This window comes from Aquarana catesbeiana, linkage group LG06, assembly GCF_042186555.1.
Source record: "Aquarana catesbeiana isolate 2022-GZ linkage group LG06, ASM4218655v1, whole genome shotgun sequence".
NCBI lineage: Eukaryota > Metazoa > Chordata > Amphibia > Anura > Ranidae > Aquarana > Aquarana catesbeiana.
Window position 1 is genome coordinate 419,115,917 of NC_133329.1, and position 144,179 is coordinate 419,260,095.

Here is a 144,179-nt window from a genome sequence, read left to right on the forward strand (position 1 = left end):
GGATGGGAGAGAGGGAGGGATTTATGGATGGATGGGTGGATGGGAGAGAGGGAGGGATTTATGGATGGATGGATGGGTGGATGGATGGGAGAGAGGGAGGGATTTATGGATGGATGGATGGATGGGTGGATGGGAGAGAGGGAGGGTTTTATGGATGGATGGATGGATGGATGGGTGGATGGGAGAGAGGGAGGGATTTATGGATGGATGGGTGGATGGATGGATGGATGGATGGGAGAGAGGGAGGGATTGATGGATGGATGGGTGGATGGGAGAGAGGAAGGGATTTATGGATGGATGGATGGGTGGATGGATGGGAGAGAGGGAGGAATTTATGGATGGATGGATGGGAGAGAGGGAGGGATTTATGGATGGATGGATGGATGGGAGAGAGGGAGGGATTTATGGATGGATGGATGGGAGAGAGGGAGGGATTTATGGATGGATGGGTGGATGGGAGAGAGGGAGGGATTTATGGATGGATGGATGGATGGATGGGAGAGAGGGAGGTATTTATGGATGGATGGATGGGTGGGTGGATGGGAGAGAGGGAGGGATTTATGGATGGATGGATGGGTGGGTGGATGGGAGAGAGGGAGGGATTTATGGATGGATGGGTGGATGGATGGGAGAGAGGGAGGGATTTATGGATGGATGGGTGGATGGATGGATGGATGGGAGAGAGGGAGGGATTTATGGATGGATGGGAGAGAGGGAGGGATTTATGGATGGATGGATGGATGGGAGAGAGGGAGGGATTTATGGATGGATGGGAGAGAGGGAGGGATTTATGGATGGATGGGTGGATGGGAGAGAGGGAGGGATTTATGGATGGGTGGATGGATGGGAGAGAGGGAGGGATTTATGGATGGATGGATGGATGGGTGGGTGGATGGGAGAGAGGGAGGGATTTATGGATGGATGGGTGGATGGATGGGAGAGAGGGAGGGATTTATGGATGGATGGATGGGTGGATGGGAGAGAGGGAGGGTTTTATGGATGGATGGATGGGTGGATGGGAGAGAGGGAGGGATTTATGGATGGATGGGTGGATGGATGGATGGATGGATGGATGGGAGAGAGGGAGGGATTGATGGATGGATGGATGGGAGAGAGGGAGGGATTTATGGATGGATGGGTGGATGGATGGATGGGTGGATGGATGGATGGATGGATGGGAGAGAGGGAGGGATTTATGGCTGGATGGATGGGTGGATGGATGGGAGAGAGGGAGGGATTTATGGATGGATGGATGGGTGGATGGATGGGAGAGAGGGAGGGATTTATGGATGGATGGGTGGATGGATGGGAGAGAGGGAGGGATTTATGGATGGATGGGTGGATGGATGGATGGGTGGATGGATGGATGGATGGATGGGAGAGAGGGAGGGATTTATGGATGGATGGGTGGATGGATGGATGGATGGATGGGAGAGAGGGAGGGATTTATGGATGGATGGGTGGATGGATGGGAGAGAGGGAGGGATTTATGGATGGATGGATGGGTGGATGGATGGGAGAGAGGGAGGGATTTATGGATGGATGGATGGATGGATGGGAGAGAGGGAGGGATTTATGGATGGATGGGAGAGAGGGAGGGATTTATGGATGGATGGATGGATGGATGGGTGGATGGATGGGAGAGAGGGAGAGGATGTATATCAATCTGCCTCTGAAATCAGGCTGCTGGGTCTAACTAAAGATTATCGGAGCAGCTGTATCCCTCCACAGGAAAAAAGAGTTCTTAGCTTTCTGGCGTCAATAGAGGATGTGCAGGTACAAAAAAAATGTGACATATGCAAGTAGTGACATCTGAATTTTGGGGGTGTTTAAAGCACCCACCTGGTGCCGCCCATGCTAGGGACAAAACTAGGGACAGACTTGGTCCAGGGACAGTGTCCTCAGTCCGGGTACTGTCCCCGGAACCTGGGCACGTCTTGTCACCCTTCTGTTCTATCTCTCTCCCCTCCAATATCACACTACAAATGGCTGTTCTGGGAAGGAACCTTTTATAGTGTGGGGGGGTCTTTGAGTCATCATGACTTTCTCCAATCATGACTACTTGATGTGATTGTATTAGTGCAATTGTGACAGAGAAAATTGAGTGCTGTCCGTGATACTTTTTTTATTTGCACTAACATATCATTTTTCATGGATGAGCTTTCGGGTGTGTCCCCTTCTTCAAGGTCCAAGCAGTACTGATTCTTTTGGCAAAACTTTTGTGACCAGTACTGCTTGGACCTTGAAGAAGGGGACACACCCGAAAGCTCATCCATGAAAAATGATATGTTACTCCAATCGTGACTCTAACAGTGTTCTGTGCCCTGATTGGGCAAAGCCTTCATTGCTTCAGCCAGTCAGAATCCAGTGTGCGGCGCGCAATGAATTGTGGGGCGATCAACGGGCCGAACAAACAATCCAACACCAAATGCCAATTTGGGTGTTCGCCAAATGGGCTAACAGCCAATATTCGGGCTGAACTTACAGTCAGCACAAAACTGTTTACCCAACATTAATTGTAAGCTCCATGGGCAGGACCCTCCTATTCCTTCTGTAATGAATTGTATTGTAGGTGTACCGTCCTCCTTACTGTAAAGTGCTGCGTAAACTGTTGGCGCCATATAAATCCTGTTAATAATACCCAATTATATAGAATCCAGCAGTCAGACTAGAGACTGCTCTTCCAATGCTTGTATTTTGGGGCAGTTATTATATTTGTAGAGTGAATGTGATCTGTAAATCTGCAGGACACAAAGATCACTTTATTCCATATGAAGACATGTTCATGGCTTCTAATAGGTTGCAGCATTGGCTGAAAAGTGTAAATGCGGGTGAGTGATGTGGTATCCATGGCAATTAGCGGCAAGTCATTAACAGGACCGGTGATTGCCATTTTAGCGAGACGAGTGATTCAAATAATTGGTGCTGATGATAGGTATTGAAGGATATTATATTTCTCGCCATACATGACGACAGATCCACCAGCAATGTGACACGGAGCCTGGTTGGGTGCAAGCCTGGGGTTATGTGCTGCTGCATTTGGCAATGGGGGCTGGAGTGTAGTACCATCTGAATAAAGTTTTATATGAATAAACAGGGCCAATGTTTCTTAAAGAGGTTGTAACCCATAAAAAAAAAGGGGGAAGGAAGATGAAGGAGGCCGAGGATCCTGTTTCCTTATCGCAGGTTAAACAGCATAGTGCTTGTGCTGTCTAATCTGTCCTCCTCTATGCTGTAAAAAACCAGGTTGATCCTGCCTGTTTCTGTCTCCCCCTGTGTGTGCTGACCACACTAAACATGGCTGCTGATCCATTATAGCGTGTTCCTCCGTCATCCCGCTGCTCTCCTCTCCGTCTTTGTGTGAGCCGTCCCCTCTGCTCCCCCCCCACGCGGCTATTAGTAGCTGGCAGTAAATTTAAATAAAGATTATTGCCAGCTCCTCTGTAAGCCATCCTATCCATACATTGTAGGGGATCAGACTCCATGCAGGGACAAACTCACAGTTTCTTTAAAAAAAACATCATATTTCATCCACAGGTTATTCATAAACAGAAGAAACCGGCTTCTTGCCATAAATCGATGGCAAGTAAACTTTGTGCTCTACTGAGCCTTACTGTGTCCCACCGAGCCTTGCTGTGTCCCACCCAGCCTTGCTGTGTCCCACCGAGGCTTACTGTGTCCCACCGAGCCTTGCTGTGTCCCACCCAGCCTTGCTGTGTCCCACCAAGCCTTGCTGTGTCCCACCGAGCCTTGCTGTGTCCCACCGAGGCTTACTGTGTCCCACCGAGGCTTACTGTGTCCCACCGAGGCTTACTGTGTCCCACCGAGTCTTACTGTGTCCCACTGAGCCTTACTGTGTCCCACCGAGCCTTGCTGTGTCCCACTGAGCCTTACCGTGTCCCACCAAGCCTTACCGTGTCCCACCGAGCCTTACTGTGTCCCACCGAGCCTTATTGTGTCCCACCGAGCCTTATTGTGTCCCACCGAGCCTTACTGTGTCCCACCGTGCCTTACTGTGTCCCACCGAGCCTTACTGTGTCCCACCGAGCCTTATTGTGTCCCACCGAGCCTTATTGTGTCCCACCGAGCCTTACTGTGTCCCACCGTGCCTTACTGTGTCCCACCGAGCCTTATTGTGTCCCACCGAGCCTTACTGTGTCCCACCGTGCCTTACTGTGTCCCACCGAGCCTTACTGTGTCCCACCGAGCCTTACTGTGTCTGTAGTCCGAGAAGTCTTTGGTTGAAGGTAAGTGTCCTTTACAAACACAAACAATTGTATCTAAGTTCAGGGATAAGCAGCCATGCTCCTGCTCACCTCCTCACATGGAAACTCTCTCTGAGATCTACGACCAGCTGCCTTCATAAAGACTTAGGGAGAAAACCTCAAACTGCGGTCCCCGGAATTGGGACTCTGTCCCACCCAGAGCTCTATCAGCCTCCCAGTAAAACCAGCTCCGGAACAGACTTTACTTACACAGGGTGGGGAACTATCTTTCTTTACCATGACATCTTTGCTGGTATTACCTTAGATTGCAATTCTAAGAATCCGTGGAGGAACATGTATCCCATCAATCGCTTCTCCTGCCATTTGAACCCGTTTCCCAGGCATCCCCCTACAACATGTGTAAAATTGTCCCTGTAATTACCTTATTGCAGATCATTTCTGGCCGGTCACATGATCTCTGGCCTCTCTCCTCCCCCAATCTAAGGACTAGAGTGGGAGGGGCTGAGCGGAGAGCCTCCCAGCTGACATCAGAGGGGGATCTTGGGCCCTCTTAGATTGTAGGAGAGCAGCCCGAGGTCACATGACTTCCCAGAGATGATCGGAAATAAGGTATTTATAGACATAATTTTATACATGTACACTGGGTAGGTTGGTTTACCAGAACAGAGGGGCTGGCAGCAATATTTATATGACTTTACATCCACTTTAATTCCTAAGCACAGCTCTGACATGTGTTAGTAAATCTGTACATTTCATCACAGCTACTTTGTGCATCCAGGTGGATTATACCGCATTTTTTTCAGGACAAATCGGGCTTTGATTCAGTGGTAAATGGCAACAGATATCTCCTGATTTTTTTTATTATCAAAGGAAAACTGGCCCAAAATAATATAAAAAAAGTTAGTTTTACAGTGTATATTTCTTGCTACTATCATACCCTACCACCAAAGAGCAACCCAAAATAAGTCCTCCTGCTCCTGGCAATAACAGTGATCCCACATATGTGTATGTTAGTTGTTGTTTGTACCCAGAGTTCCTCCTCAGAAACAATAGTGTGCATCTTTCTCCTCCATTCAGAGAGAGAAAACACATGGGAGGGCTTCCCAGTGACCAATCAGAGGCTATCACAGCGATCTGGTGACCTGGAATTGGGAGTTCTGGGTCTCAATCATTAGTATGGGGCCCGGGGCTCTCGGTGAGGGTGCTCTGTGCGGTGCGATCCCAGTCCAGTGAGACCACATATTTACATACGCACAGCACCAAGGGGTTAGAAAGTATAGTGTGCAAGCTTACTGTCATCATGTCATAGATGAAGGCTGAACTTCCAGAGTGGAATAGGATTGGTGTACGATCTGTCCTTTGGGCTAGTTCCCAACACAGAAACGCGGTCCAGATGCATTTTTGATTTTCAATGTGTTTCAGTGTGGTTTTTCCCCTCTTGTTTGTTCTTCCAAGGTTTCCTGTTTGTTTTTTGCTGTAACGCATTCTGGTGCATTTTTGATGCATTTAGATGTATTCCGGTGCATTCTGATGTATTTTGCCACATTCTTGTGCAGTTCCTAGCAGAACAAATGCAACATGTTCTACTTTTGTTGGCTGTACTGGAACGCACTGTAATGGTGGGAACTTTGGCATTGAAATTCATGTAATATACTGTCTGTGCGTTTTTGATTCAGAAAAAAAATGCAAGTGGTGTGACTGCATGTGGTGTAAATGGGCCCTTATTCGTCCATCCCATAATATCCGTTAGGGATGTTTTATAACCAGTGACCACAGTCATCATCCGCACTGCAATTCCATGAGACAGGTGACTCTTCCAGCCAGTGGTTGCAGGTCTGTAGGTTGACAAGCGCTATTCTTCTGTAGTGAGCATTTCTTATTGGGATTGTCTTATTTTGGGGCCTAGGAAGACTTGGCAGGTCTGCTGGCCATTGCTTTAGATGTGGGAATGTTGGACAACTCTACAAGGTGTGTTTTCCGGTCTTCCCTTCAGAGTCTTTGGATGGCTTTGAATTGATTATGATTAATAAAGCTGAGATTCATGGTTTGGAAAATGCTGATCTCACCTAAACATCTGAGCCCTCCGATATCCACATTCACAAGGGAAGGAGGACCTCACAGACCACCAAGGATGGGTTCTGTGCATCCACCAGTCCATCCAGTCCATAAATTGCCCCACAAACGCTTCACTAACACTGCGTTTTACTAGGAAAAGAAAAGAGTTTCGAATTGCACTCAGAAAACGTAACTAGAATAATAATGCATGAAATTCTCCGAGTCCCAAGATCCCCAATGTAATTATTCTACATTCACATTAATTGTTCCTAGCAGATGACATTAATGACTTTGAGATATGAAGTGTGCCAACGAGGGGTGAAAAAGATCAGTGGCACGAAGAAGCGGGTCATTTTATAATCATCCTTTTACTCATCTAAAATGCTTAATGTAATAAGATTAACACTTCACAGCTTTCCAGGTACCAGCCGTTCCTACGCTTACATATTCAACCGCTAATGAAATCAGGACGAATGTCTTTTGCTTGCACTTCCAATTTTCTTTTTTTTCAGCGTTTTATCCCTTTTTTGTGTGTTTCAAGTACATAAAATATATTGCAGGATAAAGGGGCACTCTGTGTAGAGTTATCCTTTTGATGTCTTCTTCTGTCTATCAGGTGCTATATAAGGAAGACCTCTGGCTGGAGCTCCCTGGTCTGCACACCATTTATGAGGGTTCCCACCATCCATGCTGATGTTTTTTAGTGATGTTAAATTAGAGAGGAGCAGAAAAATACACAAAAGTGGGTGGGAACACCTAGAATTCCAAGGTGAACAATGTATGGTGACTTCAGGGTAAGGAACACCTAGAATTCCAAGATGAACAATGTATGGTGACTTCAGGGTAAGGAACACCTAGAATTCCAAGGTGAACAATGTATGGTGACTTTAGGGTAAAGAACACCTAGAATTCCAAGATGAACAATGTATGGTGACTTCAGGGTAAGGAATTTACTGGGTGTATGGTGGGATGTAAAATGAAAGAAGGAGGAAATATCACATACTGAGCCACTATTTTGTGTATTTTCACATTGAGAGTTTCTTTATATTGTTAGCTTCTTCCTGGAGGCTGAAGGACCTGTAGTTATTGTGATAATGCCATGTTTTGTCACATTGTGTCTAGAGTTAGGGTTGGCTTCATTTGTTTCTTTCTATTGGTATCATTATAGATCACCAAACAATAACCCGCCTGGTTGTGTCTCATTTAGATGTAGCAATCCAAATTCCCATTGCACATGTTCCTGCTAAAGGCTTGAGGAGTATGGGTGCTGCAGCAACCACCAGCAGGAGACTGGATCATACATGACATAATGGAGATATTTTTTGGCACACCACCATTCTTCAAGTTAAGTCCAAATGTTTTTTTAGTGAAGCATGATCACATCACAAGCAGGAGAGTACATTTCGGAATCACGCAGGACCCCTTCATAAGGCATGTGATGTGATCATGTTTCAATAAAAACATGGTGTGCTGGAAATATCTCCATTGTGTCATTTAGATGTAGAGTTCACCAAAATGGTCTCTAGGACATTTTCTGTGAATATTGTGTAGCCATGTTCTGGAGACACTCTGCAGCATTTCTACAGTAGGACTGTTCTCTCCTAGTGCTCAGCTAGGACTCTATGTCATCACATCCTGAATGCAGAGTGAAGGAGACCTAAGTGGAGCCAAGCATCTTGGGACATGTAGTCCAAAGAGCCAAGTTTTACATTCAGTCGGACTGCTGTGGACTACAAATCTGAGCCAGCTGGTGAACAGAAGAGAATGCTGGAATAAGTAACGAAAAGCCTGTGTGGGTCGGAATCGCTCTCTGGGGACCATGGCCTGGATCTGAAAGCAGTGACTCAACGTCCGACTGTACTGCGGCCGAGCTGCAGCATGTGCTACAGAGAGAGAGAGAGTCGTCGTGAGCGGGTGCGGGAGCATCCACTGCCAGCTACTACTGGTCGCTTAGTGGCAGCCTACAGGCTGCTCTCATAGCATGTCCCGGTTTTCCGTTCATCCAGACAACAACCGGACACACAGGCAGTGGCGCTGACAGGCACACAGACAGAACCGCAGCTGTCGGGGGTTTTTCAACCCTTCCTCTTCTCCCCACACTGCACACACAAGAGAGAGGAATGGATCAGAACTGTTGCCCTCTCTACTGTTTCCCCTGGTTCCTCATTGACAGGGGGAGGGGACCAATCAGAGAACAGCAGCAGGGGATCTTGGGACATGTAGTCCCGAAAAGGAGTGGCCCCATTACAGTGGCTGATTAGTGGACTGCAGCCCCCAGCATGCCGAGGGAAAGGGGAGCCATGGGGAGCCATGGCAGAAGGGGGAGGGATGGAGGAGCCTGGAGGAGAGGAGACCACGGGGTGGCTAGGGAGAAGGAGCTGATCCCTTTGGCCTGTGAGTTAAAGAAGAACATAGCGGTGATCCCTTCCTGCCGAAAAGCTTCACCTCTGGATGTCGTCTACCAGTTAGAGACCCCTGAGCTGTCATATGGAGCACCTGTACAGATATCGCTGGGCCTTCCGTTGCCAGGTTGCTGGTTGGGCATTCCTAAAGGGCCTGTTCCAGGAGATCTTTTCCTTTGGGCCTTGGTGTTGCCAGCATTGCTACATGACAAAAGCCCGTCTTGTGCAAACCCCTTTTAAAGAGACACTGCATGCAGACACATTTACCTTCTTTTGCATCAGAACCCTTAGGAGACACTTTGCACCAGTTACCCTTTGTTATTAAGTTTCTTAGCATAAGAGATCTCTTGGTACCGGCTGAAGATATACTCCACTATAAGGACTCCCATACATCTTCTTATGCCACGCCAAAGACTCAGTGACAGACACTGCTACTCATTAAGGAGGAACTCTAACTTTAAAGCAAAACTTTATATTGTTTATTGTTGAACATTGTACCACGCATATACATTCAGGGCCTGTGATTTCAGGATTTTAGGGAGATAGACTGGCCTGCAACAAGTCAGCTTAGTTCCCCCTTCATGCCTGAGCACCAGGGACATGCAGTCAGGGGAGGCAGGTGAGGCTCCCTTCCAGCCCAGCCCTCTTATCTACAAGGAAATACATGTGTTTATGTGTATAAGATTTACCCACAATCCCATGTTTTTCTCACATAGTTAAGAGGGAGAATGAGAATCTGCTGCTAATGAAAAGGTACAAGCTAAATCATATATTATTATATGTTATATGTAATAATTTATCTATTTACTGTGAAATTTTGGCTAAGATCAAGTGTAGTATCGACTTTAGCCCTTAGGGGTGTCTCTGCTTCACAGCTAGGACGTTGAGAACCACTTGCATCTATCCAAGCCAATTGGTCCTTGTGGGGTACCCTCTGCTCGGCCTGGTAGGATCGTTGATTAAATTCAGCTTCACCTACTTGCTGCTATTGGGTTAGAGGCTTAGCCCCCACAGGGAACGAGATTGCGGTCTTCCCTCCTCCGCCCACTCCGCCTTACTACCTCTGGGTACGAAAAAGAGCGAAGACGTCGAGGAACCAGAAGGAAGCCACCTAAGAACACCTGGAGCGACATCGAACTCCTTGACGATGGGGAAGAGCAACAAGAAGACCAGCAAGGAGAAGAAGAACCCCGTTCCAGCGACTTCCTCCAAGCCCAGGAATGCCGCTGCCTCAACCCCCACCTCTTCCCCGGCCGACCCCAGCCGACCAGGACCAGCCAAGCCAGACCAGCCTGCAGACGGGCTCCCACCCCTGGAGCCCTGGATGAAGCAGACGGTCGTGCTGCAGCTGAAGGAGGTGGATGGAAGAGTCCCCGACATGACCCCGGAGATCTTCGGAAAGAAGATGATTCTGGAACAGGGGTTCAGCAAAGCGGAGACGCTTTCTGTGCAGGCCTTCACAAGAGGTATATTCTTTATAACTTTTGTGTCATTTCAGGTCTGCAGAAGATACTGGGAGATGGTGAAGACCAGTGGCCCTGAATCCCCTTTCCGGAAGTTCACTGCGAACTGCCCCATAACACGGGACAAAAAGCGGGTGACGGTGGCCATGAGGAACCCCCATACCAGTGGAAAGGACATAGCCACCTACCTTCAGAGGTTCTGCACCGTGGTAAAGGACCCGATCCAAATCCTCAATGTCAACGGCTTCTGGATAGGTAAGTGGTCCGTGCTCTGCAAACTGAGGAAAGACCCTTAGGGGGACATCCAGCACCTGCAGCCTTTCTTCTCCCTGGGATCATCCGCAGGAATCCTTTTCTACCCCGGCATACCCTACAACTGTAACAAGTGTGGGCAGCCGGGACACATAGGTAGGGATTGTACAGAGCTTGCTTGCAGGTTCTGTAGGGTTACAGACCATGAGACCAAGGACTGTCCGAGGTCCAAAGCCTGCAACCTTTGCGGATTGGCAGAGCATGTCTTCAGACACTGCCCCCAGAGGACCCGGACCTACGCTGGAGCCCTGATCCAGGGTAAGCCATCCTCCAGCACCGGGAGGAAGCTGCCAGAAAAACCAAAGAATCCAAAGGAACCTCGAAAGGCCACAGGTAAGTCCACTCCCACCCCCCCTGCCCCACCCCCTGCCTCCAGCACACCCCCACTCACCCCCTCTGTGCCAGGGGTGGGTGCTTCATGGTTGACTCTATCCATGAGCTAGTCTGTGGCCGTCTTTTGGTCATAGACGGCTCGTGGGTGGAAGAGCCAGTTAGGCTCATCAACGTGTACGCCCCCCCCCCAGACAAGAATCCACGGCTGGAACTTTTCCAGACCCTGCGGACACAACTCGTCACCACCAGAACAGTAGTGATCGGCGGTGATTTTAACTGTCTGATCAAGGAGGATGGGCGCAGCTCTAGCATATACGCAAAACTTGATGCTACTTCTAGGCTGCTCAAGGAGATGATCTCTGAGGCCTCCTTGCAGGACGCTGTGGGATCCATAGGGAAAGGGCCTGTGAACTATTCGTGGTGCCGATCTGTGCGTTCCAGGATTGACTTCGTGCTCCCTTCAAGAACAGTTAAGCATCATGAGTTCTTCATGGTCCCCTGCTTTTTCTCTGACCACAGGGCTATTCACTTTCAGGGTGACCTGGGCGAAGGCTTTGCCCGCGGACCGGGTTCCTGGAAGCTGAATAGCACCCTGCTGGAAAATGAGGAATTGATGGGGGAAATCCGGGAGACCTATGCCACCTGGACAGAGGAAAAGAGATTCTTCGGAAGGGTAAGTGACTGGTGGGATTTTGTGAAGGTTAAGCTGCGAAGCTTCTTTCAGGCAAGGGGATGCCAGCGTGTGTGTGCCAGGAGGAGGGAACTCAGGAGACTGCAGCATCAGTTGCAGTCCCTGCAGGACCTTCAGCACTGTGGCTGGGACATTAGGCAGGACCTGGAGGACACCAAGAAGAGCCTGAAAGGACACTTCTAGGAAGAATCCAGGCACATTGTCTTACGTGCCAAGGTGGAGAATCTTGAGAAAGGTGAGAAGTGCAATTCTTTCTTTTTCAGGACACTTCACTCAGGACACACACCCTTGTCAGAGCTGCGTGACGAGACCGGAACACTCCAGAAGGGGAAGAAGGCTGTGATGCAAGTGGTCAGTAACTACTACACCAACCTCTACTCCCCGAAAGAAACGGACACACAGGCGGCCGACAGGTTCCTGTCAGGTATCTCTAACCAAATTGATCCTGCAGGTTCATCAACCGTCAATGCCCCCTTGGTGTTGGAGGACCTGCACTCTGCCGCTAAATCTTTTAGGCGGGGCAGGACCCCGGGCTGCGATGGTCTCCCAGTTGAGCTCTATGTAGCACTGTGGAATCTCCTGGGCCCGGACCTGCTCGAGCTGTACGAGGAGATGGTGGTGGAGGGCAGAATGCCTCCGTCACTGAGGGAGGGGATGATCACAATTTTGTATAAGGGGAAGGGGGAGAGATCGGATCTGAAAAATTGGCGTCCGATCTCTCTGAATGTGGACTACAAAATCCTCGCCAAGGTCCTGGCCAACAGGCTGAAGTCTGTCATCGGACAGATCATCCACCCGGATCAGACTTACGGCATTCCTGGTCGCTGGATTGCGGACAGCCATGCGCTTGTCCGGGACACGGTCCAGTACATTCATGGCCGCCGTGTGCACGCGGCCCTGGTCAGCCTTGACCAGGTGAAGGCCTTTGACCGTGTCTCCCACAAGTTTATGTGCAGAGCTCTGCGCAGGTTTGGTCTTGGGGAAATGCTTTGTTCATATGTGGGTATAATGTACACTGACATTTCTAGTTTGGTGTTGGTAAATGGCTGGAAAACTGACCCCTTTCCAATCTTGTCTGGGGTCAGACAAGGCTGCCCTCTCTCACCTCTGCTTTTTGTTTGTTGTATAGAGCTCTTTGCCCGAAGCATCAGACGGAACCCAGAGATCAGGACCGGACAGACGGGAGGTCAAGTGCTCACTCTACGTGGATGACGTGACGATGTTCTGTGCTGATCGGCACTCCATCGACACACTCGCCCAGACCTGTGAGGAATTCGGCCAAGCTTCAGGGGCAAAAGTCAACTGCAGGAAGTCAGAAGTCATGCTCTTCGGAAAGTGGTTCCTGCCTTCTTCTGCACCCATTCCTTTCAGCTTCTTGGGGTCTGGCTTGGAGCTGAGGGCGCAGCCCTGAAGTCCTGGGAGGAAAGACTGTCAAAGATGCAACAAAAGTTTGGACTTTGGAGCCTCAGAGAACACACCATCGAAGGCAAAACACTGGTACTCCACAGCGAGATCCTCCCTGTGTTGCAGTACCTCGCCCAGGCCTGGCCCCCCCGGGTTAACACCTGCAAGGCCATCACCAGGGCGGTGTTTCACTTCATCTAGAGCTCCAAAATGGACAGAGTGAAGTGGGCAGTTATGTTCAAGGAACCCCTCAAGGGCGGTAAGGGCATGCCCAACATCACTACCCTACTGAGGGTGTGCTTTGCTTGTAACTGCATCCGCAGGACATTGGTGGACAGAACTGTGGACTCTGGTGGTAACTCCATGTCCCTTTTTTCCTCTTGCCTCTTTGGAGGACCCTTGGATGGGACAAATGGGACAGCTCCATCCCCTACAACTGGGACACCCCTTGGTACTACTTGGACACCTTCAAGTTTATTAAGGAGCTGGGGCTACATGGAGTGAAGCCCGACTTGTGGAAGCCAAAAACTATCCACAAGTTGATTAGAGCATCGGACATTGTTGAGACTGTTCCAGGCCTCCCTTCAGCCACTTGTAAAGTGGTCTGGAGGAATGTTTCTTCAAAGAGACTCACCAACAGGCACAAAGATCTGGCATGGATGGAAATCCAAGGGGGGTGGCCACTCAGGACATTCATGCATGCCAGAAACCTGTGCAGATACAGGCACTGCCCCTTTTGCATCATCCAGGAGGAAACTGCTCTGCATCTTTTCTGGAAGTGCCCCTTTGCACAGGACCTGTTGAGGGCCCTGGAATCTGAACTGAAAGACTTTATACCACAGACTGCCATCACACACTTTGGTGTGTTGAACAGACTCTTCTGTGGGACTCATTCACAGGAGGACATTGACGGTGCCTGGCGGGTGCTGTGTTGATTTAAGGATGCTGTGTGGTGCACCAGAAAGCGCCTCATCCACCGGCGGGAGAGGATGTCCATCGAGGACTGTCGCAGACTGGTCCACAGTCTGCTCAGAGACTACCACTTGATGAACTTCAAGGAGGAAGAGGAGGTCTGAAGATTTCCCCTCCCACCCGTGTATCCTTTGGCAGTTCAATAAAGCTTCTGGCCTGTGAACTCTTTTCTCTCTCCCCTACCAAACCTTCTCCACCCCCCCATCACACCCATTGCCCATTTGAATGCTACTAGGCTGTATGACCTGATTTTATGTGACATGTTTTTGAAAGTAATGCTTTCAGGGTAATGCGGCGTCATGCATGATGTGATGTTTCGGGGTATTATTACTCTGCACAACACATTAGGCATCATACCGCAGGATGAATGTAATTTATTTGTATGCCTGGCAATGTATTGTTATGTAGTGTATTTATGCGCTGCGTCGCAGTACAGATTGGAATGTACCCTGTACTTGTGTTTGTATTTGTATTTGTTTTTTTGTATATTTTCTTGCAAAATAAAGTATACATTTTCAAAAAAAAAAAAATTTACTGTGAAATTACTGGTTGGAGATGTAGCAATGTGGACTACAATTATAAAGTGCAGTAATCCTCTGGTATTTCCATGCATCGCATGTCCCTCTAGTGCCCGGTGTTATCAACTGACATCATGTTTGTGAGCCAAACTAAAGGGATGAATAGTTCCTCAGACTGATAATTACTTTGCATGACTCTGTACCTGGACTACATATCCCAGGGATTTTTGCTACCATCTGAGAGATTGCCGGAGGGAACTGTAGCCAAGGGTTTGCTAATATAAGGCATTACAGTTGTTATGGTTGCAAATGAGCTTGGCTCCATCTATTGCCCTTTTAATGCTTTTAGGACTTTCTTTTAATTCCTGAGAAGCAGCTCTGCAAAGCATTGTGGGAGATGTAGTTTGGAGGAGGAAGTGACTCCATTGGCTGGATCAGCCCTGAACTACAATACAGACAATGCAATATGTGCAGCACTGCATGCTGGGAGCAGTAATAAAAGGAACAGCGCAGCCATCTTTCAGCCTATTTGGACGTCATTCAATACCTGCCAGCAGGAGGTCTGTGTGTGTGACCATGTGACTGCGGCCTATACAGCACGGAGCAGAATTGACAGCCTCTGAGGTGATTCAGAGTACAGCCCCACCAGCTTAGCAAGTGGATCAGTTTGCAGAACCAGGGCATCTGGAGGTTTTCCTGCATTTCAGCCATCTAAAGGAGCGGTACAGCGCAGCGGCGCCATCTTTTCATCAGACTGAGGCATCAGGAGGGGAGTCCAGATGGAGCCTCGCAGCCTCTGAGTCTATTGTGGTGAGAGGGCACCTGCCCATTTCAACAAAGTGCCCTGTTTGCTGAGCGAGTTATTTACAGGCTGCTGGTGAGACTTGTAGTTCCACAGAAGTGATTCTACTTATTCACAGGCCACATGCAGCTGAACTCTGGGGTTTGTTATTCCCTGTGCTGTAAAGTCAGTACTGTATTATACTCACACATAAGGAGGAAGTGTTACAAGTGCCATATTTCTTCAGTTAAAGAGTTATCAACGTACCATTTATTCTACAGTTCGTTTTCTCTCTGTTTCCCTGTTGGATTACAAATACTGCAGTTTAAACTACAGGCTAGCTGAAGATATCTGGAGTCAAGGAACTTTTATCATCTTTTGCAAAGCATCACGGTTCTACTTTGTAGTTTGAACACTGAATTACAACCTGGGGGGGAGCTCTTGAGTACAGGTTAAATATTGCATTGTATTATTGAACGTGAGAAACATTATATTGCAATTTGGTGTGTGTATTGGTTCAGTGGCATCGTGTGAGTTTCTCATTGATAACATCCCATTACAGAATGGAACCCAAGGTGTCAGAGGTAAGAGGGGATTTGCAGAGTCGGGGTAGCCAGTGGGATATAGAGTCAATCAGCAGCCCTCACGGGGGTACTGCTACAGAACTATAAAAGAAAGCACAGCTCCACCCAGCGCTCTCTTCCTCCTGGGCCTAACGCGAGACGGACCTCTCCGTGCATGGAGAGAGAGGTTGCTGCCTACCACACGGTGTACCACATTCCAGCCGGGACGAGAGGGGCCTAGCACTGCTTGCTGTTCGTCAGACATCCATCCAACACCACTTCGGTTGCCTGCCAACCTTTGTTTTGAGCTTCGCATTGAGAGATCAATATGATGGATCCGCTGCACGCCTACAGGAGCTGCTGTCCGGAGGGCATTAAATCGGCCTGGTCATTGGTGAGAGGGCAATCGCCCACCTTTACAAATCCTTTTCTTGCAGTTTCACTGAGAAACTTTGCACAGACATCTTTACCTCGGGAATACTTTACTGAATCTATCTTGAACACTGTGCATAGACACCTTTAGCTTCTACCATTTCAAGAAACCTTATTGCTTGCTATTACACCTTATTGGATACAATTAATGAGAACCTACATGCCGGTGAAGACCATCAGATCTGCAACAGGGACATTGCTGTCATTATTGCTACAAGGGTCCTTATACCTTTGCCATTAAAGGGGTTGTATAGGTTTGATATATTTTTTTTAAATAACAAACATGTTATACTTACCTCCACTGTGCAGTTCGTTTTGCACAGAGTGGCCCCGATCCTCCTCTTCTGGGGTCCCATGGCGGCTGTCTCGGCTCCTCCCCACTAAAGCTAACCCCCTCTGGGAAGTTCTTTCCCAAGGGGGTTAGCTTGCAGGCGCGCTCCTGTGTCATACAGTTGGCGTCCATAGATGCCAAGTGTATGACTTGGTCCCGCCCTCCCGGTGGCCACGTCATTGGATGTGATTCAAAGCAGCGTGAGCCAATGGCTGCGCTGCTATCAGTCTATCCAATCAACAGCCAGACTCAGTAGAGAAAAGGACGCTGGGGGACGCGCACAGCAGGTGAACGGGCTTAGGTAAGTAAAACGGGGGGCCCATGACAGCGAGGTGTTTTTTCACCTTAATGCATAGGTGAAAAAACACGAACCTTTACAACCCCTTTGTGACAGACCTTGCCGGAATAGAGGCTTTTGGAGGGGACTGAATGCCAGCCTCCTGCAAACCGATTATGGTCCCTGGCATTTGGGGGGACGGTGCTCTTTGTGAGCTGTATGCCTGGGGACCCTGGAGGTGGCGTTACTTTAGATTCAGGTCCATGTCCCCCAAGACACACAGACTCTGGGGACCCTGGATATGCCATTGTGATGGGAGTCACTAATAGGGGCACAAGGTGAATGAGAACCCCACTATGATCTGTGCTAGTCAGAGACGCAATGCTGTATATATGTGTATATAGAATGTGTACTGTTTGCTGTGCTACTTTGGGGTGGGGCTGTATTCCAATGTTCTATTGTGTTTGTCTGCCTTGGATCACAGGATGTGTATTGCTGTGAGGAAAGAGGGAGGGGGGATTCCGCCAGCAGCCCCCCTGTTAAGACTGTTTACTGATGAGAAGTTAAGCACACCTGACCTGTGTGTCCATTGTTATTGGACAGTTTAACCCGCCCTGTTTTCCAAGGGTGGGGGGGAAATGTTTTGAAGTGGGATCTGTATAACATGTGTTTTTTGAATAAAGATTCATTCCTGCTTGAAACCTGAAGACAGAGCCGTGTCTCGTTTTTGGGGTGGATTATTTGTATGGGTTCCTTGTTTGGCTGATTGGAGTGTTCGGTAGCTGCCTTTGTGTTTGGGTTTGAAATGTCCTAAACGACTTTAACCCCTTTCATACTCGGGGTGTCGTTACACTGGTGGCAGCAGTGGGATCATTCCCACAGCCCAGAAGGATAGCTACAACCGGAGACCGGCCAACAACCGTAAGAAGAGGGACATTATCGCAGAACTAGTAAAAATGGATAGAGCCGAAAGACCCAGCATAACCGAAAGACCCAGCGTAACAGACAGGACACCCGAAGAGGCAAGTTTTGATCGGGCTGTTAAAATAAGACTGGCACATTATGGCCCTAACCCTACAGCGGAGATCATAGACCGAGTTATAGCGGCTGTGGATGCAAATTGGCTACAGCAAAGACGTGCTGCAGCAGCGGGAGTCGCAACAGCACCAACTGAAAGGAGAAAGGTACATTTTTCTGCTTTTAAAAATTTCATTGAAGCAGAAGGGGAGATTGATGGGTACCTTGCTGATTTTGAACGGCTATGTGCCCTACACCGGGTGCCCACAGAGGAATGGGTTACCATTTTGTCTGGGAAATTGTCCGGCCGGGCCAGTGAAGCGTTCAGGGCCATCCCAGACAAGGATATTATGAACTATGGACTGGTAAAAGAAGCACTGTTGGGCAGGTATGCCGTCACACCGGAGGCATACCGGAGGCGGTTCCGAGAGACGAGCAAGCAAACTGGAGATTCATATACCAAGTGGGCATGCCGCCTACACCGCACGGCATCCCACTGGGTCGCTGGATGCCAAGCAGTATCTGGGGAAGAGGTGCTGCAGCTGTTCCTGCTGGAGCACTTCTTTGACAAGCTGTTCCCAGAAGTCAGAGAGTGGGTCCGGGACCGAAAACCTTGCACCTTGTCTGAAGCAGCTCGCCTGGCAGACGAATACACAGATGCCCGCAAACTGGATAACCATGTGGTCAAGACAACAGCTCGGGTGGATTATCGATCAGCGGCACCCCCTCCAGCTGGTGCCTACAAACCACAGTTGTACCACCCTACAGCACCACCTCCAGTGGCCACTTATTCTCGGCAGCCCAGGTTCAACTCCCAAGACTACTCACAACCCCTCAGGTGTTTCCTGTGTAAACAGCTAGGGCACAAAAAGCCAGACTGTCCGTTGAATCCAGCCAGGCAGTCCCACTCGTGGAGAAAGCCAGCAGGGGGGAATCCCCGCCCATCCATGCCTGCGGCTCACTGCATTGAGGAGGAAGAATGTTGGGGCGTCCTGCATGAGGCTGATCTAGTACAAGCAGCTAACCAGGACAACCGGCAGCAACACAGGCAGACCGTCCGGGTTAATGGAAAGGTAGCCAATGGCCTACGTGATTCTGGTGCCACCATGACCCTACTACGGAAGAACCTCATCCCAGAGAGCCAACACACCGGGGACACTGTAGTCGTAAGGGTAGTGGGAGGCACCATTTTCCGGCTACCTGTTGCCCGTGTTCACCTGGATTGGGGGGTTGGTTCGGGACACGTGAATGTGGGGGTGATGAAGGATTTGCCAGCGGATGTACTACTGGGGAATGATTTGGCCCCCCTCATTTCTGCTTATGCCCCGATAGGCCCCGCTGAAGCCAACCGAGTGACTATCCGTGCCCAGATCCCCAACAGCATGATGGCGTGAGCCCAGTCACCCTGTCTTCTCTCCAGCAGCTGAAAAGACTACAGGGAGAAGGGCCAGTCCAAGCCTCTCCCCAACGGCGGGCGTGTTCTCCGAGAGAGGCAGAGGTTGGCTGGGTAAGTAATGATCTGTTTGGAACAATTTGTTTGGGGTACGGTGTGGATACCAGCATTAGAGGACTGGAACTACTGACTAACTTCGGAGTCAACCCGTCTGGGGTCTCCTCCTGTGTTAGTCTCCTGCCGAAAGGGGAGAAATGTGACAGACCTTGCCGGAAAAGAGGCTTTTGGAGGGGACTGAATGCCAGCCTCCTGCAAACCGATTATGGTCCCTGGCATTTGGGGGGACGGTGCTCTTTGTGAGCTGTATGCCTGGGGACCCTGGAGGTGGCGTTACTTTAGATTCAGGTCCATGTCCCCCAAGACACACAGACTCTGGGGACCCTGGATATGCGATTGTGATGGGAGTCACTAATAGGGGCACAGGGTGAATGAGAACCCCACTATGATCTGTGCTAGTCAGAGACTCAATGCTGTATATATGTGTATATAGAATGTGTACTGTTTGCTGTGCTACTTTGGGGTGGGGCTATATTCCAATGTTCTATTGTGTTTGTCTGCCTTGGATCACAGGATGTGTATTGCTGTGAGGAAAGAGGGAGGGGGGATTCTTCCAGCAGCCCCCCTGTTAAGACTGTTTACTGATGAGAAGTTAAGCACACCTGACCTGTGTGTCCATTGTTATTGGACAGTTTAACCCGCCCTGTTTTCCAAGGGTGGGGGGGAAATGTTTTGAAGTGGGATCTGTATAACATGTGTTTTTTGAATAAAGATTCATTCCTGCTTGGAACCTGAAGACAGAGCCGTGTCTCGTTTTTGGGGTGGATTATTTGTATGGGTTCCTTGTTTGGCTGATTGGAGTGTTCGGTAGCTGCCTTTGTGTTTGGGTTTGAAATGTCCTAAATGACTTTAACCCCTTTCATACTCGGGGTGTCGTTACACCCTTTAAGTCTGACCTCTTATTGGGGTTAAGGGTTTATAGGCTGGCCAAGGTTTCCCCTTTAGAAATTTGTCAGTATAAACATTTAACTTTGTTTATCCTATCAGGTGCAAGCAGAACTCCACTGTACATGTGTATATACTAGACTTTTTTAACTGCAAATTTCTTGACTTGTGTTATTCAGAGGAATTCCTTTGCTGAGTTGGCGATGTTGCCTATCAGCAGATCTATTACCTCCTCTTTGTGACAATATCTTCTTTGAACTGTTCTAGTCTCTAGTAAACATTATCAGAACATAAACGCACAGAGTTGTCTGATTGTTTTGCTTTAAGGTGGTGCAAAGATGTCTGAACCCAGAGTGTCAGGTGGGTTGGAATGTTCATCAGGTCAAGGCAGTGCAAATGAGCAGGTAAATCCAAGCAGTCCCTTAGGGCAGGGGTCTCAAAACTATGGCCCTCCAGTTGTTCAAGAACTACAATTCCCATCATGCCTAGTCATGTCTGTGAATGTCAGAGTTTTACAATGCCTCATGGGACATGAAGTTCCTCAAAAGCTGGAGGACCATAGTTTGGAGATCCCTGCCTTAGGGGGACATACTATAGAAGTTATATCTTCCAACTTCAGTAATGTGTCCGTTAAGCCCCCTGCTTGAGTACAGTTTTTGAAACATAGCAAATTAGCTTAAAAAGAATATATAATAATTATTTGTATATTACTTATGGTAATTAACCCCTCACCACCCAGGTCAATTCTAAAACTTCTCTCCTACATGTAATAATCATCAGTTTTTGCTAGAAAAGTTCTCAGAACCCCCAAATATTATATATATTGTTTTAGCAGACACCCTAGGGAATAAAATGGTGGTTGTTGCAACTTTTTATGTCACACGGTATTTGGGCAACCAATTTTTCAAACACATTTTTTTGGGGGAAGAAATTGTTTCATGAATTAAAAAAAAAAAAACTCTAAAGATAACTCGATTTTTTTGTATAATGTGAAAGATGATGTTACGTTGAGTAAATAGATACCTGACATGTCATGCTTTACAATTGCGCACAATTGAAATGGCGCCAAACTTCAGTACTTAAAAATCTCCATAAAAATGTATAATTTTTTACAGGTTACATGTTTAGAGTTACAGGGAAGGTCAAGTGCTAGAATTATTGTTCTCGCTCTAACGATCGCAGCGTATGTAACCTGTGTATATCTGGCTCTGATACTAGCCAGAGCTTCACCAGCCAATTACCTGACCGCACGTCCCTGCTGAGCACATAGGTCATAATTGAGTTGGTTGACGCTGTGTCCTAGGTATTTTTGCATGTACCGTTCGATGTTATACTGCTTAATGCCAAAGTTTGCCATATTTAACAACCCAGTTGAAGTATTACTATTTGATGACAAAGTCTTTTCAGTAAAAATACTTCTGGTTTACTACAGTTTGTGTCCATTTATTACCGAGTCTGCCGGGAGTGCCAGAGGGGTCGAGACTGTTCTTGGGGTTAAGAGGCAGAACATAGAACCTAACATTCTCAAGCGGTTCCTTTGAGGGTGGGGGCTACATTAGCATATTCTAGTTTATGGAAAATTCTCTTCTCCAGGGATTACTTGAAGTCTTAATCACCATAATAATTAACTACCTGAAATAACTACCGGAGGCAAAATGTAGGTTAAATGGGCAGCCGAAAGACAATCATCAGAAATCCTGTGTACACCAATAGCATGCCACTCAGACTGGCAGATACCACAGTGCAAACCATGGGTGTTTTTATGTCCATCCTCAGGTCCATTGGGACCCAACACCCTATAGCCTGGAACTAAACACAACACTTGCTGGATTTAACGTTTCCTTTCCTTCTTCTTTCCCCCCAAGGAAGCCCTTCCCCACCCGTCCAATCAAGATGAACTATGGGCAGGAAATTGGACCATTTATGGCCCCCTAAGAAGAAGAACACATGAAGAAATACAATTCTCGCCATGCTTCTTCTGAGCGGAGTTGGAAGTTTTTGGTTTAAAGTAAAAAGACTTCTATGATAATCAGCAAGGTTAGAAAGTGGAGATAAATGTTCCTGAATATTGTCATTATATTATCTGTTGAAGATCAATTTACATCTAAATTATACAAAAGAAACATTATTTCCTAAGTTTTCCTTAAATGTTGTTCACATGCTTTAAAAAAAAAAAACACGCCCTGTCAGATGTGAGAAAGATGTTTTTTATGTTAAATTCTATGAGAAGGTTCAGAATCATTCTGAGATTACTCATGAAAATAGAATCCATTAGCCCTTTGCCCTTGAATAATGTGGATGACTGAAAAGTGCAGAATGTATTATTTTCTATTTATTTTGTTTTAATCAATAAAATGCAGAATTGGCCTCCTATTCACATTAAGCAGAAAGGAGGGAGAATGGACATATCTAATGTTTTAAGTGCTGAGTATTGATCTGCAATATCTCCCATGTACAGTAACCCCGTGCCCTGCAGGTATCTCATACCGATATGTGATAGGATTCATTTTCCAGACAAATGCACATATTAAAACCACTTTTTCTAAGTCAGTCATCTGTAGACTTGTTCCGCAATTATAATCTAATGTTCCAGTCTACAACAATTAGAGCGTCATTAATGATCAAATGAGCAGAATAGAACTCTGCAGAGTAAATTAGCGGACATAGAAGCAGTTTAATATCAGATATTACATAATCGAAGCCTCACACTCATCTGATTGATGTCAAGTCACCTGTGGGTTGCTGGTAGCAATTGTTCTGTTTCTATTGTCTGTGAATTGTTTGTTCGCTCTGGATCCCCATGCCATGTTATAGTAATGAATGATATCATTGATGCTTCAGACTAAAACAACCAATCTGCAGGAAGGGCAGCCATATATGTGCAGATAATGAGAGGTCAGACCTCTGGCCATCTTTTCTCATATTACTGTATCCTTCTCCCTGGCTCATAAAATGAAGCAATAAGGTGAAATGCGTAGAGTAGGGAATGACCAGCACTTACTTTTTCAGGCATTTTCCTCTGTGTTGGGAATTGCACAAAGTTTGGGTTTCCTAGTGTCAGAAGCACTCATTACTTTGCTCCCTGTAAAGCCTCATAATTGCCTAAGACTTGCAAGCTATTGTCCAAAATAGTATGGGAATCTGGAAACTGTCATGGGGGACATGTATCAATGCAACAAAAAAATGAAATACTGGCTGGTGGGGAGAGTGTCCTTTTCATGCAACTTCAATGGGCAACATTGAAAACACAAATATCTTTTAATGGAGAAGTATGGGAATACAACAAACCAACACACATACTCACCTCCATGCTGCAGCATTAATCAGAGAACTGAGCAATCAGTCATCGCTGTCTGCTCAGCCCCTCCAGGCACAGCCGCCTCTGGCTTTTTGAGCTAGCTGCCGATCAGGCATTTGGGTGGATTATGACAATATGGTCGGGATCCTTCCAGAGCCTGGAATAGCTCTGTGACGTTAGCTCACAGTTTTAGCCCACTGTCAGCTGATTCTGGATGACAAAAGAGCACTTGTAAGTACTCCTGTGACCTGTAAGAGAAGTATGACTATAAAAGCTTTGGCCATACTTCTCTTTTAATTAACATGCTTTACCCAAAGCTAAATGTGGAGTTATGGAAGAGTCCATATTTCTATGGACATCCTCAGTGACAATGATATTTTGCAGCAGATATTTGGCTGTGAATTTGATTTTTATTCTCTAGCAATTAGCTTGGCTTACATCCAATTGGATTCATTGCAGTAAAATAAAGCTTTTCTTCTGGTTGTTGTATTAGCAACACGCTTTTTCATTGAGCATTACTGGGCCGGCTTTGCCTGGCAGATAGAAATTGGTAAGAAGTTTGCTGAGACTGTCCATGTTCTTGCTGATGCAAAATTGCCCCATTGCTGGCAAATTTTCTATAAATTTTTCATTAGAACACTACAGATGATACAAGAGTGTGAAATTGCCAAGCGGCAGGACGGGTTTAAGGTTGTGCTGAAATGTACTAGGGACAGAGAACACAGGAGGGGGTTTTATTGTAGAGTCGGGGGATTCAATAAGTGACCAGTAAGAGGAAAGGTGTGATTGGGGATAACAGGCCTAACCTGTGCCTCCCTAACTTTATTGTTACATCTGTAATATCATAGAGGGGTACAATGTACCTCACACCTCCATACAAAAATAATTCAGAAACACTTAGACACAAGAGAGTTAACTCTTATTTATATCTCTGTATTATCAGAATCCCACTGTCTGACCAGGAGGGATTTATAGGAAATATACTTCATAGGAAATATACAAGTATATAGCTTCCAATATACAAATAACAAACCGATCAAATATAAAATATATACAGTATGTGATTGCCAGTAGGCTATGGCCTTTCCTGTCCTTTGTTGTGTTCATTTTAGGTCCAGATTCCAGTGCTTGGCAAGGTAAGAATAGCCGACTTCTACTTCTGATTTTATCATGAGTGCCGGATTTCATGTCAATAGCAAAGTCAGCAGAGGTCTTGTCAATAGAGGCAAAGCCCTGGATGGTAGCAGAATATAAGTCGCTTCATGATGAGACAATGGTGAAATGCATTAGATAAATGTTATATGGGATAGATCATATCTTACTAGTAACAGCTTTTAGTTTCAGTATATCAAATCCCTCAAGGGTTCCTTCCTTTCACTCTAATGACAGTTTTGGCACAGTCCCACAGGACCTCCCACTAGCCAATAAGATTACTCAATGGTGCCCTGGCTGACATTAAAACATAATCTATCTCTGAATTTGGAAAAAAAGCTTCTAAGCAGTGAAAGGTTTATATCTACTCTCCTATTTCCGCAGACAACGTTATATCGTGTTTTTTGCTTTAAAAATCGCCATAAACTCAGAGCAATGTTCCATCTTTTTTGAGGGTTTTTATTTTATGTAACATTAATGCCGCGTACAGACGATCGGACATTCCGACAACAAAACTGTGGATTTTTTTCCCGACGGATGTTGGCTCAAACTTGTCTTGCATACAACGCAGTCACACAAATGTATGGAAATTCCAAACATCAAGGATGCGGTGACGTACAAGACGTACGACGAGCCTAGAAAAATGAAGTTCAACAGCCAGTGTGGCACTTTTGCTTGATTCCGAGCATGCCTGGAAGTTTGTGTGTCTGAATTGTGTACACACGCTCGAAATTTCCGACAACAAATTTTGTTGTCGAAAAATTTAAGAACCAGCTCTCAAACATTTGTTGTTGGAAATTCTGACATCAAATGTCCGATGGAGAATACACACGATCGGACTTTCTGTCAACAAGTTCACATCGAACATTTGTTGTTGGAAATTCCGACCGTGTGTACACGGCATTAGCCTGACTAAACGTAATAGTCAGCCTTAGCATAAACAGCAAGGCCAGCTGGTAGGGGTTAGAGCCCCTATGTTTGAGTGCTGGTGGGGCATTAGGAAAAGGCACATGGGGTGGCAATGTGTTTATTGGGTTTAGGAGGATCCCCATAAGGTGGACTGTAGAGCCCCCAGTGGGGAAGGCAGTTATCTGTCATGGTATATTTTTCCATTAAGCTGCCCATAGCAGATATCCCCATGTTATGGCAAACTTCTATCTCACATCACAATTACCAATAGTCTGCAAAGATGGCAGCAATTTCTAGAGTAGAATTACAGGGGGTGAGTCTTGGCCACCTGTCCATTCCTAAGCATGACATACATATGTCTCTGACAAAGAAAACACATCCAGGAGGAACTGGGACTTTAATCTCGGTTCATTTACGCTATTGAGAAGAAAGAGAGCTCAATGGCTCAGGACAGGCAGCTCACACTCTAGTGTGCTACTAGTGTTAGTGCTGGCAAATCTATTCTATGACTCACGGTTAACTTGTGAGTCTAAAATTGGGTCAAGGTTTACTGCAGGTCAGGCTGGGTGACTCACAGAGGCAAATCTCTGGTGCCTTCCCCCTGGTCCTGAAAGTTTGAAGAAATTTCTAGAAGTTAGTAGGCAGAGGCCAGGAGGGTTGATCTACAAACTTGAGGGAGCTTAGCCAATCCTTCACAAAGGGAGAGACTGCCACATGTAGCAAGTATTCAGGAGGACAACGTTGTGCTGAACCCTTCCTATCCCTTACCCTGGGAGATCTTCGGAGCAGCCAGGTGGGCTGGTCAATCCTGCAGACAGTAGGGCTGGGATCAGTGCTACTTTCTAAGGGACTGAGAGTTTCTAGACCTTAGGGGACTTTTGCATTTTTGATTACCAGAGACTGTCAGTGTCCAGGAAGGAGGACAGTTCTGGATTGTGTACATAAGGAGGAAGTTGTCCCTGATTATTGTTGCTTTTAAGCTGGGCATCCCATAATTCCTACTCCCCATCCAAGGTATTACCCCTAATAAACAAAAAAAACATGCTTCGAGACTGTTTCTTGTGTCTGGATGGAAGTGGAAAATGCTTGTCACCTGGCTGTGCAGGAGTAGGGAAATCAGTTACATGCCACCCTTGCGGGGATGGTGCTACAAGTCCAATCAAGTTCTTTACTTTAATAGAAGCACTGATGAAGAGAGAGCATTTTCTAGACATTGAAACATTGGTGTTCCTAGGGTTAGGGCCTGCACTTGCAGACAGGGTCTTTCTAATGGTGGAGGACTCTCTGGGCGATGGTATCATTAAATAGTTACATAGTTAGTCAGGTTGAAAAAAAGACACAAGTCCATCTATTTCAACCTATAAAAGGAAAAAAAAGTCATACAATCCCATATACACAATCCTGTACCCACAGTTGATCCAGAGGAAGGTGAAAAACCCCAGTAAAGCATGATCCCTCTTCACCATTGACTCCCTCAGATCCTTCTCCACCATTGACTCCCCCAGATTCTTCTCCACTATTGACTCCCCCAGATCCTTCTCCACAATTGATTCCCCCGGATCCTTCTACACCATTGTCTCCCCCAGATCCTGCTCCACCATTGATTCTCCCCGGTCCTTCTCTACCATTGACTCCCCCAGATCGTTCTCCACCATTGACTCCCCCAGATCCTTCTCCACTATTGAATCCCCCAGATCCTTCTCCACAATTGATTCCCCCGGATCCTTCTCCAACATTCCCTTCCCAAGATCCTTCTCCACCATTGACTTCCCCAGTTGTACTCCCCCTAGTATGTATGATGCATATTCTTAGCCTCCAAGTGCAGAACTTTACATTTATCAACATTAAATCTCATTTGCCACATAGTCGCCCAATTAAAAAGTGCACTGAGGTTGGCTTGTAAGTTGGAGACATCCTATAAGGACATATTTTCCACTGTATAGCTTGGTGATATCATATATAAATAGAAGTTAGATCATTCAGAGTAAGCAACAGTAACCACCAATCTCTGAATTCGATCTTTAAGCCAGTTTTCTATCCATTTACAAACTGATTTCCAGCCTGTAGATTTTACCTTACACATGAGCCGTGTGTGGTGAACTGTGTCCAAATATACTACGTCCACATCCATCCCTCTATCCAAGTATACCACGTCCACAGCCACCCCTCTGTCCAAGTATAACACGCCCACAGCCACCCCTCTGTCCAAGTATACCACATCCACAGCCACCCCTCTGTCCAAATATTCCATGTCCACAGCCACCCCTCTGTCCAAGTATACCACGCCCAGAGCCACCATTCTGTCCAAGTATACCACATCCACAGCCACCCCTCTGTCCAAATATTCCATGTCCACAGCCACCCCTCTGTCCAAATATACCATGTCCACAGCCACCCATATGTCCAAATATTCCATGTCCACAGACACCCCTCCATCCAAATATACCATGTCCACAGCCACCCCTCAGTCCAAATATTCCATGTCCACAGCCACCCCTCTGTCCAAATATACCATGTCCACAGCCACCCCTCTGTCCAAGTATACCACGTCCACAGCCACCCCTCTGTCCAAGTATTCTACGTCCACAGCCACCCCTCTGTCCAAGTATACCATGTTCACAGCCACCCCTCTGTCCAAGTATACCACGTTCACAGCCACCCCTCTGTCAAAGTATACCACGTCCACAGCCACCCCTCTGTCCAAATATACCATGTCCACAGCCACCCCTCAGTCCAAATATTCCATGTCCACAGCCACCCCTCTGTCCAAATATACCATATCCACAGCCACCCATATGTCCAAATATTCCATGTCCACAGACACCCCTCCATCCAAATATACCATGTCCACAGCCACCCCTCAGTCCGAATATTCCATGTCCACAGCCACCCCTCTGTCCAAATATACCATGTCCACAGCCACCCCTCTGTCCAAGTATACCACGTCCACAGCCACCCCTCTGTCCAAGTATTCTACGTCCACAGCCACCCCTCTGTCCAAGTATACCATGTTCACAGCCACCCCTCTGTCAAAGTATACCACGTCCACAGCCACCCCTCTGTCCAAATATACCATGTCCACAGCCACCACTATGTCCAAATATTCCATGTCCACAGCAACCCCTATGTCCAAATATTCCATGTCCACAGCCACCCCTCTGTCCAAGTATACCACATCCACAGCCACCCCTGTGTCCAAATATACCATGTCCACAGCCACCCCTCTGTCCAAATATAATATGTCCACAGCCACCCCTCTGTCCAAGTATAACCCGCCCCCAGACACCCCTCTGTCCAAGTATACCACATCCACAGCCACCCCTCTGTCCCAGTATACCACATCCACAGCCACCCCTCTGTACAAATATACCATGTCCACAGCCACCCCTATGTCCAAATATTCCATGTCCACAGCCACCCCTCTGTCCAAGTATACCACGCCCACAGCCACCCCTCTGTCCAAGTATACCACATCCACAGCCACCCCTCTGTCCAAATATACCATGTCCACAGCCACCCCTATGTCCAAATATTCCATGTCCACAGCCACCCCTCTGTCCAAGTATACCACATCCACAGCCACCCCTCTGTCCAAATATACCATGTCCACAGCCACCCCTATGTCCAAATATTCCATGTCCACAGCCACCCCTCCATCCAAGTATACCATGTCCACAGCCACCCCTATGTCCAAATATTCCATGTCCACAGCCACCCCTCTGTCCAAGTATACCACATCCACAGCCACCCCTCTGTCCAAATATACCATGTCCACAGCCACCCCTATGTCCAAATATTCCATGTCCACAGCCACCCCTCCATCCAAGTATACCATGTCCACAGCCACCCCTATGTCCAAATATTCCATGTCCACAGCCACCCCTCAGTCCAAATATTCCATGTCCACAGCCACCCCTCTGTCCAAATATACCATGTCCACAGCCACCCCTCTGTCCAAGTATACCACATCCACAGCCACCCCTCTGTCCAAGTATACCACGTCCACAGCCACCCCTCTGTCCAAGTATACCACATCCACAGCCACCCCTCTGTCCAAGTATACCACGTCCACAGCCACCCCTCTGTCCAAGTATACCATGTCCACAGCCACCCCTCTGTCCAAGTATACCACATCCACAGCCACCCCTGTGTCCAAATATACCATGTCCACAGCCACCCCTCTGTCCAAATATACCACGTCCACAGCCACCCCTCTGTCCAAGTATAACATGCCCACAGCCACCCCTCTGTCCAAGTATACCACATCCACAGCCACCCCTCTGTCCAAGTATACCACGTCCACAGCCACCCCTTTGTCCAAGTATAAAATGCCCACAGCCACCCCTCTGTCCAAGTATACCACATCCACAGCCACCCCTCTGTCCAAGTATACCACATCCACAGCCACCCCTCTGTACAAATATACCATGTCCACAGCCACCCCAATGTCCAAATATTTCATGTCCACAGCCACCCCTTTGTCCAAGTATACCACGCCCACAGCCACCCCTCTGTCCAACTATACCACATCCACAGCCACCCCTCTGTCCAAATATACCATGTCCACAGCCACCCCTATGTCCAAATATTCCATGTCCACAGCCACACCTCTGTCCAAGTATACCACATCCACAGCCACCCCTATGTCCAAATATTCCATGTCCACAGCCACCCCTCCATCCAAGTATACAATGTCCACAGCCACCCCTATGTCCAAATATTCCATGTCCACAGCCACCCCCCTGTCCAAGTATACCACATCCACAGCCACCCCTATGTCCAAATATTCCATGTCCACAGCCACCCCTCAGTCCAAATATTCCATGTCCACAGCCACCCCTCTGTCCAAATATACCACATCCACAGCCACCCCTCTGTCCAAGTATACCACGTCCACAGCCATCCCTCTGTCCAAGTATACCATGTCCACAGCCACCCCTCTGTCCAAATATACCACGCCCACAGCCACCCCTCTGTCCAAGTATACCACATCTACAGCCACCCCTCTGTCCAAATATACCATGTCCACAGCCATCCCTCTGTCCAAATATACCATGTCCACAGCCACCCCTCTGTCCAAGTATACCACGTCCACAGCCACCCCTCTGTCCAACTATACCATGTCCACAGCCACCCCTCTGTCCAAGTATACCACGTCCACACCCACCCCTCTGTCCAAGTATACCACGTCCACAGCCACCCCTCTGTCCAAGTATACCGCGTCCTCAGCCACCCCTCTGTTCAAGTATACCATGTCCACAGCCACCCCTCTGCCCAAATATACCATGTCCAAAGCCACCCCTCTGTCCAAGTATACCACGTCCACAGCCACCCCTCTGTCCAAGTATAACATGTCCACAGCCACCCCTCTGTCCAAGTATACCGCGTCCGCAGCCACCCCTCTGTCCAAGTATACATCAACAGCCACCCCTCTGTCCAAGTATACCGCGTCCTCAGCCACCCCTCTGTCCAAGTATAACATGTCCACAGCCACCCCTCTGTCCACATATACAATGTCCACAGCCACCCCTCTGCCCTAGTATACCATATCCACAGCCACACCCCTGTCCAAATATACCACATCCACAGCCACCCCTCTGTCCAAGTATACCATGTCTACAGCCACCCCTCTGTCTAAATATTACATGTCCACAGCCACCACTCTGTCCAAATATTACATGTCCACAGCCACCCCTCTGTCCAAGTATACCACATCCACAGTCACCCCTCTGTCCTAGTATACCACGTACACAGCCACCCCTCTGTCCAAGTATACTTTGTTCACAGTCAACTCTCTGTCCAAATATACCATGTCCAGAGCCACCCCTCTGTCCAAGTATGCCATGTCCACAGCCACCCCTCTGTCCAAGTATACCACGTCCACAGCCACCCCTCTGTCCAATTATACCACAGCCACCCCTCTGTCCAAGTATACCAAACCCACAGCCACCCCTCTGTCCAAGTATACCACGTCCACAGCCACCCCTCTGTCCAAGTATACCACGTCCACAGCCACCCCTCTGTCCAAGTATACCGTGTCCACAGCCACCCTCTGTCCAAATATTCCATGTCCACAGCCACCCCGCTGTCCAAGTATACCATGTCCACAGCCACCCCTCTGTCCAAGTATACCACGTTCACAGCCACCCCTTTGTCAAAGTATACCACGTCCACAGCCACCCCTCTATCCAAATATTCCACAGCCACCATTCTGTCCAAATATACCATGTCCACAGCCACCACTCTGTCCAAATATACCACTTTACCATGTCCACAGCCACCCCTCTGTCCAAGTATACCACGTCCACAGCCACCCCCTTTCCAAGTATACCATGTCCACAGCCACCCCTCTGTCCAAGTATACCACATCCATAGCCACCCTTCTGTCCAATTATACCACATTCACAGCCACCCCTCTGTCCAAGTATACCATGTGCACAGCCACCCCTCTGTTCAAGTATACCACATCCACAGCCACCCCTCTGTCCAAGTATACCACATCCACAGCCACCCCTCTGTCCAAGTATACCATGTCCACAGCCACCCCTCTGTCCAAGTATACCACGTCCACAGCAACTCCTATGTCCAAATATACCACGTCCACAGCCACCCCTCTGCCCAAGTATACCACATCCACCCCTGTGTCACTACCACCCCCATTATGGACAGGAGCTCCCCCCTGCATAAAATTTTCTGTCTTTTTTCATTTATACAGAAAAAAATATATATAAAATTTGTTACATGACCGCACAATTGTCATTCAACGTGTGACAATTGTCCTGGGCAGGAAGGGGGGGAAGTGCTCGGTATTGAAGGGGTTAATCACTGATGATGACACTGACTCTGGTCTCTTTAAATTAGTTCATCTTTTAACATGTTCCAGCATCTACCTCCTCTCACCTCCGATCCCCCTCCCTGTCATATCAGGCAGGGGATCCTCTCCCTGCTCTCACAATTTGAAAACAAGTCCAAACGGCCACAGAACTCATTCGCAGTTTCCTGTAAATAGATAGACTTTAAGTACTGTCAGCAATGTAGTTTATACATTGTAGTTCTTAATGAACTATGAGGCGCTGGTGAGCGCTCTTGTAGTCCATTGATCTTCCTGCTTTCAGGTAACTGCCTGCTTGTACTGGAGGTATGGAGGTACAGGAGATATGGAGGTACGGGAGGTATGGGGGTACGGGAGATATGGAGGTACAGGAGATATGGAGGTATGGGAGGTATGGAGGTACGGTAGGTTTTAAGGTACGGGAGGTATGTGGGTATGGGAGGTATGGAGGTACAGGAGATATGGGGGTACGGTAGGTATTGAGGTACGGGAGGTATGGAGGTACGGTAGGTATGGGAGGTATGTAGGTATGGGAGGTATGGAGGTACGGTAGGTATTGAGGTACGGAAGGTATGTAGGTACGGGAGGTATGGAGGTACGGTAGGTATTTAGGTACGGGAGGTATGGAGGTACAAGAGGTATGGGAGTACGGGAGGTATGGGGGTACGGGAAGTATGGAAGTACAGGAAGTATGGAGGTACAGGAGATATGGAGGTACGGGAGGTATGGAGGTAGGGAGGTATGGGGGTATGGGAGGTATGGGGGTACGGGAGGTATGGAGGTACGGGAGGTATGGAGGTACGGGAGGTACAGGAGGTACCCCCGCTGAGACCACAGCCTGTGGAAGGGAATTCCACAACCTTGCCGCTCTTACAGTAAAGAACCCTCGAGGTAATTTAAGGTTAAACCTCTTTTTTCTAATTTTAATGAGTGGCCGCTTGTCTTAATAAACTCCCTTCCGTGAAAAAAATTTCTCCCTATTGTGGGGTCACCAGTATGGTATTTATAAATTGAAATCATATCCCCTCTCAAGCATCTTCTCCAGAGAGAATAAGTTCAGAGCTCACAACCTTTCCTCATAACTAAGATCCTCCAGACCCTTTATTAGCTTTGTTGCCCTTCTTTGTACTCGCTCCATTTTCAGTACATCCTTCCTGAGGACTGGTGCCCAGAACTGAACAGCATACTCCAGGTGTGGCCGGACCAGAGTCTTGTAGAGCGGAAGAATTATCGTTTTATCTCTGGAGTTGATCCCCTTTTTAATGCCAATATTCTGTTTGCTTTGTTAGCAGCAGCTTGGCATTGTATGCCATTGCTGAGCCTATTATATACTAGGACCCCCAGGTCCTTTTCCATCCTAGATCCCCCCAGAGGTTCTCCCCCCAGTCTATAGATTGCATTCATATTTTTGCCATCCAAATGCATTATTTTACATTTATCCCACACTTCGCTGAATGCTTCTGTCAGTGATACCACTTCCTCCAATCTGACCATCAGAGAGATCAGATATTATAGCTGCATTGAATACAAGACTAGCCGGTAATAGCTTGTATGAATCTTGAATGCTTTATTGGACAGTATACAGCCTTTTTATACACTTTATAACACAAAGGGTTAGATAACGAGGTGGGGCTTACTCATGGCTACTCCCCCTCCCCTCTAGCAACAACTTAGCTGACAACTATATAATTAACATGTTAATTAATACAGCATTTAAAGCAGCCCAGGTGACCAGACTGTCTGGCTCCGGAGGCCAATGTGGCCAGCTATTTCAATTACCATGTATTGTTCAGAATTAAACAAACTAAGAATAGTCTTTGGACAAATCCAAGAAAACTGTCTCTCAAAAATGTAACAAAAAGAAGAATATAGCAACAACAAATAACAGGGTGAATGTGGGCATAAAGGGTCTCTTCAGCCAGTGCCCCCCGTATCATAGTCTGGCAGACCCAGCTAGATCCACCACGGATCAGCTTGGGGCTGTCTGGGAGAGTCTTATGCCACGTACACACGACCGTTTTTTCCGACGGAGTTCCGAAGGAATTCCACTGAAACTGTCTTGCGTACACACGATCACACCAAAGCCGACTGTCAAGAACACAATGATGTACAACATGTATGACGGGACTAGAAAAAGGAAGTTCAATAGCCAGTAGCCAATAGCTTCTGTCTCGTACTTACTTCAGAGTATGCGTCGTTTTTGGTCCTTCGGAACAGCATACAGACGAGCGGTTTTCCCAATAGGAATTGGTTCTGTTGGAAATATTTAGAACATGTTCTATTTCTAGGTCCATCAGAATTTTTGAAAAAAAAAGTCCGATGAGGCATACACACGATTGGAATATACGATGAAAAGCTTCCATCTGACTTTTTCTGTCGGACATTCCGCTCGTGTGTACATGGCATTATAGTTCAGTTTGCGGGGAAAGCCCATCAGCGTTCCCATTCTGCTTTCCTGGCTGATACTGAATGGTAAAATTGTAAGGCTGCAGGGCCAAGCTCCATCGTAACAAACGCCCATTATCCCCGGAGATTCGATTAAGCCAGATTAATGGATCGTGGTCAGTGAGCACCGTAAAAGATCGTCCGTAGAGATGAGGTTGGAATTTCTTGAGAGCTCACACCAGCGCCAAACACTCCTTCTCCACGGCTGCATAACCAACTTCTCCGATTAGCAGCTTCCGACTGATGTAGGCCACTGGGTGCTCACCGCCATCGGGTCCTATTTGGCTCAGTACTGCCCCCAGCCCAAATGTAGAGGCATCTGTGTGGACACAAAATCGTTTGGTTGGGTCAGGGGCAGCTAGAACAGGAGCTGAAGTTAGTGTATTCTTTAAGCATTGGAAGGCAGCTTTACACTCAGGGGACCCCATTACCTGTCAGGGAAGGTGCTTCTTAGTAAGGTCTGTCAGGGGCTTAGCGATAGAACTATACTCTGGGACAAATTTCCTATAGTACCCAGTGTTGTCATATGTTCGCGATTTATGTGGGATTACATTATATTATTATATGTATGTACACATACAACACAAATTTTGACCAGGCCAGAATTCAGTTGACAATGGTCGATTTGTCCAAGCCAACTCATTTTTAATATAACAGCTGATGTCCCTTTGATATATTTATCTTATGCAAGTCTACCTAAGTGTGTGAGGTATAGCCTGGTAATCTAATTGAACATTTCAAAGGGTACATTGTTTAAAGGACCATAGAAGAAGTATTTATTGATGGTAATTAGACTTGAGGGGGTAACAATGGGATCAAGGAGTGTTTTGGGTTGGCCTAGCGGAGGCTCCCTTCTGGGGTGCTAATATATCAGGGGGGACTTGTTGATGTTAATATTCAAGAATACAGAATTAGGCATTCCAGGACTCAAAAGGGTGTTCACGTGGTATCTGTTAATCTAATCGAATCACACATATCAAAGGGGACTTGTTGATGTTGATATGTGGGAGTGCAAATTAGGGTGGCTTATGACTGCAGCTGTTCACGCCTGGGGGTTGTTGTCTGTCTGAAAGACTAAAGCATATCAAAGGCCTGAATGGAGATGGCCAATCAAATTGCTCAACCCAGCTGTGCCGAGGAACGCGAGGATCTGGGTTTTAGTACAGGGGTCGGCCACTTGGCAACTGCCTCAATCTTAGGAGGCTCGGGTCGTTGTTGTCCACTGCCTACTCGATGTCCAAGGTACTGTACCTCGGACATCCCTATGCTGCATTTCTCTGGCTTAAGGGTTAGTCCTGCAGCCTTGATGCGGTCTAACACGATACCCAGTTGAACCTGATGGTCCTCCCAGGTATCGCTGTAGATCGCAATGTTGTCCAGATATGCACAAGCATGGTCCTGGAGGCCATCAAGGAGTCGATCTTCCATCCTCTGAAAAGTTGCCGGTGCATTCTTCAACCCAAATGGCATTACTTTAGACTGGTATAGGACAAATGGGGTAATGAATGCCAACTTTGGAATAGATTCCACATGCAGAGGAATTTGCCAGTACCCCTTGCATAGGTCATGGGTTGTCAGGAATTTTCCCTGAGCGATGCGATCTAACAGATCATCCACCTGTGGCATAGGGTAAGCCTCAGTGGTGATGCAATCTTTTAATCTGTGTTAGTCTACACAGAAGCGAGTCGTGCCGTGCTGTCGCGCTTCGGTACAAGGACACCGGGGAAGCCCAGGGGATGCTGGATGGCTCAATGACTCCCAACTCAAGCATCTCAATCTCACGATGCATCCCCTCTCTCACTGCGTCAGGTATCCGGTAAGGCGTCTGTCTTAGTGGCTGTTGTCCCAGGGTCTCCACTCGGTGCACTGCCATAGTAGTGTACCCAGGGACTGTGGAGAACATTTCCCTTCTCTGACTAAGGACCTGTCTAGCTTGTTCTCTCTGCGCCGGCCCTAGCTGGTCATCAAGCTTAACCGTCTCTATCCCTGTAGTAATCCTATTTAGCTCCAGGAGCTCCAGCAGGGGAAGGTGCTCAGAATCTTCCACAGCTGAAGCACATATAGCGGCTACCTCTCTTGATCTTTCTCAGTATGCTTTCAACATGTTCACACAAAAGGTCCATCGGACTCTTTCATCTAAACATTTAGCCACGAGGTAGGTCGTGTCACAAAGCTTTACCACAACCGGTAAGGTCCCTGCCAAGTGGCCTGTAACTTGTCACGCTTGGCTGGCCTGAGGGCAAGAACCTTCTGACCAACCTCCAGAGTGCGGTTCCGGACAGTACGATCGTACCATCGTTTCTGCCGCCTCTGGGCAGCCCCGAAGGTTCTCTTGGACAGTGTCCGTGAGCTTCTTCAGTCTGTCCCTAAATTAAAGAACAAATGCTACGATAGAGGACCCTTGCTGCTCGGGTCATTTGATGAGCCCATTCTGTGTATGGCTCTCTCTCCTTTTGGCGGAGGTTGCGAAACCTCAAACAGTGTGCCTCTGGAGTAATGCCGAAGCGAGCCAATAGTCTTTCTTTTACACGGTCATAGTCCTGGCTGATCTCATCTGGGACATTATTGTATGCCTCTGAAGCCCTTCCTGTGAGCCGGCTGACCAGGAGCATGACCCAATCTGCTTAATCGACACCTTGGAGCCCGCATTGCCACTCAAACATTTGCAGGTAAACATCCATCTCATCTTCCCCATCTTGAAACATGTAGAAGGTGGCATAGGTTAGCTTTTTGTGGGCCACTGGAGTTTCCTGGTTGGACATACTGTAACTGGCATTCCTTGGCCCCGCTGGAGTTCAGCCATTCACAACTGGGACACCTCTCGTAACACTTGACTGATAACCTCCTACAGGGGGTTAGTACCATACAAGGCCAGGCACCACTGGACATCACGCTGAAACTCTGCTGCCTCTGAGGTATCTGCTGGTGGGATGCTGGCCTGGTCACTCAATGTTTGTTCAGTGATAAGAGTCGCTTTGGATTTGTTGCTGGAGACTTTTCTATGGGCTTCCAAGAGATTCTTCAAGGTGCTGCACTTGAGTCTGGCGTAGTGATGTTCCATCTGCTGTTAGGTGCAGAGGGTCCCGGTGGTGGTGGTTTGGGTGTGCCTAGGCAAGAGGAGCATCCCACAGCTTGCCACCAATTGTGACAGATCCTATCCCACACTCCGCTGAGTGCTTCCCTCAGTAATACCGCTTTCTCTAGTCTGGCCATCAGAGAGATCATATATTATAGCTGCATTGAATACAAGGGTAGCTGGTAATAGCTTGTAGGAATCATGAATGATTTATTGGACAGAATACAGCCTTTTTATACACTTTTTAACACAAGGGGTTAGATAACAAGGTAGGGTTGACTCATGGCTACTCCCCCCTCCCCTCTAGCAACAACTTAGCTGACAACTATATAATTAACATGTTAATTAACACAGCATTTAGAGCAGCCCAGGTGACCAGACTATCCAGTTCCGGAGGCCAATGTGGCCAGCTTTATCAATGATCATGTATTGTTCAGAATTAAACATGGTCATGTCATCCTATGACCATGCCCCCTTATGACCTCACAGTCCCAGCATGCCCCGGGACTGTGATGTCATAGGGGGGCGGGGTCACCGCCTATATAAGTCATAGCGGAGCGCTCAGACAGCATTACAGCTGGAGAGAGCGTTGTGTCAACATCTCTGGAAGAGAAGAGGGAAGAAGACATCTCTGAAGACTGGGCTCCTCTGCTAGCAAAAGAGCATAAGATAACGGAGGAGCCCAGCAGAAGTAAGAAGGCACCGGAGAAGAAACAGAGAGCGCGGAGACGACACCGGAGAGAGGGAGAAGAGGCCTGAGAGACTCCCGAAGTCGGAAGAAGACCCCTGAACTCAGAAGAAGACCCCTGGAGTTGCATAATAAATTACTTTTAAAACCTGTATAGTGTGTTTTTTTATTGACACTTTTTTTCCCCAGGTGAATGCGTAGGGGTACGATGTACCCCATACATATTTACATAGGGTGGGGGGCCAGGATCTGGGGGCCCCCTTAATAAAGGGGGCTCCCGGATTGTGATAAGCCCCCCGCCTGCAGACCCTGACAACCAACAGCCAGGGTTGTCGGGAAGAGGCTCTTGTCCTCATCAACATGGGGACAAGGTGCTTTAGGGTGGGGGGGGCCCGCAGGGTGCCCCCCTCCCCCATAGCACCCACCCATCATGTTGAGGGAATGTGGCCTGGTACTCACAGACTACACTGTCCCTGTTTTGTCAAAGTGCAAAGTGGATTTGGACAGCGGTCTCTCACAAACTTCTTGTGTCATTCTGTATACCGGATGAAACACACCCAGTCTGTGCCTGCAGTGTCCTTCCCCATTGATCAGACAATGGGCTCCACCAATATCTTTGTCTCCCTGGGATCATCCGCAGGAATACTTTTCTACCCCGGCATGCCCCAAAACTGTAACAGATGTGGCCATCCGGGACACATAGGTAAGGATTGTATAGAGCTTGCTTGCAGGTTTTGTAGGGTTTGAGGCCACAAGACCAAGGACTGTCCGAGGTCCAAAGCCTACAACCTCTGCGGATTGGCAGAGCATGTCTTCAGACACTGCCCCCAGAGGATCCGGACCTACCCCGGAGCCCTGATCCAGGGTATGCCATCCTCCAGCACCGGGAGGAAGCCGCCAGAAAACAAGCCAAAAAAGCCAAAGGAGCCTTGAAAGGCCACAGGTAAGTTCACTCCTGCCCCTCTGCCCTTGCCCCACCCGCTGCCTCCAGCACACCCCCACCCACCCCCTCTGTGCCGAAAGGAGACCCTCCCCACCCCTACTCCTCCCCCGACCACCCCGTACCTGTCCTCCCTGGAGGACTTCCCCGCCCTCCCACCCCCACCAGTGGCCCAACAGGAAGCCAGAAACGGAAGCCAGGAAGCCTAACAGCAGAGGAACCCGCCACCTCCACCAAACGGCCCAATGGGGTCCAGCGCGCTAGCGATGGACCAGAGCCAGTAGTGGAGGACCTAGAGTCTGTGGGGGAGGAGGAGGAGATCACGGCCAACACCAAGCCTGACCTCACCCTCAACCTCAACATCAATCAGAAGATGATGGATGCTGTCCTTGAGGAGTTGGGTCTGACCCAGAACACAGGACAGGCAGCTGAGGCAATGGAAGAGACAACCCCCCCTCCAGGGAGGTAAGTTCGGCCCCTTGCTGACTAGACCTCATACCCCTTTTCATTATGGCTGATATCTCCATCTTTTCCATTATGAGGAGTATCAAGGATACATCTAGAAGGCAAGTGGTGCTGACCTTTCTTTCTACTCAGCAAAGTGATGTCTACATGCTTCAGGAGTGCAACCTTCCTCCCTTGAGGAGGTACACTCATCTGACCTCCCAGTGGACCCTAGGTCACCCCTACTGCTCCGGGGGTGGCGATTGTAAGTCTGCAGGGGTAGCCATTCTTGTCAGGGGTGGGCGCTTCATGGTTGACTCTATCCATTGGCTAGTCTGTGGCCGTCTTTTGGTCATAGACGGCTCGTGGGTGGAAGAGCCAGTTAGGCTCATCAACGTGTACGCCCCCCAGATAAGAACGCACGGCTGGAACTTTTCCAGACCCTGCGGACCCAACTCGTCACCACCAGAACAGTAGTGATCGGTGGTGATTTTAACTGTCTGATCGAGGAGGATGGACGCAGCTCCAGCATGTACGCAAAACTTGATGCTACTTCTAGGCTACTCAAGGAGATGATCTTGGAGGCTTCCTTGCAGGGCGCCGTGGGATCCATAGGGAAAGGTACCCTGAACTATTCGTGGTGCCGACCCGACGGATCTGTGTGTTCCAGGATTGACTTCGTGCTCACTTCAAGAACAGTCAAGTATCATGAGTTCTCCATGATCCCCTGCTTTTTCTCTGACCACAGGGCTATTCACTTTCGGGGTGACCTGGGCGAGGGCTTTGCCCGCGGACCGGGTTCCTGGAAGCTGAATAGCACCCTGCTGGAAAATTAGGAATTGATGGGGGGACTCCGAGAGGCTTATGCCACCTGGATGGTGGAAAACAGATTCTTTGGAAGGGTAAGTGATTAGTGGGAGTTTGTGAAAGTTAAGCTGCGCAACTTCTTTCAGGCAAGAGTATGCCAGCAAGTGCGTTCCCAGAGGGAACTCAGGAGACTGCAACGTCAGTTGCAGTCCCTGCAGGACCTTCATCACTGTGGCTGGGATGTTAGGCAGGACCTGGAGGACACCAAGAGGAGCCTGAAAGGGCACTTTGAGGAAGAATCCAGGCACACTGTCTTCCGTGCCAAGGTGAAGAATCTTGAGAAAGGTGAGAAGTGTAACTCTTTCTTTTTCAGGAAACTTCACTCAGGACACACACCCTTGTCAGAGCTGCGGGACAAGACTGGAACACTCCAGAAGGGGAAGAAGGCTGTGATGCAAGTGGTCAGCGACTACTACACCAACCTCTACTCCCCGAAAGAAACGGACACACAGGCGGCTGACAGGTTCCTGTCAGGTATCTCTAACCAAATTGATCCTGCAGGTTCATCAATCGTCAATGCCCCCTTGGTGTTGGAGGAGCTGCACTCTGCCGCTAAATCCTTTAGGCGAGGCAGGACCCCGGGCTGCGATGGTCTCCCAGTTGAGCGCTATGTAGCACTGTGGAATCTCGTGGGCCCAGACCTGCTCAAGCTGTACGAAGAGATGGTGGTGGAGGGCAGATTGCCTCCGTCACAGAGGGAGGGGATGATCACGATTTTGTATAAACAGAAGGGGAAGAGATCGGATTTGAAAAATTGGTGTCCGATCTCTCTTCTGAACGTGGACTACAAAATCCTCGCCAAGGTTTTAGCCAAGAGGCTGAAGTCAGTCATCGTACAGATCATCCACCTGGATCAGACTTGTGGCATTCCTGGTCGCAGGATTGCGTACAGCCTTGCGCTTTCCGGGACATGGTCCAGTACACTCATGGCTGCCGTGTGCACGTTGGCCTGGTCAGTCTTGACCAGGAGAAGGCCTTTGACCATGTCTTCCACAAGTTTATGTGCAGAGCTCTGCACAGGTTTGGTCTTGAGGAAATGTTTTGTTCGTATGTGAATGTAATGTATAATGACATTTGTAGTTTGGTGTTGGTAAATGGGTGGAAAAGTGACCCCAACCCCTCCAGCACACCCCCACCCACCCCCTCTGTGCCAGAGGAACCCCCCCTTCCCCCCTGAACCTGTCCTCCCTGGAGGACTTCCCCACCCTCCCACCACCCCCACCAGTTGCCCAAAAGGAAGCCGGAAAAGGAAGCCAGAGAGCCCAACAGCTGAGGAACCTGCCACCTCCACCAAACGGCCCAACGGGGTCCAACGCGACAGCGATGGACCAGAGCAAGTAGTGGAGGACCTAGAGTCTGCAGGAGAGGAGGAGGAGATCGTGGTCGACCCCGAGCATGACCTCCCCCCCAACGTCCACATCAGCCAGCAGATGATGGAGTCTGTCCTTGAGGAGCTGGGCCTGGCCCAGAACACAGGACAGGCAGAAGACACAACGGAAGAGCCACCCCCCTCCGGGGAAGTAAGTTCGGACCCTTGTTAACTAGATCCTCATACCCTTTTTCATTATGGCTGAGAGCTCAATCTTTTCCATTAATGTGAGGAGTATCAAGGATACATCTAGAAGGCAAGCGGTCCTGACCTTTCTTTCAAGTCAGCAGAGTGATGTCTACATGCTTCAGGAGTGCGCCCTTCCTCCCTTGAGCAGGTACACTCATCTGTCCTCCCAGTGGACCCTTGGTCCCTCCTACTGGTCCGGGGGTGGCGATTGCAGGTCTGCAGGAGTAGCCATTCTGGTCAGGGGTGGGCACTTCACGGTTGACTCTATCCATGAGCTAGTCTGTGGCCGTCTTTTGGTCATAGACGGCTCGTGGGTGGAAGAGCCAGTTAGGCTAATCAACGTGTACGCCCCCCCCAGACAAGAATGCGCGGCTGGAACTTTTCCAGACTCTGCGGACCCAACTCGTCACCACCAGAACAGTAGTGATCGGCGGTGATTTTAACTGTATGATCGAGGAGGATGGGCTCAGCTCCAGCATATACGCAAAACTTGATGCTACTTCTAGGCTGCTCAAGGAGATGATCTTGGAGGCCTCCTTTGCAGGACGCCGTGGGATCCATAGGGAAAGGGACCGTGAACTATTCGTGGTGCCGACCCGATGGATCTGTGCGTTCCAGGATTGACTTCGTGCTCACTTCAAGAACAGTCAAGTATCATGAGTTCTCCATGGTCCCCTGCTTTTTCCCTGACCACAGGGCTATTCACTTTCGGGGTGACCTGGGCGAGGGCTTTGCCCACGGACCGGGTTCCTGGAAGCTGAATAGCACCCTGCTGGAAAACAAGGAATTGATGGGGGAACTCCGGGAGACCTATGCTACCTGGACGGAGGAAAAGAGATTCTTCGGAAGGATAAGTGATTGGTGGGAGTTTGTGAAGGTTAAGCTGCGTAGCTTCTTTCAGGCAAGGGGACGCCAGTGTGTGTGTGCCAGGAGGAGGGAACTCAGGAGACTGCAACATCAGTTGCAGTCCCTGCAGGACCTTCAGCACTGTGGCTGGGACATTAGGCAGGACCTGGAGGACACCAAGAAGAGCCTGAAAGGACACTTCTAGGAAGAATCCAGACACATTGTCTTCCGTGCCAAGGTGGAGAATCTTGAGAAAGGTGAGAAGTGCAATTCTTTCTTTTTCAGGAAACTTCACTCAGGACACACACCCTTGTCAGAGCTGCGTGACGAGACCGGAACACTCCAGAAGGGGAAGAAGGCTGTGATGCAAGTGGTCAGTGACTACTACACCAACCTCTACTCCCCGAAAGAAACGGACACACAGGCGGCTGACAGGTTCCTGTCAGGTATCTCTAACCAAATTGATCCTGCAGATTCATCAACCGTCAATGCCCCCTTGGTGTTGGAGGAGCTGCACTCTGCCGCTAAATCCTTTAGGCGAGGCAGGACCCCGGGCTGCGATGGTCTCCCAGTTGAGCGCTATGTAGCACTGTGGAATCTCGTGGGCCCAGACCTGCTCGAGCTGTACGAAGAGATGGTGGTGGAGGGCAAAATGCCTCCGTCACAGAGGGAGGGGATGATCACGATTTTGTATAAACAGAAGGGGGAGAGATCGGATTTGAAAAATTGGTGTCCGATCTCTCTTCTGAACGTGGACTACAAAATCCTCGCCAAGGTTTTAGCCAAGAGGCTAAAGTCAGTCATCGTACAGATCATCCACCTGGATCAGACTTGTGGCATTCCTGGTCGCAGGATTGCGTACAGCCTTGCGCTTTCCGGGACATGGTCCAGTACACTCATGGCCGCCGTGTGCACGTTGGCCTGGTCAGTCTTGACCAGGAGAAGGCCTTTGACCATGTCTTCCACAAGTTTATGTTCAGAGCTCTGCACAGGTTTGGTCTTGGGGAAATGTTTTGTTCATATGTGAATGTAATGTATAATGACATTTGTAGTTTGGTGTTGGTAAATGGGTGGAAAACTGACCCCTTTCCAATCTTGTCTGGGGTCAGACAAGGCTGCCCTCTCTCACCTCTGCTTTTTGTTTGCTGTATAGAGCTCTTCACCCAAGGCGTCAGATGGAACCCAGAGATCAGAGGGATCACCGCACCAGGACCGGACAGACGGGAGGTCAAGTGCTCACTCTACATGATCAATGTAATGGTGATCTGTGCTGATCGGCGCTCCATTGACACACTCGCCCAGACCTGTGAGGACTTCGGCCAAGCTTCAGGGGCAAAGGTCAACTGCGGGAAGTCAGAAGTCATGCTCTTCGGAAAGTGGTTCCTGCCTTCTTCTGCACCCATCCCTTTCAGCATCAAAGCGGACTTCATCAAAATCCTTGGAGTCTGGTTTGGAGCTGAGGGCACAGCCCTGAAGTCCTGGGAGGAAGGACTGGCAAAGATGCGACAAAAGTTTGGACTTTGGAGCCTCAGAGAACTCACCATCAAAGGTAAAACATTGGTACTCTGCAGCGAGATTCTCCCTGTGTTGCAGTACCCCGCCCAGGCCTGGCCCCCCCCCCCCGTCAACACCTGCAAGGCCATCATCAGGGCGGTGTTTCACTTCATCTGGAGCTCCAAAGAAGTTGGTTATGTTCAAGTAACCTCTTAGGGGCGGTAAGGGCGTGCCTGACATCGCCACACTACTGAGGGTGTTCTTTGCTTGTAACTGCATCCCAGAACTTTGGTTGGCAGAACAGTGGACTCTGGCGCTAACTCCATGTTGCGTTTTTTCCTCCTGCCTCTTTGAAGGTCCCTTGGATGGGACAAATGGAACAGTTCCATCCCCTACAACTGGGACACTCCTTGGTATTACTTGGATACTTTTAAGTTTATCAAGGAGCAGGGGCTGCATGGAGTGAAGCCCGACTTGTGGAAGCCAAAAACTATCCACAAGTTGATTAGAGCATCTGACATTGTTGAGACCATCCAAGGCCTCCCTTCAGCCACTTGCAAAATGGTCTGGAGGAATTTTTCTTCAAAGAGACTCACCAACAGGCACAAAGATCTGGCATGGATGGCAATCCAAAGGGGGTTGCCACTCAGGACATTCATGCGTGCCAGAAACCTGTGCAGATACAGGCACTAACCCTTTTGCATCATCCAGGAGTAAATTGCTTTTCATGTTTTCTGGGAGTGCCCCTTTGCACAAGACCTGTTGAGGGCCTTGGAACCTGAACTGAAAGATTTGGAACCACAGACAGGCTATCACACACTTTGGTGTGTTGAACGGACTCTTCTGTTGAACTCATTCACAGGAGGACATTCAAGATTCATAATTAGCACCCAAAGAAGATTGTCCAAGTAGGTATCTCACCACCTATTGTCCTCAGAAAAATATCTATGTGTTTTTTCCTGCCTTTCTCAGATGGCGCTGGTGCTCTAAGCATGTGGGTGCCATAACCTAGAAGGCTAAAGAACATAGTGAAACTTTATGGAAAATATTAAAATGGGCAAGATATTTAATGCCGAACAGACTGGCTTTGTCTCTTGTGAATTAAGGTTACCTATCTGCCTGCCCACCCCTGTACAATGCCAAAGCCAACTGCACTACCGTACATGTGCAGGAGTGATGTCATATCGGTCTGGCCAACAAGAGCTGCTGGCGAATGATACCTGGAAGTCAGCCGCTCAAAGATGTAATAATATATGTATAGTAACACCGGGGCAGTCATACCAGGACCAGCAAAAAGGAACCAGCAGAGTGATGGTAATATTATACATATACTAACACAGTGGAGTCATACCAGGATCAACGATAATGTGGCAGCAGAGAGACGGTAATATTAGGTGTATAGTAACACAGGGAGATCATACCAGATCCAACCACAAGGAGGCAGAGTGACGGTAATGTTATAGGTATAGTAACGCAGAGAGAGTGATACCAGGATCAACCTCAAGGTGGCAGCAGGGTGTCAGTCATATTATGTGTATGGTAACACACAAGGTGTCGCAGCCACAAGGAAGCAGCAGAGTGACATTAATATTATGTGTATAGTAACACAGGGAGTGTCAGGATCAACCACAAGGTGGCAGCAGATTGGCAGGAATATTATGTGTATAGTAACACAGGGGGAGTCATACCAGATCCAAGCACAAGGGGGCAGACAGACGGTAATATTAGATGTATGGCAACACAGGAGAGTCATACCAGATCCAACCACAAGGAGGCAACCTTATAAGCTGTCCAATTAGAATGGTGGGGGCGTAGCCTGGCAATCTTCCCCGCCCCTGTAAAACACAGCTACCTATTAAATACACTCAGACATGGTCACGCCCACCACACAGTGATTGGTGCTGTATCTAACTTCTACAGTTTGTCTTCTAAAAAACAGCAGCAGAGCCTGAAAAGGCCAAAACATGTCTGGCACAGCCGCCATATTACTGAAGATCAGAGCTTTTTTCTGCTCTCCAAAATGGCAGCAGCTCTGGCCATGCGCAGTACACTAAACAGTCTGCTGCGGTGCCATTTTCTTGAAGACCAAAACATTTTCTCATATAAAATGGTGGCAGACTGGGCATGCGCAGTATCTCATCCAAACACTATGCTGCCATCTCCTGGCTGATCCTAGTAACGCTCACACTGATTTTCTATACACAGAATATAGCTGTTACTCTGCTGCCACCTTGTGGATGAATGTTGAAGCACACTATATGACAGTAAAATGCTGCCATCTGGTGGTTGAACCTGGTATGACTCTCTCTGAAAGTCCCACATAGAATATTTTCTTTCCCCAATACAATCTGGGCCGGGAAGGAACACAATGTGTCATGTCCACAGCAGCAGACATTCGTTTCTTGAGGAAAATACAGGGGGAGTCATACCAGATAGACCCACAAGGAGTCAGAGTGACAGTAATATTACATGTATAGTAACACAGGATAGGTCATACCAGATCCAACCACAAGGAGGCAGAGTGACGGTAATATTATATGTATAGTAACACAGGGGGAGTCATACCAGATACAACCACAAGGAGGCAGAGTGACGGTAATATTATATGTATAGTAACACAAGGGGAGTCATACTAGATCCAACTACAAGTCAGCAGAGTGATGGTAATATTATATGTATAGTAACACAGGGGGAGTCATACCAGATCCAACCACAAGGGGGCATTGTGACGGTAATATTATATGTAAAGTAACACAGGAGAGTCAAACCAGATCCAACCACAAGGCAGCAGAGTGACGGTAATATTATATGAATAGTAACAAAGAGGACCCATACCAGATCCAACCACAAGGCAGCAGAGTGATAGAAATATTATATGTATAGTAACACAGGGGGAATAATACCAGATCCAACTACAAGGGGGCAGAGTGACGGTAATATTATATGTATAGTAACACAGGGGGAGTCATACCAGATCCAACCACAAGGGGGCAGAGTGTCGGTAATATTATATGTATAGTAACACAGGGGGAGTCATACCAGATCCAACCACAAGGTGGCAGAGGAGAAGTATAGTTTTAGAGCTAGTCTGTTGGAAACACTCAATTTAGGCGCCACATCCCTTATTGCAAGAATAACATAGAAAGAGAGAAATTGGGACTTTTAAAGCGCACACATATACAAAATTTAGAAAAATAGAAAATATTTATTGAATTAAATTAATTTTTTTTTAAAGGGTAAATTTTATTGAAGTTCACAAAATTATTTTACAGTACTGTATCACAATTCTTTGTCACCTTATAACATCTTATATTGTGTAACATTGTATACTGGTAACAATCATTCAAATCTAATATTTGTTATCATAAAAAATTTATAAAGAAATAAAAATAAAGCTCTGTCAATATACGTATTAACCAACTTATTCGTTTCTTATCTTATTGTTTCCTTTTCTTATTCCTATTATTTCCTTTGGCTTATATACTCTATTATTATTCCCAACAGTAAATCTATGTCCTACCTCGCGTCCATCACACCTGCACATATATCTTGTTAATTAAGCTGATATTAATTATATATCAATCTCTCCGGATACCTTTGTGATCCATTTCCCCCAGATTTTGTTAAATTTTTTGTTACTCCCTCTAGCCTGATATGTGAGTTTATACATTGGTAGGGCTTTATCTATCAATCTTAACCAGTCCCCAAGAGAGGGAGGGCTCTGTTCCCTCCACTTGAGGGCCAAGGCCTTCTTAGCATAACAAAATAGTATTCGTAAAAGGGTTTTCTTTGATGTGGGTATGTCTTCCTCTTCCAAGTCTCCAAGCAAGCACCTAGCTGGAGAATAAATATTTGGAAGCTCTAGCTTTTCCTCCACGAATGTAAGGATTTCCCTCCAGTATGACATCACCTGGGGGCATTGCCATACCATGTGGAAGAAATCTCCCACCTCTGCTTTGCAACGGGTACACTCCGGGGAATCCCTCCTTCCCATTTTATGCAGCCTTTTCGGGGTGTAGTATATTCTATGCAGATAGTTGAATTGAAGCATTTTATCTCTAGCCGAGATCATTGATGACATTGTGGTGTCTAACACTCCCTGCCACGTTTCCTCTGTAAGAGATGGAATATCTGTTTTCCACTGTAAGGCCACCCTATCCAATCCAGGTGAAGAGGGAGCCAACAAAACTGAGTAGTATCTAGAGATCAGTTTTGAGTGGTCTTCCTCAGCAATAAGTTTTTCCATTGCGGACATGGAGAGATTAACCACACCCCCTCCGTATTGCGCCCTGACGGCATGCCTCAACTGGAGGTATCTAAACAGGGAGGTATTGGGTATGTTGTATTCAGTCTTCAGATCTATAAAAGTTCTGAAAATGCCATTCCTAAACAGTTGATGTGCGTATTTAATCCCATAAACAGCCCAGTGGGCTCCGTCTGGAACCTTGGCTATCTCGGGGAGTTGAGGGTTATGCCACAGCGGAGCATTAGGGGAAACTGCCAGACTTGATCCCCCTATTAACCCATTACATATATGAAATATTTTATATGAGAGCTTTAATATATTAGACCCCCTAGTCGGGTACGGGCCATTTCTAAACAGGACATTGTTCAGTGCTTCGTACGAATGAACCTGGGCAGCTTGAGTAGCCACCGAAGCTATGTTCATCTGCGGGAAGCACCACCAATGTATATGTGTTAATTGGGCAGCTAGGTAGTAATATCTCAAGTTTGGTAGAGCTAGCCCACCCGACCTTATAGGTAAATGGAGTGTTTCCATAGATATTCTAGCGGGTTTGGGTCCCCAAAGAAACGTACCAAGTGTCTTGTTCATATCAACAAACCATTTCTTTGGAATGTATACCGGGGCATGCCAGAGTAGGTACAAGAACCTGGGCAAGTAAATCATTTTAAATATATTAATTCGCCCAAAAAGGCCAAGGGGAAGTTTAGCCCAGGTCTGCGCACTTTCCCTTAGACGTTTCCAGACCGGTAGTAGGTTAATCGACACATACGAGTTCAATGGTAGCTGTATCTCAACCCCGAGGTATCTAAACCTTGATACCAGGGCTAGTGATATCCCCTGAGAGAGTTTCGGAGCATATGCGGGGTCAATAGGAAATATTACGGATTTGCTCCAGTTCACTTTGAACCCGGAGTATCTCCCAAAATCGGATATTCTGTCCAAGGCTATGAGCAATGACCCCTCCGCCTTCTCCAGATATAGAAGCATATCGTCGGCGTATAAAGATGTTTTTTCTTCTCTGTCACCAATCCTACATCCCCTGATCTGCTCGTCCGCCCTCAACATCGCCGCCAATGGTTCTATTGCCAGGGCAAACAGCAGGGGCGACAAAGGGCACCCCTGCCGCGTGCCCCTAGCTATATTGAAAGGTCCAGTAATGGAGTTATTGACACGTAATCTAGCCCGAGGTTCCGCATATAGGAGTCTGACCCACCTTATGAATTTTGGGCCGAACCCCAGCCGCTCAAGAACCGCTATGAGATATGGCCATTCTATAGAGTCAAACGCCTTATGAGTGTCTAGTGACACCACCACCCGAGTATCGGGGACAGGGCCCTTCGATTGTAATATAGTAAATAGGCGTCTCAGATTTATGGCCGTCGATCTCTCAGGAATAAATCCTGTCTGATCAGGATGAATAATAGATGCTATCACCCCATTGAGACGTTTCGCCAGAATTTTAGCTAGGATTTTTGCGTCTACATTAATAAGGGATATAGGCCTATATGATTCACAGAAATCGTGGTCCTTGTGCGGCTTGGGGATCAATACTATCAGAGCTTCCCTCATAGATTCAGGTAGAATACCCCTGTCAAAGGCATCTTCATACATCTCAAGCAACCTAGGGGTTAAGGTTTCCGCATATGCTTTGTACCATTCGACTGGAAACCCGTCCAGTCCGGGGGTTTTATTAGGTTTAAGGGACTTTATAGCTGATAATACTTCTTCAGTTGTAAACTGGGCATCTAGTTCCTCCACTCCCTCTGCCGTAAGCCCAGTCAGGGGTATTGGGGCAAGGTACGTCCGCACCTCCTCCAACTCATAATCCACCCTTGACCTATACAGATCTTTATAGAACGATAAGAAAGCATCTGCAACATCATCGTGTGATGTGCAGATTTTCCCATTTGCGTCATATATTCTTGGAATAGAAGTGGGGGTCTGCTGGGAGTGTGCCAGGTATGCCATCAATCTACTATTTTTATCCCCAAACTCAAAGATCCTTTGTGACTGATAAAGTAGTTTTTTCTGAGTTTTTTCTATCAACACTAAATCTAGTTTTCTTATATTATCTCTCCATATTCTATGGGTATCAGAATTAGGGTTTTTAATATACTCTACTTCGGATTCCGTGGCTGTTTGTTCCGCCTCTCTTACCTTCCAACCTTTATCAGACTGCAGTTGTTTTACTAAACCTGAGATGGATCCCCGGAGTGTAGCCTTAAAAGCATCCCATGTGACCCCAATCGGGACCTCTTTCTGGTTTACTAGCCAGAAATTGTTAATAGATGCTGCGGTGGACCTCTCGAAACACTCCTCCTCAAGCCATAGGGGAGTCAATCTCCATACCACATAACCCCTCGGTTTTTCCAAGTCAATGGAGAGAAGCATGGGAGAGTGATCCGAGATGGCCCTTGGCAGATACTGAACATCTACCACCCTTGGGAGCAGGTTTTTAGAGACAAAACATAAATCTATCCTCGAGAGTGTATTATAAGTGGCAGAGTAACAGGAATATTCTTTAACGTCAGGGTGTTTCCACCGCCAGGCCTCCATTAAATCATAGGGTTTCACACATGCCTCCAGGGGTGAACCTCCTACCGCAGCCATTTTAAACCTATCCTTGTCTGGTGATAATACAGCATTCAGATCCCCGGCCAAAATAATCGGGCCCTCCGCCATCTGCAATACATCAGCCATCATCTCCTCCCATACCTTGATTGCAAACGGGGGAGGTATATACACTGCTACCAGGGTAAAAGCTTGATTATTAATAATAACCGCGAGGGCTACATATCTACCCATAGGATCAATTTTGACCGTTTTAATAGTGTGTAGAAGCGATTTGGCAAGCAAAATGGACACACCCCTAGCATAACTGGAATAAGTAGAGTGGAATGCTCTACCTACAAAAGCCCTATGAAGGGCTAACGTCTTGGATCCCACTAGATGTGTTTCCTGAAGGAATATGATATGTGGCCTTCGTTTTAATATGTATTTAAATACTAAGGCTCTTTTTATTTTTGAATTTAGACCTCTCACATTCCATGAGAGAATATCAAGGGACTGCACCATGGTGAAATTTGGGTATAATAGCAAGAACGTAAATATCTCGGGGGTATATCAGCGTTTCCAATCCCCCCGCAAAGGGACGCTCCATGTATTTCCTTCCTACATCTAAATCTTGCCCCCTGGAGTAACATATGGTGACATCCTTCCCATCTATAGGTATATCTAGCATGTACCGTACTCTTGAATATACATATGAACTCTTTTCCCGATACCAGAGTACCCATATCCTAAGCAGTGTTAAACTTTTAGGGTATCCTTTCGTTGCTTGATATAACTTCAAAAACAAAAGAAACAAGAAAAAAAAAGAACAAAAGGCATAACAACCAACATTGTGATCACTATAAGTGATCTGAACTCCCCGTCCCCCCACCCTGCCTGCAGCCCCGAACAACCCACAGACTTTCACCCCTAACATTGAAACCGAAAAGAGCACTTCCTAAAGGGGGGTATTCTTCCTACGCCAGCCGGCCTGGAAGCTTTAGGAAAAAGGTATATGTGAGTTTACAGAGTTCTACCGACACCGCGTTGCTTGAAGATCATTTACTAGTGTTCCCAACAGGTCAACTTATAGCAGAATCTTGCAAACCGGCATCCATCTAGCTCAAAAGACATCTTTGATACCCTGCAGGGTATGACAAAATGGGATTATGTTGATCATTATTCGTTTCTTTACAGGAATCCACCCGGGCGTTCACCTCCAGTTCTGCTAGCTGTTAGGGACATCCCATCTTTATCCTTGACCAAGAGATTCCAGCCATCTATTCGCCTCTTTGGGTGAGGAAAAGAATTGCGTTTGTCCTTTGTGGACCACTCGAAGTTTGGCTGGGTAAAGCATGCTGTATGGTAAGCTGCGGTCCCGCAAGCGCTGTTTTACACTTTGAAATGCCGCCCGTTGTTTCTGTGTCGCAGCAGAGAAGTCAGGGAAAATGGAGACTCTGTTGTTGTTAAACATTAGCTCAGGTAAATTTCGGGCCTTTCTTAGAATCGTTTCCTTGTCTCTGAAGTAGAGAAAGCGCGCTATCATGGGTCTGGGATATCTCCCAGGAACAGGAGCTCTCAGCGGGATCCTATGCGCGCGCTCTATGGCGAATAGGTGGGAGAAGCTATCAGTGCCAAATACCTGTTTAAGCCAGGCCAGCAGGAATTCCTCCGGGTTTTTTCCCTCTGTGCCTTCTGGGAATCCTAAGAACCGAAGGTTGTTCCTTCTCAACCTGTCCTCTATGTCTCCCAGTTTAGCCTCCTGGGCTTTGTTGTCCGCCGAGAGATCTCTGACATGTATCATCAGGGGGTTAAGATCATCCTCCACTGCACTGATTCTGTGTTCCGTTTGGGTGACTCTCTGCCTCACCTTCTGCACATCATCTTTAAGCAGGGCAAAGTCCACTCTAATGGTTTCTATTTGCGTGGATAAGGCCGCATGGCAGCTTTTGATAGTATCCATAATTTGTAAAAGCGTCGGTTCACCACCTTGCGTACCGGAGCCGCTCTCCTCAGGTTCCGAACCCGGAGATGGCAGGGGATGAGCCAGCGGGTCTGTCGGATCTAGCCAGTCTCTATCCCCCTCGGTCCACTCACTGTTAGGCGGAGCTGCCGGTGGAGGCCTCGCTCTCCCCGTCCGGGCGCCATCTTGGGAGTCCTCGTGCGCATATTTCGCCAGCTTCTCTGCGGGTGTAGGATCTACACTCGGGCCATATTTCACCATCTTCAGGTGCCCGGGATGTTCCGCTATCCGATCCGGTAGTTTTGGGGCGAAAAGGATCAACCTGCAGGTACACAGGATTCGTCAGGATTTAGCCGCGGTCGGAGCTCTGAAGGAAAGCTTCCTCACATACCGGAAGTTGGACACGCCCCCCCGAATTAAATTAATTAATTCACATATGTATTTTTAATTCAATAAATATTTTCTATTTTTCTACATTTTTTATATGTGTGCGCTTTAAAAGTCCCAATTTCTCTCCTTCTATTGCCCAGTACACACGATCGGACATTGATCGGACATTCCAACAACAAAATCCATGGATTTTTTCCAACGGGTGTTGGCTCAAACTTGTCTTGCATACACACAGCTGCACAAAGTTGTCGGAAAATCTGATCGTTCTGAACGCGGTGACGTAAAACACGTACGTCGGGACTATAAACGGGGCAGTAGCCAATAGCTTTCATCTCTTAATTTATTCTGAGGATGAGCGAGGAGAGGTCCGCCTTGTTCTTGTGGGTCTTTTAAGTACTGTTGCCAACGGACTGCATGGGAGCTCGACTTATGTCTGGTCAAGCATGTGGTGCCCAAGCGGCTGCTGTTTTGGCCACGCTTGATACGCTTCAGACATATGTTGCAAACAGCACTGAACCACCTGCCTGCCTGCCTGCCTGTCTGAAAGTGCATTTGAAAATGTACACCAGGAACTACCTGCAGTCAGATATAGGCTTGGCTAGACTGGAATGCAGTGGATATATATATGTTGGAGAATGTATATATATTTAATGCACTGCAGATCCCTGAATCAGGCCTGCCTGTCTGAATGTGTATTTGAAAACATACAACAGCAATGGCCTGCAGTCAGATTTAGGCTTGGCTAGACTGGAATGCAGTGGATATATATGTAGGAGATTGTATATATATTTTATGCACTGCAGATCACAGAATAACCTGCCTGGCTGAAAGTGTATTTGAATACGTACACCAGGAACTATCTGCAGTGAGATCTAGCTACACAGGATACAGTGTATATATATATATATACACTGCAGCTAACTAAATCAACTGCCTGGTACAGCAGGAGCGGTCTGCAGTGAGATCTAGCTAAACTGTATGTAGTGGATATATATATATTTAGAAGTCTGACTGTATATATATATATATATATATATATATATATATATATATATATATTAAACACACTGCAGCTAACTGAATCAACTGCCTGCCTGAAGTATATTAGAAACAGTACAGCAGGAACGGTCTGCAGTGAGATCTAGCTAACTGAATAAACTGCCTGCTCAAAGTAAATGAAATGACACACTCTCTCTCTCTATCTATCTCTCTCTCCACCAGCAACACACTACACAAGGCCAACTTACACGCAGCTTTATATAGTGAGGGGCGTGGACTTAACTCCCTGAGCCATAATTTTTGCTCTGTTTGCTGACGGCGCTGTGATAGGCCAAAGCATGTGGGTCATAGTGCATGCTTGGCCAATCATCAGCCAGCAATGCACTGCGATGACGCAGTGCATTATGGGGTGTGACGCGCTGCTCGAATTTGGTGCAAATGCCCCATAATGTTCGATCTTCGTTGAACGATCAAACAGCCGATGTTCAAGTCGAACTCATGTTCGACTCGAACTCGAAGCTCAGCCTAATGGCAGTATTATATGTATAGAAACACAGGGGGGTCATACCTGATCCAACCACAAGGCAGCAGAGTGACGGTATTATTATATGTATAGTAACACAGGGGGAGTCATACCAGATCCAACCACAAGGCAGTAGAGTGATGGTAATATTATATGAATAGTAACAAAGGGGAGCAATACCAGATTCAACCACAAGGCGGCAGAGTGACGGTAATATTATATGTATAGTAACACAGGGAGAGTCTTACCAGATCCAACCACAAGGAGGCCAAGTGATGGTAATATTATATGTATAGTAATACAGGGGGAGTCATGCCAGATCCAACCACAAGGTGGCAGAGTGACGGTAATTTTATTTGTATAGTAAGACAGGAGGAGTTATACCAGATCCAACCACAAGGCAGCAGCATAACGAGTGTTATCTTCATATATTCTACTGCGCATGCCTAAGCTGCCATTTTTTATGGTACATCTGCAGTGATCCTCAACAAGATGTCAGCAACAATGGACACAGACTCGCTCACATTTCAGAAAACATAAAACGGGGAGGACCTCAATTAAATGGCGGACTTTTCATCCTATAGATCCAACCACAAGGCGGCAGAATGATGGTAATATTATATGTATAGTAACACAGGTGGAGTCATACAAGATCCAACCACAAGGAGGCAGAGTGACGGTAATATTATATGTATAGTAACACAGGGGGAGTGATACCAGATCCAACCACAAGGGGGCAGAGTGACCGTAATATTATATTATAGTAACACAGGAGGAGTCATACCAGATCGAACCACAAGGGGGCAGAGTGACTGTAATATTATATATGTAGAGTAACACAGGGGGAGCCATACAAGATCCAACCACAAGGCGGCAGAGTGACGGTAATATTATATATGTAGAGTAACACAGGGGGAGCCATAACAGATCCAACCACAAGGAGGCCGAGTGATGGTAATATCATTGTAACGAGCCCCTTTGCTCGCTCGGTTCCACTCTCCCGACACTCCTCTGCAGCTATTGAATCAGACTGCAGATCGCAACATCTGATTGCTCGGTCATCCGATGTTCCAGGATTAGAACTACAGCTATGTGCCGTTCTAACCCAGTTGTGTAGCTCAGAACAAACACCAGGCAGGCTGTATGTAAGTTCAAACAGGAATCTCATTTATTGGAAAATACAGGCTCTTTTATACACTAAAAGTGGAGGTGCAGACCTCCTGCTCATATTACTCTAACAATACACCTGTAACCTAATTAACCTAATTAACATGAGCTAATTAACTAATCGCTTTAGACAGACTAGATGACTCAGACATGACCGTTAGGCCAGACTGGCCGTCTTGTAGCTCAGAAAACCCAATCAACATTATCACAATAGCAGAGTTAATTAACACAAACAACAATGGGGATCTAATGACTATTAGATCCCATACTAGAGACTTATTTACAATACACATTCTAGCAGGCTACAGACAGGTGCTGGAATTTACATCAGCATCTCCTAACAGTATTCGTTCCAAGCATTATGAATCAGCCACTATTTCTAATATGGCAAATCCAGAGTCTGTGTGTCCTGGGGGACCAGGACCCGAATCCACAGTAGTACCACCTCAAGGGTCCCCAGGCATACAGCTCACAAAGAGCACCGTTCCCCCAAATGCCAGAGCCCACGATCAATCGGCAAGAGGCTAGCATTCAGTCCCCTCCAAAAGTCTCTCTCCTGGCTAGGTCTGTCGCAATCATATTTATAGTAACACAGGGGGAGTCATACCAAATCCAAGCACAAGGGGGCAGAGTGACGGTAATATTATATGTATAGTAACACAGGAGAGTCATACCAGATACAACCACAAGGGGGCAGAGTGACAGTAATATTAGATGTATAGCAACACAGGAGAGTTATACCAGATCCAACCACAAGGTGGCAGAGTGACTGTAATATTATATATGTAGAGTAACACAGGGGGGAAAAATAAAAATTAAGTACAGCGCTACGTTTAGAAAGAAAGTGAGGGGGGGGCGTGGCCTGGAGCCAATCCAAGATGGACGTGTGAGACAAGAGCTCCCGCTCCACGAGGTCCTTCTTCATCAGCTTTTCACAGCTAAACAACGCTTCCTCTTCCACAAAGCTACTGGGACATGGTGAGGACATCAAGGAGTATGCCAGCGACCCAATCCCGCTCTCCGAGGACTCAGTTAAGTGCCCAGATCCCCGAGATCTTTCGCTCCAGGCCCAGGGACAGAGTACAGGCCTCACAATCCACCCACACTCGCACTTCCCGTTCCCCCAGCAGCAGTCCGCACCGCACCGGAGCTCACATGGCGGCCGCAATAGACTCCTCACATGGTCCCCTAATGACCGCTCCCGCTCCTGCTCTTACAATAAACGACCTACGCAGTGTAGCTGCTGATATTAAAAGCACTCTGCAGGCAGCCATCTCAGACCTGAAAGCTGATATGCAGGCCATAGCATTGAGAGTGGATGACATAGAATCCACACAGGCCCGCCATGATGTCTCTCTCTGCCAAGTACAGCAGGTCACAGAATCGCACGCCATTCACCTCAGGGAGATTAACCGCCATATGGAAGATCTTGACAATAGGGGGAGAAGATGCAATCTGAGAGTGGGGGGTATCCCTGAAGCTATAGACCCCAATCTCCTCTCACAAACAGTAACAGACATCTTTAATAATCTCCTAGAAAGACCTCCTGGGACTCAGATTTCATTTGAACGCATTCACAGAGCTTTGCGCCCAAAAGGAAGAGACACAGACCCACCCAGAGACATAGTCTGCTGTCTTTCTGAGTTCCCCCTGAAAGAAGAAATCCTCCGTAAAGCCAGGGGACGTAACCAAATTCTTTTTCAGGGCGCGGAAATTAAAATATATCAGGATCTTTCTAACATCACACTCCAACGCAGAAGGGAACTAAAACCTCTATTAGAAACACTGAGAGCCAGATCAATCCTATACCGCTGGAAATTCCCATTCTGTCTGTCTGCGACTCATCAGGGTCGCACAGCAAATCTCAGAATCCCAGAAGATTTAGATCATTTTTTCAGTACCTTAGACATCCCATTTGTTGCGGTCCCAGATTGGTATAGTGACTTTCGCCTACCTCCCCTGAACAGAACCTCATCCATGGAAGGAATAGATGAAGCGGGCAATTTCACTTTGAGTCGCCGCCGCCCACACCATTTCCATTCCCGTACCAATGCGAGGTCCTCAGAAACACCCAGAAACGGCAGCCCAACTGCTTCACCAGTCCACCGCAGGGCACGTCTAACCTAACCAGGGAGACACTAGAAGATCACATTCGTTACACCACATTTTGTGATACCAAAGATACCCCTCACTAACCTGAGACTTGATGTTCGCAACAGTTTACTATACTTCTTCCTTCACCTTTTTTCACCTTTTTTCACCGGACAAAACGCTGCTTTCACACTTCTACCAGTTGGAGAGAACAACCGAAACGTCACTGACTATCACTTTCACAGCGTAAAATTATACCCTGGATAATCAGTAAATGTTTTCACAACCGGGAAAAGAATTCCAGTACCCTAAGTTCTTCATGACTTCACCTAACACACAGAACTGCAACCACGCAAGTCTTTCTCAAGACACATGATTAGCAACGAGACAAGCCACCAAGCCCTAAGCCAAACAGACACAGGAAACATAGTCAGAAGCCATATACCCAGAAGACAACAGGAAAGCAGACAACGAACTTATTTACCTCATTAAAAACCAGTTATGCATATACCTCGATATCACCCTCTTCCTCTTCTCCCCTATCCTTCCCCCCTCCCTCCCTAATCCCCCCCCCTTCCCACATACCTTTCTCACACCCCCCCCCCCCCCCACCAATAGAAAATGATAGCATAATAGAGGTATAAGATAACTATAGTTTACTGTTTTTGGATTTATCTTTCTTCTTCTTTTTTATTGTTTGGTTTTACAGGTAATACTTACTAGGTAATATCTTAAGGATACGCTGAAGTTCGTATAGGGCATACTCAGAGAGGGCTGCGAAAAGGTAATGACTCCACTTCTTCTCGAATCTAGAGAACACTACCTTTTCATGGTAGTGACAAATCTCTCACTTAACACCTCCCCTATAGGATGGTTTTAATGTATAACACATAGGCGTTATCATTATTCTGGGAAAACATCCCATTCAGATGGGCCTAATCCTTTGCGCATCCCTCTCAGACAATACAGAGGAGGAATAAAGGGTCCCTCTCTGTAGTACTATCTACTTCAGTAACGCCACAGTTGCACTGATTTAAAAAGTTATAACGGTTACAGTTTTATATTCAAACCAGGTTCTACTCTATGATATGTCCGGTGGTCTTAAATCCACAAACCCTTACGCTATCAAGGTCAAAATTCTTAAAAGATTGAAATGTGTTTCTTTTTTTTTTTTTTTTCTCTCTAACACACTTTACCGAACATCTACCTTTAAAAACAGATTTGATCACTTATGTCTTGTTATGCTTATCCTTCCTCTCCATGCTCAGAACGCACTACATCAGTCCCCGGACAGATCCCCCCCTTTACGAACCCCCCGAAACCTCAACCATGTCCCATACATGGACGAATTAATCATCTACTGGAAACTCAGAGGACCAGAGATGAAGAGTAATTACCTACTCTTATTTAATAGTTCCGCCTGGTCCCCTGATCATTAACAGGATGAACCTAAAAGTACTAGTTCACTGACCTCGTGGAGGCGTTCACCTTGTTTTACTAGTTGAACGACTCCTACCACTTCTCCACACAGCGGTCCAGGTTACGACCGTTGACACAGGCCGGTTCACCCCCTTAATACTTCTAGTGGACGTGTTATTACACCTCCACTTCCGGCTACTCATCCCCCTATTCACCTCCTCTCTCTATCCCTTCTGCTCCTCCCATCCCCCTCCCCCCCCACCCTTCTTTCCTCTAACCTTTTTTTTCCCTCCCTTTCTCTTCTTGATCCTCTCCGGCTTCACACTCCAAGAGGCTTCCTCATCAACTCACAACTGCACATCCCCCATCATAATGACACTGCCAAAATCCAAAACGGCCGACATATCTTTGAGGCTTCTTTCACTTAACGCAAAAGGACTCAACACACCAGAAAAACGCTCCCAAGTACTGACCGACATGAGAGTAATGAAGGCAGACATAATATACCTGCAGGAGAACCACTTCCGCACCAACGCCATCCCCAAATTTTCTAACCACTTCTTTCCACATAGTTTTCACTCCACCTCTTCGATTTCGAAATCCAAAGGGGTCTCCATTCTTCTATCCAAAAATGTCCCAATAAAAATAACAGATTCCCTAATAGACGATCAGGGTAGATACATATTTCTAAAAGGCACCTTTAGAAACACCCCAATCACACTTGCAAATATTTATAGCCCTAATTCGGCCCAGATACCTTTTTTTCGCAAAATTTCCCAACTTCTAACTACTTTCCAAACAGGAATACTGATCCTAGGGGGCGACTTCAACGTCCCGCTCGACCCTCTACTAGACACCTCATCAGGCACATCTCACTTGCCCTACAAAGCGATCAAACAAATTAGAAGGAGCCTCCAAGAGCTACAACTTCACGACACCTGGCGCACCCTTCACCCAAAAGAAAAAGATTATACCTTTTACTCTGCCCCACACAATAAATACTCCCGTTTAGATTACTTCTTTCTCACACAACAAGATCTACCAATACTAAAAACTACCTCCATTGAACCAATGACACTATCCGATCACCACCCCATCTCACTCACTCTTAGCTTCTCGGAAAAGACCACCTACACTCCTATTTGGAGACTAGATCCATCTATCCTGACAGACAAAACAAAAGAAACGGAAATTCGCACATGCCTAATCAACTACTTTAAAGAAAACGACACCCCAGACACCACCAAAATGACACAATGGGCAGCACATAAATGTGTCATTAGGGGGAAATTGATCTCCATGACAGCAGCAATAAAGAAAGAAAAGAAAAAGACACTGTCTGACCTCTTTTCCAAACTTAAACTTCTAGAAGCTTCTCATAAAAAGAATTTAGCACAGAGAACCCACCTAGACTTAATAGAAACACGCACACAAATACAAGAAGAGCTGGGTTTCAAACTTAAGAAAAAATTCACACTATCTCAGAAACTCTTCTATGAGTTTGGAAACAAATGTAGCCACCTGCTTGCTCAGTCCCTCCGCACAAAAAGAACAAATAATACAGTACATAGACTGTGCTCACAGACAGGAACTGCAATCACAAAAAACAACGACATAGCGAAAGAGTTCGAAAACTATTACACTTCCCTATACTCCTTAACCACAACAAATTCTGCATCAACACACCTGCCCAACAGACATGACGAAATAAAAACCTTTTTAAAACAATTCTCCCCAGGAAAAATTTCAGAAGAAATTTCGACATCCTTAGAATCTCCAATCTCCACAATAGAATGGGAAAAAGCTATTAAACAGTTGAAACAAGGCAAGAGCCCAGGCCCAGACGGTATTTCGGCAATCTACTACAAGACATTCACAGAGACGCTTAGAGATCCCTTTCTTAACGCGTTTAACACACTCTCCCCCTCCAACCCGCTCTCCAAAGAAATGCTAGAGGCCCATATTGCAGTCATCCACAAAGAAGGCAAAGATCCCACAAATACAGGAAATTACAGGCCAATCTCGCTACTTAACGTAGACGTTAAAATATTTTCTAAATTATTAGCAAATAGACTAACCCCCCTTCTACCATCCCTAGTGTCCACAGATCAAACAGGTTTTGTAATAGGTAGAGAAGCCAGAGACAACACAATCAAAGCGATTAATCTACATCATATTATCACTCATACCAACCAGAGAGGATTTTTCCTCTCATTAGATGCAGAGAAGGCATTCGACAGAGTGGCATGGGACTACATGACAGCAGTGTTGCAAGCCATAGGAATTGGTCCTTACTTTTCGGGACTGATCCTGTCCCTTTATTCGAACCCTATGGCTAGAGTAAGGGTCAACAACACTCTGTCGAATGCCTTCCATATAGGTAACGGGACAAGACAGGGATGCCCCCTGTCCCCTATTCTATTTGTTCTCACACTCGAACCATTCCTTCGAAAACTGAAATTAAATCCAGACATTCATGGTATAACCACTCCCCATAAGGAATACAAATATGCTGCCTTTGCAGATGATGTATTACTGTTCCTATCACAGCCCCTGATTACCCTACCAGTCCTACTGTCCGAATTCAAACAATTTCAAGAGCTATCCAATCTCAAAATAAATTTTACAAAATCCTTTGCACTCAATATTTCCCTCCCCCACAAGCTAGTAGACCAATGCAAAAAAAACTTCCCCTTTCACTGGGAAAAAGAAGCGATAACCTACCTAGGAATACAACTTCCCTCCAAACTTTCTGACCTATACATAAAGAATTATATACCCATTTTAAACAAGCTAATTGCAGACTTTAAAAACTGGAACAACCCATCTTTCTCGTGGTTTGGTAGAGCCGCGATACTAAAAATGAATGCCCTACCGAGGTTGCTATACATCCTTCAAACAATTCCCATCTCAATCCCTCAAACATTTTTCAAAACATATCAATCAGCAAGCTCCAGATTCCTATGGGGACCTCAGAAACCCAGAATCAGCTTTCAACAACTCACCAAGCCAAAACACCTAGGAGGCATAGGGCTCCCGAATATTCTTAACTACTATAAGGCTACCCATCTGACTAGAATAGTGGATTGGAATAACCACTCAAGTCATAAGGATTGGGTCACCTTAGAAGCATCCCTCACAACACTACCGTTATCCTCTTCACCATGGTTAAATTCACAACACATACCTGTGACTCTACTTTCGCACCCCTTAATAGGACCTACTCTTAAATGTTTTCAGAACGTTAGCTACCAAATGAAGATATCCTCTACACCAGGTCCACTAACCCCCATAAAACTCAACCCAGATTTCCCTCCTGGAATGCATAAACACTTCCTATCCGAGAACTTTCCACAAGATAGCATAAAAGCACATCAATTCTTCCATCAAGGGAAAATTCTCACTCCCTCTCAAATCTCTACTCAGACAGGATACCTACCAATTTCCCCCTGGACATACATTCTAATTGCTCATTTCCTACAATCAAAAGACAAACAAGCTACTTGCTCAAGACCACTTACCCCCTTTGAGACGTTATGTAACCAAAATAGTACACAGCCTCATCTAATTTCCATAACTCACAATCTACTCTTCACTAACATGCAGACTAGCCAGAACAGTGCCTGTCAAAAATGGGAAAAAGACCTCTCTATCTCACTCTCAGAAACACAATGGGAACAAGCTCTTCTCAACATACATAAAGGATCAAGAAACGTGACCACACAAGAAAATGGATTCAAAATTTTCTCACGGTGGTATCGTACCCCCTCCTTACTAAACAAAATTTACCCTGCTACATCAGCGAAATGCTGGAGATGTCAGTTAGAAGAGGGTACACTACTCCATATTTGGTGGTCTTGCCCCTTGATACAAACCTTCTGGAAGGAGATACATAGAATCACTTCACAAATCACAACATATGATCTCGAACTATCCCCAGCCCAGTTCCTACTTCATATATCCCCGCTACCACATAAAACATACCACAAGTCGTTGGCAATGCATATGATAAACGCAGCGAAACCATGCATACCTATACATTGGAATTCCTCAAATACACCCACCCTAAGAGAATGGTTCACTAGAATCCGTAAAATTTCAGAAATGGAAGAACTAATTCATATAGCACAGGAAAACCCTACTAAATTCACCCAAAAATGGAGTTGCTGGCTCCACTTCCAATCGTCCTCTGACTATAATACATTAAATAACCCTTCGAAATAATATACACGGCCCACTCACCGCAATAAATGCTACATGGTCACACTTTTCCACCCAATCCTCCAAAACAGTTTTGCTATTACCCGAAATAATAACCGTGATGAAATATACATCACCCTAACAATCTTTTAAAATACACTATCACACCTCGGGACAGAAGCCGGAGAGGATCTAGGATCTAGGATCTAGAACACGTCATCCTCTCCCCCCCTCTCCTCCCTTACCGTATCTAGGCCCATTCACCCTCTGCCCTTTCCCCCTCTCCCATACCTTACTTTGTCTCCCCTCCCCCATATCATACATTTTTTAATCATATTACCCTAGAGATATCTAACTAAGATTGTGATATTGGTATTCACTGTTTGCATATATCACAATAAGAAATGACTAGATAGCATGAAACTTAGGGGATGTCAACCCTCTCCTCCGGACACAGTTTGAACCCAACTGGGGTGTTCGGGGCTGAGGGAAGACATCCTGAACTTCCCCCGCTATTTCTACATAGATATCTCACAGTTTAAACTTATTACAACAGTACAAGCCTTATTTTGTCATACCTGTTTTTTTTTGTATAAGGAATCCTGAAAGAATGTATTTCACTGTATGACAAGAAGTACTACATATATCTGTAAACCGCAAAAATTTAATAAAAACAGTTTGGAAAAAAAAAAAAAAAGAAAGAAAGTGAAAAGCAGCCAACACACCTATAGACTCAAGGCAGAAAAAAAACAAAAGAAACAAAAGTGTGGCGCTTTGTATTACATCCACAGCCGTGTGTATTACAATAAAGACATAAAAATGGTGAATACTACCAAAAAATGTATGACCATAAAATGGATAGTGTCAAATAATTAATCAGTGTTGATCACATATAAAGTAAATACACAATAATACTTAATCATCAGATGTGCCAGTGATTAATAAAAACCTGTGCTGGTTCCATGAGCCAGACACTAAACATAAAAAACATAAAACTTTAGAAGTCCATAAAAAATGTGTAGAAAAATAGTGAAGAAAAACATCAACAGAGTTCAAAGGGGGTGATGCATGGCCAGATGGTATTCACAGAATTTTAGTCGCACCAAATCTGGCGAGTGGGCAGAAGGGAGACCACAAGTGTGCATAGATTGTACATCAGTGCCGGGGCCAACACCAGGAGTAGAGGAGGCTTACCGGAAAGAATTGACCTGAAATGGCGTACGCCAGACAAGTCAAAAAAGCATAATAACCACTAGGGTGGACCCCTCACGATCGCCGCTATTTGATATTTGAGCTCTGTTTCGTTCTTCCAAAATGTGAGTCTGTTTTTTATTATTTTAATAAACTAGTGTTTTAAAACGTTTTTACGCTATGTGAGTTTTGTTTGCTCCTTGCATGGCATATGAAACTACACGTTTGGTTTATGCTGGATTACCTATGGGAGAGGAAGCTGTGGGGACCCCCCCTTTTCTTTCCACCATCTGTTGATGACATCTGACAAGACGCATTTCCCAGAACCAGTGGTTATTATGCTTTTTTGACTTGTCTGGCGTACGCCATTTCAGGTCAATTCTTTCCGGTGTCTTGCCGAGAATGTTCCCTCGGCGGATAAGTTCCCCCCCTGTACTGCGCAGGCGCAGTGCCTGCGCAGTACATACTACTGTGAGCCGCCGGAGATAGCCGAAGCTCAAATGCTTCAATCAGCTGTACACGGCGCCTGCGCTCTGGGTCCAGGTTCCTTCCCCACCATCCAAGTGGACCTAGAGGGGGAATCTAAAAGTGCCGAGCACAGCGAGGCCGTGCCCGAAGCATGGCGAGCCAAGCGAGCCCGCGAGGGGCCCTCTTACAGGCGCCGTGTACAGCTGATTTTCAGCTGCTCTGCTTCGGCTATTTCCGCCGATACCTACTGCGCAGGCGCAGTAGAGGGGGGAACTTATACGCCGAGCGGAACTTTCTCGGCAGAACACCGGTAAGCCTCCTCTACTCCTGGTGTTGGCCCCGGCACTGATGTACAATCTATGCACACTTGTGGTCTCCCTTCTGCCCACTCGCCAGATTTGGTGCGACTAAAATTCTGTGAATACCATCTGGCCATGCATCACCCCCTTTGAACTCTGTTGATGTTTTTCTTCACTATTTTTCTACACATTTTTTATGGACTTTTAAAGTTTTATGTTTTTTATGTTTGGTGTCTGGCTCATGGAACCAGCACAGGTTTTTATTAATCACTGGCACATCTGATGATTAAGTATTATTGTGTATTTACTTTATATGTGATCAACACTGATTAATTATTTGACACTATCCATTTTATGGTCATATATTTTTTGGTAGTATTCACCATTTTTATATGTCTTTATTGTAATACACACGGCTGTGGATGTGATACATAGCGCCACACTTTTGTTTCTTTTGTTTTTTTTCTAACACGGGGGGAGCCATAACAGATCCAACCACAAGGAGGCCGAGTGATTTTTGATTGAAAATGTATACTTTATTTTGCAAGAAAATATTCAAAAAAACAAGTACTTAAACAGGGTACATTCCAATCTGTACTGCGACGCAGCGCATAAATACACTACATAACAATACATCGCCAAGCATACAAATAAATGACATTCATCCTGCGGTATGATGCCTAATGTGTTGTGCAGAGTAATAATACCCCGAAACATCACATCATGCATGACGTCGCATTACCCTGAAAGCATTACTTCAAAAACATGTCACAAAAGTCAGGTCATACAGTCTAATAACATAATAACATTCAAATGGGCAACGGGTGTTTTGGGGGGGTGAAGAAGGTGGGGTAGGGGAGGGAGAAAAGAGTTCACAGGCCAGAAGCTTTATTTGAACTGCCAAAGTATACACGGGGGAGAGGGGGGGGGGAAATCTTCAGACCTCCTCTTCCTCCTTGAAGTTCATCAAGTGGTAGTCTCTGAGCAGACTGTGAACCAGTCTGTGACAGTCCTCGATGGACATCCTCTCCCGCTGGTGGATGAGGCGCTTTCTGGCGCACCATAAAGCGTCTTTAAAGCAACACAGCACCCGCCAGGCACCGTCAATGTCCTCCTGTGAATGAGTTCCACAGAAGAGTCCGTTCAACACACCTAAGTGTGTGATAGCAGTTTGTGGTACAAAGTCTTTGAGTTCAGGTTCCAAGGCCCTCAACAGGTCCTGTGCAAAGGGGGCACTCCCAGAAAACATGCAGAGCGGTTTCCTCCTGGATGATGCAAAAGGGGCAGTGCCTGTATCTGCACAGGTTTCTGGCATGCATGAATGTCCTGAGTGGCAACCCCCCCTGGATTGCCATCCATGCCAGATCTTTGTGCCTGTTGGTGAGTCTCTTTGAAGAAACATTCCTCCAGACCACTTTACAAGTGGCTGAAGGGAGGCCTGGAACAGTCTCAACAATGTCCGATGCTCTAATCAACTTGTGGAGTTTTTGGCTTACACAAGTCGGGCTTCACTCCATGTAGCCCCAGCTCCTTAATAAACTTGAAGGTGTCCAAGTAGTACCAAGGGGTGTCCCAGTTGTAGGGGATGGAGCTGTCCCATTTGTCCCTTCCAAGCGTCCTCCAAAGAGGCAGGAGGAAAAAACAGGACATGTTACCACCAGAGTCCACTGTTCTGTCAACCAATGTCCTGCGGTTGCAGTTACAAGCAAAGCACACCCTCAGTGGGGTAGCGATGTCGGGCACGCCCTTACTGCCTTTGAGGGGTTCCTTGAACATAACCGCCCGCTTAACTCTGTCCATTTTGGAGCTCCAGATGAAGTGAAACACCGCCCTGGTGATGGCCTTACAGGTGTTAACCCGGGGGGGCCAGGCCTGGGCGAGGTACTGCAACACAGGGAGGATCTCGCTGCGGAGTACCAGTGTTTTGTCTTCGATGGTGAGTTCTCTGAGGCTCCAAAGTCCAAACTTCTGTCGCATCTTTGACAGTTTTTCCTCCCAGGACTTCAGGGCTGCGCCCTCAGCTCCAAACCAGACCCCAAGGATTTTGATGAAGTCCGTCTTGATGCTGAAAGGAATGGGTGCAGAAGAAGGCAGGAACCACTTTCCGAAGAGCATGACTTCTGACTTCCCGCAGTTGACCTTTGCCCCTGAAGCTTGGCCGAAGTCCTCACAGGTCTGGGCTAGTATGTCGATGGAGCGCCGATCAGCACAGAACACCGTCACGTCATCCACATAGAGTGAGCACTTGACCTCCTGTCTGTCCGGTCCTGGTGCGGTGATCCCTCTGATCTCTGGGTTCCGTCTGATGCTTCGGGCGAAGAGCTCTATACAACAAACAAAAAACAGAGGTGAGAGAGGGCAGCCTTGTCTGACCCCAGACAAGATTGGAAAGGGGTCAGTTTTCCAGCCATTTACCCATCACCAAACTAGAAATGTCATTATACATTATACCCACATATGAACAAAGCATTTCCCCAAGACCAAACCTGCGCAGAGCTCTGCACATAAACTCGTGGGAGACACAGTCAAAGACCTTCTCCTGGTCAAGACTGTCCAGGGCCGCGTGCACACGGCGGCCATGAATGTACTCGACCGTGTCCCGGACAAGCGCAAGGCTGTCCGCAATCCTGCGACCAGGAATGCCGCAAGTCTGATCCGGGTGGATGATCTGTCCGATGACAGACTTCAGCCTGTTGGCCAGGACCTTGGCGAGGATTTTGTAGTCCACATTCAGAAGAGAGATCTGACGCCAATTTTTAAGATCCGATCTCTCCCCCTTCCGCTTATACAAAATCGTGATCATCCCCTCCCTCAGTGACGGAGGCATTTTGCCCTCCACCACCATCTCCTCGTACAGCTCGAGCAGGTCTGGGCCCATGAGATCCCACAGTGCTACATAGAGCTCAACTGGGAGACCATCGCAGCCCGGGGTCCTGCCTCGCCTAAAGGATTTAGCGGCAGAGTGCAGCTCCTCCAACACCAAGGGGACATTGACGGTTGATGAATCTGCAGGATCAATTTGGTTAGAGATACCTCCTGTGTGTCCGTTTCTTTCGGGGAGTAGAGGTTGGTGTAGTAGTCACTGACCACTTGCATCACAGCCTTCTTCCCCTTCTGGAGTGTTCCGGTCTCGTCACGCAGCTCTGACAAGGGTGTGTGTCCTGAGTGAAGTTTCCTGAAAAAGAAAGAATTGCACTTCTCACCTTTCTCAAGATTCTCCACCTTGGCACGGAAGACAATGTGCCTGGATTCTTCCTAGAAGTGTCCTTTCAGGCTCTTCTTGGTGTCCTCCAGGTCCTGCCTAAGGTCCCAGCCACAGTGATGAAGGTCCTGCAGGGACTGCAACTGATGCTGCAGTCTCCTGAGTTCCCTCCTCCTGGCACACACACACTGGCGTCCCCTTGCCTGAAAGAAGCTACGCAGCTTAACCTTCACAAACTCCCACCAATCACTTACCCTTCCGAAGAATCTCTTTTCCTCAGTCCAGGTGGCATAGGTCTCCCGGAGTTCCCCCATCAATTCCTTGTTTTCCAGCAGGGTGCTATTCAGCTTCCAGGAACCCGGTCCGCGGGCAAAGCCCTCGCCCAGGTCACTCCCAAAGTGAATATCCCTGTGGTCAGGGAAAAAGCAGGGGACCATGGAGAACTCATGATGCTTAACTGTTCTTGAAGTGAGCACGAAGTCAATCCTGGAACGCACAGATCCATCGGGTCAGCACCACGAATAGTTCACGGTCCCTTTCCCTATGGATCCCATGGCGTCCTGCAAAGGAGGCCTCCAAGATCATCTCCTTGAGCAGCCTAGAAGTAGCATCAAGTTTTGCGTATATGCTGGAGCTGAGCCCATCCTCCTCGATCGGACAGTTAAAATCACCGCCGATCACTACTGTTCTGGTGGTGACGAGTTGGGTCCGCAGGGTCTGGAAAAGTTCCAGCCGCGCATTCTTGTCTGGGGGGGCGTACACGTTGATGAGCCTAACTGGCTCTTCCACCCACGAGCCGTCTATGACCAAAAGACGGCCACAGACTAGCTCATGGATAGAGTCAACCGTGAAGTGCCCACCCCTGACCAGAATGGCTACTCCTGCAGACCTGCAATCGCCACCCCAGACCAGTAGGAGGGACCAAGGGTCCACTGGGAGGACAGATGAGTGTACCTGCTCAAGGGAGGAAGGGCGCACTCCTGAAGCATGTAGACATCACTCTGCTGACTTGAAAGAAAGGTCAGGACCGCTTGCCTTCTAGATGTATCCTTGATACTCCTCACATTAATGGAAAAGATTGAGATCTCAGCCATAATGAAAAAGGGTATGAGGGTCTAGTTAACAAGGGTCCGAACTTACCTCCCCGGGGGGGGAGGCTCTTCCGTTGCGTCTTCTGCCTGTCCTGTGTTCTGGGCCAGGCCCAGCTCCTCAAGGACAGACTCCATCATCTGCTGGCTGATGTGGACGTTGGGGGGAGGTCATGCTCGGGGTCGACCACGATCTCCTCCTCCTCTCCTGCAGACTCTAGGTCCTCCACTACTTGCTCTGGTCCATCGCTGTCGCGTTGGACCCCGTTGGGCCGTTTGGTGGAGGTGGCAGGTTCCTCAGCTGTTGGGCTCTCTGGCTTCCTTTTCCGGCTTCCTTTTGGGCCACTGGTGGGGGTGGTGGGGGTGGGAGGGTGTGGAAGTCCTCCAGGGAGGACAGGTTCAGGGGGGAAGGGGGGGTTCCTCCGGCAAAGAGGGGGTGGGTGGGGGTGTGCTGGAGGCAGGGGGTGGGGCAGGGGCACGAGGTGGGGCAGGGGGGGCGGGAGTGGACTTACCTGTGGCCTTTCAAGGTTCCTTTGGTTTCTTTGGTTTTTCTGGCAGCTTCCTCCCGGATGGCTTACCCTGGATCAGGGTTCCAGCGTAGGTCCGGGTCCTCTGGGGGCAGTGTCTGAAGACATGCTCTGCCAATCCGCAAAGGTTGCAGGCTTTGGACCTCGGACAGTCCTTGGTCTCGTGGCCTGTAACCCTACAGAACTTGCAAGCAAGCTCTGTACAATCCTTACCTATGTGTCCAGGCTGCCCACACTTGTTACAGTTGTAGGGTATGCCGGGGTAGTAAAGGATTCCTGTGGATGATCCCAGGGAGAAGAAAGGCTGCAGGTGCTGGATGTTCCCCGAAGGGTCTTTCCTCAGTTTGCAGAGCACAGACCACTTACCTATCCAGAAGCCGTTTGCATCGAAGATTTGGATCGGGTCCTTCACCACAGTGCAGAACCTCTGGAGGTAGGTGGCTATGTCCTTTCCATTGGTATGGGGGTTCCTCATGGCCACTGTCACACGCTTTTCGTCCCGTGTTATGGGGCAGTTCGCAGTGCACTTTCGGAAAGGGGATTCAGGGCCACTGGTCTTCACCATCTCCCAGTATCTTCTGCAGACCTGAAATGACACAAAAGTTATAAAGAATATACCTCTTGTGAAGGCCTGCACAGAAAGCGTCTCCGCTTTGCTGAACCCTTGTTCCAGAATCATCTTCTTTCCGAAGATCTCCGGGGTGATGTCAGGGACTCTTCCGTCCACCTCCTTCAGCTGCAGCACGACCGTCTGCTTCATCCAAGGCTCCAATGCTGGGAGCCCGTCTGCAGGCTGGTCTGGCTTGGCTGGTCCTGGTCGGCTGGTGCCGGCCGGGGTAGAGGCAGGGGTTGAGGCAGTGGCATTCCCGGGCTCGGAGGAAGTGGCTGGAACAGGGTTCTTCTTCTCCTTGCTGGTCTTCTTGTCGCTCTTCCCCATCGTCAAGGAGTTGGATGTCGCTTCAGGTGTTCTTAGGCGGCTTCCTTCTGGTTCCTTGATGTCTTCGCTCTTTTCGTAGCCTTTACAAAGGCTCTAGCATCTACTGCCCGGAGGTAGTAATGCGGAGTGGGGGAGGACAGAAGACCGCAATCTCGTTCCCTGTGGGTGCTAAGCCTCTAACCCAATAGCAGCAAGTAGGTGAAGCTGAATTTTAATCAACGATCCTACCACCCCACAAGGACCAATTGGCTTGGATAGATGCAAGTGGTTCTCAACGTCCTAGCTGTGAAGCAGAGACACCCCTAAGGGCTAAAGTCGATACTACACTTGATCTTAGCCAAAAGGCCGAGAATTGAGGAGGCCGAGTGAAGGTAATATCATATTTATATTAATACAGGGGAAGTCATACCAGATCCAACCACAAGGTGGCAGAGTGACGGTAATTTTATTTGTAAAGTAACACAGGGGTAGTAATACCAGATCCAACCACAAGGAGGCAGAGTGACGGTAATATTATATATGTAGAGTAACACAGGGGGAGCCATAACAGATCCAACCAGAAGGAGGCCGAGTGATGGTAATACCATATTTATAGTAACACAGGGGGAGTCATACCAAATCCAAGCACAAGGGGACAGAGTGATAGTAATATTATATGTATAGTAACACAGGGGAGTCATACCAGATCCAAGCACAAGGGAGCAGAGGGACGGTAATATTGGATGTATAGCAACACAGAAGAGTCATACCAGATCCAACCACAAGGTGGCAGAGTGACTGTAATATTATATATGTAGAGTAACACAGGGGGAGCCATAACAGATCCAACCACAAGGAGGCCGAGTGATGGTAATATCATATTTATAGTAATACAGGGGAAGTCATACCAGATCCAACCACAAGAGGGCAGAGTGACGGTAATTTTATTTGTATAGTAACACAGGGGGAGTTATACCAGATCCAACCATAAGGCAGCAGCATAACGAGTGTTATCTTTGTATATTGTACATGCCTAAGCCGCCATTTTTTATCATACCATCTGCAGTGATCCTCAACAAGATGGCGGCAACAACGGAAACAGACGCGCTCACATTTCAGAAAACATAAAATGAGGAGGTCCTCAATAAAATGGCGGACTTTTCATTCTATGGATCCAACCACAAGGGGGCAGAGTGACGGTAATATTATATGTATAGTAACACAGGGGGAGTCATACCAGATCCAACCACAAGGCGACAGAGTGATGGTAATATTATATGTATAGTAACACAGGGGAGTCATACCAGATCCAACTACAAGGTGGCAGAGTGACTGTAATATTATATGTATAGTCACACAGGCGGAGTCATACCAGATACAACCACAAGGAGGCAGAGTGACGGTAATTTTATTTGTATACTAACACAGGAGGAGTCATACCAGATCCAACCACAAGGGGGCAGAGTGACTGTAATATTATATGTATAGTAACACAGGGGGAGTGATACCAAATCCAACCACAAGGCAGCAGAGTGACGGTAATAATATATGTATAGTCACACAGGAGGAGTCATACCAGATCCAACCACAAGGGGGCAGAGAGACTGTAATATTATATATGTAGAGTAACACAGGGGGAGCCATAACAGATCCAACCACAAGGAGGCCGAGTGATGGTAATATCATATTTATATAGTAACACAGGGGGAGTCATACCAAATCCAACCACAAGGGGGCAGAGTGACGTTAATTTTATTTGTATAGTAACACAGGGGGAGTTATACCAGATCCAACCATAAGGCAGCAGCATAACAAGTGTTATCTTCATATATTGTACATGCCTGAGCCGCCATTTTTTATTATACCATCTGCAGTGATCCTCAACAAGATGGCGGCAACAACGGAAACAGACGCGCTCACATTTCAGAAAACATAAAACGAGGAGGTCCTCAATAAAATGGCGGACTTTTCATTCTATGGATCCAACCACAAAGGGGCAGAGTGACGGTAATATTATATGTATAGTAACACAGGGGGAGTCATACCAGATCCAACCACAAGGTGGCAGAGTGACAGTAATATTATATGTATAATAACACAGGGGGAGTCATACCAGATGCAACCACAAGGTGGCAGAGTGACAGTAAAATTATATGTATAACACAGGGGGAGTCATACCAGATCCAACCACAAGGGGGCAGAGTGACTTTAATCTAATATGTATAGTAACACAGGAGGAGTCATGCCAGATACAACCACAAGGGGGCAGAGTGACTGTAATATTATATGTATAGTAACACAGGGGGAGTCATACCAAATCCAACCACAAGGAGGCATAGTGACGGTAATTTTATTTGTATACTAACACAGGAGGAGTCATACCAGATCCAACCACAAGGGGGCAGAGTGACGGTAATATTATATGTATAGTAACACAGGAGGAGTCATACCAGATCCAACCACAAGGGGGCAGAGTGACTGTTATATTATATATGTAGAGTAACACAGGGGGAGCCATAACAGATCCAACCACAAGGAGGCCGAGTGATGGTAATATCATATTTATAGTAACACAGGGGGAGTCATACCAGATCCAACCACAAGGGGGCAGAGTGACGGTAATATTATATGTATAGTAACACAGGAGGAGTCATACCAGATCCAACCACAAGGGGGCAGAGTGACTGTTATATTATATATGTAGAGTAACACAGGGGGAGCCATAACAGATCCAACCACAAGGAGGCCGAGTGATGGTAATATCATATTTATAGTAACACAGGGGAGTCATACCAGATCCAACCACAAGGGGGCAGAGTGACGTTAATTTTATTTGTATAGTAACACAGGGGGAGTCATACCAAATCCAACCACAAGGGGGCAGAGTGACGTTAATTTTATTTGTATAGTAACACAGGGGGAGTCATACCAAATCCAACCACAAGGTGGCAGAGTGACAGTAATATTATATGTATAATAACACAGGGGGAGTCATGCCAGATCCAACCACAAGGTGGCAGAGTGACAGTAATATTATATGTATAATAACACAGGGGGAGTCATATCAGACCCAACCACAAGGGGGCAGAGTGACGGTAATATTATATGTATAACACAGGGGGAGTCATACCAGATGCAACCACAAGGGGGCAGAGTGATGGTAATATTATATGTATAACACAGGGGGAGTCATATCAGACCCAACCACAAGGGGGCAGAGTGATGGTAATATTATGTGTATAGTAACACAGAGGGAGTCATACCAGATGCAACCACAAGGGGGCAGAGTGATGGTAATATTATATGTATAACACAGGGGGAGTCATACCAGATGCAACCACAAGGGGGCAGAGTGATGGTAATATTATATGTATAACACAGGGGGAGTCATATCAGACCCAACCACAAGGGGGCAGAGTGATGGTAATATTATGTGTATAGTAACACAGAGGGAGTCATATCAGACCCAACCACAAGGGGGCAGAGTGACGGTAATATTATATGTATAACACAGGGGGAGTCATACCAGATGCAACCACAAGGGGGCAGAGTGATGGTAATATTATATGTATAACACAGGGGGAGTCATATCAGACCCAACCACAAGGGGGCAGAGTGATGGTAATATTATGTGTATAGTAACACAGAGGGAGTCATACCAATTCCAACCACAAGGGGGCAGAGTGACTTTAATCTAATATGTATAGTAACACAGGAGGAGTCATACCAGATACAACCACAAGGGGGCAGCCTAACGAGTGTTATCTTCGTATATTGTACTGCGCATGACTGAGCCGCCATTTTTATTATACCATCTGCAGTGATCCTCAACAAGATGGCGGCAACAACAGACACAGACTCGCTCACATTTCAAAAAGCATTAAATGAGGAGGACCTCAATAAAATGACGGATTTTTCATCCTATAGAGCCATATCTCTGGGGTCATTATGTGAAAGTAAACTCAATGCCGATAATATTCTCTATAACAAAATAATGTCCGGTGTTTCATCAGATTATTCGACCCATCAGAATGTGTAACGGAAGGCATTCTGTCGCCGCCATCTTGCTACACCCTGCACTCCTCCATAGTAACTGAGAAGGGGAAAGCAGACATCTTGTTACACCCACTGGCATTTTGCATTTAACGCTTATTTTTAACAGTAAAATGAGTTTATATTGTGAAAAACAGGATTTAGAACTACATATGAATGTTTAGAACCTGTGAGATTCGCAGGATTGCGGCTGCTTTTAAAAATCTATATCTAAACATTCATATGTAGTTCTAAGTCCTGTATTTCACCATATAAACTCATTCTACTTTTAAAAATAAGTGTAAAAAGCAAAACACCGGTGGGTGTAACAAGATGTCCGCTTTCCCCCTTCTCAATGTATCCTTACTATGGAGGAGTGCGGGGTGTAGCAAGATGGTGGTGACTAAACGTCACTTCCTTTACACATTCTGACGGGTCGCCAAATCTGACGAAACACAGGCTCCAAGTCCAAGATATATTATGCAGTGTCCAATTAGAATGGTGGGGCGGAGCCTGGCCTATTTCCACGCCCTTGTAAAACATGGTCGCTCGGGCAAGGCCACGCCCACCGCACAGTGATTGGTGCTCCATTTCACTTCTACAGTTTGTCTTCTGAAAAACGGTGTTTCATCAGATTAGGCGTCCGGTGTTCTGCCGAGAAAGTTCCGCTCGGCTGATAAGTTCCCCCCTCTACTGCGCAGGCGCAGCGCAGTAGGATCCGGCGGAAATAGCCGAAGGGGAATAGGTCCAAATCAGCTGTAGACGGCGCCTGTAAGAGGGCCCCTCGCTTGGCTCGCCACGCTTCGGGCACGGCCTCGCTGCGCTCGGCACTTTTAGATTCCCCCTCTAGGTCCACTTGGATGGTGGGGAAGGAACCTGGACCCAGAGCGCAGGCGCCGTGTACAGCTGATTGTCGATCTTGAGCTTCGGCTGTCTCCGGCGGCTGTCAGGAGTTCGTACTGCGCAGGCACTGCGCCTGCGCAGTACAGGGGGGAACTTATCCGCCGAGGGAACTTATTCGGCAAGACACCGGTCAGATTTACAAACGGAAGTGATGTTGCATCGCCGCCATCTTGGTACACCCCGCACTCCTCCATAGTAAGGATTCAGTGTGAAGGCGGCGAGCGGGCATCTTGTTACACCCACCGGAGTCTTACATGTCACACTTATTTTTACCACTAAACGGAGCTTATATAGTGAAATTCAGGATATAGAAATCCGTCTGACTGTTTTGATGTTGAACTGTAAAAATTAGAGGTGTTCTGTCAGATCAGCAAACCTATCAGATCAGCACGCTTGTCGCAGCTTTTACAATTCAACATCAAAAGAGTCAGACGGATTTCTATATCCTGAATTTCACTATATAAGCTCCGTTTAGTGGTAAAAATAAATGTGAAATGCCAGACTTCAGTGGGTGTAACAAGATGTCCGCTTGGCACCTTCTCACTGTATCCTTACTGTGGATGAGTGCGGGGTGTAGCAAGATGGCGGCGACGGAAGGTCACTTCCGTTACGAAATCTAACAGGTCGCCGAATCTGACCAAACACAGAACAAAACTAACTGTATAAGGAAAATGTCCATGACGACCGCCATATTACTGAAGACAAGAGCATTTTACTGCTCTCCTAAATGGCAGCTGCTTTGGTCATTCGCAATATACAAAACAGAATTGTCCGACGAGCCGCCATTTTATTGAAGACCTATACAATTTTCTACCATAAAATGGCGGCGAACTGGGCATGCGCTGTATCTCATCCAAACACTATGCTGCCATCTACTGGCTGATCCTGGTAACGCTCACACTGATTTTCTATACACAGAATATAACTGCTACTCTGCTGCCACCTTGTGGATGAATGTGGTATCACTTTGTAAGTCTAAGCACACTATACGTATATATGACATTAAAATGCTGCCTTCTGGTGGCTGAACCTGGTATGACTCCCGCATAGAATATTATCTTTCCCCAATACAATCCGGGTAAACAATTTGTCACTCCACAGCAAACACAATTGTATTGAAGATCTCATTGTAGAAGCAAAGGAAGCAGAACTTTCTATGCAGAAAATCTGTTATTCTGAGTATGTCTGCAGCCCATAACCCTAAGGCAAGGTGTGGAATGGGGTGAAATGGGGGGGTGGGGGAAGAAATGGGGGTGTATGGTTGAATAAGAAAATGGAATGGGAGGCCTGTGGTTGATTTAAGGGTAATAGGGGGGTGGAATGGGAGCGATGAAAGTCTGGGGTTGATATCGGGGTAATAGGGGGATGGAATGGGGGTGTATGGGAGAGTAGGGGGAAGGAATGGTGGTGGGGGGGAATAGGGGGATGAAATGGGGGTCTGGGGGTGTATTTGGGGATGGAATGGGAGTGATGAGGGTATGGGGGGACTAGTTGGATGGAATGGGGTATGGGGGTATGGGGGGATAGAGGATGGAATGGGGGTGTATGGGAGAATAGGGGGAAGCAATGGTGGTGGGGGGGATGAAATGGGGGTCTGGGGGGTGTATTTGGGGATGGAATGGGGGTGATGAGGGTATGGGGGGACTAGTTGGATGGAATGGGGTATGGGGGGGATAGAGGATGGAATGGGGATGTATGGGAGAGTAGGGGGAAGGAATGGTGATGGGGGGAATAGGGGGATGAAATGGGGGTGATGAGGGTATGGGGGGACTAGTCGGATGGAATGGGGTATGGGGGGGATAGAGGATGGAATGGGGATGTATGGGAGAGTAGGGGGAAGGAATGGTGATGGGGGGAATATGGGGATGACATGGGGGTCTGGGGGGTGTATTTGGGGATGGAATGGGGGTGATGAGTAGGGATGAGCTTCGTGTTCGAGTCGAACCCATGTTCGACTCGAACATCGGCTGTTCGATCGTTCGCCGAATTGCGAACGTTATGGGCCGTTCGCGCTAAATTCGTGTGGCGCGTCACGGCCCATAATTCACTGCGGCATCGCAGTGCATTGCTGGCTGATGATTGGCCAAGCATGCACTATGACCCGCATGCTTGGCCAATCACAGCGCTGTCAGTAGAGAGAGCTGTAATTGGCCAAAGCCAGGGTGGCTTTGGCCAATTACGGCTCAGGGCATTTAGTACACACCCCACACTATATAAGGCCGCCTGCACGGCGGCCCTGTGTAGTGTGTGTTCCGGTGTGCTGAGAGATAGAGAGAGAGAGAGACAGTGTCATTTGATTTGAGTTAGATAGATTAGGCAGAACAGTCAGTCAGTTAGCTGCACTTACAGTGTATTGTGTATATATATGCATCCCAGGTGTTGCATATATATATATACACTGTATTCAGTTTAGCTAGATCCGTTCCTGTTATCTTCTATCTAGACTATTTACATTTAATGCAGTGCGTCCTGCTCACAGTGTTCAGCTAGATCCGTTCCTGTTATCTTCTAGACTATTTACATTTAGTGCAGTGCGTCCTGCTCACAGTGTTCAGCTAGATCCGTTCCTGCTATTTACATTTAGTGCAGTGCGTCCTGCTCACAGTGTTCAGCTAGATCCGTTCCTGTTATCTTCCTACTGACAGGCAGGCTTGTCTGGTTACAGTATATAAAGCTACCTGAAGAAAATTACAGGTGTTCTATTTGATCCTATTAGTACCACGGTCAGGCAGCTAGACTATTTACATTTAGTACAGTGCGTCCTGCTCACAGTGTACAGCTAGATCCGTTCCTGTTATCTTCCTACTGACAGGCAGGCTTGTCTGGTTACAGTATATAAAGCTACCTGAAGAAAATTACAGGTGTTCTATTTGATCCTATTAGTACCACGGTCAGGCAGCTAGACTATTTACATTTAGTACAGTGCGTCCTGCTCACAGTGTTCAGCTAGATCCGTTCCTGTTATCTTCCTACTGACAGGCAGGCTTGTCTGGTTACAGTATATAAAGCTACTTGAAGAAAATTACAGGTGTTCTATCCCAGCTTAGTGCAGCTACAGGCCATTAGTATGTCTGGAAGGCCAAGAAGGAGAGGCAGACAGTCACAAGCCAATAAGAGAGGGCAAGCAGGCTCTGTGTCTAGTGCTGGTCGTGGAGACGGTGCATCCTCATCAGCACGTGGCCATGGGACACGCTTGGCCTTTTTTTCGGCAGCTGGCCATGTTGAGCCGCAACATGCGGAAGACTTGGTCGAGTGGATGACCAAGCCGTCCTCATCCTCCTCATCCTCTCTCACCCATGCCCAGGGTGCTTTGTCTGGCAAAGCAGCGGCCTCTTCCCTCAGCTCAATGTCATCAGTGACTCCTTCCCTAGCTCCACCATGTCCTCATGAGGATTCCCTCGAACTGTTTGACCACAGTGTTGGGTACATGCTCCAGGAGGATGCCCAGCGTTTGGAAGGCTCTGATGACGATACTGAGCTCGATGAAGGCAGTAACATGAGCGCGGACAGAGGGGGTGCCCAAGAAGGACAGCAATCTGGCAGTCATGCTCCCCCTGCTGCAGCATACTGCCAGGTTTGCTCCAGTGATGAGGAGGGAGGGGATGATGAGGTCACTGACTCAACGTGGGTGCCTGATAGGAGAGAGGAGGAGGAGGAGGAGGAGGAGGAGGAGGAGGCGGCAGCACATCACCAACGAGGCAGGATGCCCTCCAGGGGCCAGCCTAAGGGCAGCACATTGACTGCATCACACCCCAAAGCTCCACATGTGCAGGGCGCTGCAGTCTCTGCGCGTTATTCAAAAAGTTCTTTGGTGTGGGCCTTTTTTGAGACGAGTGCATCAGATCGCACCGCTGCTATTTGCAACATATGTCTCAAGCGTATCTCGCGTGGCCAAAATATCTCCCGCTTGGGTACCACATGCTTGACCAGACATATGTTGACCTGCCATGCAGTTCGTTGGCAAGCGTATCTAAAAGACCCACACCAAAGAACAAAGAGGATCTCTCCTTGCTCCTCATCAGCTGAGATTTCCAACCCCACTAGACCTTCAGTCCTCTCTGAGACCTGCAGTGAGAGGAATGAAGGTGTAGAATTAGGTGTGTCACAGCCAAGTACTTGTGGGCAATCTGCTTTTGGTACACCGACGTCAGATTGTACCAGGCAAATTTCCCTGCCCCAGCTGCTGCACCGCCGAAAGAAGTTTGCTCCCAGCCATCCACATGCCCAGCGGTTGAATGCTAGCTTGGCAAAATTGCTAGCACTTCAACTGCTGCCTTTTCAGTTGGTAGACTCTGCCCCCTTCCGTGAGTTTGTGGAATGTGCGGTTCCTCAGTGGCAGGTACCCAAACGCCACTTTTTCTCACGGAAGGCGATTCCGGCTCTCTACCGGCATGTGGAAGGCAATGTCCATGCCTCGCTGGACAGGGCGGTCAGCGGTAAGGTGCATATTACCGCTGACTCATGGTCCAGCAGGCATGGACAGGGACGTTACCTAAGTTTCACGGCGCATTGGGTGACTCTGCTGGCAGCTGGGAAGGATGCAGGACAAGGTGCAGTAGTGTTGGAGGTTGTTCCGCCACCACGCCTCCAAAATGCTGATTGTGACACACCTCTCTCCTCCACCCCCTCCTCTTCTTCTTCCTCCATGGCCTCTTCCTCGGAACCAGCGGTGCTCCGTAGGCGTTCAAGGGGCTACGCAAGTACGCAGGCCAAAAGATGCCATGCGGTGCTTGAGCTGGTGTGCTTGGGGGACAGGAGCCACACTGGGGCAGAGGTTCTGTCAGCTCTGCAGGGGCAGGTTCAGAGGTGGTTGACGCCACGCCAACTTAAGGCAGGAATGGTGGTTTGCGACAATGGCACCAACCTCCTCTCTGCCCTCCGACAGGGACAAATGACCCATGTGCCCTGTTTGGCTCACGTCCTTAACTTGGTGGTGCAGCGGTTCTTGGGCAGGTACCCGGGCTTACAGGATGTCCTGAGGCAGGCCAGGAAAGTCTGTGTGCATTTCCGCCGGTCATATAATGCCAGTGCTCGGCTGACGGACCTCCAAAAGGAGTTTAACCTGCCCAAGAACCGCCTAATCTGTGACATGCCCACCAGGTGGAACTCAACGTTGGCCATGCTGCAGCGGCTGCACACGCAGCAGAGGGCCATCAATGAGTACCTGTGCGACTATGGCACCAGGACAGGGTCAGGGGAGCTTGGTTTTTTTTCCCCACGCCAGTGGGCCATGATCAGGGATGCATGCACTGTCCTGTCACCATTCGAGGAGGCCACGAGGATGGTGAGCAGTGACAGTGCATGCATCAGTGACACTGTCCCCCTTGTCCACCTGTTGGAGCACACGCTGCGTGGAATAATGGACAGGGCACTTGAGGCAGAACAGAGGCAGGAAGAGGAGGACTTCCTTAGCTCTCAAGGCCCCCTTTATCCAGACAGTGTTCCTGCGTGCCCGCCGATCACACAGGAAGAGGACGAGGAGGAAGAGGAGGAGGAGGAAGATTGTGTCAGTATGGAGGTGGAGCCTGGCACTCAGCATCAGCAGCAGTCTTTAAGGGATCAGTCCCAAGAAACACATGGACTTGTACGTGGCTGGGAGGAGGTGGCTGCGGACCATGTCGTTCTTAGTGACCCAGAGGACTCCGGACCGAATGCCTCAGCAAACCTACGCTGCATGGCCTCCCTGATCCTGCAAAGCCTGCGTAAGGATCCTCGTATTCGTGGTATCAAGGAGAAGGACCAATACTGGCTGGCAACCCTCCTTGATCCACGTTACAAGGGTAAGGTTGCGGACCTTATCTTGCCATCGCAGAGGGAGCAGAGGATGAAACATCTTCGGGAGGCCTTGCAGAAAGGTCTGTGCAACGCGTTCCCAGAGACTGGGAGGTTACAAACTCCTGTTTCTGGACAACGTGTTGCTGAGGCTTCGGTCAGTCAAAGAAGGAGCGGTGGAGAAGGTGGCCGTCTGACCGATGCGTTCAGACAATTTTTTGGTCCGCAGCCCCAAGGTATGATCGGTTCCAGCAACCATCGCCAGCGTCTGTTTTACATGGTGCAGGAATACCTAGGGGCAAGATCAGACTTGGACACCTTTCCCACCGAAAATCCTCTGGGTTACTGGGTCTTGAGGATGGATCACTGGCCAGAGCTTGCACAGTATGCAATTGAGCTACTGGCCTGTCCTGCATCCAGCGTTCTTTCGGAACGCACATTCAGTGCTGCTGGAGGCGTGGTAACCGATCACAGGGTGCGTCTGTCCACCGACTCGGTCGATCGGCTGACCTTCATAAAAATGAATGAGTCTTGGATCACCACCAGCTACCAAGCACCTGATGCTGATGTAACCGAATAATTTTTTTTGAAATCTCAGATCCCTTCAAAGACTGCCTATGCTGATGCTGAGTGACTATCCCTGAGTAATTATCCTCTTCCTCCTCAATCATCACGCTGATAGCTTGTAAGAACATTTTTGGTTCTGGGCGCCACCACCAGTGCCTAAGGCCCAATTTTTCAGCCCCTGTCTAACAGGGGCGTGTAATTACAATTTTTGATGCAATACTTTGCAGCAGGGCTCGTTCCTGCGTTCCAACTAGAGTGTCTGTGAGGGGTTGCAGTGTTGTGGCACCAGCACCAGTGCCTAAGGCCCAATTTTTCTGCCCCTGTCTAACAGGGGCGTGTAATTACAATTTTTGAAGCAATAATTTGCAGCAGGGCTCGTTCCTGCGTTCCAACTAGAGTGTCTGTGAGGGGTTGCAGTGTTGTGGCACCAGCACCAGTGCCTAAGGCCTAATTTTTCAGCTGCTGTTCAACAGGGGCATGTAATTACAATTCTTGATCTAATATTTCACAGCAGGGCCCTGTGAGGGCTTACAGTGTTGTGGCCACAGCAACACCTAAGGCCCAAATTTCTGCTGAGTATATAGGGCAGGACCCTACTTTCAAACATCTAACTTACAAACGACTCCTACTTGCAAACGGAAGGAGACAACAGGAAGTGAGATGAAATCTACCCCTAGGAAGGGAAATTCTCTCCTGTAAGAGTTAATATGGGAAAACAAGTTCTCCTTTCCACTGATGCTTTCCAATCCTTGTTCCACAAAAAAACCCAAATTTTCAAAAAACATTTTTCATTGGGACAAAAAAGTGAGGTGAAATCTTCTGAAGAGGAGGAAAGACAGCAAAACAAATGTCACAGGGGTGATAACCCTTCCCTATGTTTTCCAAAAAGCTTAGAAAAGATTTTTTGGCTGGAGCTAAACACGTTAAAAATGTTCAAAATTACAAACAGATTCTACTTAACAACAAACCTACAGTCCCTGTCTTGTTTGCACCGCCTGTATACTGCTGTTCAGAGTATATAGGGCCTGGTGGCCCCACACCTTTCCTTATTTTAATTTGGGTGCGGGGTTCCCCTTAATATCCATACAAGACCCAAAGGGACTGGTAATGGACTGGGGGGTACCCATGCCGTTTGTCTCACTGATTTTCATCCATATTGCCAGGACCCGACATGACATTAAACCCGCAAGCAGTTTTAAATGAGATTTTTTCCTTTAAAAATGACATTTGGTGCAGGGACTGTTCTAAACATGGGAAACACGCGTCACTTTACAGGCATACTATAGACACCCCCCAGGTACGATATTTAAAGGAATATTTCACTTTTTTTTTTTTACTTTAAGCATCATTAAAATCACTGCTCCCGAAAAAACGGCCGTTTTTAAAAGTTTTTTTTGCATTGATACATGTCCCCTGGGGTAGGACCCGGGTCCCCAAACCCTTTTTAGGACAATGCCATGCAAATTAGCCTTTAAAATGAGCACTTTTGATTTCGAACGTTCGAGTCCCATAGACGTCAATGGGGTTCTAACGTTCGTGCGAACTTTCGGTCCGTTCGCGGGTTCTGGTGCGAACCGAACCGGGGGGTGTTCGGCTCATCCCTAGTGATGAGGGTATGGGGGGACTAGTCGGATGGAATGGGGTATGGGGGGGGATAGAGGATGGAATGGGGATGTATGGGAGAGTAGGGGGAAGGAATGGTGATGGGGGGAATATGGGGATGACATGGGGGTCTGGGGGGTGTATTTGGGGATGGAATGGGGGTGATGAGGGTATGGGGGGACTAGTCGGATGGAATGGGGTATGGGGGGGATAGAGGATGGAATGGGGATGTATGGGAGAGTAGGGGGAAGGAATGGTGATGGGGGGAATAGTGGGATGAAATGGGGGTCTGGGGGGTGTATTTGGGGATGGAATGAGGGTATGGGGGGACTAGTCGGATGAAATGGGGGTCTGGGGGTGTACGGGAGTCTAGGGTATGATAGAGGGAATAGGAAGATCTGCAATGGGGGGTGATAGGTGCAAGGGGCGAATAGAGGGATGAATGGGGGTCATGGGGAAGGTGGGTTATATGCGGGGAGTAGTAGGATGGAATGGGGTGATGGGAGCCAAAAGGGTGTATGAGTGAAGGGCGGTATATGGGGGAAATAGGGGGTTGGAATGGGAAAGATGGTGGGGGTGTATGGGTAAAGGGGGTGATGGAGGGATGGGGGGGTGATAGTGGCCAGGGGGTGTAAACAATGGATTGCGGTGTCTGTAGACTAGTCTGGAATGTAAACTATCACCAGCACTGTGTTGTAATAATACAGAAATAGGAGATTTATTGCCCCCAGATAGTGTGATATCTCCAGACTCGAGGACCCTTTTCTCAGGCCGCACTCACAATGTTTTCTGGATAATAAATGTCATATTTTTGTATTCTTACAATGGTGGGCTGGAGATAGTTTGTATTTTCCTCCCCCATGGGACCCCCAGCATGTCCTCTCTCACACACATCACACACTCACTGCTCATCTCTTACTCTAATAGGGCGTACACACGGTCGGACTTTGTTCAGACATTCCGACAACAAAATCCTAGGATTTTTTCCGACGGATGTTGGCTCAAACTTGTTTTGCGTACACACGGTCGCACAAAGTTGTCGGAATTTCCAATCGCCAAAAACGCGGTCACATACACCACGTACGACGAGACTAGAAAAGGCCGGTTCAGAACCAAGCGCGACACCCTTTGGGCTCCTTTTGCTAATCTCGTGTTAGTAAAAGTTTGGTGAGAGACGATTTGCGCTTTTTCAGACTCGTGGCTTTCAGATCGTTTTCTGCCGTTCAGTTTGTGCTTGTGGGTTTGTATCTGCTCTTTAGTGCGTGCAGTCAGTTCGTATTGTACTATTCAGTGCGATCTTGTTCGTTCGTTACTGTTTTTCAGGTCGCTCTTCACAGGCCTTGCTGTTCTTCAGTGCGTTCTGTTACTTCGTTCTGAGCAGCCGACCGTTTTCTAGCCATGTTTCGTATGCATACTCCTCGCAGAGTTCGTGCTGTGCGGGGGCTTGGTGTTGGGGTCCTGACCTTGACACAAGTCCAGTCCATGAACAGGGTGGGGAGGAGTTCATGGACCAAGAATTGGTTGCTTCAGTGTGACCAGTTCTGTCATATGCCTTTGCTCCGTGAGATCCGTGAGAATAATCCTGATGATTTCAGGAACTTTCTCAGGATGACGGACCCCGTGTTTCACCGTCTGTTGGCTTCGCTGACCCCCTATATCAGCAGGCAGGATACCTGCATGAGGCAAGCCATCACTCCGGAGCAGAGGCTCATCGCTACCCTGTGGTACTTGGCGACGGGGAGAAGCCTGCAGGACTTGAAGTTCTCGACAGGCATCTCCCCCCAGGCTCTGGGGATCATTATCCCAGAGACCTGTTCTGCCATCATCCAGGTCCTGCAGAAGGAGTATATGAAGGTAAGATTTTTATCCTTTAATAACACATTTTATTGTATATAATGTTTGCTAATATATTGTATTTCTTCCCTCATTCCCTAATTACCATGATTGTAATATGCTGTGAATGTCCCCTTTGTCCTCATGTATGCTGGATTTTTATGTAATTATTTTTTTACTCCTTCATACATATTTGCCTTCACTTACCTCCCCAGCATGCTCTCCTGACCCTATATTCACCTCATGTAGTCACTTAACAATGTATTTTATCAGCTCCATAGTAGTGCTTTACCCCAAACACCCCCTAAAATGTTTAGAAATGTGATTTGTGCTTTAAATTCAGGCAGAGTGCCAGATGGTTTTTTTGTGGTGTCCCCAAATCATTTGGAACCCTCCCTCCCCCCAACTGCTAAGTCAGCTGATCCCAATTCTCTATCTATCCTCAATCATCTATCTGCTGACTTTGCCAAACCCATACACACTATACCCATCTCTTTTGTGGTCAGATTTATGGATGAATTCCCCAAAGCATGTAGTGCAAGGGCCTGCCTGTATACTTTCCAATGGTACTGTTTAAAGTTTTTGTATCCTATTATTATCTTGACAGGTAATAGCAGAATGTCCAAATGTCCTCAAATGTGTACAGTGTGTATTTATATCTTTGTATTAGGACATTTCTTACCTGTCCAGTGGGCTGCCAATAGTGTAACTAAGGAGGGGCTGTTCAAAGTAATACCCTGTATTTAGGCATTCATCTCTCAATGAAGTGGAGAGGGTTACCTGTCCAAGATTCCACCCCCCCCCCCCCATAATGTTAGAAATGGCCCTTGAGGGGGGGGGGGATTATGATAGGTGTACCTTATACTTTGGTGTTAATTTTCCCTTAATAAATGCTATCTGGATGTTGGCCAAGAATGTTTGTGCCTAATCTGCTTGCCATGTTTATGTGCAAAAATAGTAATTTATTTTTGGTTTCCTCAACAGTTTCCTTCCACGCCACAGGAATGGCAGACTGTGGCCTCCCACTTTGCCCAGCAGTGGGACTTTCCTAACTGCGAAGGGGCAATTGATGGGAAACACATCCACATCGTCCCACCACCCAACTCGGGGTCGTACTATTTCAACTATAAGGGGTTCAATAGTATTGTGATGTTGGCGGTGGTGTCGGCTAATTACGACTTCTTGTATGTGGACGTGGGGAAGAATGGCCGGATGTCCGATGGTGGAGTCATTGCCCAGACGGAGTTCTACAGGCATCTCCAGAATGGCAGCTTGGACTTGCCACCTCCAGAGGACAATGTGGAAGGACTCCCATTCGTCTTCGTTGCGGATGAAGCATTTGCGCTGGGGGACCATCTTATGCGGCCATTCCCGATGAGGACCCTCACCCCGGAACAGAGGGTTTTTAATTACAGGCTGGCCAGAGCCAGAAGAGTGGTAGAAAACACATTTGGAATCATGGCCAGCCGGTTCCGCCTATTTCTGACACCCATCCATATGGCGGAGTATAAACTTAATCATCGAATCCTGGCATGCTGTGTTCTCCATAACTTTTTACGCCAACATTCTGCCAACTATGCTGGCTCAGTTGGGCCTGAGGCCGGAAATCTACATGATACAACCCTGACGGCGCTTGAAAGTGGCTGTCCTGGCTTGCCCTCCCTGAGTGCCCGTGATGCCCGGTTAAGATACCTCGAGTTCTTTGCGGGTAGGGGGGCCATCAATGTGCCAGACAATTTGTGAAGCATTTATCAAATAAAAAAAAATAATAATCTTTGGTGACATTTACTGCTTGTGTATGTTTTAGCTGACCCTGACAGCAATGTGTGGAGTCCTGAAAATGGCGTGATTGTGTAACCTTACAAAGCACTGTTGGCTGTTATTTACTGAAGGCGTATACACTTTTTATACTACAAGTGCACTTGAAACTGCACTGAAACTGCACTTGTAGTGCAAAGAGGGTTTGCCCTTAGGAAATAACCACCATTTTGTCAGAAAACAGCAATTACATCACCACAAAAGTGTTGTAGCCTTGAGACAATAATCCACACATTCTTGATTAACAAACTTTTTAATACCTGCACAATCACATGTGCATTTAGAAAAGGTTTTTAAAACAAACCATGTTTGTTGTATAACAATTTTTGGGGTGGCATTATCAAAAATAGAAATGTCCATTTATGATAAAACAGGCATGTGTAAAACCAACAAGAAAGACACAAATCTTGAACTTACAAAGTTCACATATGGTAAAACTTGAAGGCAATATTAGACATGAGTATTTAGGAACTGTGTTTGATATTGCGTTCAGATGGGGTGAAGTCACCCCTTGAAAAGCCAAATTTGGAAGATGCACACAAATAGCCGAATGTCAACATGTGCTAGCTGCCATCACGGGGGATCAAGGGACGTGTTTTGTGGGAGCAACCCCTTCCTCTCAGCTACTTTATTATTGAGGAAGGGGTTGCACCCCCAAAATGCGTCCATTGAGCTCCTGTGATGGCAGATAGCACATGTAGGCACACTGTGTGCATCCTCCAAATTTGGCTTTTCGAAACATCGCTCAAAAATTTAAAAGATTGTAGCACACAAAAAAAGAAAGTGATTTTGTGGGGTTTTAAATTCGCCCCAAAACATCAATGATGTTATTATTTTTTTGAATCACATCATTGATTTTTTTCTTGAGGTTTTCCAATTCTAAATTACACCCCATGATCTCCCCGATCAGGATCTGGGCACTTTCTGATGTGAAAGGATCTCGATCCATAACATCACGATCACCTAAAAAGAGAGAAACCAAACAAAAACAGGTATCAAAAATCTGCCAGCATCCATCTCTTACCCGAGCCTGTGGTCGCAGACACTCACCTGTTGTGGTGCCAATTTCCACCACATCTTCTTCCTCCTCCTGCTCAGCTTGGGTTGGGGGTATTTCACCTTCCTCCAGAGGTGGGGGGTCTCTGGTCTCCTCGGATGAGGGGTGTCCTCTGAGTCTTTTATCCCCTATGTAAAACAAAAAATGGTATAATTAGCACACAGATATTTGATGGCAGAACTATAAATATGAAACATTGCTTGGAAGTGGGGTACAATTGTCAATTTTAGCAGAGTTCCAAGATGTCGCTTTTTTAGTGTCCTTTGTCAACCTGCAATACTTTACCTGTTTTGTACAAGCTTCACAGATGGAGACCCCCCTATAGTATACACTGGAGCACCTGTGTGGCCCCCCTAATAAAAATGGTGTTCTTGTGTCCCACACTAGTGCTCCAGTGTCCAGATGTGAAAACAGCTGCTCAGTGTCCTCTCCTTACACACAATCTAGTTTGCATTTCATTCTAGTAACAAAGCCATCTACACAACCAAATATTTTGCATCCAAGTAGGCCCTAAAAAATGTAGGAAAATGCATATGGCCTAAACAATGGTGTTTTAGAGGCCGAAATAAAAATGTTTGATACGAACGAATAATGGGCCCATGAACATTAAAATTGACATTTTAAACTGTACAACAATTAAGAAAAGCATATGGAGCAGCATGAACGTAATAAAGACAAAAAGAATAGGAACACAGCACAGAACTACTTACTTTTTTGCAGTACTCTCCAGATCTTTCGGTACTGCTCGGGCTCTCTTAATGTCAGGTCCGACCACCGCTTCCTGAGCTGATCTTTCGATCGTCGTACCCCGAAATTCCGGTGCAGACTTTTGACCACTTTCGCAATGATCTTGGCCTTTCTGATATTGGGGTTGGGGTAAGGTCCATACTTTCCATCATAGTCAGCCTTCTTCAGGATGTCGACCATCTCCAACATCTCCCCAAAGGACATATTTGTGGCCTTAAATCTTCTCCTTCTGGATCGGGACGTGTCCGGATCCGGGCTTTCCTCCTCCTCGTTCCTGTAATTAGCACGCACCTGCTGTGTATCCGCCATGTGCTCTTCCCCCACTGCGCAGAACGAAAAGGGACGGGGAATAGACTAGAAAGAACGCCAGGGGCGGGCGGAGTTACACGCATGCGCAGTGTGTATAAAGCGTAACACACGTGCGTATTACGTACGATCTGTGAGCGGAGGAAGGAGCATTGGACACGCCGATCGTAAGAACGAAGGTAAGAGACATACTTGTGCCTATACTGCTTCTACATTGAGGCCTATATTGTAACAAGATTAGTAGAGTTTGACCTGACATTAGGGTTTGTCTTGTGTTGTGTCTGCAAGTGAAAATGGATATCTTACAAGATAATGACTTCATGGCAATATTCATTGACATGTTCAGGGAGCTGCCATGTCTGTGGGAGATAAACCACCCACATTATAAGAACCAAACAAAGAGGAAGGCAGCGCCGGATCAATTTTTGGAAATTGTGAAGCAGGTGATCCCCACGGCAGACATCACATATTTGAATATCCTAATTGGTGGCCTGAGGAGTACATATCTAAGGGAGCGCCAGAAAGTCCTGGATTCACAGAGATCCGGAGCAGCAGATGACATCTATGTCCCCAGGATGTGGTACTACGACAGGCTGCATTTTCTGGCAGGCCAGACTGAACCCAGGTCATCCCTCTCCAGTCTTCTTTCCACGCTTCCTTCCCCCCCGGCCGAGGCTTCTGATGACCAACCTGGGCCTTCCAGGCAACAACATGTGGAGGCAGGTATAGCATTCCTCTAAATATTGCTGGTTGTCCAATCAATGATGTTAACTAGATGTTAGTTTGGAGTACTAATTTATGATTGTGATTGATGATGCAAAAACTAAAACCATGTCCCTTTTATATACACAGGGAAGTCTCAGCCAGGAGGTGGCCGGGCCAAGCAGGCTGCCTGATATGCCGGTCCCTCCACCCCCCCTGAAAAGAGAAAGTGGCAGGAGGAGGAGTGCCCTAGAGGAGGCTGCCATAGGTCTCTTTTGGAGGGCTACAGAGGCCCTGGGAGCACCACACACCGCGGAGGATGACTTCACTGCCATCATTGCCTCTAAAATGCAGAGGATGGAGGAGGGATAACAACTCATGTGTGAGTCGTCTTAATAAGGGGATGAGGGCCCAAATTACATCTGATACACACCTTTGTGAACTCACACATGGTCCTCCTCCTCCTCCTGCAGGTCCTCCTCCTCCTTCTCCTCCAGGTCCTCTTAGTCCTCCTCCAGGTCCTACTCCTTCTCCTGCCACATCTCCAACAGCAGAGCCACAGCCAGGAAGGAAGCGTGGAAGGATGACCAGAAAGTGATGGCCCTGGGTTCAGTCTGGTCGGCCAAAAGATGCAGCCTCTTGTGGTACCACAGCCTGGGGACACAGATGTCATCTGCTGCTTTCCGGATCTCTGGGACTTCTGGACCAGACTGCACTCCCTTACATATGGACTCCTCAGGCCACCAATTTTGATGTTCAAGAATTGATGTCTGCCCTAGGGGTCCCAGGCTTCGCTAATTTCTCCTGTTTATCCAGCGTTGCCTCCCTTTTTGTTTGGTTCTGATCCCTTAATAAAGGATTTTTGGTTTGAATTATACTTGCCTATGTGTGTTTTACTTCAAAAAGGACAGTTTGTTTGTGAGGATTCAGGTACATTTCAAAAATACAATGTGAAATTAACAAGGGACAACAATACCAAGCAATCTCCTTGAGATTAAATAATAAAAGATATCAATGGTGTTGTGGTAACTTGACACACAAAACACACACAAAAATATTCTGGAGTAAAACTAAAAATAACATTAAACAAAGATCAGCCTTTGAAAAAATACAAACATAAAATCGAAAAGAAAAATGGCTTTAAATCAAAAAAAAAAAATTTGTACTATGTGACAAATAACAATATATTCAGGGAATCCCAAGAAAAATAAAAAAAATAAGTTTGTGAGAAGTGTGTGTGAATATGAGCAGCAAAACGACTTAATTCTTCTCACATTATAAAGAAGAAGAGAGTGCGCTGTATTAAACCATTTTTAACATTGCAGCGTGACGAAAGTGCTATATCCATTGCGAACGCTAATTTTACCAGACCGAGCTGTTCCGTGTCGGAATTTCTTCTGAGCATGCGTGGCACTTTGTGCGTCGGAACAGGCCACACACGGTCGGAATTGACGCGATCGGATTTTGTTGTCGGAAAATTTTATATCCTGCTCTCAAACTTTGTGTGTCGGAAAATCCGATGGAAAATGTCCGATGGAGCCCACACACGGTCGGAATTTCCGACAACACGCTCCGATCGGACATTTTCCATCGGAAAATCCGACCATGTGTACGGGGCATAAGACTTCTAAATTGCTGTGAAGTGTAGTCTCTGCAGCAAGCAAGCTGCCAGTGAAGTCAGAACAGCCGGAAACTTTGTCCATATTCAGAGAGATGAGTGGGAAAAACTTTGTAAAAAAAAAAACTGTACTGGAAACCATTAAACCATGACTGGTGAGTCTCACTAACTGATAATAATATTCTCTTTGCAGCAGAATGAAGAAACAACCCGAGGAGAGAATCTGAGGTGAAACTATGAGACTAACAACCCGACTGCAGCGTCAAGATGGACAGAAGATCTTCTGCATGAGACGGAGCAGTAGCTGGTAATATATTTTACAGGGGGAGCTAGATGGGATGGGGGTGTAGTGTACCTCCAGACATAGATGGACAGGTGAGGACACTGAGATAGTGGGGAGGGATGGGGGTGTAGGGTACCTCCAGACATAGATGGACAGGTGAGGACACTGAGATAGTGGGGAGGGATGGGGGTGTAGGGTACCTCCAGACATAGATGGACAGGTGAGGACACTGAGATAGTGGGGAGGGATGGGGGTGTAGGGTACCTCCAGACATAGATGGACAGATGAGGACAGTGATATAGAGGGGATGGATGGGGTGTAGGGTACCTCCAGACATAGATGGACAGATGAGGACAGTTAGATAGAGGGGAGGGATGGGGGTGTAGGGTGCCTCCAGACATAGATGGACAGATGAGGACAGTGAGATAGAGGGAAGGGATGGGGGTGTAGGGTACCTCCAGACATAGATGGACAGATGAGGACAGTGAGATAGAGGGGAGGGATGAGGGTGTAGGGTATCTCCAGACATAGATGGACAGATGAGGACAGTGAGATAGAGGGGAGGGATGAGGGTGTAGGGTACCTCCAGACATAGATGGACAGATGAGGACAGTGATATAGAGGGGATGGATGGGGGTGTAGGGTGCCTCCAATCATAGATGGATAGATGATGACAGTGATATAGAGGGGAGGGATGGGGGTGTAGGGTGCCTCCAGACATAGATGGACAGATGATGACAGTGAGATAGAGGGGAGGGATGGGGGTGTAGGGTGCCTCCAGATATAGATGGACAGATGAGGACAGTGATATAGAGGGGATGGATGGGGGTGTAGGGGGCCTCCAGACATAGATGGACAGATGAGGACAGTGATATAGAGGGGAGGGATGAGGGTGTAGGGTGCCTCCAGACATAGATGGATAGATGAGGACAGTGATATAGAGGGGAGGGTTGGGGGTGTAGGGTGCCTCCAGACATAGATGGATAGATGAGGACAGTGATATAGAGGGGGGGATGGGGGTGTAGGGAGCCTCCAGACATAGATGGACAGATGAGGACAGTGAAATAGAGGGGAGGGATGGAGGTTTAGGGTACCTCAAGACATAGATGGATAGATGAGGACAGTGACATAGAGGGAAGGGATGGGGGTGTAGGGTACCTCCAGACATAGATGGACAGATGAGGACAGTGAGATAGAGGGGAGGGATGGGGGTGTAGGGGGCCTCCAGTCATAGATGGATAGATGATGACAGTTCGATAGAGGGGAGGGATGGGGGTGTAGGGTGCCTCCAGACATAGATGGACAGATGATGACAGTTACATAGTTACATAGTTACATACATAGTTACATAGTAGGTGAGGTTGAAAAAAGACACAAGTCCATCAAGTCCAACCTATGTGTGTGATTATGTGTCAGTATTGCATTGTATATCCCTGTATGTTGTGGTCATTCAGGTGCTCATCTAATAGTTTCTTGAAGCTATCAATGCTCCCCGCTGAGACCACCGCCTGTGGAAGGGAATTCCACATCCTTGCCGCTCTTACAGTAAAGAACCCTCTACGTAGTTTAAGATTAAACCTCTTTTCTTCTAATTTTAATGAGTGGCCACGAGTCTTGGTAAACTCTCTTCTGCGAAAAAGTTTTATCCCTATTGACAGTGAGATAGAGGGGAGGGATGGGGGTGTAGGGTGCCTCCAGATATAGATGGACAGATGAGGACAGTGATATAGAGGGGATGGATGGGGGTGTAGGGGGCCTCCAGACATAGATGGACAGATGAGGACAGTGATATAGAGGGGAGGGATGGGGGTGTAGGGTGCCTCCAGACATAGATGGACAGATGAGGACAGTGATATAGAGGGGGGGATGGGGGTGTAGGGTGCCTCCAGACATAGATGGACAGATGAGGACAGTGAAATAGAGGGGAGGGATGGAGGTTTAGGGTACCTCAAGACATAGATGGACAGATGAGGACAGTGACATAGAGGGGAGGGATGGGGGTGTAGGGTGCCTTCAGACATAGATGGATAGATGAGGACAGTGAGATAGAGGGGAGGGATGGAGGTGTAGGGGGCCTCCAGACATAGATGGGCAGATGAGGACAGTGAGATAGAGGGGAGGGATGGGGGTGTAGGATATCTCCAGACATAGATGGACAGATGAGGACAGTGAGATAGAGGGGAGGGCTGGGTGTGTAGGGTGCCTCCAGACATAGATGGACAGATGAGGACGGTGAGATAGAGGGGAGGGATGGGGGTGTAGGATATCTCCAGACATAGATGGACAGATGAGAACAGTGAGATAGAGGGGAGGGATGGGGGTGCAGGATATCTCCAGACATAGATGGACAGATGAGGACAGTGAGATAGAGGGGAGGGATTGGGGAGTAGGGTGCCTCCAGACATAGATGGGCAGATGAGGACAGTGATATAGAGGGGAGGGATGGGGCTGTAGGGGGCCTCCAGACACAGATGGATAGATGAGGACAGTGAGATAGAGGGGATGGATGGGGGTGTAGGGTGCCTTCAGACATAGATGGATAGATGAGGACAGTGAGATAGAGGGGAGGGATGGGGTTGTAGGGGGCCTCCAGACATAGATGGATAGATGAGGACAGTGAGATAGAGGGGAGGGATGGAGGTGTAGGGGGCCTCCAGACATAGATGGGCAGATGAGGACAGTGAGATAGAGGGGAGGGATGGGGGTGTAGGATATCTCCAGACATAGATGGACAGATGAGGACAGTGAGATAGAGGGGAGGGCTGGGTGTGTAGGGTGCCTCCAGACATAGATGGACAGATGAGGACGGTGAGATAGAGGGGAGGGATGGGGGTGCAGGATATCTCCAGACATAGATGGACAGATGAGGACAGTGAGATAGAGGGGAGGGATTGGGGAGTAGGGTGCCTCCAGACATAGATGGGCAGATGAGGACAGTGATATAGAGGGGAGGGATGGGGCTGTAGGGGGCCTCCAGACACAGATGGATAGATGAGGACAGTGAGATAGAGGGGATGGATGGAGGTGTAGGGGGCCTCCAGACATAGATGGGCAGATGAGGACAGTGAGATAGAGGGGAGGGATGGGGGTGTAGGATATCTCCAGACATAGATGGACAGATGAGGACAGTGAGATAGAGGGGAGGGCTGGGTGTGTAGGGTGCCTCCAGACATAGATGGACAGATGAGGACGGTGAGATAGAGGGGAGGGATGGGGGTGCAGGATATCTCCAGACATAGATGGACAGATGAGGACAGTGAGATAGAGGGGAGGGATTGGGGAGTAGGGTGCCTCCAGACATAGATGGGCAGATGAGGACAGTGATATAGAGGGGAGGGATGGGGCTGTAGGGGGCCTCCAGACACAGATGGATAGATGAGGACAGTGAGATAGAGGGGATGGATGGAGGTGCAGGGGGCCTCCAGACATAGATGGCCAGATGAGGACAGTGAGATAGAGGGGGGGATGGGGGTGTAGGGGGCCTCCAGTCATAGATGGGCAGATGAGGACAGTGAGATAGAGGGGAGGGATGGGGGTGTAGGGTGCCTCCAGACATAGATGGACAGATGAGGACAGTGAGATAGAGGGGAGGGATGGGGGTGTAGGATGTCTCCAGACATAGATGGATAGATGAGGACAGTGAGATAGAAGGAAGGGATGGGGATGTAGGGTACCTCCAGACATAGATGGACAGATGAGGACAGTGAGATAGGGGGGAGGGATGGGGGTGTAGGGTACCTCCAGACATAGATTGACAGATGAGGACAGTGATATAGAGGGGAGGGATGGGGGTGTAGGGTACCTCCAGACATAGATGGACAGATGAGGACAGTGAGATAGAGGGGAGGGATGAGGGTGTAGGTTGCCTCCAGACATAGATGGACAGATGAGGACAGTGAGATAGAGGGGAGGGATGGGGGTGTAGTGTACCTCCAGACATAGATGGACAGATGAGGACAGTGAGATAGAGGGGAGGGATGGGGGTGTAGGGTACCTCCAGACATAGATGCTCAGGTGATGACAGTGATAAAGAGGGGAGGGATGGGGGTGTAGGATGTCTCCAGACATAGATGGATAGATGAGGACAGTGAGATAGAGGGGAGGGATGGGGGTGTAGGGTACCTCCAGACATAGATGGACAGATTGGGCAGAGGCGGGAGTGGAGGTGTAGGGTACCTCCAGACATAGATGGACAGATGGGGCAGAGGGGATGGATGGGGGTGTAGGGTACCTCCAGACATAGATGGACAGATGGGGCAGAGGGGAGGGATGGGGGTGTAGGGTACCTCCAGACATAGATGGACAGATGGGGCAGTGGGGAGGGATGGGGGTGTAGGGTACCTCCAGACATAGATGGACAGATGGGGCAGTGGGGAGGGATGGGGGTGTAGGGTACCTCCAGACATAGATGGACAGATGGGGCAGTGGGGAGGGATAGGGGTGTAGGGTACCTCCAGACATAGATGGACAGATGGAGCAGAGGGGAGGGATAGGGGTGTAGGGTACCTCCAGACATAGATGGATAGATGAGGACAGTGAGATAGAGGGGAGGGATGGGGGTGTAGGGTACCTCCAGACATAGATGGACAGATTGGGCAGAGGCGGGAGTGGAGGTGTAGGGTACCTCCAGACATAGATGGACAGATGGGGCAGAGGGGATGGATGGGGGTGTAGGGTACCTCCAGACATAGATGGACAGATGGGGCAGTGGGGAGGGATGGGGGTGTAGGGTACCTCCAGACATAGATGGCCTGATGGGGCAGTGGGGAGGGATGGGGGTGTAGGGTACCTCCAGACATAGATGGACAGATGGGGCAGTGGGGAGGGATAGGGGTGTAGGGTACCTCCAGACATAGATGGACAGATGGAGCAGAGGGGAGGGATAGGGGTGTAGGGTACCTCCAGACATAGATGGACAGATGGAGCAGAGGGGGGGATGGGGGTGTAGGGTACCTCCAGACATAGATGGACAAATAAATTATAAAAAATTAATTTGAGTACAGTGTTGTATGACCGTGCAATTGTCATTCAAAGTGCATCAGCGCTGAAAGCTGAAAATTGGTCTGGGCAGGAGGGGTTTAAGTGCCCAGTAAGCAAGTGGTTAATTAGGGTATTCCCGCTTTACCATAGGAATACTTTACTGGGTCGGAACTTCACCTCCATCACTAATACAGAAGTGACCTAGTAAGAGGCTCAGTTGGCCATATTTTGAACTTGTTCTTTCATTTCTGCTTTATGTATCGATTGTATGACTTATTGATTGTATTAACAGCTTCTGTTTCAATGTATACCAGATAACTGTGATTTTATGTATATCTGAAAAATTTTAATAAACATTTATTGAAAAAAAAAAATTATATGTATAGTAACACAGGGGGAGTCATACCAGTTACAACCACAAGGCGGCAGAGTGACGGTTATATTATATGTATAGTAACACAGGGGGAGTCATACCAGATACAACCACAGGGGGGCAGAGTGATGGTAATATTATATGTATAGGAGGGGCGTGGCCTGACCTAGCAGGAAGATGGAAGCTTAATCCCTGGGCTCCTGCCACCACAGGGAAAAGTTGACTGGAATCTGAGGTAAAATTGCCCCTAAATCCCTCCAAATCATGGGGACTGCATCACGGAACTCTTCTGCCTCCCGCTCCCCCCGCGAACAATTAGGGGACGGGGGTTATAATATTCCTGAAATGCTTCATACCCGCAGAGGGAACACGGGGCCTTCCCGCCACAGACACTCACACTCTCAGGCTTCTGAGGCGGCCCTGACAGAACCGTCACACACGGGATCTCCAAAACCTCACAGGGATAGAAATGTCATTAAACTCTCACCACAGCCGCACTTAAACATGCAGGACCTGCGGACCATCGCAGAGGATATCAAAGACACCTTATCTGCCGCCATTTCAGAGCTCAGGCTCGATATCCGTGCGCTCAGTGACAGAGTTCTCACAGTTGAAAGAGTGACTGAACGCCATGATGTGACTATCCGCAAAGCTGCGAATCGCATTGACTCCCACACATTACAAATGAGAGATATGCAACGCCATCTGGAAGACCTCGACAACAGAGGTCGGCGCCATAATCTCAGAGTCAGAGGACTGCCAGAGGCCATCGAGGGAGAACAAATAGCCCCCACTGTGACTGGAATCTTCAATGGTCTGCTTAATAGACCACCTCATACACCCATTGATATGGAAAGGATCCACCGGGCCTTACGTCCCAAGGGAAGGGAGACGGATCCCCCGAGGGACATCATTTGCTGTATAATAGACTTCAAACTGAAGGAAGAAATTATCAGACAAGCAAGAAGCAGACTTCAAATTCTCCATGATGGGAGAGCAATCCAAATCTATCAGGACCTCTCAGGAATCACCTTACAGCACCGCCGTGATCTGAGGCCTCTGCTGGACGCCCTTCGCACAAAAGGTATTCAATATAAATGGAAATTCCCGTTTTGCCTTTCTGCCTCCACCCAGGGCCACACGGCTCTCCTGAGAGTACCAGAGGATCTCCCACACTTCTGCGGAACCCTGGGCATACCCCTGGTAGATGTCCCTAACTGGTATGCGGAGTTTCGTCACTCAGTGACAAGCAAAGAGTCACCTCAGGAAGAACCCATGGAGGCGCAAGATACCAGGTACTGTAGGAGAAGGTCCCCATCCGCCCCTAGGCACCTTACCGGTACCCACATTCACTACCAGGAGGGCAGCCCCACAAACTCACCGAGGCTCAGGAGAGCTCGCCGAAACCGCTAGCCGGCCTCAGATACACACTACCATGCAATATCAGTTTGCCCTGTTCGGCTTTAATCAGTTCTCTCACACTGTTAACCTTTCATTCAATGTTTATGTGACTGACTTTCTTCAAGAGATATTCGGCACAATAGATGTTTTTCTTCTTGTACTGGGTTCAGATTGTGTCCCTGTCATAGACATTGCAAGTCTAGATAGAAAGCAGCAGCACTTGCCTATGGAATGAACACTGCCCATATGTCTAGTGGAGTGTTCTAAAACTACATGACCCACAACACCTTGCGGTTTGTACCCGCCCCTGAACTGGCAGGAGTTCTGTACAGTGTCACTTCCACCCACAATCTCCCTGACATCAAGGAAAAGCATCAAGAACATCCGACGAACATGGCGACTGTTACCTGGACAATGCCTCACACAGATCATCACACTCAAGGCTGACTTCCAAAGCCACGCCTCACATGGTCTCCTCTTCTACTCCATCGCTGGCGGCAACCACTCGTGTACTGACTGAGGAGCCTACAGGGGCTTCCCCCTCCATCTACATGTCCTGTACAGACACTCAACTGATGTGACACCTACCTGAAGACTTATACACAGTGCACTACATCCATCTACATGTCCTGTACAGACACTCGCTGCTGGGAACTGATGTGACACCTAACTGAAGACTTATACACAGTTCACTACATCCATCTACATGTCCTGTACAGACACTCAACTGATGTGACACCTACCTGAAGACTTATACACAGTACACTACATCCATCTACATGTCCTGTACAGACACTCAACTGATGTGATACCTACCTGAAGACTTATACACAGTACACTACATCATCTACATGTCCAGTACAGACACTCACTGCTGGGAACTGATGTGATACCTACCTGAAGACTTATACACAGTACACTACATCCATCTACATGTCCTGTACAGACACTCACTGCTGGGAACTGATGTGACACCTACCTGAAGACTTATACACAGTACACTACATCCATCTACATGTCCTGTACAGACACTCAACTGATGTGACACCTACCTGAAGACTTATACACAGTACACTACATCCATCTACATGTCCTGTACAGACACTCACTGCTGAGAACTGATGTGATATTTACCTGAAGACTTATACACAGTACACTACATCCATCTACATGTCCTGTACAGACACTCACTGCTGGGAACTGATGTGACACCTACCTGAAGACTTATACACAGTACACTACATCCATCTACATGTCCTGCACAGACACTCAACTGATGTGACACCTACCTGCAGGCTTATGCAGAGTGCACTACGGCCATCTACTGACCTGTAACTGTAACTTTACCCAATCACACTTGCTGGCATGTTAGGTTGCACGGTGAGGTATGAGGTATATTCCACACTCTCTCTATGGGAAATCTTCTAGTCTACAAGTTTAGTATTCCTCAGACTTTCTAGTTGGAGATCTGTCACTGATTGCATGGTCAGCTTGCTGACTGATTTACTTGTTTATTTACATGTTACTCCGGTTATAGTGTTCTATCCCTCTTTTGAGATTTTTGTGCTGTTTCTAGGCCCTATAAATGTCCTCTGTTTAATTACCTCACACGTTCTGAGGCCGACACTTGACCCATGAGAGGGCACCCACCTTTACAAATCCCGCATTTAGCCGTGATAGTATTTAATGGTGTTTTGGGTGTCTTCTGGTATGAGGGCTGGGTGGTGGTATCAGAACTCCCAATATTTCTATATGATGGTTCTTATATGCTATATGTGTAATGATGGATTTATTCACCCAAATCCCACCACCCAGCACTCACGTTTCTTTGAGAGTATCCCTCGCCCTATTTTATATCCCCCAGAAAATACGTTCTCCAAAACCTCCTCCTTTTATCACCTGAAGACCCTGTGGTGGCGGACTATACCATTCTTTCCTTTACCTATAGTCCTCCTTCACTGCTTGGTTATTGCCAACCCCCACACAGTTGTGAGTCATGGTGCTGTTACACCCCTCAGGGTACACACATTGTACCCGCACTGTACCTTACCGATACTGTACAGTTTAGAGGTACGGGAGCAAGTCACCCCCAAACCTCATCGGTTTCACCCCAGTTACCTCAACATTACACTTAAGCCTGCCATACACTGAACAGACCCACATCCTGATCGCCCAGGTCATCCCTCTCCCTTCACTTGTACTTATGGCGGATGACACAGACCCCCGGGCCTCACCGCCTGACCTACATAAGCACCTACAGACACTCAAACTCTGTTCAATCAATATACAAGGCCTTAACATCCTAGAGAAAAGGTCTAAACTGTTCTATTTCCTACAACGATCGAAAATACATGTAGCACTTATACAGGAAACGCACTTCAGGACGGATAGCATCCCTAAACTGTATAATCACCAATTCCCACTGGTGTACCACGCTTCCAACACCGAGGCTAAATCCAAAGGAGTCTCAATCTTAATTTCTAAACAATGCCCCCTGCAGGTGACAGAAGTCCAAAGAGACTCCCAGGGGAGATTCCTATTCATTAAAGGCACTCTGCACCACAGACCTGTCACAATAGCTAACATTTACGCCCCTAACTCGCAACAAGTGGCCTTTTTTAGAGACACCTTCCAACAACTTCTCAGCTTCCAATCTGGTACTCTGATAGTAGGAGGCGACTTTAATGTCACTCTGAATCCCTCCCTTGACACATCCAATGGTGCTTCCTCCCTAACCTACAGATCCTTACGAGCTATTAAATTGCAACTCAGCAACCTGTTACTTCACGATGCCTGGCGCACATTACACCCCAACACTAAGGACTTCACCTTCTTTTCTGCACCTCATAACAAATACTCCAGAATAGACCACTTTTCCTTATCCCAAAATGATCTCACACACCTCTCAAAAGCCACGATTGAACCCATGGTTCTTTCTGATCACAACCCCATATTTATAACTCTAACCCTCCCGACGACCCATGGTAGGTCCAACATATGGCGACTTGATAATTCTCTACTGACCGACCTGGACCATATACAACAAATTACCACGAGCCTCACCCAATACTTTGCAGAAAATACAACAGAAGACACCTCTCCTATCTCCGTTTGGGCAGCACACAAATACATCATAAGGGGGAAATTTATCTCCCTTGCGGCCCAACAAAACAAACTTAGAAAAGCACGAATTAATGAGCTGACCGACTGCATACTAACACTTGAACAAGCACACAAAGCATCGCTAGCAGCTTCCACATTAACGGAACTAACTCAGACCAGAGAAGAACTTCTAGAGGAACTTAACCATACACTAAAACGTAACTACGCCATGACCCAAAAATTATTCTATGAATTCGACAACAAGTCGGGTAAACTTTTAGCCAGAGTGCTTCAAGTTAAGAAAGCGGCCCATACCATTCACAAAATTACAACACCGACTGGCGACGCCCTTGTTACTACGGATGATATCTCTGACCATTTTGTTCAGTACTTCTCCAAACTATACAACCTCCCCACCACGCTCCCCCCTGCAGCCACCTCGGACCGAATGACAGCCATTACTGACTTCCTTGCACAATACTGTCCCTCCCCCCTCTCTTCAGATGAATCCTCGGACCTTGATCTCCCACTCTCAGGAGAAGAAATTTTAACTGCATTAAAACAAATGAAACCGGGCAAAATCCCTGGCCCAGATGGCCTGACAGTTAGCTATTATAAGTCCTTCCCAGACACCCTCGTTCCCCACCTCACCAAAGCCTTCAATAATCTCTCACCAACCTCTAATACAATGAGGGACATCCTTGAAGCACATGTCACTCTCATTCCCAAACAAGGCAAAGACCCCTCATTGGTCTCTAACTACCGCCGATATCACTCCTGAACGTAGACCTAAAGCTCTACGCCAAAGTGTTGGCAAACCGCATTCTCCCTCTGCTACCCAAATTAATCTCCCTTGATCAAGTAGGTTTTGTCCCTGGCAGGGAGGCCAGGGACAATACTATCAAGGCTCTAAATATCCATCACTGGCTCTCCAAAACATCCACGCGAGGTTTTTTCCTGTCTTTGGATGCGGAGAAGGCGTTCGACAGGGTGGCCTGGGACTATATGGAAGCGACTTTAAGAGTAATGGGTTTCCCATCGCATCTACTCCAAATGATCCTGGCGCTATACTCTGCACCTACAGCTAAACTTAGGATCAATGGCTGCCTGTCGAATGCCTTCTCTGTCTCAAACCCGTCAGGGATGCCCCCTATCCCCGCTCACATTCATCCTTACTATGGAACCAATGCTCCGCAGATTAAGACACAACCCGGACGTCAAAGGCATTAACATTGGTGATAACCACTATAAATTAGCAGCCTATGCGGATGACGTTTTACTCTTCCTCACGGACCTTATAGTCACTATCCCCAATCTTCTTAAAGATTTCTCATTATTCAAAACCTTGTCAAACCTTCAAATTAACTTTACAAAATCGAAAGCACTGAACATCTCCCTACCAGCCACACTGGTCACCCAATGCAAACAGAACTTCCCCTTTACATGGGAATCACAGGACATTACATACCTGGGCATCAAAATACCTACTAAACTACAGGATCTCTACATGAGAAACTTCCAACCCGCGCTTCAAAACATACAAGCTGATTTAAATAAATGGCATTTCGGGTCCTTCTCCTGGTTGGGTAGGACAGCCATATTAAAAATGAATGTACTGCCCAGACTTCTTTATCTTTTTCAGGCAATCCCCATAAAGCTACCCACCTCCTTTTTTACATCATACAAGCGTATGTGCAGGACTTTTATCTGGTCGTCCAAGACCCCCCGACTAAGCTGGGATAGGCTAGTACTCCCCAAGCTATTAGGGGGCCTTGGCCTCCCCGACATTGAAAAATACCACTGGGCATGTCATTTAATTAGGATTGTAGATTGGCATCTGCATCGTTCCAATAAAGCCTGGATTACACTTGAGGACTCTTTCAGTAAAACCCCACTGTCACATCTACCCTGGATCAATCACAACTCCATTCCTAGAGATTTGGTGACACATCCCTTTATTGGAGCCACATTGTCCCACCTTAAATTAGCCGTCAAAGCACTCGATTACACACCGCACCCAGGCCCTATGACCCCTTTGGTCCATAATCCTGACTTCATGCCAGGCCTTGCCTTAAGAGATCTGCACAGGGAATCATGCACAGCCCCCATCAGGGCACACCACTTCTTCCAAAATGGTGAACTCCTCCCCCACCAAGCCATGGCAGCCAAACTCACTGAATACAACATCCCCTTTTACAAGTACCTACAATTAAGACACTTTTTTACTGACGCCAAATCCATCTCACTGTGGTACCGAGAGCGGACACCCTTTGAATTGCTATGTGATAGTTCAGAACCCCAACGTCATGTGATCTCTACTGTTTACACATTCTTATTTTCAGATTGCAAAATTAAAGATGATAAGCTTATCCGTCGTTGGGAATCAGAACTGTCTATAGACTTAACTTCCACTGAATGGGAACGTATACACAACCATATTCATAAGGGCTCCATTAATGTATCCACCCAGGAAAACAGATACAAAATATTCACCAACTGGTATAGGACACCTGATAAGATCCACAAAATGCACCCCTCGGTCCCCCCGACATGCTGGCGTTGCAATGCGGCGCTTGGCACCCTCATTCATATCTGGTGGGAATGTCCTCTTATCATACCGTACTGGACGGAAATTCACCGCCTTATCACCCAAATGACCTCTTACGCCCCAGACTTCACTCCGGCCCAATACATGATCCATCACACCTCCATGCCCCTCTCCTCCTACAAAAAATCCCTTACCCTACACCTTATCAATGCAGCCAACCTCTGTGTCCCGGTTCACTGGAGGAGTTCCACACCACCCACAGTGGCTGAATGGTTCAAAAGAGTCGATAGAACGGCTGAGATGGAAAAACTCATTTACCAAGCAAAAGACAATCTGACAAAATTTAATACAACATGGGCTTGCTGGTTACACTTTAGAGTTTCCTCGACACAGATCATTCCGCCCGGTGACCCAACCTCTCAGCCATGATCGATACTGATCTCTCACAGAAACGCCATAGTGTCTGGCTGATCGTGCCCTTCCTCCGTCCATACCCTTCCTCCATCCATACCCTTCCTCTGTCCATACCCTTCCTCTTACCCAATTGATTCTCACCGATCATACTTAGGTGATCTCCACACCCTCTCAACCTGATACCAACATAACTCCTTCACTGTTCCGGCAGGAGCTCCTCCCCACACACCGACCCCTCCTCCCCACACACCGACCCCTCCTCCCCACACACCCTAACGGTTTCTGGTCTCCTTACTCCCCTCCCCCACTCCTAGACAACATATTATTATTACGGAGCTGCCTCTCAATCATATGTGTACCGAATAGGTTTAAAACCACACACATTACTACACATGGCCCCCACCCATTCACAGTTAGAACCCTTTAGGGGTGAATGGGTTTAAGGGTGGCTTTGATCGGTACATAACATTACCCCGATTGGACCCCTACCCCCACACCAACCCCTTCTCCCTCACACGGAGATGCTTAATGATCCTTAGTTTATACACTTGTTAATTAGGGTGTAACAAGCCCCTTGCTCGCTCGGTTCCACTCTCCTAACACTCCTCTGCAGCTATTGAATCAGATTGCAACGTCTGATTGTTTGGTCATCTGATGCTCCGGGACTAGAACTACAGCTATGTGCCGTTCTAGTCCAGTTGTGATAGCTCAGAACAAACACCAGGCAGGCTGTATGTAAGTCCAAACAGGAATCTCTTGTATTGCAAAATACAGGCTTTTATACACTAAAAGTGAAGGTGCAGACCTCCTGCTCATATTACTCTAACAATACAGCTGTAACCTAATTAACCTAATTGACATGAGCTAATTAACTAATCCCTTTAGACAGCCTGGATGACTCAGACATGACCGTTAGGCCAGACTGGCCGTCTTGTAGTTCAGAAAATCCAATCAACATTATCACAATCAACATAGACTCTTCTTCACACAATAGCAGAGTTAATTAACACAAATAACAATGGGGATCTAATGACTCTTAGATCACATAGTAGACTTATTTACAATACACATTTTAGCAGACAACAGACAGACAGGTGCTGGAATTTACATCAGCATCTCCTAACAGTATCTGTCCCAGCATTATGAATAAGCCACTATTCCAATATGGAAAATCCAGGGTCCCCAGAGTCTGTGTGTCCTGGGGGACCAGGACCCGAATCCACAGTAATCCCACCTCAAGGGTCCCCAGGCATACAGCTCACAAAGAGCACCGTTCCCCCAAATGCAAGGGCCCACAATCGATCGGCAAGAGGCTAGCATACAATCCCCTCCAAAAGTCTCTCTCCCAGCTAGGTCTGTCACATAGGGTATTCCCGCTTTACCATAGGAATACTTTACTGGGTCAGAACTTCACCTACATCACTAATACAGAAGTGACCTAGTAAGAGGCTCAGTTGGCCGTATTTTGAACTTGTTCTTTCATTTCTGCTTTATTTATCGATTGTATGACTTATTGATTGTATGACTTATCGATTGTATGACTTATTGATTGTATTAACAGCTTCTGTTTCAATGTATACCTGATAACTGTGACTTTATGTATATCTGAAAAAATTTAATAAACATTTATTGAAAAAAAAAAAAAATTATATGTATAGTAACACAGGGGGGTCATACCAGATCCAACCATAAGAAGGCAGAGTGACGGTAATATTATATGTATAGTAACACAGGGGGAGTCATACCAGATCCAACCACAAGGCGGCAGAGTGACGGTAATATTATATGTATAGTAACACAGGGGAGACATACCAGATCCGACCACAAGGCGGCAGAATGACGGTAATATTAGAAGTACACAAATAAACCCCATTGTGTACTTAAAAGTGGGGTATGCCTGTATAGTAACACAGGGGAGTCATACCGGATCCAACCACAAGGTGGCAGAGTGACGGTAATATTATATGTATAGCAACACAGGGGGAGTCATACCAGATCCAACCACAAGGGGGCAGAGTGACAGTTATATTATATGTATGGTAACACAGGGGGAGTCATACCAGATCCAACCACAAGGGAGCAGAGTGTCGGTAATATTATATGTATAGTAACACAGGGGGAGTCATACCAGATACAACCACAAGGAGGCAGAGTGTTGGTAATATTATATGTATAGTAACCCAGGGGAGTCATACCAGATACAACCACAAGGTGGCAGAGTGTCGGTAATATTATATGTATAGTAACCCAGGGGAGTCATACCAGATACAACCACAAGGGGGCAGAGTGTCGGTAATATTATATGTATAGTAACACAGGGGAGTCATACCAGATACAACCACAAGGGGGCAGAGTGACGGTAATATTATATGTATAGTAACACAGGGGAGTCATACCAGATACAACCACAAGGGGGCAGAGTTGAATGGAGGAGAAGATTTGGATGCCGCACACCGGATGTAGTCAAAAAACTTCACTTTATTGAAAAAATGGGATCATCAAAATAACAAGACTGTCATGCAGAAAGTACAGGTAAGCTGACGCGTTTCGCACTCAGGACTGAGTGCTTACTCATAGCTAACAAATATTAAAAAGACAAACTCTTATATAGCTCAATGGAGTATCACATGATTGCCCAATTAGATGGTCATTGAGTCTCAGCTGGAAGCCGATTTAATGAGGTCTCGGCATCTGCTGGCTATTTGGTGTGTTAACTGATTGAGAAATGTTTTCAAAACCGTGACATGTAAATAGATGACAAAGAATGTGAAAAAAGATGTGTATATGTACATGTGTAGGCAAAAAATATATATGTGTGTATATATATATAGTGAATCCTATCAATAAACGTGTATATAATAATGAATATACTTCTATAACGTGTATATATGAAAGGTGATAAGTATCAAAAAAAGAATTACTATTAGGTGAAAGGAAAAAATGTGTAAAAAATATTTCTCATTAAAAAAAGAGAAAATATATTGATAAAAATATTCAGACAACGTGCAAAGTAAATGTGAAGAGTGAATGTAATAAAACTATATATGAACAAAATATATAAATATGATGAAACTCTCTATAATATGCCGGTGAAGTGGATGAAGCTCTCTATAATAAGCCGGAATAATACAGGTGAAATATAGAGCAATGTGACCTGAAATAATGCGTGATATGCCCGCGGTTGATAACAAGGTACATATAGGGCCCTATAATAATAGAAATAAACTGTGGTATTCAAAGACATAAAATCACGCTGATAAGGGTTGCCCTGATCTGGTCAAATGGCAGTGATATATGCAGGGTCCCAGTAGACTGACTTGTAACGTAGTGATTCTAATTGATGAGCCTGGCCGTGAGCAGGGTGTGTGTGGAATTTCAGGAATGAAGCTGCCGGTGTTCAAGATAATAGAGCGCCGCTAATCTATGTCACACTAAATGTCTAGATGGAATTATAGTGATGGTAATAAAGTTGATAGAGGTCTCGGCCAGTCACCCAAGTTTAAGGGATCACAAAAAGGGACAAATGAAAAACAAGTAAGGTACTATAGGCTGGGATACAAAGACATAAAATCACGGTGATCAGGGTTGCCCTGATCTGGTCAAATGGCAGTGATATATGCAGGGTCCCAGTAGACTGACTTGTAGCGTAGTGATTCTAAATGATGAGCCTGGCCGTGAGCAGGGTGTGTGTGGAATTTCAGGAATGAAGCAGCGGTGTTCAAGATAATAGAGCGCCGCTAATCTTTGTCACACTAAATGTCTAGATGGAATTATAATGATGGTAATAAAGTTGGGGGTGGTCTCGGCCAGTCACCCGAATTTAAGGGGTCACAAAAAAGAACAAATCAAAAACAAGTAAGATACTACAGGCTGGACGAGAATGTTACCAGACTGAGATCGTAAAAATTATCCGGACAGACAATTAAATTAAAATATGTTAGTTTGTGATCCGTCTCGGGTGGCTCATATAAAAGCATGTCTCAGTATATGTGTGTCAGCAAATGCCAAGATCTCCAAACAAAACATATTAGAATAATACATCTTATGAATCCACTAATACAATACTCATATATTGACACCGGCAAGTGAAACAGATGAAAACAGGCATATAATGATCGGCGTGAATCCAATCTATAAAGACGATGAGTAGAAATGTTATAATGCTGCATTCTAAAGAGAAACAACTACATATTCATATTGCAACATTACACTCACAAAATAAACACTGAACACAAACGATACAATGTATGTCAGCTTATGTACATATAAATAAGCTTAATATATCTGAATTGTGATCCCAAGGTGTCCAAAAAAATATGTATATGGACAACAAGGTGTACAAAATGTAAACGAATGAGAATGAATAAAATGAATAAAATAAAATAAGGTAAAAAAGTGTGAAAACATATTGCGTAAAAACCTAATATATATATCAGATGTTTCCTACACAACTGGAAAGATGTATAGGACAATGAAAATTTCCATATATATCTATGTGATGAAAAATGAGCTAGAATAAAAGTAATAATAATGAAATAAAATTGTGAACCTCATGATACAAATCATGAATAATTATCAAAAGAAAACGATGAAAAAGGTAGATATAATAACACAGAAATGTGTGGAGAACGAAATAGAATAAAACTATTTATCTCAATATTGTCCCGATATGCATCCTCAGGTAAAATTAACTTGTACTTTGGTCAGGTATATAAAACACCCGAACATGATGGATATCGCGAAACAATAAAAGATATTGTATATTGCTATTGTTAATGTAACCTTTTGCAAACATCTATTGTTGGCCATGGTTCCCTGGGAATTCCTGCTCTGCCATAGTTACTATACTGAGTATGCAGAGTAGGGGAACTTGTCGGGCATATATACCAATCAAGGTGGTAAATATTATATATTCATGTATAAGATTGGATATGTTTGTACATGGGCCCCAATGGTCAGTAGATGGAAAAAATCTCCTATTTTGGCACCATCTGACCGGAACACAAAACAAGAGGAAATAGAAAATGGCTGACAAAACGTGAAAACGCATTCCTGATAACTATGCTAGTGTCTGCTGTTAGTGTTTTTAAGGCTAATCTCTCATTTTGTGTCAAATTATCTTTAATCGGTTTTCTATGGCAACTGTGAGCCAAGCGAGTTAATTCCCCCTCCACCAACCTCTGAAATACATCAAGATCTTTGCCCCTGGATGCCACTGGATAAAAGTCAGATTTAGATCTGATTATTAGTTTTTTCTGTGAATCAGTGGGATCCATGGGGGGTGGATCCGATTCATCTGCCAGTGTTATTAAATCTTGCAGTGCACACACTTCATTAAAAGAGATGGGTGAAGGGGGAGACTCACCTGATTCGCCAAGGTTCCCTGGAACATCCTCTTCTCTAGAACCACCAAAATGTTTTTTAAGTGTTAATAAGCGAGAAAACCTGTTAACGTCCAAAATAGTGTGATATAAATCAAAATGTCTATTAGGGCTAAAATTAAGGCCTTTTGATAGAAGGTTGATCTCCTCTTCTTTTAAAAGTCTCTTTGAGATATTAAGTACGGTGGAACTCATTTCTTCATTTTGCCTCTAAAGCTGTAATGTGAGTTGTTTGGAGTTCTTGTGTCTCCTGCCGCCCCTTCTTGTTTTTTTATGGACGATTTTTTCCTCTTGGTGTAACCCGACCTGTACTATACATATTATATGTATAGTAACACAGGGGAGTCATACCAGGTCCAACCACAAGGAGGCAGAGTGACGGTAATATTATATGTATAGTAACACAGGGGAGTCATACCAGATACAACCACAAGGGGGCAGAGTGATGGTAATATTATATGTATAGTAACACAGGGGAGTCATACCAGATACAACCACAAGAGGGCAGAGTGACGGTAATATTATATGTATAGTAACACAGGGGAGTCATACCAGATACAACCACAAGGGGGCAGAGTGACGGTAATATTATATGTATAGTAACACAGGGGAGTCATACCAGATACAACCACAAGGGGGCAGAGTGTCGGTAATATTATATGTATAGTAACACAGGGGAGTCATACCAGATACAACCACAAGAGGGCAGAGTGACGGTAATATATGTATAGTAACACAGGGGAGTCATACCAGATACAACCACAAGGGGGCAGAGTGTCGGTAATATTATATGTATAGTAACACAGGGGAGTCATACCAGATACAACCACAAGGGGGCAGAGTGACGGTAATATTATATGTATAGTAACACAGGGGAGTCATACCAGATACAACCACAAGGGGGCAGAGTGTCGGTAATATTATATATATAGTAACACAGGAGAGTCATACCAGATACAACCACAAGGGGGCAGAGTGATGGTAATATTATATGTATAGTAACACAGGGGAGTCATACCAGATCCAACCACAAGGGGGCAGAGTGTCGGTAATATTATATGTATAGTAACTCAGGAGGAGTCATACCAGATACAACCACAAGGAGGCAGAGTGTCGGTAATATTATATGTATAGTAACACAGGAGGAGTCATACCAGATCCAACCACAAGGAGGCAGAGTGTCGGTAATATTATATATATAGTAACACAGGGGAGTCATACCAGATACAACCACAAGGGGGCAGAGTGTCGGTAATATTATATGTATAGTAACTCAGGAGGAGTCATACCAGGATCATCCACAAGGGAACAGCAGAGTGATGGTAATATTTTGAGTATAGTAACATAAGAGAGTCATACCAGATCCAACCACAAGGAGGCAGAGTGACGGTAATATTTTGAGTATAGTAACATAAGAAAGTCATACCAGATACGACCACAAGGCGGCAGCATAGCGAGTGTTATCATCGTATACTGCGCATGCCCAAGCCGCCATTTTTCATTATACCAATATCTTGGACCTCATGATGATGGCGGCATCAGCAGACATGTCTCAATCTCATGTCCCCCTCTATTTCAGAAAACATAAAACGAGGTCTTCAGTAAAATGGCGGCCTCATCGTCCTCTAGAGCCCGATTCTCGTAGCTCCGGGGTCATTATGTGAAAGTAATCTCCATTCGGGTCATTTTCTCAGTAACAAAATGACGTCACCGGCTCGAAGAAACATTATGAAGTGTCCAATAAGAATGGTGGGGGCGGAGCCTGGCAACTATCCCCGCCCCTGTAAAACACGGCTCACTATCAAGTCCGCTCAGACATGGTCACGCCCACTGCACAGTGATTGGTGTTCCATCTAACTTCTACAGTTTGCCTTCTGAAAAACGAGCCTGACGGGGCAAAACTAACCCTATGAGTATAATGAACACGGCGCCATATTACTGAAGACCAGAGTACTATTTACTGCTCGGATAAATGGCAGCTGCTCTGGTCATGCGCAGTACACTAAACAGAAAAGTCCGTCGTGCCGCCATTTTCTTGAAGCCCTAAATAATTCTCCACCATAAAATGGCGGCGGACTGGGCATGCGCTCATGTCATGCAAGCACTATGCTGCCATCTGCTGGCTGATCCTGGTAACGCTCAATATTTATTGTCTATACAGAGAATATAGCTGCTACTCTGCTGCCGCCTTGTGGATGAATGTGGTAGCACTTCGTATTTCTAAGCACACTATATATATGACATGATAAGGCTGCCATCTGGTGGCAGAACCTGGTATGACTCCCTCTGAAGGTTCGGCACAGAATATTATCTTTCCTCAATACAATCCGGACCGGGAAGAAGCTGGATGCATAACGTGTCCCGTCGACATCAGACACTATTTTATCGATGATCTCCTCATTGTGGAAGCAATGGAAGCTGAACTTGTTTAGCGGAAAAGATTTGTTTCTGAGTCTAGCTGCGGCAGCCATCTTGTTGAAGACCAATTCACTGTTCTCTACTTTCCAAGATGGCAGCTCTGTGATCACACCAGAGAAAATGTTTGTGGAAATATGTGATATGGGGATAATAGGGGGATGGAATGGAGGTGATGGAGGTCTGGGTGTGTGTATGGGGGGACTAGGGGGATAGAATGAGGGAGATGGGTGCCTGGGGATGATATGGGGGGAGGAATGGAGGTCTGAGTGTGTGTGTATGGGGGGAGATGGAGGCCCAGGGGTGTGTATGGGGGGGAGTAGGAGGATGTAATAGGGGGAGATGGAGGTCCCGGGGGGTGTGTATGGGGGGGGAGTAGGAGGATGTAATAGGGGGAGATGGAGGCCCCGGGGGGGTGTGTATGAGGGGGAGTAGGAGGATGTAATGGGGGGAGATAGAGGCCCCGGGGGGGTGTGTATGAGGGGGAGTAGGAGGATGTAATGGGGGAGATGGAGGCCCCCGGGGGGGTGTGTATGGGGGGAGTAGGAGGATGTAATAGGGGGAGATGGAGGCCCCGGGGGGGTGTGTATGAGGGGGAGTAGGAGGATGTAATGGGGGAGATGGAGGCCCCCGGGGGGGTGTATGGGGTGGTAGGAGGATGTAATGGGGGAGATGGAGGCCCCTGGGGGAGGTGTATGGGGGGAGTAGGAGGATGTAATGGGGGAGATGGAGGCCCCGGGGGAGTGTGTATGGGGGGAGTAGGAGGATGTAATGAAGGAGATGGAGGCCCCGGGGAGGTGTATGGGGGGGTAAGAGGATGTAATGGGGGAGATGGAGGCCCCGGGGGGGTGGGTGTATGGGGGGAGTAGGAGGATGTAATGGGGGAGATGGAGGCCCCGGGGGGGTGTATGGGGGGGTAAGAGGATGTAATGGGGGAGATGGAGGCCCCGGGGGGGTGGGTGTATGGGGGAGTAGGAGGATGTAATGGGGGAGATGGAGGCCCCGGGGGGTGTGTATGGGGGGGGAGTAGGAGGATATAATGGGGGAGATGGAGGCCCCGGGGGGTGTATGGGGGGGGAGTAGGAGGATGTAATGGGGGAGATGGAGGCTCCGGGGGGTGTATGAGGGGAGTAGGAGGATGTAATGGGGGAGATGGAGGCCCCGGGGGGGTGGGTGTATGGGGGAGTAGGAGGATGTAATGGGGGAGATGGAGGCCCCAGGGGTGTATGGGGGGAGTAGGAGGATGTAATGGAGGAGATGGAGGCCCCGGGGGGTGTATGGGAGGAGTAGGAGGATGTAATGGGGGAGATGGAGGCCCCGGGGGGTGTATGGGGGGAGTAGGAGGATGTAATGGGGGAGATGGAGGCCCCGGGGGGTTTGTATGGGGGGAGTAGGAGGATGTAATGGGGGAGATGAAGGCCCCAGGGGTGTGTGTATGGGGGGGAGTAGGAGGATGTAATGGGGGAGATGGAGGCCCCGGGGGGTGTGTATGGGGGGGAGTAGGAGGATGTAATGGGGGAGATGGAGGCCCCGGGGGGTGTGTATGGGGGGGAGTAGGAGGATGTAATGGGGGAGATGGAGGCCCCGGGGGAGTGTATGGGGCGGAGTAGGAGGATGTAATGGGGGAGATGGAGGCTCTGGGGGGGTGTATGGGGGTAGTAGGAGGATGTAATGGGGGAGATGGAGGCCCGGGGGGGGGTGTATGGGGGGAGTGGGAGGATGTAATGAGGAAGATGGAGGCCCCGGTGGGTGTGTATGGGGGGGAGTAGAAGGATGTAATGGGGGAAGATGGAGGCCCCAGGGGGGGTGTATGGGGGAAGTAGGAGGATGTAATAGGGGAGATGGAGGCTCTGGGGGGGTGTATGGGGGGGGAGTAGGAGGATGTAATGGGGGAGATGGAGGCCCCGGGGGGTGTGTATGGGGGGAGTAGGAGGATTTAATGGGGGAGATGGAGGCCCCGGGGGGGTGTATGGGGGGAGTAGGAGGATGTAATGGGGGAGATGGAGGCCCCGGGGGGTGTATGGGGGGGAGTAGGAGGATGTAATGGGGAGATGGAGGCCCCGGGGGGGTGTATGGGGGGGAGTAGGAGGATGTAATGGGGAAGATGGAGGCCCCGGCTGGTGTATGGGGGGAGTAGGAGGATGTAATGGGGGAGATGGAGGCCCCGGTGGGGGGTGTGTGTGGGCGGAGTAGGAGGATATAGTGGGGGGAGATGGAGGCTTTGGGGGGTGTGTATGGGGGGAGTAGGAGGATGTAATGGGGAGATGGAGGCCCCGGGGGGTGTGTATAGGGGGAGTAGGAGGATGTAATGGGGGAGATGGAGGCCCCCGGGGGGGTGTGTATGGGGGGAGTAGGAGGATGTAATGGGGCAGATGGAGGCCCCGGCTGGTGTATGGGGGCAGTAGGAGGATATAATGGGGGAGATGGAGGCCCCGTGGGGGGGGTGTGTCGGCGGAGTAGGAGGATATAGTGCGGGGAGATGGAGGCTTTGGGGGGGTGTGTATGGGGGGAGTAGGAGGATGTAATGGGGGAGATGGAGGCCCCGGGGGTGTGTATGGGGGGAGTAGGAGGATGTAATGGGGGAGATGGAGGCCCCGGGGGTGTGTATGGGGGGAGTAGGAGGATGTAATGGAGAGATGAAGGCCCCATGGGGTGTGTATGGGGGGAGTAGGAGGATGTAATGGGGGAGATGGAGGCCCCCCGGGGGGATGTGTATGGGGGGAGTAGGAGGATGTAATGGGGGAGATGGAGGCCCCGGGGGGGTGTTTGGGGGGGAGTAGGAGGATGTGATGAGGCCCCGGTGGGGTGTGTGTATGGGGCGGAGTAGGAGGATGTAATCGGGGAGATGGAGGCCCCGGGGGGGTGTGTGGGCGGAGTAGGAGGATATAGTGGGGGGAGATGGAGGCTCTGGGGGGGTGTATGGGGCGGAGTAGGAGGATATAGTGGGGGGAGATGGAGGCTCTGGGGGGGTGTATGGGGTGGAGTAGGAGGATATAGTGGGGGGAGATGGAGGCTCTGGGGGGGTGTATAGGCGGAGTAGGAGGATGTAATGGGGGAGATGGAGGCTCTGGGGGGGGTGTATGGGGGGAGTAGGAGGATATAGTGGGGGGAGATGGAGGCCCCTGGGGGTGTGTATGGGGGGAGTAGGAGGATGTAATGGGGGAGATGGAGGCTCTGGGGGGGTGTATAGGCGGAGTAGGAGGATGTAATGGGGGAGATGGAGGCCCCGGGCGGTGTATGGGGGTAGTAGGAGGATGTAATGGGGGAGATGGAGGCCCGGGGGGTGTATGGGGGGAGGAGAAGGATGTAATGGGGGAGATGGAGGCCCTGGGGGGGTGTATGGGGGGAGTAGGAGGATGTCATGGGGGAGATGGAGGCCCGGGGGGGTGTATGGGGGGAGTAGGAGGATGTAATGGGGGAGATGGAGGCCCCGGGGGGGTGTATGGGGGAGTAGGAGGATGTAATCGGGGAGATGGAGGCCCCGGGGGGGGTGTATGGGGCGGAGTAGGAGGATGTAATGGGGGAGATGGAGGCCCCGGGGGGTGTGTATGGGGGGAGTAGGAGGATGTAATCGGGGAGATGGAGGCCCCGGGGGGGGGTGTATGGGGCGGAGTAGGAGGATGTCATGGGGGAGATGGAGGCCTGGGTGGGTTTGTATGGGGGGAGTAGGAGGATGTAATGGGGGAGATGGGGGCCCCTAGGCAGGGTGTATGGGGTGAATAAGAAGATGGAATGGGGATCTGGGTGTTAATGGGCACAATAGGGGGATGGCATAGAGGTAATGGGGGCCTGAGGTTGATATGGGGGTAATAGGGGATAGAATGGGGGTGATGGAGGTCTGGGGTGGGTATGGGGGGATAGGGGATGTAATATAGGTGTATAGGGAGAGTAGGGGGATGGAATGGGGGCCTGGGGGGAGTAGGGGATGTGATGGAGGTGTATTTGGGGGTAGAATGGGGGTGATGAGTTTATGGGGAGACTAGTCGTATGAAATGTGGGTCTGTGGGGGGAATAGGGAGATGCAATGGGGGTGATGGAGATCTAGGGGTGTGAGTGGGGGGATAGGGGATGGAATGGGGGGAGATGGGGGCCTAGGGGCTGTATGGGGGGGAGTAGCATGATGGAATGGGGGTCTGGGAGTGTATTCGTGGATGGAATGGGGTGATGAGGGCCTGGGGGTGTATGGGGAGACTAGTCGAATGGAATGGGGGTTTGGGGGGAATAGGGAAATGCAATGAGGGTGATGGGTGTGTGGGGGGAAAATAAGGCATGTGATGGGGGTCATGGGGAAGGGTAGTTATTTGGGGGGATTAGGATGGAATGGGGGTAATGGGGGCCTTAGGGTTGTATGGTTGAAGGGCAGTAAATGGGGCATGGTGGCCGGGGGGTGTATGGGGGCAATAAGGGGATAGGATGGGGAAGATGGTGGGGGGTTATGGATAAAGGGGGTGATGAGGGAATGGGGGGTGATGGTGGCCGGAGGGTGTATGGATGGAATGGAGGGGTGATGTGATGGTGACTGGGGGGTGTATGAGTGAAGGTAATGATGGAGGGATGGAATGGGGGGTGATGGTGGCCGGAGGGTGTATGGATGGAATGGAGGGGTGATGTGATGGTGACTGGGGGGTGTATGAGTGAAGGTAATGATGGAGGGATGGAATGGGGGGTGATGGTGACCGGGGGGTGTATTGGGGGGTCAGGGTATAAATAATGGCGGATGGTGTTGTCTGTAGAATAGTCTGGAATGTAAACTATCACCAGCACTGAATGATAATAATACAGAAATAGGAGATTTATTGCCCCCAGACAGTGTGACATTTTAGGACCCCCGATGATCCTTTTCTCAGGCCGCACTCACACACATCACACACTCACTGCTCATCTCTTACTCTAATGCCCCGTACACACGGTCGGATTTTCCGACGGAAAATGTGTGATAGGACCTTGTTGTCGGAAATTCCGACCGTGTGTGGGCTCCATCACACATTTTCCATCGGATTTTCCGACACACAAAGTTTGAGAGCAGGATATAAAATTTTCCGACAACAAAATCTGTTGTCGGAAATTCCGATCGTGTGTACACAAATCCGACGCACAAAGTGCCACGCATGCTCAAAATAAATAAAGAGATGAAAGCTATTGGCCACTGCCCCGTTTATAGTTCCGACGTACGTGTTTTACGTCACCGCGTTCAGAACGATTGGATTTTCCGACAACTTTGTGTGACCGTGTGTATGCAAGACAAGTTTGAGCCAACATCCGTCGGAAAAAATCCTAGGATTTTGTTGTCGGAATGTCCGATCAATGTCCGACCGTGTGTACAGGGCATAAGACTTCTGAATTACTGTGAAGTGAAGTCTCTGCAGCAAGCAAGCTGCCAGTGAGGTCTAAACAGCCAGGAACTTTGTCCATATTCAGAGAGATGAGTGAGAATTACTTCGTCTGTAAAAATAAAACTGGACTGGGAACCATTAAACCATGACTGGTGAGTCTCACTAACTGATAATAATATTCTCTTTTCAACAGAATGAAGGAACAACCTGAGGAAAAAATCTGAGGGGCCCCATTAGACTGACCCCCCCGACTTCAGCATCAAGATGGATAAAAGAGGAGTATGCGATTCACCCTGAAGGTAAAAAAAAAATCAAGATGGATAGAAGATCTTCTAAAGGAGATGGAGAAGTTGGTGGTAATATATATTAAAGGGGGAGCTAGATGGGATGGGGGTGTAGGGTGTCTCCAGTCATAGATGGACAGATGAGGACAGTGATATAGAGGGGAGGGATGGGGGTGTAGGGTGTCTCCAGACATAGATGGATAGATGAGGACAGTGATATAGAGGGGAGGGATGGGGGTGTAGTGGGCCTCCAGACATAGATGGACAGATGAGGACAGTGAGATAGAGGGGAGGGATGGGGGTGTAGGGGGCCTCCAGGCATAGATGGATAGATGAGGACAGTGAGATAGAAGGGAGGGATGGGGGTGTAGGGTGTCTCCAGACATAGATGGACAGATGAGGACAGTGATATAAAGGGGAGGGATGGGGGTGTAGGGTGTCTCCAGTCATAGATGGACCGATGAGGACAGTGATATAGAAGGGAGGGATGGGGGTGTAGGGTGCCTCCAGTCATAGATGGACAGATGAGGACAGTGATATAGAGGGGAGGGATGGGGGTGTAGGGTACCTCCAGACATAGATGGACAGATGATGATAGTGATATAGAAGGGAGGGATGGGGGTGTAGGATGCCTCCAGACATAGATGGACAGATGAGGACAGTGATATAGAGGGGAGGGATGGGGGTGTAGGGTACCTCCAGACATAGATGGACAGATGAGGACAGTGATATAGAGGGGAGGGATGGGGGTGTAGGGTACCTCCAGACATAGATGGACAGATGATGATAGTGATATAGAAGGGAGGGATGGGGGTGTAGGGTGCCTCCAGACATAGATGGACAGATGAGGACAGTGATATAGAGGGGAGGGATGGGGGTGTAGGGTACCTCCAGACATAGATGGACAGATGATGATAGTGATATAGAAGGGAGGGATGGGGGTGTAGGGTACCTCCAGACATAGATGGACAGATGAGGACAGTGATATAGAGGGGAGGGATGGGGGTGTAGGGTGTCTCCAGTCATAGATGGACCGATGAGGACAGTGATATAGAAGGGAGGGATGGGGGTGTAGGGTGCCTCCAGACATAGATGGATAGATGAGGACAGTGATATAGAGGGGAGGGATGGGGGTGTAGGGTTCTTCCAGACATAGATGGACAGATGAGGACAGTGAGATAGAGAGGAGGGATGGGGGTGTAGGGTACCTCCAGACATGGATGGACAGATGAGGACAGTGATATAGAGGGGAGGGATGGGGTGTAGGGTGCCTCCAGACATAGATGGATAGATGAGGACAGTGAGATAGAGGGGAGGGATGGGGGTGTAGGGTACCTCCAGACATAGATGGACAGATGAGGACAGTAAGATAGAGGGGAGGGATGGGGGTGTAGGGTACCTCCAGGGATAGATGAGGACAGTGAGATAGAGGGGAGGGATGGGGGTGTAGGGGGCCTCCAGACATAGATGGACAGATGATGACAGTGAGATAGAAGGGAGGGATGGGGGTGTAGGGGGCCTCCAGATATAGATGAACAGATGAGGACAGTGATATAGAGGGGAGGGATGGGGATGTAGGGGGCCTCCAGACATAGACGGACAGATGAGGACAGTGAGATAGAGGGGAGGGATCGGGGTGTAGGGTGCCTCCAGACATAGGTGGATAGATGAGGACAGTGATATAGAGGGGAGGGATGGGGGTGTAGGGTGCCTCCAGACATAGATGGATAGATGAGGACAGTGATATAGAGAGGAGGGATGGGGGTGTAGGGGACCTCCAGACATAGATGGACAGATGAGGACAGTGATATAGAGGGGAGAGATGGGGGTGTAGGGTACCTCCAGACATAGATGGACAGATGAGGACAGTGATATAGAGGGGAGGGATGGGGGTGTAGGGTACCTCCAGACATGGATGGACAGATGAGGACAGTGATATAGAGGGGAGGGATGGGGTGTAGGGTACCTCCAGACATAGATGGACAGATGAGGACAGTGATATAGAGGGGAGGGATGGGGGTGTAGGGTACCTCCAGACATAGATGGACAGATGAGGACAGTGACATAGAGAGGAGGGATGGGGGTGTATGGTACCTCCAGACATAGATGGACAGATGAGGACAGTGAGATAGAGGGGAGGGATGGGGGTGTAGGGGGCCCCCAGACATAGATGGACAGATGAGGACAGTGATATAGAGGGGAGGGATGGGGGTGTAGGATTCCTCCAGACATAGATGGACAGATGAGGACAGTGAGATAGAGGGGAGGGATGGGGGTGTAGGGGGCCTCCAGACATAGATGGACAGATGAGGACAGTGAGATAGAGAGGAGGGATGGGGGTGTAGGGTACCTCCAGACATGGATGGACAGATGAGTACAGTGATATAGAGGGGAGGGATGGGGGTGTAGGGTGCCTCCAGACATAGATGGATAGATGAGGACAGTGATATAGAAGGGAGGGATGGGGGTGTAGGGTGCCTCCAGACATAGATGGACAGATGAGGACAGTGATATAGAGGGGAGGGATGGGGGTGTAGGGTGCCTCCAGACATAGATGGACAGATGAGGACTGTGAGATAGAGGGGAGGGATGGGGGTGTAGGGTGTCTCCAGACATAGATGGACAGATGAGGACTGTGAGATAGAGGGGGGATGGGGGTGTAGGGTGCCTCCAGACATAGATGGATAGATGAGGACAGTGATATAGAGGGGAGGGATGGGGGTGTAGGGTACCTCCATAGATGGACAGATGAGGACAGTGAGATAGAGGGGAGGGATGAGGGTGTAGGGTACCTCCAGACATAGATGGACAGATGAGGACAGTGAGATAGAGGGGAGGGATGGGGGTGTAGGGTGCCTCCAGACATAGATGGACAGATGAGGACAGTGATATAGAGGGGAGGGATGGGGGTGTAGGGTGCCTCCAGACATAGATGGGCAGATGAGGACAGTGATATAGAGGGGAGGGATGGGGGTGTAGGGTACCTCCAGACATAGATGGACAGATGAGGACAGTGAGATAGAGGGGAGGGATGGGGGTGTAGGGTGCCTCCAGACATAGATGGATAGATGAGGACAGTGAGATAGAGGGGAGGGATGGGGGTGTAGGGTACCTCCAGACATGGATGGACAGATGAGGACAGTGATATAGAGGGGAGGGATGGGGGTGTAGGGTTCCTCCAGACATAGATGGACAGATGAGGACAGTGATATAGAGGGGATGGACGGGGGTGTAGGGGACCTCCAGACATAGTTGGACAGATGAGGACAGTGATATAGAGGGGAGGGATGGGGGTGTAGGGTACCTCCAGACATAGATGGATAGATGAGGACAGTGATATAGAGGGGATGGACGGGGGTGTAGGGGACCTCCAGACATAGTTGGACAGATGAGGACAGTGAGATAGAGGGGAGGGATGGGGGTGTAGGGGGCCTCCAGACATAGATGGACAGATGAGGACAGTAAGATAGAGGGGAGGGATGGGGGTGTAGGGTACCTCCAGACATAGATGAACAGATGAGGACAGTGAGATAGAGGGGAGGGATGGGGGTGTAGGGTACCTCCAGACATAGATGGATAGATGAGGACAGTGATATAGAGGGGAGGGATGGGGGTGTAGGGGACCTCCAGATATAGATGGACAGATGAGGACAGTGATATAGAGGGGAGGGATGGGGGTGTAGGGTACCTCCAGACATAGATGGACAGATGAGGACAGTGATATAGAGGGGAGGGATGGGGGTGTAGGGGACCTCCAGATATAGATGGACAGATGAGGACAGTGATATAGAGGGGAGGGATGGGGGTGTAGGGTACCTCCAGACATAGATGGACAGATGAGGACAGTGATATAGAGGGGAGGGATGGGGATGTAGGGGGCCTCCAGACATAGACGGACAGATGAGGACAGTGAGATAGAGGGGAGGGATGGGGGTGTAGGGTGCCTCCAGACATAGATGGATAGATGAGGACAGTGAGATAGAGGGAAGGGGTGGGGGTGTAGGGTGCCTCCAGACATAGATGGACAGATGAAGACAGTGATATAGAGGGGAGGGATGGGGGTGTAGGGGACCTCCATAGATGGACAGATGAGGACAGTGAGATAGAGGGGAGGGATGGGGGTGTAGGATACCTCCAGACATAGATGGATAGATGAAGACAGTGATATAGAGGGGAGGGATGAGGGTGTAGGGTGCCTCCAGACATAGATGGGCAGATGAGGACAGTGATATAGAGGGGAGGGATGAGGGTGTAGGGTGCCTCCAGACATAGATGGACAGATGAAGACAGTGAGATAGAGGGGAGGGATGGGGGTGTAGGGTACCTCCAGACATGGATGGACAGATGAGGACAGTGATATAGAGGGGAGGGATGGGGGTGTAGGGTTCCTCCAGACATAGATGGACAGATGAGGACAGTGATATAGAGGGGAGGGATGGGGGTGTAGGGGGCCTCCAGACATAGATGGATAGATGAGGACAGTGAGATAGAGGGGAGGGATCGGGGTGTAGGGTGCCTCCAGACATAGATGAACAGATGAGGACAGTGAGATAGAGGGGAGGGATGGGGGTGTAGGGGGCCTCCAGACATAGATGGACAGATGAGGACAGTAAGATAGAGGGGAGGGATGGGGGTGTAGGGTACCTCCAGACATAGATGAACAGATGAGGACAGTGAGATAGAGGGGAGGGATGGGGGTGTAGGGGGCCTCCAGACATAGATGGACAGATGAGGACAGTAAGATAGAGGGGAGGGATGGGGGTGTAGGGTACCTCCAGACATAGATGGACAGATGAGAACAGTGATATAGAGGGGAGGGATGGGGGTGTAGGGTACCTCCAGACATAGATGAACAGATGAGGACAGTGAGATAGAGGGGAGGGATGGGGGTGTAGGGGGCCTCCAGACATAGATGGACAGATGAGGACTGTGAGATAGAGGGGGGATGGGGGTGTAGGGTGCCTCCAGACATAGATGGACAGATGAGGACAGTGATATAGAGGGGGGGATGGGGGTGTAGGGTACCTCCAGACATAGATGGATAGATGAGGACAGTGAGATAGAGGGGAGGGATGAGGGTGTAGGGGGCCTCCAGACATAGATGGACAGATGAGGACAGTGATATAGAGGGGAGGGATGGGGGTGTAGGGGGCCTCCAGACATAGATGGACAAATGAGGACAGTGATATAGAGGGGAGGGATGAGGGTGTAGGGTGCCTCCAGACATAGATGGGCAGATGAGGACAGTGATATAGAGGGGAGGGATGGGGGTGTAGGGTGTCTCCAGACATAGATGGATAGATGATGACAGTGATATAGAGGGGAGGGATGGGGGTGTAGTGGGCCTCCAGACATAGATGGACAGATGAGGACAGTGAGATAGAGGGGAGGGATGGGGGTGTAGGGTACCTCCAGACATAGATGAACAGATGAGGACAGTGATATAGAGGGGAGGGATGGGGGTGTAGGGTGTCTCCAGACATAGATGGATAGATGATGACAGTGATATAGAGGGGAGGGATGGGGGTGTAGTGGGCCTCCAGGCATAGATGGATAGATGAGGACAGTGAGATAGAAGGGAGGGATGGGGGTGTAGGGTGTCTCCAGACATAGATGGACAGATGAGGACAGTGATATAAAGGGGAGGGATGGGGGTGTAGGGTGTCTCCAGTCATAGATGGACCGATGAGGACAGTGATATAGAGGGGAGGGATGGGGGTGTAGGGTACCTCCAGACATAGATGGACAGATGAGGACAGTGATATAGAGGGGAGGGATGGGGGTGTAGGGTACCTCCAGACATAGATGGACAGATGATGATAGTGATATAGAAGGGAGGGATGGGGGTGTAGGGTGCCTCCAGACATAGATGGACAGATGAGGACAGTGATATAGAGGGGAGGGATGGGGGTGTAGGGTACCTCCAGACATAGATGGACAGATGATGATAGTGATATAGAAGGGAGGGATGGGGGTGTAGGGTACCTCCAGACATAGATGGACAGATGAGGACAGTGATATAGAGGGGAGGGATGGGGGTGTAGGGTGTCTCCAGTCATAGATGGACCGATGAGGACAGTGATATAGAAGGGAGGGATGGGGGTGTAGGGTGCCTCCAGACATAGATGGATAGATGAGGACAGTGATATAGAGGGGAGGGATGGGGGTGTAGGGTTCTTCCAGACATAGATGGACAGATGAGGACAGTGAGATAGAGAGGAGGGATGGGGGTGTAGGGTACCTCCAGGGATAGATGAGGACAGTGAGATAGAGGGGAGGGATGGGGGTGTAGGGGGCCTCCAGACATAGATGGACAGATGATGACAGTGAGATAGAAGGGAGGGATGGGGGTGTAGGGGGCCTCCAGATATAGATGAACAGATGAGGACAGTGATATAGAGGGGAGGGATGGGGATGTAGGGGGCCTCCAGACATAGACGGACAGATGAGGACAGTGAGATAGAGGGGAGGGATGGGGGTGTAGGGTGCCTCCAGACATAGATGGATAGATGAGGACAGTGAGATAGAGGGGAGGGATGGGGGTGTAGGGTACCTCCAGACATAGATGGACAGATGAGGACAGTAAGATAGAGGGGAGGGATGGGGGTGTAGGGTACCTCCAGGGATAGATGAGGACAGTGAGATAGAGGGGAGGGATGGGGGTGTAGGGGGCCTCCAGACATAGATGGACAGATGATGACAGTGAGATAGAAGGGAGGGATGGGGGTGTAGGGGGCCTCCAGATATAGATGAACAGATGAGGACAGTGATATAGAGGGGAGGGATGGGGATGTAGGGGGCCTCCAGACATAGACGGACAGATGAGGACAGTGAGATAGAGGGGAGGGATCGGGGTGTAGGGTGCCTCCAGACATAGGTGGATAGATGAGGACAGTGATATAGAGGGGAGGGATGGGGGTGTAGGGTGCCTCCAGACATAGATGGATAGATGAGGACAGTGATATAGAGGGGAGGGATGGGGGTGTAGGGGACCTCCAGACATAGATGGACAGATGAGGACAGTGAGATAGAGAGGAGGGATGGGGGTGTAGGGTACCTCCAGACATGGATGGACAGATGAGGACAGTGATATAGAGGGGAGGGATGGGGGTGTAGGGTACCTCCAGACATAGATGGACAGATGAGGACAGTGACATAGAGAGGAGGGATGGGGGTGTATGGTACCTCCAGACATAGATGGACAGATGAGGACAGTGAGATAGAGGGGAGGGATGGGGGTGTAGGGGGCCCCCAGACATAGATGGACAGATGAGGACAGTGATATAGAGGGGAGGGATGGGGGTGTAGGATTCCTCCAGACATAGATGGACAGATGAGGACAGTGAGATAGAGGGGAGGGATGAGGGTGTAGGGTACCTCCAGACATAGATGGACAGATGAGGACAGTGATATAGAGGGGAGGGATGGGGGTGTAGGGGGCCTCCAGACATAGATGGACAGATGAGGACAGTGAGATAGAGAGGAGGGATGGGGGTGTAGGGTACCTCCAGACATGGATGGACAGATGAGTACAGTGATATAGAGGGGAGGGATGGGGGTGTAGGGTGCCTCCAGACATAGATGGATAGATGAGGACAGTGATATAGAAGGGAGGGATGGGGGTGTAGGGTGCCTCCAGACATAGATGGACAGATGAGGACAGTGATATAGAGGGGAGGGATGGGGGTGTAGGGTGCCTCCAGACATAGATGGACAGATGAGGACTGTGAGATAGAGGGGAGGGATGGGGGTGTAGGGTGTCTCCAGACATAGATGGACAGATGAGGACTGTGAGATAGAGGGGGGATGGGGGTGTAGGGTGCCTCCAGACATAGATGGATAGATGAGGACAGTGATATAGAGGGGAGGGATGGGGGTGTAGGGTACCTCCATAGATGGACAGATGAGGACAGTGAGATAGAGGGGAGGGATGAGGGTGTAGGGTACCTCCAGACATAGATGGACAGATGAGGACAGTGAGATAGAGGGGAGGGATGGGGGTGTAGGGTGCCTCCAGACATAGATGGACAGATGAGGACAGTGATATAGAGGGGAGGGATGGGGGTGTAGGGTGCCTCCAGACATAGATGGGCAGATGAGGACAGTGATATAGAGGGGAGGGATGGGGGTGTAGGGTGCCTCCAGACATAGATGGATAGATGAGGACAGTGAGATAGAGGGGAGGGATGGGGGTGTAGGGTACCTCCAGACATGGATGGACAGATGAGGACAGTGATATAGAGGGGAGGGATGGGGGTGTAGGGTTCCTCCAGACATAGATGGACAGATGAGGACAGTGATATAGAGGGGATGGACGGGGGTGTAGGGGACCTCCAGACATAGTTGGACAGATGAGGACAGTGATATAAAGGGGAGGGATGGGGGTGTAGGGTACCTCCAGACATAGATGGATAGATGAGGACAGTGATATAGAGGGGATGGACGGGGGTGTAGGGGACCTCCAGACATAGTTGGACAGATGAGGACAGTGAGATAGAGGGGAGGGATGGGGGTGTAGGGGGCCTCCAGACATAGATGGACAGATGAGGACAGTAAGATAGAGGGGAGGGATGGGGGTGTAGGGTACCTCCAGACATAGATGAACAGATGAGGACAGTGAGATAGAGGGGAGGGATGGGGGTGTAGGGTACCTCCAGACATAGATGGATAGATGAGGACAGTAAGATAGAGGGGAGGGATGGGGGTGTAGGGTACCTCCAGACATAGATGAACAGATGAGGACAGTGATATAGAGGGGAGGGATGGGGGTGTAGGGGACCTCCAGATATAGATGGACAGATGAGGACAGTGATATAGAGGGGAGGGATGGGGGTGTAGGGTACCTCCAGACATAGATGGACAGATGAGGACAGTGATATAGAGGGGAGGGATGGGGGTGTAGGGGACCTCCAGATATAGATGGACAGATGAGGACAGTGATATAGAGGGGAGGGATGGGGGTGTAGGGTACCTCCAGACATAGATGGACAGATGAGGACAGTGATATAGAGGGGAGGGATGGGGATGTAGGGGGCCTCCAGACATAGACGGACAGATGAGGACAGTGAGATAGAGGGGAGGGATGGGGGTGTAGGGTGCCTCCAGACATAGATGGATAGATGAGGACAGTGAGATAGAGGGAAGGGGTGGGGGTGTAGGGTGCCTCCAGACATAGATGGACAGATGAAGACAGTGATATAGAGGGGAGGGATGGGGGTGTAGGGGACCTCCATAGATGGACAGATGAGGACAGTGAGATAGAGGGGAGGGATGGGGGTGTAGGATACCTCCAGACATAGATGGATAGATGAAGACAGTGATATAGAGGGAAGGGGTGGGGGTGTAGGGTGCCTCCAGACATAGATGGACAGATGAAGACAGTGATATAGAGGGGAGGGATGAGGGTGTAGGGTGCCTCCAGACATAGATGGGCAGATGAGGACAGTGATATAGAGGGGAGGGATGAGGGTGTAGGGTGCCTCCAGACATAGATGGACAGATGAAGACAGTGAGATAGAGGGGAGGGATGGGGGTGTAGGGTACCTCCAGACATGGATGGACAGATGAGGACAGTGATATAGAGGGGAGGGATGGGGGTGTAGGGTTCCTCCAGACATAGATGGACAGATGAGGACAGTGATATAGAGGGGAGGGATGGGGGTGTAGGGTTCCTCCAGACATAGATGGACAGATGAGGACAGTGATATAGAGGGGAGGGATGGGGGTGTAGGGGGCCTCCAGACATAGATGAACAGATGAGGACAGTGAGATAGAGGGGAGGGATGGGGGTGTAGGGGGCCTCCAGACATAGATGGACAGATGAGGACAGTAAGATAGAGGGGAGGGATGGGGGTGTAGGGTACCTCCAGACATAGATGAACAGATGAGGACAGTGAGATAGAGGGGAGGGATGGGGGTGTAGGGGGCCTCCAGACATAGATGGACAGATGAGGACAGTAAGATAGAGGGGAGGGATGGGGGTGTAGGGTACCTCCAGACATAGATGGACAGATGAGAACAGTGATATAGAGGGGAGGGATGGGGGTGTAGGGTACCTCCAGACATAGATGAACAGATGAGGACAGTGAGATAGAGGGGAGGGATGGGGGTGTAGGGGGCCTCCAGACATAGATGGACAGATGAGGACTGTGAGATAGAGGGGGGATGGGGGTGTAGGGTGCCTCCAGACATAGATGGACAGATGAGGACAGTGATATAGAGGGGGGGATGGGGGTGTAGGGGGCCTCCAGACATAGATGGACAGATGAGGACAGTGATATAGAGGGGAGGGATGGGGGTGTAGGGTACCTCCAGACATAGATGGATAGATGAGGACAGTGAGATAGAGGGGAGGGATGAGGGTGTAGGGGGCCTCCAGACATAGATGGACAGATGAGGACAGTGATATAGAGGGGAGGGATGGGGGTGTAGGGGGCCTCCAGACATAGATGGACAAATGAGGACAGTGATATAGAGGGGAGGGATGAGGGTGTAGGGTGCCTCCAGACATAGATGGGCAGATGAGGACAGTGATATAGAGGGGAGGGATGGGGGTGTAGGGTGCCTCCAGACATAGATGGATAGATGAGGACAGTGAGATAGAGGGGAGGGATGGGGGTGTAGGGTACCTCCAGACATGGATGGACAGATGAGGACAGTGATATAGAGGGGAGGGATGGGGGTGTAGGGTACCTCCAGACATAGATGGATAGAAGAGGACAGTGATATAGAGGGGATGGACGGGGGTGTAGGTGCCTCCAGACATAGATGAACAGATGAGGACAGTGAGATAGAGGGGAGGAATGGGGGTGTAGGGGGCCTTCAGACATAGATGGACAGATGAGGACAGTAAGATAGAGGGGAGGGATGGGGGTGTAGGGTACCTCCAGACATAGATGAACAGATGAGGACAGTGAGATAGAGGGGAGGGATGGGGGTGTAGGGTACCTCCAGACATAGATGGACAGATGAGGACAGTGAGATAGAGGGGAGGGATGGGGGTGTAGGGGGCCTCCAGACATAGATGGACAGATGAGGACAGTGATATAGAGGGGAGGGATGGGGATGTAGGGGGCCTCCAGACATAGACGGACAGATGAGGACAGTGAGATAGAGGGGAGGGATGGGGGTGTAGGGGGCCTCCAGACATAGATGGACAGATGAGGACAGTGATATAGAGGGGAGGGATGGGGGTGTAGGGTACCTTCAGACATAGATGGACAGATGAGGACAGTGATATAGAGGGGAGGGATGGGGGTGTAGGGTGCCTCCAGACATAGATGGATAGATGAGGACAGTGATATAGAGGGGATGGATGGGGGTGTAGGGGGCCTCCAGACATAGATGGACAGATGAGGACAGTGAGATAGAGGGGAGGGATGGGGGTGTAGGGTACCTCCAGACATAGATGGATAGATGAGGACAGTGATATAGAGGGGAGGGATGGGGTTGTAGGGTGCCTCCATAGATGGACAGATGAGGACAGTGAGATAGAGGGGAGGGATGGGGGTGTAGGATACCTCCAGACATAGATGGATAGATGAGGACAGTGATATAGAGGGGAGGGATGGGGGTGTAGGGTACCTCCAGACATAGATGGACAGATGAAGACAGTGATATAGAGGGGAGGGATGAGGGTGTAGGGTGCCTCCAGACATAGATGGGCAGATGAGGACAGTGATATAGAGGGGAGGGATGAGGGTGTAGGGTGCCTCCAGACATAGATGGACAGATGAAGACAGTGAGATAGAGGGGAGGGATGGGGGTGTAGGGTACCTCCAGACATAGATGGACAGATGAGGACAGTGAGATAGAGGGGAGGGATCGGGGTGTAGGGTGCCTCCAGACATAGATGGATAGATGAGGACAGTGATATAGAGGGGAGGGATGGGGGTGTAGGGTGCCTCCAGACATAGATGGATAGATGAGGACAGTGATATAGAGGGGAGGGATGGGGGTGTAGGGGACCTCCAGACATAGTTGGACAGATGAGGACAGTGAGATAGAGGGGAGGGATGGGGGTGTAGGGTACCTTCAGACATAGATGGACAGATGAGGACAGTGAGATAGAGGGGAGGGATGGGGGTGTAGGCGGCCTTCATAGATGGACAGATGAGGACAGTGATATAGAGGGGAGGGATGGGGGTGTAGGCGGCCTTCATAGATGGACAGATGAGGACTGTGAGATAGAGGGGAGGGATGGGGGTGTAGGGGGCCTCCAGACATAGATGGACAGATGAGGACAGTGATATAGAGGGGAGGGATGGGGGTGTAGGGTGCCTCCAGACATAGATGGATAGATGAGGACAGTGAGATAGAGGGGAGGGATGGGGGTGTAGGGTACCTCCAGACATAGATGGACAGATGAGGACAGTGAGATAGAGGGGAGGGATGGGGGTGTAGGGTACCTCCAGACATAGATGGATAGATGAGGACAGTGATATAGAGGGGAGGGATGGGGGTGTAGGGGGCCTCCAGACATAGATGGACAGATGAGGACAGTGAGATAGAGGGGAGGGATGGGGGTGTAGGGGGCCTCCAGACATAGATGGACAGATGAGGACAGTGAGATAGAGGGGATGGATGGGGGTGTAGGGTTCCTCCAGACATAGATGGATAGATGAGGACAGTGATATAGAGGGGAGGTATGGGGGTGTAGGGTTCTTCCAGACATAGATGGACAGATGAGGACAGTGATATAGAGGGGAGGGATGGGGGTGTAGGGTGTCTCCAGACATAGATGGATAGATGAGGACAGTGAGATATAGGGGAGGGATGGGGGTGTAGGGTGTCTCCAGACATAGATGGATAGATGAGGACAATGATATAGAGGGGAGGGTTGGGGGTGTAGGGTGCCTCCAGACATAGATGGACAGATGAGGACAGTGATATAGAGGGGAGGGATGGGGGTGTAGGGTGCCTCCAGACATAGATGGATAGATGAGGACAGTGATATAGAGGGGAGGGATGGGGGTGTAGGGTGCTTCCAGACATAGATGGACAGATGAGGACAGTGAGATAGAGGGGAGGGATGGGGGTGTAGGGTACCTCCAGACATAGATGGATAGATGAGGACAGTGATATAGAGGGGAGGGATGGGGGTGTAGGGTGCCTCCAGACATAGATGGACAGATGAGGACAGTGAGATAGAGTGGAGGGATGGGAGTGTAGGGGGCCTCCAGACATAGATGGACAGATGAGGACATCTATGTCTGGGATGGGGGTGTAGGGTGCCTCCAGACATAGATGGACAGATGAGGGCAGTGATATAGAGGGGAGGGATGAGGGTGTAGGGTACCTCCAGACATAGATGGACAGATGAGGACAGTGATATAGAGGGGAGGGATGGGGGTGTAGGGTACCTCTAGACATAGATGGACAGATGAGGACAGTGAGATAGAGGGGAGGGATGGGGGTGTAGGGTGCCTCCAGACATAGATGGACAGATGAGGACAGTGATATAGAGGGGGGATGGGGGTGTAGGGTACCTCCAAACATAGATGGACAGATGAGGACAGTGAGATAGAGGGGAGGGATGGGGGTGTAGGGTGTCTCCAGACATAGATGGACAGATGAGGACAGTGATATAGAGGGGAGGGATGGGGGTGTAGGGTACCTCCAGACATAGATGGACAGATGAGGAGAGTGAGATAGAGGGGAGGGATGGGGGTGTAGGGTTCCTCCAGACATGTATTGACTGATCAGGACAGTGAGATAGAGGGGAGGGATGGGGGTGTAGGGTACCTCCAGACATAGATGCTCAGGTGATGACAGTGAGATAGAGGGGAGGGATGGGGGTGTAGGGTACCTCCAGACATAGATGGACAGATGAGGACAGTGATATAGAGGGGAGGGATGGGGGTGTAGGGTACCTCCAGACATAGATGGACAGATGAGGACAGTGATATAGAGGGGAGGGATGAGGGTGTAGGGGGCCTCCAGACATAGATGGACAGATGAGGACAGTGAGATAGAGGGGAGGGATGGGGGTGTAGGGTGCCTCCAGACATAGATGGACAGATGAGGACAGTGATATAGAGGGGAGGGATGGGGGTGTAGGATTCCTCCAGACATAGATGGACAGATGAGGACAGTGAGATAGAGGGGAGGGATGGGGGTGTAGGGGGCCTCCAGACATAGATGGACAGATGAGGACAGTGAGATAGAGAGGAGGGATGGGGGTGTAGGGTACCTCCAGACATGGATGGACAGATGAGTACAGTGATATAGAGGGGAGGGATGGGGGTGTAGGGTGCCTCCAGACATAGATGGATAGATGAGGACAGTGATATAGAAGGGAGGGATGGGGGTGTAGGGTGCCTCCAGACATAGATGGACAGATGAGGACTGTGAGATAGAGGGGAGGGATGGGGGTGTAGGGTGTCTCCAGACATAGATGGACAGATGAGGACTGTGAGATAGAGGGGGGATGGGGGTGTAGGGTGCCTCCAGACATAGATGGATAGATGAGGACAGTGATATAGAGGGGAGGGATGGGGGTGTAGGGTGCCTCCAGACATAGATGGACAGATGAGGACTGTGAGATAGAGGGGGGATGGGGGTGTAGGGTGCCTCCAGACATAGATGGATAGATGAGGACAGTGATATAGAGGGGAGGGATGGGGGTGTAGGGTACCTCCAGACATAGATGGACAGATGAGGACAGTGAGATAGAGGGGAGGGATGAGGGTGTAGGGTACCTCCAGACATAGATGGACAGATGATGACAGTGAGATAGAGGGGAGGGATGGGGGTGTAGGGTGCCTCCAGACATAGATGGACAGATGAGGACAGTGATATAGAGGGGAGGGATGGGGGTGTAGGGTGCCTCCAGACATAGATGGGCAGATGAGGACAGTGATATAGAGGGGAGGGATGGGGGTGTAGGGTGCCTCCAGACATAGATGGATAGATGAGGACAGTGAGATAGAGGGGAGGGATGGGGGTGTAGGGTACCTCCAGACATGGATGGACAGATGAGGACAGTGATATAGAGGGGAGGGATGGGGGTGTAGGGTTCCTCCAGACATAGATGGACAGATGAGGACAGTGATATAGAGGGGATGGACGGGGGTGTAGGGGACCTCCAGACATAGTTGGACAGATGAGGACAGTGATATAGAGGGGAGGGATGGGGGTGTAGGGTACCTCCAGACATAGATGGATAGATGAGGACAGTGATATAGAGGGGATGGACGGGGGTGTAGGGGACCTCCAGACATAGTTGGACAGATGAGGACAGTGAGAGGGGAGAGATGGGGGTGTAGGGGGCCTCCAGACATAGATGGACAGATGAGGACAGTAAGATAGAGGGGAGGGATGGGGGTGTAGGGTACCTCCAGACATAGATGAACAGATGAGGACAGTGAGATAGAGGGGAGGGATGGGGGTGTAGGGTACCTCCAGACATAGATGGATAGATGAGGACAGTGATATAGAGGGGAGGGATGGGGTGTAGGGGACCTCCAGATATAGATGGACAGATGAGGACAGTGATATAGAGGGAAGGGGTGGGGGTGTAGGGTGCCTCCAGACATAGATGGACAGATGAGGACAGTGATATAGAGGGGAGGGATGGGGATGTAGGGGGCCTCCAGACATAGACGGACAGATGAGGACAGTGAGATAGAGGGGAGGGATGGGGGTGTAGGGTGCCTCCAGACATAGATGGATAGATGAGGACAGTGATATAGAGGGGAGGGATGGGGGTGTAGGGGACCTCCATAGATGGACAGATGAGGACAGTGAGATAGAGGGGAGGGATGGGGGTGTAGGATACCTCCAGACATAGATGGATAGATGAGGACAGTGAGATAGAGGGAAGGGGTGGGGGTGTAGGGTGCCTCCAGACATAGATGGACAGATGAAGACAGTGATATAGAGGGGAGGGATGAGGGTGTAGGGTGCCTCCAGACATAGATGGACAGATGAGGACAGTGATATAGAGGGGAGGGATGAGGGTGTAGGGTGCCTCCAGACATAGATGGACAGATGAAGACAGTGAGATAGAGGGGAGGGATGGGGGTGTAGGGTACCTCCAGACATGGATGGACAGATGAGGACAGTGATATAGAGGGGAGGGATGGGGGTGTAGGGTGCCTCCAGACATAGATGAACAGATGAGGACAGTGAGATAGAGGGGAGGGATGGGGGTGTAGGGGGCCTCCAGACATAGATGGACAGATGAGGACAGTAAGATAGAGGGGAGGGATGGGGGTGTAGGGTACCTCCAGACATAGATGGACAGATGAGGACAGTGATATAGAGGGGAGGGATGAGGGTGTAGGGTTCCTCCAGACATAGATGGACAGATGAGGACAGTGATATAGAGGGGAGGGATGGGGGTGTAGGGTGCCTCCAGACATAGATGAACAGATGAGGACAGTGAGATAGAGGGGAGGGATGGGGGTGTAGGGGGCCTCCAGACATAGATGGACAGATGAGGACAGTAAGATAGAGGGGATGGATGGGGGTGTAGGGTACCTCCAGACATAGATGAACAGATGAGGACAGTGAGATAGAGGGGAGGGATGGGGGTGTAGGGGGCCTCCAGACATAGATGGACAGATGAGGACAGTAAGATAGAGGGGAGGGATGGGGTGTAGGGGGCCTCCAGACATAGATGGACAGATGAGGACAGTGAGATAGAGGGGAGGGATGGGGGTGTAGGGTACCTCCAGACATAGATGGACAGATGAGGACAGTGATATAGAGGGGAGGGATCGGGGTGTAGGGTGCCTCCAGACATAGATGGATAGATGAGGACAGTGATATAGAGGGGAGGGATGGGGGTGTAGGGGGCCTCCAGACATAGATGGACAGATGAGGACAGTAAGATAGAGGGGAGGGATGGGGGTGTAGGGTACCTCCAGACATAGATGGACAGATGAGGACAGTGATATAGAGGGGAGGGATGAGGGTGTAGGGTTCCTCCAGACATAGATGGACAGATGAGGACAGTGATATAGAGGGGAGGGATGGGGGTGTAGGGTGCCTCCAGACATAGATGAACAGATGAGGACAGTGAGATAGAGGGGAGGGATGGGGGTGTAGGGGGCCTCCAGACATAGATGGACAGATGAGGACAGTAAGATAGAGGGGAGGGATGGGGGTGTAGGGTACCTCCAGACATAGATGAACAGATGAGGACAGTGAGATAGAGGGGAGGGATGGGGGTGTAGGGGGCCTCCAGACATAGATGGACAGATGAGGACAGTAAGATAGAGGGGAGGGATGGGGTGTAGGGGGCCTCCAGACATAGATGGACAGATGAGGACAGTGAGATAGAGGGGAGGGATCGGGGTGTAGGGTGCCTCCAGACATAGATGGATAGATGAGGACAGTGATATAGAGGGGAGGGATGGGGGTGTAGGGGACCTCCAGACATAGTTGGACAGATGAGGACAGTGAGATAGAGGGGAGGGATGGGGGTGTAGGGTACCTTCAGACATAGATGGACAGATGAGGACAGTGAGATAGAGGGGAGGGATGGGGGTGTAGGCGGCCTTCATAGATGGACAGATGAGGACAGTGATATAGAGGGGAGGGATGGGGGTGTAGGCGGCCTTCATAGATGGACAGATGAGGACTGTGAGATAGAGGGGAGGGATGGGGGTGTAGGGGGCCTCCAGACATAGATGGACAGATGAGGACAGTGATATAGAGGGGAGGGATGGGGGTGTAGGGGGCCTCCAGACATAGATGGATAGATGAGGACAGTGAGATAGAGGGGAGGGATGGGGGTGTAGGGTGCCTCCAGACATAGATGGATAGATGAGGACAGTGATATAGAGGGGAGGGATGGGGGTGTAGGGTACCTCCAGACATAGATGGACAGATGAGGACAGTGAGATAGAGGGGAGGGATGGGGGTGTAGGGTACCTCCAGACATAGATGGATAGATGAGGACAGTGATATAGAGGGGAGGGATGGGGGTGTAGGGGGCCTCCAGACATAGATGGACAGATGAGGACAGTGAGATAGAGGGGAGGGATGGGCGTGTAGGGGGCCTCCAGACATAGATGGACAGATGAGGACAGTGAGATAGAGGGGAGGGATGGGGGTGTAGGGTTCCTCCAGACATAGATGGATAGATGAGGACAGTGATATAGAGGGGAGGTATGGGGGTGTAGGGTTCTTCCAGACATAGATGGACAGATGAGGACAGTGATATAGAGGGGAGGGATGGGGGTGTAGGGTGTCTCCAGACATAGATGGATAGATGAGGACAGTGAGATATAGGGGAGGGATGGGGGTGTAGGGTGTCTCCAGACATAGATGGATAGATGAGGACAATGATATAGAGGGGAGGGTTGGGGGTGTAGGGTGCCTCCAGACATAGATGGACAGATGAGGACAGTGATATAGAGGGGAGGGATGGGGGTGTAGGGTGCCTCCAGACATAGATGGATAGATGAGGACAGTGATATAGAGGGGAGGGATGGGGGTGTAGGGTGCTTCCAGACATAGATGGACAGATGAGGACAGTGAGATAGAGGGGAGGGATGGGGGTGTAGGTGCCTCCAGACATAGATGGACAGATGAGGACAGTGAGATAGAGTGGAGGGATGGGAGTGTAGGGGGCCTCCAGACATAGATGGACAGATGAGGACATCTATGTCTGGGATGGGGGTGTAGGGTGCCTCCAGACATAGATGGACAGATGAGGGCAGTGATATAGAGGGGAGGGATGAGGGTGTAGGGTACCTCTAGACATAGATGGACAGATGAGGACAGTGAGATAGAGGGGAGGGATGGGGGTGTAGGGTGCCTCCAGACATAGATGGACAGATGAGGACAGTGATATAGAGGGGGGATGGGGGTGTAGGGTACCTCCAAACATAGATGGACAGATGAGGACAGTGAGATAGAGGGGAGGGATGGGGGTGTAGGGTTCCTCCAGACATGTATTGACTGATCAGGACAGTGAGATAGAGGGGAGGGATGGGGGTGTAGGGTACCTCCAGACATAGATGCTCAGGTGATGACAGTGAGATAGAGGGGAGGGATGGGGGTGTAGGGTACCTCCAGACATAGATGGACAGATGAGGACAGTGATATAGAGGGGAGGGATGGGGGTGTAGGGTACCTCCAGACATAGATGGACAGATGAGGACAGTGATATAGAGGGGAGGGATGAGGGTGTAGGGGGCCTCCAGACATAGATGGACAGATGAGGACGGTGAGATAGAGGGGAGGGATGGGGGTGTAGGGTGCCTCCAGACATAGATGGACAGATGAGGACAGTGATATAGAGGGGAGTGATGGGGGTGTAGGATGCCTCCAGACATAGATGGACAGATGAGGACAGTGAGATAGAGGGGAGGGATGGGGGTGTAGGGTGCCTCCAGACATAGATGGACAGATGAGGACAGTGATATAGAGGGGAGGGATAGGGGTGTAGTGTACCTCCAGACATACATGGATAGATGAGGACAGTGATATAGAGGGGAGGGATGGGGGTGTAGGGTACCTCCAGACATAGATGGACAGATGAGGACAGTGAGATAGAGGGGAGGGATGGGGGTGTAGGGTGCCTCCAGACATAGATGGACAGATGAGAACAGTGATATATAGGGGAGGGATGGGGGTGTAGGGTGCCTCCAGACATAGATGGATAGATGAGGACAGTGAGATAGAGGGGAGGGATGGGGGTGTAGGGCACCTCCAGACATAGATGGACAGATGAGGACAGTGAGATAGAGGGGAGGGATAGGGGTGTAGGGGGCCTCCAGACATAAATGGACAGATGAGGACGGAGAGATAGAGGGGAGGGATGGGGGTGTAGGCTACCTCCAGACATTCTTTGGTCATCCGCCACAGTTGTTTTGGTGTTGCTGAGCTCACCAGTGCATTCTTTCTTTTTAAGGATGTTCCAAACAGTTGATTTGGCCACACCTAATGTTTTTGCTATCTCTCTGATGGGTTTGTTTTGTTTTTTCAGCCTAATGATGGCTTGCTTCACTGATAGTGACAGCTCTTTGGATCTCATATTGAGAGTTGACAGCAACAGATTCCAAATGCAAATAGCACACTTGAAATGAACTCTGGACCTTTTATCTGCTCCTTGTAAATGAGATAATGAGGGAATAACATGCACCTGGCCATGGAACAGCTGAGCAGCCAATTGTCCCATAACTTTTGGTCCCTTAAACAGTGGGAGGCTCATATACAAACTGTTGTAATTCCTACACCGTTCACCTGATTTGGATGTAAATACCCTCAAATTAAAGCTGAAAGTCTGCAGTTAAAGCACATCTTGTTTGTTTCATTTCAAATCCATTGTGGTGGTGTATAAAGCCAAAAGATTAGAATTGTGTTGATGTTCCAATATTTATGGAGCTGGCTGTATTTGATACAGACCTCGCGGGCGCTTTGGGAGGGCAAGCCAGGATATCCAGCTTCAAGCGCCGTCAGGGTTTGTTCGTTAAGTTCGTCCTCAGGCCCAACTGAGGCAACATAGTTCACTGAATTTCTCCTTAAATAGTTGTGGAGAATGCATCATGCAAGGATTATATGGTTACGTTTATATTCCGCCATGTTGATTGGCATAAAGAATAGGCAGAACCGGCTGGCCATTATCCCAAAAGCATTGTCCACCACTGTTTTTTTTTTTTTTTTTATAAATCTTTATTTAAATTATTTATATCCATACAAAAGAAAACAAAAACAGAAATAGCATTCACATCTTTTCCTCTACAATAATACTTTCCCTTGTAGCCCATAAAACCCCCCCCATCCAACACCCCCCCGAACCCCCCCCCCCCCGCAGACTCTATCCAACCAGGTACTTTCGCCCTCCTACCCCCTTGGTGTCAACATTAGCTCTGCCTCTTCTCCACATATCTCACAGATTCCTTAAAAGCCACCCAACTTGCCCATCTACCTCCCCCAGTCTCATACTCCACATTTGACGGGTCTCTCTCCCTTTTCTCTAAGTTATATGTTTCCTGCACTCTTAGGAACCAATCCTTGATCTTGGGGCCTTCTACCTTTTGCCATTTTTTAGGGATTTCGCTTTTTGCTGCATTCAACAGCACAGGGGTAATGGACCCATTATATTCTCGGTTTCCACCCTCTGAACTGTGAAACAAGCATATCCATGGGTCATACGGGTTGTCCACCACTGTTCTGGCTCTGTCCAGCCGGTAGTTAAAAACCCTCTGCTCCGGGGTGAGGGTCCTCATCGGGAACAGCCGCATCAGGTGTTCACCCAGCCCAAACACTTTATCAGCGACAAAGACAAACAGGAGTCCTTCCATGTTCTCTTCAGCAGGTGGCAATCCCAAGCCACCATTCTTGAGCCGTGTGTAGAACTCTGTCTGGGCAATGACTCCTCCATCCAACATCTGGCCATTCTTCCCCACGTCCACATAGAGAAACTCATATGTCGCCGACACCACCGCCAACATCACAATACTATTAAACCCCTTGTAATTATAATAGCATGACCCCGAGTTGGGGGGGTGGCACAATGTGGATGTGTTTCCCATCAATTGCCCCTCCGCAATTAGGAAAGTCCCACCACTGGGCAAATTGGGTCTGTCATTCCTGTGGGGTTGAAGGAAACTGTGGAGTCAAACAAGAAAAAAGAACTTAGTAATTTTGCACATAAACATTGTAAGCAGATTAAACACAAACATTCTTGGCCAACATCAGTATAACATTTATTTTAAGGAGTATTTAAAGACAAAAATCTAAGGTCCACTTATCAGATTCCTCACCCTCTCTGATGGCCCATTCTAAAAAATTGAGGGGGGGAGATGTTTTGGACAGGTAACCCTCTCCACTTCATTGAGAGATGAATACATAAATAATGTGTGTTACTTTGGCCAGCCCCTCCTTACTTACACTATTGGCAGCCCACTGGACAGGTAAGAAGTGTCATAATAAAATAATACACACTGTACAAATTGAAGCAATTTTTTACATTCTGCAATTACCTATGAAAGATAATAGGAGAACAAAACTTTAAACAGTACCATTTGAAAGTATTCTGGCAGGCCCTTTCACTACATGCTTTAGTGAATTCCATAAATCTGACCACTGAAAGAGGTAGGTATAGTGTGTATGGGTTTGGCAAAGTCACCAGATAGAGGATTGGTATCGATTGACTTAGCGGTGGGGGGGAGGGAGGGTTCCAAATGATTTTGGGACCCAAAAATAAAGCCACTGGCACTCTGCATGAATTTAAGGACACAAATAACATTTGTACACATTTCAGGGGGTGTTTAAGGTAAAGCACTACAATGGATCTGACAAAATCCATTGTTAAGTGACTAGGCTAGGTGTGTATGGGCCCAGGATAGCATGCTGGGGAGGTTAGTGAAGGCAAATATGCATGAAGGACAAAAAAGGAACCTTAAAAACTTCATGCATGCATGAGAACAAAGGGGACATCCACAGCATATTACAATCACGGAAATTAGGGAATGAGGAAAGGAATACATTAGCAAACATTAAATACATATAATGTGATGTTAAAGGATAAAACTTACCATAATATAGTCCTTCTGCAGGACCTGGATGATGGCAGAACAGGTCTCTGGGATAATAATCCCCAGAGCCTGGGGGGAGATGCCTGTCGAGAACTTGATGTCCTGCAGACTTCTCCCCATCGCCAAGTACCTTAACGTGGTGACTAGCCTCTGCTCCGGAGTGATGGCTTGCCTCATTCAGGTGTCCTGCTTGGTAATATAAGGGGACAGCAAAGCCAACAAACAGTGAAAAAAACGGGGTCCGTCATCCAGAGATAATTTCTGAAATCATCAGGATTATTCTCACGGATCTCCCGAAACAAAGGCATATGACAGAACTGGTCATGCTGGAGCAATCAAATTTTGGTCCATGAACTCCTCCCTGCCCTGTTCATGGACTGGGCTTGGGTCAAAGTAAGAACCCCAACACCAAGCCCCTGCACAGCACAAACTCTACGATGAGTACGTACCCACAACATGGCTTCAAAATGGTCGGTTGGTCAAAATGAACTAACAGAAAGCACTGAACAACAGAAAGGCCTGAGAAGAGAGAGCTGAAAATCAGAAACGAGCGGACAAGAGCGCACTGAAAGAACAGATACGAATTGACTACACGCACTGAAAAACAGATACAAATCCACAAGCACAAACTGAAGAACAGTAACAATTGGAAAAGCACAAGGCTGAAAAGCGCGAATCGTCTCTCACCAAACTTCTACTAAACCGAGATTAGCAGAAGGAGCGCAAAGGGTGGCGCACTGGCTATTGAACCTCCCTTTTCTAGTGCCGTCATACGTGTTGTACGTCACCACGTTCTTGACGCTCGTCAGTTCTGACAAGATTTGTGTGACCGTGTGTATGCAAGACAACGTTGAGCCAACATCCGTCAGAAAAAAAACATGGATTTTGTTGTCGGAATGTGTGATTGTGTGTACGCGGCATAACCTTCCCGGCTCCCAAACCAAAACACATGAGAGCTTTGTTCATGAAACCAAAACTGCAAAGCAAGGTGGTCTTGTTAAGGTCCCACCACTAACAAACCAGATGGAGTTGAAGGAAGTCCATAGCAATGTGCGTCCATCCGTATGCGCACAGGGCATGATGCGTTGATCGACCCAAATTCTAGATAGAGTGTTCCAGGGTGGTGAAAAATTTCAAACAAGATGGGAAATGAACAAGAAGGGGGACAAGGATGTGGAGGTAATAGTCATCCAGGGTCAAGGACTTCAAGGCAATATATGGCCCAGCTTCTCGTGGAGAGGAGTGAGAAGGAGGACAGGACGACATTGTGGTGCTCCCCTCCCCCCTGGCAACATAAGCAAAATGGGGGATTTCAAACAGGGGGTAGAGAGATCCATTTGTACGGTCTTCACATTCAGCGAGGAGGAGACCTCTGGTGCTGGTTTCGCGGTCCCAGAGGCCCTAGGGCAGTAATGGCGAACCTTTTTGAGCCCGAGTGCCCAAACAGCGACACAAAACCAATTTATTTATTTCAAAGTGCCAACATGGAATTAAACCTACCAGCAGCTCTGTATAGAGCAGGGTACTCAAACTGGCGGCCCTCCAGCTGTTACGAAACTACAAGTCCCATCATGCCTCTACTTGTGGGAGTCATGCTTGTAACAGTCTGCCTTGCAATGCCTCATGGAACTTGTAGTTTTGCAACAGCTGGAGGGCCGCCAGTTCGAGACCCCTGGTATAGAGGGTGGGACTGATCATCCCTCTGAATGAGCCCTAAGGGACCAAAAACTTATGATTCTGCCAAGAAAAAACCTTTTGTGCTTTTTCAAAGGAGTGCGTTACGGAATACAGGGCCCTTTCCAAAGCAGTGTCCTCTGCCCCTTCAAATCCCCCCCACATACATATCCTACCTGTGTATGTACAGCCAAAGTCCTCCACATTGCCATGCTTCAGTGCCCGAGCCCCTGTACAGGAAGCCGCTCTCCTTTTGGCTCTCCAAGTCCAGGAAGGGAGGATCATTCTTCTCTTCCTTGGTATTTAGAAGCATCGCGCGCTGCTTACAGAAGACACTCCATGTCCTTTCCATTGGGCTGCCCTCAGTGCATGCAGGGAGGGCTTTACTTACATCTGCTGCTCCACTGCCTGATCGCACTCATGATAGGAAAGGAGCCAGCTACTTCGCGCCTGCACGCCAGTGCAAGTGACTGCATTGCTGGAGGATTCCCTCCCCTATCCTGGCGGCGCGCTATGTGCCCACAGAGAGGGCTCAGCATGCCAGCTGTGGCACGGGTGCCATAGGTTTGCCATCACTG